Here is a 144,179-nt window from a genome sequence, read left to right as displayed (position 1 = left end):
TCAACCCTTTAATTTTTAACATATTTATGTATGATAGATAAATCTTAGATAGTATTCTTTTTGAATTTTTATGAAGCTTGAAATGATAAGCTAACATTTTGTTGTTAGTCCAAAAATAACCAGAAAATTTTATATTAGAAGGATGGAAACTGATATAAAAGTAAATGATTTTTAAATAGAAAATGCCTAAATATAGTATATAAAAGATTTGTCTAGAAAACAAATTCATGTGGATAAGATCTGGTATAGTAGAGGTTGAGGGGGGAGGGCAAACATTTGTAGTATTTTGTTGTTGTTGTTTGTGTGTTTCACTCATGTCTGACTCTTTGAGACCCCATTTGGGATTTTCTTGGTAAAGATGATAGAGTGGTTTGCCATTTTTGTCTCCAGCTGATTTTATAAATAAGGAAATTGAGGAAAACAGGATTTAGTGATTTGCCTAGTGACACACATCTAGTAAGTGTCCTGGCCCAGTTTTTAACTCAGCATGATAGGTTTTGCAGACTCTGGGCCCTGCACTTTATGCTACCACTGGTAGTAGTAGTTAGTGGCCGTCAAGTTCAACATGAGCAAAACATTTGACCTATCAATCAATAAAGTTCTTATAAGCCGTGATTAAAATAAGAAAAGAAGACAGCTGCAAATAACAAGGATGGTAACATTTCAATCTACTCTGTCCTTATCAAGCAATGGGTCAAATTCAGTTCTGGCTACTGTATTTTAGAAAAGATATAAATAATATAATTTAGATCAGATTCAGAATATGGCAACAAAGATGGAAGGAGGACTGGTTTGGGATGTTTAGCTTGGAAATAAGAAAAGTTAATAGGGATATTAATTCTCTCTTCATGTATTTATCTGAAGAACAGTAAAGGAAAATAAAGTTTAGGCTTATTCCATTTATCTCCTGAGAACAGATATAGGGGAAAATTGTGGGAACTGATGAGAAACAGTTTGATGTTTATTTACATTATTTGATATAAGTAAAACTTCTTAATGATTAGAGTTGTCAGATAATGAAGGAGCTTTCATGAAAAAGATCCCTCTTCCTTGGAGATAATGGGAAGAAAAATTTGGAGCTGGATGAGATTATGGGATCAAATTTCCCATTTTGCAGATTTAAAAAAAATCAAGGCATAGAATAGTATATTGTCTTGGCAAAGCTCAAACAGATTATAAGCATTTAGGCTAGAATTGGAATGCTAGTCATTTGACTCCAGAGTCAGTGAATGATCTACGGTACTACACTGATGATTTTGGATACCAGATGGATTTGTTAAAAATTGGGGATATTGTAGCAGATATTGTTTGTTAGTATTAAGTAGACAATTGGAACACCTTATGACTGTATGATTTTGTGAATTTGTGGCATGGAAGAAGAGAAAATGCCATTCAGAGAACATCCAGATATAGAGTGACATGAGAGAACTCTAATATATTCCTTTTAATTTTTTACTTTTATTGGTTAAATATTCCCAATTAGATGTAAAATAATTGTAACACTTTGTTTTAAAATTTTATGTTCTGAATTCTCTCTTTTCCCAAACATAACAAAAATATTTACAGCAATTCTTTTTTGTAGAAGCAAAGAATTGAAAATTGAGGAAATACCCATCAAGTGGGAAATGGCTTAACAAGTTTTGGTATATGCTTATGGTGGGATACTATTGTGCTATAATAAATAAGAAATAGGATAATGTCAGAAAAAAAAACTAGAAAGACATGAATTAACACAAAGTGAATTGAGCAGAACCAGGAGAATATTGACACTAGATTACTATAGTCATTTGCTACCATGTATTGTGTACCTAATCTATTCAAACGATCCAACATTCTATCTTTTAGGCAGTACCAGATTATTTGGATGATTACCTTTTTAAATAGAGTTGGAAATCTGGAGCTATTAGGTCATGTTCTTTAATCTTTCCCCCTCCCCCTGCTGATTCCCTTGATATTCTTTACCTTTTGCTTTACCAGAGCATTCTTTGAGATGGCAAACAATTTGAAACTGTAGATCGTGTAAAATCATGTAAAACATATTGACTTAAGACATATCATGAAAGAAAACACAAACAAAAAAATAACATTGCTATAAAGAAAAAAATAAAGTGCTTGCTTCATTCTGAATTCAGAATTCATCAGTTCTCTTTGTGAAGGTAGATAGAATCTTTCATCATAGATCCTTTGGAAATGTCTTGGATCATTGTCTCGATCAGAGTAAGTCTTTTAGAGTTGATTATCCTTAAAAAATTGTTGTTTCTGTATCAATATTCTCCTGGTTCTGCTCAATACACTTTGCATTAATTCATGTCTTCCTAGTTTTTTTTCTGACATTATCCTATTTCTTATTTCTTATAGCACAATAGTATCCCACCACAAGCATATACCAAAATGTTTTAAGCCATTTCCCACTTGATGGGTATTTCTTCAATTTTCAATTCTTTGCCTCCACAAAAAAGAATTGCTATAAATATTTTTTGTAATATATAACTTTAGGATATGAATATAGTAGTGGTATTGCTGTGTCAAGGAGTATCCAGAGTTTAAAATCTTTTTGGATGTGGTTCAGAATTGATACCTTCAATGGTTGAAGAACAACTCCACTAGCAATGAATATGTCTGACTTTTCCCTATGTGCTCCAGCATCTGTCATATTCCTTCAGTGACATGTTAGCCAATCTGATAGGTGTGAGGGACTATCTCAGAGTTGGTTTAATTTGCATCTCTAATCAATAGTTTTTTGGAACATTTTTATGTGATTATTGATAGCTTTAATTGCTCTTTTGAAAATTGCCTCTTCATATCTTTTCAACATTCATATCAGTTGGAATTTTTTTCCTCTACAATTAGCTCAGTTCCAGAGAAACTTGCTACAAATATTTCCTCCATTTTCCTGTTTTCCTTCTAATTTTGTCTGTATTAGTTTATTCATGCAAAAGCTTTTTAATTTCCTATAATAGATATTATCTACTTTGCTTCCTGTAATCCTTTCTATCTCTTATTTGATCATAAACTCTTCTCTTATCTGTCAATATGACGAGGACATTTTTCTATGTTCCCTAATTTATTTATCATGTAACCCTTTATGTTTAAATGATTTATTTGTTTTGACACTATCTTAGTATTATCCCATGCCTAGTTTCTGCTAACCTGCTTTCTAGTTTTCCTAGCAATTTTTGTCACAAAGTGAGTCATTACTCCCAAAAGCTTGGATTTGGGGGTTTATCAAACACTAGGTTACACAGTCATTTACTATCATGTATTGTGTACCTAATCTATTCCAATTCTATCTTTTAGGCAGTATCGGATTGTTTGCTTGATTACCTTTTTTTTAGTAGAGCTTGAAATCTGGAACTATCAGGACATGTTCTTTAATCTTTCCCCCTCCCCCTGCTGATTCCCTGGATATTCTTTACCTTTTGCTCTATCAGATATATTTTCTTACTTTTGTTTAGCTCTAAAAACAATTGTTTGGTAGTTTGATTGGCAAGGACCTGAATTAGTAAATTAATCTAGATAAAATAGATATGTATTTCCATTATATTTGTTCAGCCTACCTGTGAACAATTAAAATTTCTTCAATTATTTAGATTGTTTTTATTTGTGTGGATAGTGTTTTATAATTGTTTTTCTATAATTCCTGGCTTGTCTTTGCATATAGACTACAAATAATTTTATATTGCCTGTAGTTATTTTAAGTGGAATTTCTCTTTCTATCTCTTCCTGCTGGGTTTTATTGATTTAGAATATAGATTTAGATATAGATTTAGAGTATTTAGAAATGCTGATTATTTATGTGGATTTCTTTTATATCCTGCAACTTTGCTGAACTTGTTAATTGTTTCAACTATTTTTTTTCAGTTGATTAGCTAGGGATTTCTAAGTATACTACTGTTATATCATCTGCATAGAATAATAGTTTTGTTTCCTCAAAATATTATACTCAATTTTGATTCAAGATTATACTAGCTCTTTTTCCTTTTGAAATACAATATTCTTAGCTTAGTTGTTCCGCACTACATGGACTGTGGAATAAGAATTCATGAAACTAGGATCTACTTTTACCAAGATATTCATAACAACTCTTTTTGTGGTTGCCAAGAATTGGAAACTGAAAGAATGTCCATCAAATGGGGAATGGCTGAGCAAATTGTGGTTTATGATTTTAATGGAATACTATTATTCCATGATAAAAGATATATTAAGATGATTAAAAACAAAACAAACCTGGGATGAGTAGTATGAAGTGAAACAAAATGAAGTGGGCAGAACCAGGAGAACGTTTTACATAGTAACATCAATGATGTACAATGATCAACTATGAATGTTTTAAATATTATCAGTAATGAAAGGATCCAGGACAAGTCCAAAGGCCACCTGACAAATAAAAGTTAAACACATCCATAGAAAGAAATAAAGTGATCTGAATGCAGATGGAAGCATATCATTCTTCACTTAAATTCCTTCATTAATTTTTTTACACGTGTAAGCAATATGTTAAACATGGAAATATGAATTTTATTGTAATATGTGGGCAAACTATATCATATTACCTGTAGAGTAAGAAGAGGAGGGAAGGAAGGAAAGAATATATATATATATATATATATATATATATATACATATATATGTGTGTGTGTATACATCTATATCACAAAATGTTAGAAAACAATTAATAAAAATTTTATCTATATATAATCTGGGGGAAAAGAGAGATTATGAATTTGATGTTGCCACCTATGCATCCACCCTCAAGATTTGGCTTGAGCTACATGTGATATATTCCACCACCCCTGTGAGACAGACCTTTCATATCAATCTCCTAAAATGTCTTGTATTGAAACATTTTTTCACACAACCTTTTCTTGGTTCTGCCACTCTAAAATTTCACTTGAGGTGTTACTTTTAAATTGTTTGGAGAATTTAGGAGAGATTGACTGAGTGCTCCTCTGTCTACTATCATGGTTCTGACTTTTGTACTCATCTTTTTTGATGAATTTCAACTAGAAATGTCTCTGGGACAAATTATTAGCTTTATGTTAGATATTGTTATTGTTATCATTATTTGTATTGTTATTTCAGAAGCCACAGACACTATATCTTTAAAATATTATTAAATCATTGAGTATAAAATAGGAACTTTTTTGCAAATAGAATTAAGTGAATGAGACTGATGGAATATAATTGAATATTGTAAATGTACAAAACTGGTGAAAAGGGGCCTATATAACTCTGAGACATTTGACTTACTATGATCAAATCTTCTTGGGGTCAAGATGCTTGAGAATTCCACAAAAAATGGTTGCTTTCAACTGTATCATTAAACTAATATAGTCTAAAGAGAGGCAATAAAAACCAATTAATATTTGCATAAATTCTTTTTAGCATACCTTTCTTTGGATCAGAATTACGTTAGAATAATTTTCCAACTGTAATGTAGAAGGGTATATTTTTATTAGATTCTAATGGTTACCTTTACCCTTTGCATCCTGTTTATGATCTTGAATAGGAAACATATGACAGTTATGTCTTTCTGAGAGTAAAGGGGTGTTCTGACAAGTAACCTGCCCTCTATATGACATATTACATTAATTTAGGAAGGAAAAGTCTATAAAACTTCATTTTAGGATCATTGTTATAGAGATAGGAGGACCCTTAGAGATAGATCCAACCTTCTCATTTAATATAGTAAAAAAAAAAACAAAGTTGAACTGATCAGTCACATAGATATTAACCATTAGCAGTGGGATTTAGCCCAGGTCCTCCGATTCTGAAACTAACACTTTTTTCATTACTTTGTACAACTTATTAAGATTCATTTAGAACAACAAGCTCTCTCTGTTTCTGACTGTGCCTACATCTACCACATCATTTGTTGCCCAAATATTTTCTTTTCTTTGAATAACCTTGGACAAGAATGGAGAGAAATTTTAGCCTTAGCATCTTCTGGATACTGAAGATTATAAAATGGGACTATATTATTTGGTTCAAAATATTTTCTACTGTATTTTATTATTTGACTCAAAAGGAATTCCTATAGAAAATAGAAAAATCATCTAACATTTTAACCAAATAATTAAGAATGCTAACAATTTCTTATATTTTATTTTTTTTTACTTTGACAATAGAGTTGCATTTAAATCAGCTGTGAAATAAAATTAGATTGTCACATTTACCAGATCTATTACACTCTTATAACCTCAGAGATTCTTACTCTTTGCTCACAGAGCCATCTTAATAAACTTCACTGATGTGGGCTTGTATGATTTCATTGTGATTATGCAGGCCACATATTTTATTAGGTCTTACTGTTTTTAGAGAAGGGCTGTCTTGTCACTGTAACTGTGAAGGAAGGGAAATAGTATAGTAAGAGCAATGGATTAAATACAGAAGGTTCAGGTTGACCTGTTGCTCGCTTCTTTTGTCACCTTGGAGGAATCAATCTTTCTGTGTCTCTTTTTTCCATCTTTAAAAAGATGGGGTTGAATCTAATGATCTTTAAGGTTATTTATTTCTCTAAATCTGAGAATCCTCTTTTCTTGCTGTAGTCTAGTAGAATTTACTATTTTATTGAATGGGATGAGTCCTATTGACTTTGAAGAGTCAATGTGCCTCCAGAACAGCACATCTTATTGAAGGAAGAAGGAAGAACAGAGTTCAATTTAGAAACTATTGTTTGATACAGAGTTCACTGGATCATAAGATCATACAAATATAGCTATATGGAGTCTCAGAGTATATTCAATACAATCTCTTCCTTTCTAAATATGAAAAAACAAGTGACTGGTTACACAAGATTATGTAAAAGTTTCCTACTTAGAAAATATAGATCTCAAGTCTTCTAACTCCAGGCTTGGTCTTTGCTTTTTAAATTAAATTATACTTTATTTAAATTTAAGCAAAGATCGATCTTCTCCCCTCCCGAGTTCTCTCCCATCATGCCTAAACTCAACAAATGAAAAAAATATGCATAGGCAAGCAAAACAAACTTTCATTGATCATATAAAAAGGTATTCTTTTTTAAAGGATATTCTTAATCTACATTCACCATTCACTATTTCTCAGTGAGGAGATAGGCAACATATTTCATCACAAAGTTTCAGGCATTGTGTTTGGTTATTGCATTGATCAGATTTCCTGATTCTTCTTTTTATAAAAATATATATTTTTGTTTTGGTCAGCCAAGATCCACCTTCTCTCCCCTTCCACTAGGAAAGCAAGGAAAACAAAAAGTATGATATTAATAGTCATCATATATGTCTGTGGGCTTATATATATACAAATATACACATATACACAGAATATATGTGCACATATACCTACTTTTATATATGCACATTGTTTATATTATATGTTACACATATAAAGTATATGCACAAGAATGTGTTTATATGTGTACATGTGTGTAGAGATATGTGCATACACAATAGGGGGAACTGGTAACATGGGATACTGAATCTATCTGGAAAAAATAGCTATAAGCCTCTCCAGGGCAAGCCAGTAGGGTCCCTTCCTTAGCAGACACAACTTGGGAAAATAAGGTTTCCAGTCCTACCCCAAATACCAGAGAACAGTAATCTGTAAGGATGGACCAGTGTGCCCTCTATCCCAGGAATGGAGAAGAACCTTGACACATAGAAAAGGGAAAAAAAAGGGTGGGGGAAAATAACTAGAAAAGTGAGAAATAGGTTTTTAAAAAACTGGATCTTAGAAAGTTACTTGAATGACAGGGAAGAACAAAATAGAAACTCAGAATAAGACAACAATGCTAAAAAGGAAACATCTGAAACATCAAAGGAATGTCTAGAGAGAGTTGATGGCAAACTCAATAGTTGGGAAGAAAAATTCCCAGAAATAATTTTTTTTTGTCTTCAATTTGTTTTCTAAGTCAGGTACATTTTGCTATGAGATGCTTTACTTTTTCTCCTTTTTTTAAAAAAAAGAAAAATGATGCATGTTGAAAGGGATGTGGAAAAGTAAGACATTAATATACTGCTGATGGAGGGTCAAACTGATACAAATAAGGTGATCACACACACACTGAAAAGATTTATATGAAGTGATGGAAAGTGAAGTGAGCAGAACCACTGTACACAATAAGAGCAATAAAGTGTGATGACCAACTGTGAATAATTCAACTGTTATCATCCATGCAAGGATCCAGGACAACTCCAAGGGACTCATGAGGAAAAAGGCTATCCAGAAATAGAAGGCACTGATGAAATCTAAAAGCAGATTGAAGCATACCATATTTTATTTTGTTTCCTCCATGAATTTTACTCTAAATGAATTCTTCCACAAACTGATGAACATCGAAATATGTATTATAATATAAGACATGTACAACCTATTTCATACTACATACCATTATAAGGAAGGAGGAAGAGTGGGAGGAAGGAAGCAAACATGAATCAGAAAATGGCAGAAAGCAATTATTGAAAATTGAACCAACATGTAATCTGGGAAAAAAATAATTTAGAAAAAAGAAAGAAAAAAATGCACCAAATCAAATCCTGATGGGGAAACCCAAAAAACATAAGGAACCTTTTGTCTAGTCTAGTTAGTTACAGGCAAACAGATCTGAATGTTTTTGGACATAAGACAAGGGTTGGATGTGGAGCATACTATGAGCAGAGCACTCCAGTGCCCAGAGAGAAACTAAATACCAGGATAAAAGGAATTCTTACACCCATACACTGGCACCCTCAGACTTATACTAGGGTTCTGAAAGAGAAAGACAGGTACGAGATAGCAGCATTGCCACACACTTCCCAGAGCTAGGTCAAAGATACAGGGTGGAATGAAAAAGGGACCTACACAGGGCAGTGATGTTCCTGGCAAAGGAAACTTTGGAAGGTAGGGAAGGGAGGAAATTCATAAGTAAATAGCAGCAGTAGCAGCTTTCTAGATTACTAATAAGGGCACAATCCAACAGCATTTTACATTTGCTGAAACCCAGGTAAGGAACTTCAGGAACTTCCAGAACTTACCAAGGGGAATCCAGTGGAGGGGGGCTGTAAAGGAGTAAAGTGTGTGTGGGGGGTGGGGAGGCAACCAACTTTGCCCTGAAACAGACCACTTTGGAATACTGAAAGCTTTTTGTCCACAAACTGTTCCTACAATCCCATAATAACACTAACATTCTACATCCACCTTGAAAAAATTTCAAGAGTTTTTTAAACTTTACCAAAGTAACAGGAGTGAAAAATGATAGCCAGCAGGATGCTGTGCTGTACCAGCTTGCTCAGCCAGATGTCCAAGGGATTGTAGAATCATCATGGATGGAAAAGGCAATCCCTTACCTGGAAAGATACTATAGATTACATAGATAAATATTTTATATTGGGGGGAGAGCAACTTTGGAAAACACTTTTTTTTTTTAAAATGTTTTCTGTTTTTTCAGGTAAGTGAGCTGGAGTCAGGAGCCACTGTGGGGTTTTTATTTTATTTTTAATGAAACAACTTAGACCAAGAAGAAAATGAAAAAGTTACCTTTTTCATAGCCATTTTTGTAAGATGATATTTTCAAAGATCAGGGTATTGACAGTTGTCAGAACAGCAGACAGAGAGAGGGCTTATCGACATAGTTCAAACTTGACGTTTGATAAACTGTTTGGCCCAGCTGTAGTAAAAAAGCGTTGTCAGCTGCCATGCATAAAACATAAATAAACTGCTTCTGATGCCACTGTACTGAGTTCTGTCAAGCACAAAGGTGACCAAGTCAATGTGCACATCGGTAGTTTAAGAATCTCTCCCAGGCAGGAGATAACAGGCTGCTGATGAGGGCCAGACAGGTCGCCAACAATATGAACTGACCTTCTCTGTGAAAGGAGGGAAAAAGATATTAAAAAAAAAAACACAGGTTAAACTCTTTTACTCATGTGGAAAATGTAAAGCTTCAAATGAAGTAGTGTGACCCATTAGGAAATGTTGTAAAGAACAGCATAAACTATTCTGTGGAGGGTGGCATCAGCTTACAATGATCCTTGCCTTTAAGAATGAAGGCATGATAGTTTGGTTATATGGAATGTCTGTTGCTAATTATACAATGAAATCAATTTATCAGTAATTTTTGTATAAGTGAGTACTTTAGGTTCAAGAGAGAACATGGTAAAGTAGTCGTCTTGAAGTCAGAAAGACCAAAATTTTAGTTTTGCTTTACACACACACACACACACACACACACACACACACACACACACACAAAGTCACTCATACTCACACACATACATGCTCACACTTAGACTCTAGGCATGCCACTTAACTTTTTAGTGCTCAGGGTTCTGACCTGCCTTTGTTTGGAAATGTTTTCATCCTGGAGTTTGCTGTAACAAAGAAATCACAGGTAGAGTAGTATAATAGTTAAAGGAATTGTAGAGGATGGAAGTGTTATAGGGGATAAGGAAGGGTTTAGGGACCGAGGGAATATGGATGCTGGTGAGTTAAAAGGAGAGAAATATCCCCTACTGAAAGGCTGTCTTTGAAAAATGGGGTTCTCAAGAAATGGGCCAATTATTATAGCCTGAGGGGATGGCTTCTCTATTGATTGATGTTGAAGATACCCCAGAGCAGGTAAGCACGGACCCTCCTGAGCGTCAAGCCTCCCCCAGACCAAGGTTGCCCATCAGGGCTCCTATTGGGACCATCTATGGTTGAATGACTGTGCTCAGGTTCTGTTCCCTCTATGTCCCCCTGAAATGATAGTACCCCTGTTATCTGACTGTGGGTTATTTAATTCAAGATGAATTTATTAACAAGTTTGGATCAGGAAGGTATCAGGGTAGAGGAAAGAGGGGTTCTCTATACTTTGCCATGGATTAGGGTTGAGTCTCTCAGCTTTTGACCTGAGACCAGGTCTGATCAGCTGGTGGAGAGTTTCTTTTATTACTGTCTATACTAATCTATGCTAGTTTTCTTAAGTTCACAGTCTTTAGCAGAAGACAGCAAGAGGAAGAAAAAGGTTCTGACTTTCAGAGCTGGTTGAGCCAGTCTCTTTGGGCTAGTGCCCCTAAAGACAGGCCTTAAGTTCAAACCGCTCCCCTTAAATCCTTTTGTTCAATGACACAATCACAGGAATCCAGGTAGAGAACACAGTTGGGAAAAATCCAGGAATAGAGGATCTTCTATCCAGAGATGGGGAGAGAGCGTTCCTTCCAGTGTGAGGGCCAGGAAAGAGAGTTCACTCCAGAGCCACTGTCACTCTCCCAGTCCCCTCCCTCTACCAATTGTCATCTTTACTCCAACATTCCAACTGCTGTCTGTTCCACCTGCGTGGCAGAAAGGCCCAAAGTTTGATTCAGTTTTCCTTTCCACAATAGTCGCTTTCTTTATCTCTCTCCATATCCCTATTGGTTGGTGTTGGTGCCAATTAAAGTAGTTAAGTAGCATGAGCTTGGGTATGACAACCTTAGAGCCAGGGAAAGAAAAAGTTTAAGCTCTACCCTTAACACACATTGCCCATGAGTAAATTTTTTAATATCCTATATTACAGGCTACAGGTGATTTAGTGATTTGTAGTGTTGGAAAGAATTCATACACTGGGAGTTTTCTATACACATGAAATTGGGGCAGTGATAAGAAAGAGTTAAGGCAAAAAAGCCCTGCAATCAAAAAGATATTGACCTCTTGAAGTTGAAATCTAAATAACAATAATAATGATAATAATAAATGGATATTAATACAATTTTTCCAAAGTGTTTCTTTGGGGCTTCAAACTTAATTATTTCTCTTTTAGCTCAATAACTTAGTGATATAGAATTATTGGTGTCGTTAATATCACCATGATAGACAAAATAAATTCATTAGAAAGATATCTTTATGAGAACATTCAAAAATAAATATAGACACTACAGAAATAGAGGAATAATAAAATGAAGGAAATCAAGAGACACTAATTAGAGGAAATAGCACTTAATAATTGCATAAACTGTGCATAATTCTATGTGTAAATGCTAGCACCAATCACATAAGTATTATTATTTATCTTGTCACAATATTTATTCTGTTGTGACAAGTCACAACATTTTCCTTATTCCTGTAAAGAAACATTGCTATCAGCTTATTCCATTTCAATAAGGTAAATACTAACAGTTTATTCTGCACCATTACAGAAGCCCTGACAGTGGTGCAACTATGGTTTGGTAAACTACCTTTGCTACACATCTATAAAATGATGGCAGCAACTAGTTTCAGAATTGAAAATTAATCTCTGTAATATAAAGGAAAAATGAGGGACTATGGGTCAGGAAACCTACATCTTGGGCCTGGTTCTGCTTTTAACTCAGTGTACCACCTTGTTTTAGTCTGGAGGCACTGAGTCCCTTAGTTTCTTCACTTTGAGATATGAATAAGTGTGACCTGGTGGATTGAGCACTGCATGTGGGGTCAAGAAGCTCTCAGTTCACAATCTTGTCTCAGGCACTATAAAACAGGGATGATAATACCTTTAATTTCTGCCTCATGGAATTGTGGTAAGGCTAAAATACGGTAATGTTTTCAAGCAATTTACTGTTTAAAGTAATATATGAAAATAAGTTATCATAATTACAAAATAAGCAAATTGAACTAAATGAATATTTATAGCCCAGTCTAACTCTATTCTCAATATCTTTCAATTCAGAAAATATTATTAGCACCAGGATACACAAAGTTGGCTAAGTTGATAGAGAACCAGTTCTAAAGACCAGAGAACCTGGGTTCAAATCTTGCCTCAGACACTTCCTAGCCACATTATGCTCGGCAAATCACTTAATTCCTATTTCCTAGCCCTTATGATGCTTCTTCTGCCTTAAAGCCAATATATGATATTGATTCTAAGACAGAAAGTAAGCATTTAAAAATAAAATTTATATGTATATACATATATATTCTTATTACCAGCTAAATACATGGGATACTAATTGGAATAATTGCATATTAGTTCAATTCAATAACATTTATTCTTATAGTTTGGTCTTAAAATGGATGCTAGATTTTATTCATCTTTAAATAAGAATTTATTTTAAGTCTTTTAACATAATCTTGAATTATTACTTTCTTTTCATGTGATTTATTAGTCACATTTTCTAGTATCAATTTTTCCTTGAAACAATGCAAATTATTTTTAATCATAAATTTAAAAAGTATTCAGTATATTCTGTCATAAGTTTAGTTTATTTTTCACTCAGGGATTTTTAATATTAGCAATGACTTAGAATTTTCTTTTTCTGCTTTATCCTTACTAGGTCACTAGAATAAAGTTTGCCTCATATGCAGGATTAAGTAAAATGTGTTTTTTGGGAAAACAATTTATATAGAGTAGAGATCATTTCTCTTTTGAAATTTCAGTCATTTTTACAAATGATCCCAGTGTCTATTTATTGTTTAACTCATTTACGCTATATTTAATTTTTTTCCTTCTGGAATTGATATACTGATTTCATCCGTTTTCCTGTTTTGCTAACGAGCATTTTACAAATATTCAAGTTCTTTTTAAATTCTCATTTAGTTTGTATGTAGTTATGCACAGTAGTCTAGGAGCATTAATGACTTGTTTAGCAAACTTAACTTCATCTTTCTCATTTTTGACATATGTAATTTGGTATTTCTTTATCTTTTATAGAAAATTAGATCTGCTAATTGCTAACTTTATCAGTCTTAAAATAGTTTTGTTTTATTTATTAATCCAACTAGGCATAAATTCTCTAACTTATTGCTCTCATATCTCTGTTCTTATGGAACAATTTGCCTTCTTTGTGATTTCTGCCAATAAATTTATGTATTCATTTTTGAATTTAATTGTATCCCTGAAGTGTTAATTTTCTATTTTTCTTCTTTGTTAATATAAACATTCAGAGATTTGAATTTGCCTTTGAGCACTGCTTTGGCTACAGTCCAGAAATGTTAAGATGTTTTATTTATATTTTCATTATTTAATGCAATCTGCATATTATATTCATGTTGTCATTTAATATAAACTAGTGTTCATATAATTTGTTTATTAATACAGACATTACTCCATTGATGCTTCCCTCCAGTGCCTCATGATAATGAATGTATGACCCTACAGTTTTACATTTTTGGTTAAGTATTTCCCACCAAGCTAGAAATACTTTTTTTTTTTAAATAGCATTACTGATGGGCTTTAAAGTTCTCTGAAAATAACCATCCATAAGTTTAAGAGAATCATCAGTCACTACATTAGTTACAGAATAATTCACTTTTTGGTTTCAGTTACTCTTTTGTGTTGTTACCATTCATTTTTTTATTTTTTATATAGCAAAATATAATACATAATATAATTATATAATGCATATGATTGATAGAAATATGTCATCAATTATAATAAATCTGTTTATCCAAGAGAAAAATAATCACATTAGATATATATTTTAAAAAACACTTTATTAAAGTATTTTTCCATAGTTATATTATTCCTGTACTTTCACTCCTTTCCCCCCTCCCTCATCCCATGGCTAGCAAGCAATTCCACTGGGTTATAGATGCATTATGAGTCAATATCTATTTCCATATTAATCATTTTAATAATCTTTTAAAAACCAAAACCCCACATTCAATACCCATATAAAGAAGTGACAAATCAAATGTTTTCCTTTTGTATTTCTATTCCTACAGTTCTTTCTGTCAATAAGAATAGGATTTTTTTCTCATAAGTCCCTGGGAATTGACCTGGATCATTGCATTGCTATCAGTAGCAAAGTCAATGACATTTGATCATCCCACAATGTTTTAGTCGCTGTGTACAATGTTCTGTTCTCCTGGTTCTGCTCATTTCACTCTGCATCAGTTCGTGGAGGTCTTTCCCACTTGAAATCAAGAAGTTTGTCATTCCTTATAGCACAATAGTATTCCATCACCATCAGATACTACAAGCTGTTCAGTCATTCCCCAATGGTTGGACACTCCCTCATTTTCCAATTTTTTGCCACCACAAAGAGAATGATTGTGAATATTTTTTGTGCCAGTATTTTTCCTTATTATCTCTTTGAGGTACAAACCAAGTAGTTTTATGGCTGGATCAAAGGATATGAATTCTTTTAGAGCTCTTTGGGAATAATTCCAAATTACTTCCATAATGTTTGGATAAATTCACAACTATACCAGCAGTGTATTAGTGTACCAATTTTGCCACATACACTCCAACATTTATTATTTTCCTTACTTTCATATTGGCCAATCTGCTAAGTGTGAGGTGGTACCTCAGAGTTGTTTTGATATCCATTTCTCTAATTAGGAGGGATTTAGAACCCTTTTTTATGTGATTATTGATAGTTTTGATTTCTTCATCTGATAACTGCCTAGTCATATCCTTGGACCATTTGTCAATTGGAGAATTGCTTGATTTCTTGTACATTTGACTTAGTTCCTTAATATTTGGGAAATTAAGCCCTTGTTAGAGAGTTTCATTATAATTTTTTCCAAGTTTGTTGATTTCCTTCTAATTTTACTTGCATTGGTTTTGTTTTTACAAAAGGTTTTTAATTTAATATAATTGAAATAATTTTTAATTTTGTGAGGTTCTCTATCTCTTGCTTGATATGAAAGGTATGCTATTCTATTTTAACCTAGTTTATTTATGATTTCATTCTTTATATTTAGGTCATTTACTGATTTTGAATTTATCTTGGTATAGGGTTTAGGATGTTGATATAAATCTAACTTTCCCATACTGTTTTCCAATTTTCCCAGAAGTTTTTGTCAAATAGTGAGTTCTTATTTCAAAAGCTGGGATCTTTGGGTTTATCAAACACTAGCTTGCTGGGGTAATTTGTCCCTGGTCTAGTCCATTGATCTACCCTTCTGTCTTTTAGCCAGCACCATTTTGTTTTCATGGTACGTAGTAGTACTGTTTAAGATCTGGTACTGCTAGCTGTAAGAGAGACAAAATCCAAAGACTTTTAAAATGGAGAGATTGCAAAGATTCCATCAGCAGAAGGAGGGATGGACTGAGAAGGTTTGGAACCTTAGAAAAGGGAACAACCCAGGAGTCAGTTGGTCTGCTCACTCTTGATTTGAGACTTCCTTAGGAGAGGGTCAATCTCTGACTGGATTCCACTCCAAGAAATCTTTCCTTCCCTGAACTTGATCACAATCCTCCCAAACCAATGAGTGGACAGAGATTTGGAGAGAAAGGGAGTCCACAAGAAGACTTATCACAATTTCTCTTTACCCTGAACTTGGAGACACCTGCTCTGTGGTGCCAAAAGCCAGGGTTCAATACTCTGAACCACTCAGGGGCTCAAGCCACTAAACCTGGGTTGCCTAACTTTGGGGGGAAGAGTTTAGCTAGCTAGGGATCCCTTTTCTCTCTTTCCTCCTGACCCCAATCCACTAGTCATTTAAACCTTATCCTTCATCTCTATTTAGAATAAACTTGTTACCAAACAAACTGACTTCAAGACTCAGTGAAGCGAAGTTATAGCTGAGGGGGAAAGAGAAGTGATCTCTCTTTCCCTAGAATGAGAAACTTGCTATTTAGAAAAAGCCTGGTGGTGGGGAGTGAACAGGCAGGCTTAGTGGGAGGCCATAACTAGAGAAGACTGAAAGGGGAAAGAAAGCACTCACCCTCTTTCTACCTCCCAGCCCTAAACCAACATCAACTCCTCCTCCTTTTGTTCTTGCCTTGAGGGAGGGAAGACTCCATTCTCTCCCTCTCCTCTCTCCCTATGTAAAAAAAAAAAAAAAAACACCCTTTATTACAAGTGGCAGCCAAGAGGTCTGTTACCAGTTGGAGTTCCTTGAGTAGGGCAGCCATCTTGAGAAGGGGCAGTGAGGCAGTTACTACTTAGAATTAGACATTTTGATTTTAAGTAAGGGAAAACAGCAAACAAGAATGGGGATAGTAGAGAAAGGAAAGGAAATGGTTCAGATAATGTTCTGGATAATACTGATGGGGGCTATAATGACATATTGGGGATACTGCTTTATATATACCACACCATAGCAGTCATGATACATGACACTATACGAAGCATTTTCAATATGACTAACTACTGGAACACGATACTGTTAGAATTTTCAACGCTCTGGCAAACTCTCCCTCATGTTTATGTAGCCCTCATTGCTTTTGGATAGGCAGTAAATTACATCAAGTCAAGGGCCAGGATCATAATGCACAAGAAGGCAGTGAACACCTTAGTGCTGGACAACAGATTCGAGGTACTATTGACACAGATCCCTAGACTGACTGAAATATGCCAGGAGTACATGCTAAAAAAGAAAGAAAGTACGGGAAAACCAACAGAAACAGTGGTGGAACCTGAGGGAGGAAACATGGGAATATAACCACAGGATGGAAAAAGGGGGATGGAAGACAAAGGGAGGAATCTAAAAATCTGATGGTGGGATAGTGCAAAGCAGAGGTCAATAATTAAGGTGGAAAAAGAAATGAGAATTAGCATCGCAGACATGAGACATGAAATATTTGATTTACAGCAAGGGAGCATATAAGAATGCAAAAAAAAAAAAACAAAACAAAACCCAAAGAACAAGTCAGAACATACTTAGATAATGTTTTAGCATGTAGACTGGGTCTGGAGATGGCAAAAAGAAGGAGGAATAAGAAATCCTTCAATCAACAACAACATAGCATGACTCCAATAGGAAAAAAAGCAACATTACAATTCTCCAGACCACTCTATCAACGTATCAAGAAAAAGAAATACTGTCACAAGAAAACTGAAAGCTGAAGACACAAACCCCTCCATTAAAATGCCCAAAGAACAAAAAGATACAAAAGGAATTTTACCCACACCATAAGATCGAAACCCCTGAAATATACTATGACAACAGACCTGGAGAAGGCGTTAGCACAAGTCAAAATTTACTCAACAATAACATGCTATCTCTTGAATCAGAATCTGAAACAGAATATAATGGAATGGGTAAAAGGGAACAAAATATGAGCTTGAGAGAGACACAGCCTTTGAGCAGCTCTGACAGACTACAACTCAGCATTCTAAATGCAGACCCTCTCTCTCACCCTCCACTCTAGCATGTCAGTAGTCAGCATGCCACTGTCTAAGGTCCTGAAGTACATTTAGTTCCCATTAACCTGACCACATATGGGAAGAGGAAGGGAAGATTATACTTTAACACAAGGGAATCACAAACATTGACAAAATACACAAACTCACAACACATTATGGGACAAGAAGGAACAAAAGATATTGAGGAAACTGTGCATTTAAACAACATGATAGTAAATTCACAAGATAGGGCAGAAACATGAAAACCTTATATATGGGTAAAAGTGGGAGACCAGAGTTAAAAAGCTCTTATTGATACAGGGGCAATGAGATCTGTATTAAAGTCATTCCCAGGAGATACCACCATAGAGGGAATGGTTTCTGTAGCAGGAGTGACAGGGCAAATAAAACAGGTCTCTGAACTCAAATGTAAGATGGTAAAATTGGGTCCACTATCTATAGACCATACATTCCTTCTAATACCTGAGTGTCCAGACAACCTTTTGGGAAGAGACTTTGTTTGTAAAATTGGGGCAACTTTACATTGTGAACAGTCAGGGAAAATATATCTGTATCTACCAAAACAATCCCTGAAATACTATTCCTTGTTATTACTGATACAATTAAATGAGACAACTGACCAGCAGCATGCAGTAACATCAATCTATGATATCTCTAGCAATATTCCACAGGGCATATGGTATAAACACCAGAATGATGTAGGGATGATTAAATCAGTAACACCTATTAAAATAGAAGTCAAAGACAGCATGCCTTCGAAAGTACCTCAATACAAACTCAGCAAAGAGGCAATCCAAGGCATAACTCCAATAATCAACAGCTTGCAAGACCAGGGCATACCAAGACCTACAGTATCAGAATACAGTAGCCCATTATTAGCCATCAAAAAGAGCAAGAGAAATGCCAATGGTTCAATAAATTGGCAATTCATTCAGGAGCTCAGGGTTATCAATAATTTCATCAAGAAAACACCCTTCTGTCTCTTAGCCAGTACCATTTTGTTTTCATGATACTTAGTACTATTTAAGATCTGGTACTGTTAGCCCCCTATCCTTCAATCTTTTTTAATTCATTCCCTTAATATTCTTGATGTTTTGTTCTTTCAGATGAACTTTGTAATATTTTTTCTAATTCTATAAAAAGTTTTGTGGTAGTTTGATAGGTATGACACTGAATAATTAAATTAATTTAGGTAAGATTATAATTTTTATTATATTAGCTTGTCCTACCCATGAGCAATTAATGCTATTCCAGTTGTTTGGATCTAATTTTATTTGTGTGAAAAGTGTTTTGAATTTGTGATCATATAATTCCTGAGTTGATCTTGGCAGATAGATTCCCAAATATTTTATATTGTTTTGAGTGATTTAAAATGGATTATCTCTTTCTAATTATTGTTGCTGAGTTGGAAATATAGAAATTGATTTGGGTGAACTCATTTTGTATCCTGCAACTTTGCTAAAATTAGTAATTATTTCTGTTAGCTTTTTAGTTGATTTTCTAGGATTTTCTAAGTATACCATATCATTTGCAAAGAGTCATAGTTTAGTTTCCTCATTGCCTACTTTAATCCCTTCAATTTCTTTTTCTCTAATTGCTACCTCTAGCATTTCTAATACAATATTAAATAATAGAGGTGATAATAAGCATTCTTATTTCACTCCTGATCATATTGGGAAGGCTCTAACTTATGCCTATTGCAGATGATATTGGCTCATGATTTTAGATAAATAATGTTTATTATTTTGAGGAAAGGACATTTTTATTCCAATAATTTCTAGTGTTTTTAATAGGAATGGGTGTTATATTTTGTCGAAGGCTTTTTCTGCATCTATTGAGATAATCATGTGATTTCTGTTATTTTCATTATTGCTATTGTCATGATGTGGATGGTTTTCCTAATGTTAAACCAGCCTTGTATTCCTGTTATAAGTCTCATCTGATCATAGTGAATAATCTTTGTGATAGCTTGCTGTAGTCTCTTTGTTAGTATTGTAGTTAAGTTTTTTTGCATCTATTTTAATTAAGGAGATTGGTCTGTAGCTTTCTTTCTCTGTTTTTGGTCTTACTGGCTTGGGAATCAGTACTATATTTGTGTCATAAAAAGAATTTGGTAGATTCCTTCTTTGCTTATTTTGTCAAATAGTTTGTATAGTATTGGGATGAGTTGTTCTTTGAATGTTTGATATATTTCACCTCTGAACCCATCTGATCATGGAGATTTTTTCTTAGGAAGTGCCTTCATGATTTGTTCAGTTTCTCTTACTGAGATGGGATTATTTAAGCATTCTACTTCCTCTTTTGTTAATCTAGGCATTTTATATTTTTTGTAAATATTTTGCAAATAATCTCCCATTCACCTAGATTCTCATATTTGTGGCCATATAATTGGGAAAATTAATTCTTAATACTTGTCTTAATTTCCTCTTCATTATAGGTGAGATCATCCTTTTTCATTTTTGACACTGTTCATTTGATTCTTTTCTTCCTTCTTTATTAGAATTACCAGCACTTTATCTATTTTATTTGTTTTTTCAAAGTATCATCTCTTACTCTTATTTATTAGTTCAATAGTTAGTTTACTTTCAATTTGATTAATTTCTCCCTTAATTTTTAGAATTTCCAATTTACCTATAGTTTTTATCACATTATGATCTGAAAAATTGCATTTATTATTTCTGCTTTTCTTGATTTATTTGTCAATGTTTTATGTCCTAGTACATGCTCAATCTTTGTATATGTACCATGTGCTGCTAAAAAGAACATATATTCCTTTTTATCCCTGTTCCGTTTTCTCCAGATATGTATTAACTAATTTTTCTGCATTTCATTTACTTCCTTTACTTCTTTCTTGTTTATTTTTTGTTTCAATTTATCTAGCTCTGATAGGGGAAGGTTGAGGTCCCCCATTATTATTGTTTTATTATCTATTTTCTCCTTTAGCTCTTTTAATTTCTATTTTAGAAATCTGGATGATATACTATTTGGTGCATAAATGTTGAGAAATGATATAACTGCATTGTTTAGAGTATCTCTTAGCACATGTAATTTCCTTCCTTATCTTTTCAAATCAGATGAATTTTTACTTTAGGTTTGTCTGATATCATGATTGTTACTCTTGTTTTTTTTTTTTAATTTATAGAATGCATAATAAATTCTGCTCCAGCCTTTTACCTTGAAGTTGTGTATATCACCCTTCCTCAAATGTGTTTCTTGTAAACAACATATTTAGTAGGATTCTGTTTTTTAATCCGTTCTGCTATCTGCTTCCGTTTTATCAGTGAGTTCATCCCATTCAGATTCAGAGTTATGATTACGAACTGTGTATTGCCCTCCAACTTATTTTCCCCTATAGATCCTTCTCTATTCCCTTTCACTCTGTTCCTCCTCACTAGAGTTTTGTGTTTATCACACACACTTACCCCTCCCTCCAATTATCTCCCCCTTCCCTTTTCTATCTACCTCTTTGTAGGTTAAGATAGAATTCTATATCCCTATGAGTACATTTGTTTTCCCCTATCTGAGACATTTACTATTAGAGTAAAGTTTAAGCATTGCCCTTCCCTATCCTTATTCTCTCTTCTCTTTAATAATTTTTTACACTGTTTTATGTCATATAATTTACCCCATTTTATCTCTCCCTTCCCTTTTCTCTAAATGCAATCCTCTTTTTAACCCCCTTGATTTTTTCACAGATCATATCATATTCATACCTACCATATCATACATATATATCATTTCATATCATCACATTTACATATACATCATATCATCATAGTCAGCCTACTTCACCACCCTCTTTCTAAGTACATTCCTTCTATTTTCTATACTTCTAAGAGTAATTTTTGAGAATTACATATATCCTCTTTCCACGAGGAAATATAAATATTTTGACCTTAATGAGTTTCTTAAATGTTTTCCTTCTTATTTACCTTTTAAGGCTCCTCTTGGGTCTTGAGTTTGGACTTCATATTTTGTTGTTGTTGTTGTTTAGGTCTGGCTTATTCCTCAGTAATGCATGGAAATCTATCTTATTGAATGTCCATTTTTTTCCCTGACAGAATATAATCAGTTTTGCTGGGTAGGTGACCCTGGGTTATAAACTCAGATCTTTTCCTTCCTGAATATCATATTAAATGACTTATGATCCTTTGATGTAGAAGCTGCTAGGTCCTGTGTGATCCTGATTGTAGATTCCCAGTATGCATTTTCAGTAATTCATGCTACTGCATAAATTTGGAAACAGAGGATTTTTGACAAGTGCAGGTAAAGAGATCGCATATGCCAAAGTAATAATGCAACTTCTTGAGGCTGTACAACTTCCCAAGAAAGTGGCAATAATCCACTGTAGATCACACACAGGGGCTAATGATAGTGTGTCTTTAGGAAACCATAGAGCTGACATTACAGCAAAATTTCGAGCTAGAGAAGGACCTTTTCATGTATTGAATTTCTCAATAGTTGAATAGGACAATCTAATTGATGCCTATAATGAGCAGGAAATTCAATCATGGATAAAGAACTTAGGAGCAAAACAAATAAGAGGAATATGGTTTTCACAACTAGGCAAGCCCATCCTGCCTAAAATTTTATTTTATCATGTGTGCAATGCAATATATGCACAAGGACATTGTGGAACCCAAGCTGTGATCAATTCAGTGAGACAATTTTGGACTGCACCAGTAATATCCTCATATGCCATAAGAATTTGACAAAAATGTAAAATTTGTATGCAGTTCAATCAGGGAGTTAATAAGACCAAAGGCTTAGGAGGTCATCCCTTAACATATACTCCATTTGAATGCATACAGATAGATTTTATCAATATGCCAAAAGACAAAGTGTTTAAGTATTGCCTTGTCTTCATAGATAGACGACTAGATGGCCAGAAATTTTTACTTCCAAAAAGAACATTCAAATTATCAGACCTCCTGGAGACAATGACTCTGAAAGAAGGGATGATATTACAAAAGAAAATAGCAATGACATAATAGAAAAGTCAACCTTAAATCCTTACACAGAAGAATTCCAACCAATAGTAACTGCACAAGAAAAAGCAAACACAAACATTGTTATGCCATCCTTAAGTCTCCATAATAATGCAATTCCCTTGCAAACTGATGATGGATTGCAAGGTGAATGTTTAAAGCAACAAGAAAAGTATGTAGATGAAGAACAAAACTGGGATTTGAACAAAATAGAAATAGAGACACCTATGGTCCAAGTGTGCCAACAAAATGAGAATACAGCACCAAGGGTCATGATAAAAGTGGGTAATGAGATCTACCCAGCTCTTATTGATACAGGAGCAACTAAATCTGTTTTAAAAACATCTCCTGATGACAGCCAAATCACAAGTTACATCCAAGTTAAAGAGCTTGCAAAAGACTTGGGGAATATAGAAATCACCAAACAAGAGTCAATGCAAGACACGAATCACACAGAATCACTATATTCAATAATGTTTGATTCAGAAAATGAAGAAGACCAAGAACCTTATCAAACCTTACAATCAAGATCACTAAGCTTTACAAGAGTAGGGGACAGATGATTTCATTAACAACTCAAATCAAGAACAAACGATCCAGTCAGAAGAGTTAGTTAAGGAAATAAACTTCACAATCTCATTAGAAGAAATGCTGGCAGCATTGGGAGTCAAGAATTACCAAGAACTTTGTGAAAAGTATGAGGAAGTGGATAAAGTGGATAAAGACACTAAATTTGCAGTACAGGAAAATCATATACCTGATCCAAAACCAAAGAAAGAAGAAGCAAATAATGTAATGCTCCTATCACATCTTCCTTTCTCTGATGTAGAACTTCTCACAAATTAGACTATCAATTAACACAATATATACAAGCTTTACAGACAAGAATAGCAGAATTGCATGAAATGGGCTTGATACAACAAACAGTACCCCTGGATTACAATTTGCACAATATCAAACCAGGAGATATGGTATACTTAAAAAAAATTTCAATAGAAAATTGGCTACAGACATAAAATGGACTGGACCACATGAAGTATTGCTTACTACCCCAACAGCTTGCAGGTTGCAGGTTGCAAGTTGCAGGGAAAGACTCATGGTTTCACTGTTCCCATGTGAAACCAGAAAAAGTTCAACATCACTGTAATGGACAAAGAAGATAATTAGACAACAAATAGGGCTGAGAAATGAAAACAAAAACTGATTAACATAAAAAGTACAACACAAAGAAATAATAGTGAAACATAACGTTCGAGACAACTTCCCAGCCCAGAGGAAAAGCATCCCAGAGGAAAAGCATCCCAGAGGAAAAGATTTTAAACCAGCCCTGAGGAAAAGCATCAAGAAAAGATGATAGAGACAAGAAACAAAGAGGAAAAGCTGAAATGGACTGCTAAGACTTTGAACTCTGTAAATTTGTTTATATAAGAAGAGGACAGATCGAAAATGAGACTTGTATGTAAGACTGAGTGTGTGAAATAATAAAACAGAAGTAATTTCACATATTAGGGAAATAGCATGCATCACTACATAACATGGAAGAAAGAAGAGATCTATCAGTCAACATGAGAAGTGGAAATCTGAAGAAACTTGATAAGTATTAATTCAACACAACATTATTAGACACAAAACACAAAATCACAAACTGACATATTGAGAGACCTTGTTTATATAAATAAGTGTCTGAAATTGTATTTATGCAAAATGTAAATATGTATATATTTAGTTCAATTAGGTCTTAGGCAAATAGAAAGATCAATAGATATTTCTATTTGACATCATGATGTGGAAAAATGTGTATTGTTGTGTTATATGTAAATAATTTCTGTAAATAATGTATTAATTTTAGTTAACAAAGAGTAAGTAGTATTAGCACGAAGATTCAAATTTCTTGTCATACTTTTGTTCAACATTTATTGTACTGAATTTATTGTAAAACCCCAAAACTACCCTTGCCCAAACTTTCCTGCTAAGAATACTTAGAGTAGATTTAGTAAATTGGTATCTATCATATAAATAAGTGACCTTGGGAAGGTCACAACAAAAAAAGGGGATGATTGTGGAAAGGAAACAAGACTGATTGTTTGTGGGGGAAGGGGTCTTGTGAATAGCACTTCATTCCTGCCAGGAGTGGCAGTTGGGTCTTGTGACTAGAACTTCCTTCCTCCTTGGAGTAGCAGTTGGGTCTTGTGACTAGTACTTCCTTCTTGCAGGGAGTGGCAGTTGGGTCTTGTGACTAGCACTTCCTTCCGGCCAGTTGGGGTCTTGCTGCCTGATGTTGGAGGATAGAGGAGCTTGTTCAGCCCAGTCTGGTGTGGTGTGCCGCCTCTTCTTGGTTCAACCCGAAGATTCAGGCTCCATTGCTTCTGAAGTTTAGAACTGTACTTGTTTGCTTTCTGTGTACTGCTAAGATTCTGAATTAGACAAAGCGAGGACTGATATACAGTAGACAGGAGTGGGACAAACCCTCCACCAGCCTCTGGGGCCTGGCCTCAAGTCTGAAGCTGAGAAAAAACTCCAATCCCAACTGGTTATTAAACTTTATATTATTTGAATTCACAGATACGTGGACTATATTTTCGGGTCATAGAGGGAGCTGAACTTCAGTTCAGTCATTTCAGGACAAACAGTCCTTATTGAACCCCTGCTGATTCCTCTCAGCAGGGGGCATCTCTCTCCTTTTCCTCAACAAGCGATATTCCCACTCTCCCCTCATCTCCTCCATACCCCATACAAACCTCCCATTATTACCCATTTTTCCAATCCCCCCATTTCCTTTCCCAATAAATATTACAATGCTATTTGAGTGGTTTCTTTCTGACTGTTTGGAGTATTTTTCTTCTTGGCATAGGGGCTCTTGAATTTAGCTATAATATTCCTGGGAGTTGTCATTTTAGGATTGTTTTTTGGAGGTGATCTATTAATTCTTTCAAATTCAATTTTATTTTCTTGTTTGAGTATATCTGGGCAGTTTTTCTTGAACATTTCTTGTATTATGATGTCCAAGATTTTTTTCTTGGACAAGCTTTCAGGTAGTTCAATAATTCTCAAATTTTCTCTCTTGGATCTATTTTCCAGGTTAGTTGTTTCTACAATGAGAAACTTCATGTTTTCCCTCTGTTTTCTTTTAATTCCTTTCATTCTGCTTTATTGTTTCATGATTTCTCATGAAATTATTAGTTTCTAGTTGCTCAATCCTGATTTTCAAGATATGATTTTCCTGAGTCACTTTTTGGTTATCCTGTTTCAATTGGTCCATTTATTCTTGCATCATTTTCATTTCACTTCACCAATTTTCCTCTGCCTCTTAATTGTTTTTGAAGACTTTTTCGAGCTTTTCTCTAAATCCAGATTTTGCTTTTTTACTTCGCATGTGTTTGCTTTGCTTTCACTGTCCCCTTCTGTGTCTATACCTTGTTTTGTCTTTATAAATACTCTTTAGAGTTGGGTGCTTTTTTGATGTTTGCTCCTTTTTCCTATGTTTTTGCAGGTAGGTTCTGTTTTCTGGGAGGTCAGGTTACCCTTTGAAACTTTAGTCCTTCCTTCATGCTGACCTTAGCTTATTTTCTGGGTTTTTGTCAGTTTTAGTTCTTCTAAGATAGTATGATAGCCTGAAGGCTGGGATCTCGGAGGGCCTCCTCCCACTGCTGATTCAATTAACCCTTGAGATTCTGATAGCTTAAAGACTTGACTCAGGCTTGGGTATAAGCTTTTGCTCTCACTATGAACTTGATCATATGAGGGGCTGATCAAAGAGCCTCAGGCTTAGATACAAATTTTTGATCTCACCATGTACTTGATCTAATCATGCCCACAGTTGATTTCCTTGTCCTGGAGCTCCTACCTGAGCACCTGGAAAAAAGATCTGGACAAGGCTTGGGTCTGCCAACTAGCCCTAGCTGGGGTCTATGTTTTCACCCCAGGCTCAGACTGTGACTCCTGGCTTCCTTTGATCTTGCACAGATCGACCCACATTGGCATAGACTAACATACTACCTTGGACTTGGATTCTGGACTTCACCAAAAGTTTGAAAACTCATGGGGTATGGGTTGGGTTGAACCTTTATTTGCCCAGGCAGGTCTCAGAATCTGAATGTTGGCTTGGACTTAGATTCAAAACCTGGGACAGCAGACATTCAGATAAACATCATGGCAGTCTAGACACAAGACTCGTCCCTCATCAGCACCCACCAATATAGACCACCTCAAAAGACCAAAAAAAAAACAAATTCATAAGAATAAAGGTACTCTACAGTAGGACTCAGCATTGAAGGTACATGAGATTTGGGCATTTCCGCACTATAAGGGGGTGAAAAAGCTTCCACCAAAATGCGAGGCGATCTACCCTACCCCACCCCAACTATGGAGACAGAGTCATAGCCAGCACAGGCTAGAATTAATGATTGAGCAAGGGGCACCTCTAGAGTGAATAAGGGGCATCTCTAGGTCCTTGGGAGTTTACTAAGATCACCAAAGAACTGCCCCTGAGAGCAGATACATCTGAAACCCCAGCAGGCTGAAGAGTACAGACCTTGGGAACTCACGGGAAGATAGCACAGAGAAGGGCAGCAAACAGCAGAAGCTGTTGAGATTTGAGAGCTTGCCTCAGGCAAAAGCCTTGCTCCTTAACTCTATACACAGAGAGCCTGCCATCTCACATTCTGATTAAAAAGGGAAGGAAAAACCTCCATAGTGATGGCAAATTATGCTCCAGAGCAACAACCTCCCTCCACCAAAAAAAATTCAAGAAGAGGGGATTCACCCTGGAAAATTTTTATGGAGGAAAAACTCAGGCTACAGAGGAAATAGAGGAAGTAATTCAAATAAACCCCAAATCTTCCAAAAAATGGAAATTGTCTATAAGCTCTTGAAGAATTTAAATTGGAGCTTATCAAAAAGATGGAAGCCTTCTGGCAAGAAAAATGGGAAATAGTTCAAAGAGAAAATAACACTTTAAAGGACAAGAACTCCCAATTGGACAAACAGCTGATAGCCACAAAAAGCAGGATAGACCAAACCTTCAAACTGGATTTCTGGTATTTGTAACACTTCATCAACTGTACAGAGGTTTTCCTGGGTTTTCTCTCTTGCCAAATTTTGGAATGATGACAGTGATAGACTCTGTTAGGAAGATCTCAGCTGAGGTTGAAAGATTGGTTCAAGACACAGCTCAAGCCATCTCTAAAATTACTAAAGCTATCTCTTATCTGCAGGAGGAGATTGACTCCTTAGCAAAAACAGTCTTATAAAATTGACTAGCCCTTGATATGCTCACTGCCATATCTGGAGGTGCTTGTGCATTTATTAATCAGTCTTGTTGTATTTATGTAAATAAGTCTGCAGACCTTGTGACAAATATCTATGCACTTCAGAAACTTTTTAATGACACACAGCCAGTTGCTATCTATAGAGACTCATGTGAATCCTAATGATAGCTGGTGGAACCTCTCATGGCTGTAAGGAATGGGCTTGTTTGCAGTTATCCTTAAATGGGCCCTTATAATTTTGGGGATTTTGTTACTTTTACAATATGTATTAATCGTTGTATTACTGTTTTTAAAAGGTTTTTACCTAGTGAAAACAATTATGTACACTCACACAGTGGATCCTGTCCAAGTTAAGAGTTATATACATTTCATTTTTGAGTGAGCACGATTTGTGTTGTGCCTCTGCTCAGCTAACACATTGTCACATGGAATATAAACTATGAAATTATAATTTTTTCCATTATTTTTTCTCTTTATGTTTGTAATAGGATATTTGATATTTTTTCTTTTTTTCCTAATCTTGGTGATACTTGAAGTACATGAAATTAGTATTAAAAGTGTTTTTATTTTACTTGAAGGATGAAGTTCATAGTATAAGTTTACAGTACCTATTAGCCCTAGTAATATACATACCCCAAAAGGCTTTCAACTATGGAAATCTGCCATTTATTGATAAATGTTATGGGACTTTGTTTAATTATTATGTCTTATTCCAGGAGAAGAGGACAATAGAGCCAATATACAGTGCCAAGTAGCACGAGGTCAAAAAGGACCAAAAATCCAATCCAGGGAGGATTGTTGAACTTCTATGTGTAATGGTAGAAATTTTAGGCTTCTGGGAGAGATTATAATATTGTAATGGTTACAAATGTGGCTACAGGATTTATGTAATATTGAACAATGGCCGCCAAGGAATTTACTTATGAAATTCCTAAAATGAAACACTCAAGTCAGAATGGAGTTTATGGAGGTTTAATCACACTGGGAGTAGGGAAAGGAGAGGGAGAGAAGGAGAGAGGAGAAAAGGGAAAGGGGCTACTCAACCTCTGACCAAGGCAGAGAGAGTTTTAGGCCCAAAGGGCCCAGGTGGAAAGAATCAGTCCTTAACTCATGTGACCGCTCTGAAGGAAAGCTGTCTGCGGGCGTCCTCCCTCTCCAAGCTCCTAACACCAACCCTCGTCTAGCTCTCTCCACAGGAAGTGAGCGAATTCCAGAGGCTGTTCCCTACCTCACTTCCTGTGTCTCACAAATCCAATGGTTGGCTCTAGCTTGGCTTAGGACAGCCCAGGTGGGCAGTTAGTTATTTCTGATTTGTCATTGACTAGCACATGCCCGTGTAGTGTGGATGTGCACAATTTTTGGGTGCTAGACCAAGATGGAGACTTTTAAAATTCACAATCCCCCCTGATGATGATTGGGAGACTAGTCTCCCCAATTGATCACTAAACATAAGCATACTGCACCCCCAAAATTTCTAACTATAAGTGTATACAAAAATTTTTTTTACCCACTAAGAGGAAAATTGTAATAGTTGTAAATATGGGGAAATAGAGGAGACAGAAGGACAGCAAACCAATGTTTTGCTGGGCACATTGACAAAAGCCAATTAGGGGGCAGTCCCCTTTGGCATAAGAGTGTACATTCAAAAATGTTCAATCAACCACACCCCAAGGTTCATTCTGGATCTTCCTGTAGTGAAAAGGTTTAGATATCTTTCTGCAAACAGTTCATTCTCTGCATTCAGTTAGTTAGCAAGCTTCTTCTCTGAAGATTTCTCTCTTGAACAAAATTTAAATCTTGGATTTGATGAAATACAATCCCCCCTGAAGAAAGTGTTGAAAAAACACTGAGTCCAGCTGAGGATTCAAGTTTTAGTTGTGGGGATGTGTGAGTTAATTCAAAAGAAAAACAAAACAATATGAAAATAAAATCAAAATTCAAAATCAAAAGAAGAAAAAGGGAAAAAATTAAGGGAAAAATATAAACCCTTTATATATGCATATTTATATTAAAGAAGAATTCAAAATAAGTATCAAAATTTAAAAAAAAATCTATGTATACAAAATTTAAGAAAGCAAGAATAAAAAAAATTTTTTTTTCATTTTTTTACAGGCCCCTGTATTAGGGTCCAGTTAAGTAATTTCTAATCCCACAAGTCTGTAGGACAGAATGCAGTATATTTTACTTCCCCATTTGCAGCCAAGGCTACAAGAAATTGCCATACTATAGGAGAGAAAAAAAGAGGACCAGATTTTTATTTTATATCTAGGGAAGTGTTATTCCCTCGTCTGATTTTACTTTCATTCTCAGGGATGGATGGAGCCAGGATGGTAGCCAACCTTAGGTACTTGTCTGTAGGTATTTTCACGAAGAGTGTGGATACAGGGAAGGCCTACATCTTAACGTCTGTCAAGTGTCGCAACCCCGAGTCTCACACTAGGTTCAAGTCCTTAGTATTGGCTTAGAAATGCATTAATCCTACCTGGATTGGTCTTTTGATTTTTAGACCTGTGAGCTCTTTTGGCATTATCCAGGTTATCTCTGTGCTCCTTTTTTGATCTCATTCCTAGAATCAGACACAAACATTAATCATAGTCCCACAACAATTATCAATAAATGGCAGGTCCCCATAGTCTAAAGCTGTTTGGGTGCATATTAATAATAACAGCAAGTATATATATTTAAACTAATATTGTAGAATAAAATTAATATTGATCATATGTACCTTAAGTACATAGAAATGAGAAAAAGGGAAAAAATAAAATAATGTAAAAAAATAATAATAAAATAAGGAAAAGAGAAAAAAAAGAAAAAAGGAAAAAATTAAATTTAGGAATTCAATGTGTCAAAAGCAGAATAAAACAGTTCCACTTGTCAATGGGTAGTTATCTCCAATGCATGTATAGGATACAGTCAATCAGTCTCAACAGAAGATGCTCTCTTTACATGAGAACAGTGAATCCAAGAGTCCTTTTCTCCAACCTTTATAGATGTTGGAGTAGTTAACAATATTTGGAATGGTCCTTCCCAGGAAGGTTCAGTTGCTCCAATACGCTTGAAATTCTTAATATACATGTTGTCTCCTAGGTTCAGGTCGTGAAGTGAAAAGTCTAGTGGTCCAGCTTGTACTGCAGCTCCGGATTCATTTAGCTCACGCAGTTTGTGCTGTAATTCCTGTATATAGGAAGCAATAGTAATATCTCCCCTTAATAGCGATGTATAAGCCGGGGAGAAAGGCTTAGCCTGTATAGGTGGATGTCCAAAAAGCATCTCAAATGGTGAAATATGTAAGTCTCCTCTAGGCCTGCTTCTAAGATAAAATAGGGCCAGAGGGAGAATTTCAGGCCATTTTAAATGGGTCTCAGTGCATAATTTTCCAATCATAGTTTTAAGTTCTTTATTCATCCTCTCCACTTGGCCTGAGCTCTGGGGGTGATATGGAACATGGAATTTTGGAGTTATCCCCAAGCAAGAATATATTTGATTTAAGACAGAATCGGTAAAATGACTCCCTCTATCGGAGTCAATACGTGCTGGTAGGCCAAAACGAGGAATAATTTCTTTTAAAAGTATCTTTGCAACAAAATCTGCTGTGGCTCGGGTCGTAGGAAATGCTTCTGGCCATCTGGTTAGTTGGTCTACTATGACCAAACAAAATTTATATTGTCCAGCCTTTGGCATTGTTATAAAATCTATCTGCAGGTGCTCAAAAGGTGTGTAAGCCAGAGGACGTCCACCAAAGGCTTTGCCATGAAAGGCATGTTGGTTATATGCCTGGCAGGTAGGGCAGGATGAACATACTTTAGAGGCTACAGTAGTTATACCAGGGGCTATCCATACTCTCTTGACAGAGTCCACGATGCCCTGGGTACCAAAGTGGCCATTATTATGAATAGATTGGCAAATTTGGTTATAGAAACTTCTAGGGAGCAGGGGTTTTCCTTCAGATGACACCCATACTCCATTAATTTGTTTTGCTTTAAATTTTTGTTTCCATTTTTCCACTTCCTTTTCATTATAGGAGAGTGATAAATTTAAATTATCAGTGGTTGTTAATGTTAAAATTAATCCAGGTCCTTCTATGGCTGCTAGTTTTGCAGCGGCATCTGCTCGGTCATTTCCTCTAGAGACAGGGTCAGAGCCACCTGTATGGGCAGAGCAATGAACTACAGCTAGGGCTTTAGGCAGTTTGAGAGCAGAAAGAACTTCATTAATAATTTCTGCATTAGCTATGGATTTTCCAGCTGAGGTTAAAAATCCTCTTTGGAGCCATAGCATCCCGACTGAGTGACAAATGCCGAAAGCATATCTAGAATCCGTATAAATTGTTGCCTTTTTATCCTTGGCAATTATACAAGCGTGTTTTAGAGCTATGAGTTCTGCTCCTTGAGCACTAATGTTAGAAGGTAGTGAAGCTGACCATTCAGTGGCAAATTCTGAGACTACGGCAGCTCCAGTGTAACGTATGCCATCCCTCATAAAAGAGGAACCATCGGTAAATAAAATCAGATCTGCATTGTCTAAGGGAGTGTCCAAGAGATTATCTCGAGGCTTTTCTGCCATGGACACTAATGTTTCACAGTTATGTAATGGTTCTCCTGAAGTGGGTAAATCTGGAAGCAAGGTGGAAGGGTTAAGAGTTGAACAGCGTTTCAAGGTAATATTTTCACTATTTAATAAGGTTATTTCATACCTTGTAATTCTCTGATTTGAGAATGCCTGTGTTCTATGTTTTACCAATAATGCTTCAATCTCATGTGGGCACATTATTGTTAATGGACATCCCAATACTAAATCAACGGTTTTTGTTACTAGTAAGGCTGTAGCAGCTACTCCTCTAAGGCATGGTGGTGCTCCTGCTGCTACTGGGTCTAGTTGGGCAGAATAATAAGCAATTGGGCGCTGAGAAGGTCCCAAAGTCTGAGTTAACACACCAGAGGCTAGTCCTCTTCGCTCATGCACATATAAAGTAAATGGCTTGTTGTAATTTGGGATGCCCAGAGCAGGGGCAGATAAGATAGCCTTTTTTAGCTCTGATGGAACTGACATGTGTTCAGGCTCTAATTTGAGGGGTTCAGGGATTACATCCCTTGTTAGTGCTATAAGAGGTTTAGTAATTTCCCCATAGCAAGGAATCCATTGTCTGCAAAACCCTGTTGCTCCCAGAATTGCTCTTAACTGTTTTTTAGTAGTAGGAGCACTCAATTTTTGAATATTCTCAATTCGCTTGGGAGAAATAGAGCGGGCACCAGCTGTCAGAATGAACCCCAAATATTCTACTTTGGGGAGACACCACTGAACTTTGTCCTTCGAGATCTTATGACCTCTTTTGTGCAATTCCAAAAGAAGGTGTTTGCTATCTTCTTGACATGTTTTTGCATCTGTTGAAGCCAAGAGTAGATCATCTACATATTTGATTAATTTGCTATTTTTAAATGTTATATTGTCTGTGTCTTGGCTCAAAATTTGCTCAAATAAGCTCGGACTTTCGACATAACCCTGTGGCAGCCGACACCAGGTATATTGTGAGCCCTTCCAGGTGAAAGCAAAAATATGCCTGGAGTTTTCATGTGTTGGTATGGAAAAGAAAGCTGAACACAAGTCTACTACTGTAAAGTATGTAGCTGTGCTAGGAATAAATGAAATAATAGTATGTATGTTAGAAACTATGGAGTGTCTCTTTATAACGTGATTATTCACTGCCCTTAGATCCTGTACGAATCTATAGATGTGCTTGCCATCGGGCCCTTTTTTTGGTTTTTTAATTGGCAGGATGGGCGTGTTGTATTCAGATTTGCAAGGGATTATTATTCCCTGTTCTATTAATGAGTTAATAACTGGTGTAATACCCTCAATTGCCTCCTTTGAGAGGGGATACTGAGGGATAGAAGGAGGTGGGCTAGATTTAGTTTTTATCTGCACAGGAACAGCAGATTTAAGTAAGCCTACATCAGAAGAAGATGTGGCCCAAAGAGACTCCGGTATATCTTTAGGTATTTCAAAAATGGAAGGCTCTTTTGCCTCCTGGTTTTCCGAGAGAAGTACAGGGAGTAATTTTAAAGATTCCTCTGGTACTTCTAATGATAATGAGCCATCTGGGGAGCAGGTTATTGTGGCTCTGAGTTTGCATAGAAGGTCCCTCCCCAGCAAATTTAAAGGGGAGTCAGGCATCAAAAGGAAGGAGTGTTGTACCTCTAGGGGTCCTACAGACACCATTCTAGGAGGAAGTCTTTTAACTCTTTGGGTTATTCCTGATACTCCCATTACATTCTCTGAGCCAATAGAATAACATTGTAAATCAGGTGTTCTCTTTAATACAGACCAGGAAGCTCCGGTGTCTAATAGACAATCATAATAGGTGTTACCCACCTTTAAGGTAACATGGGGTTCATTAGTATGGGGAGGGCAGTGGATAGGGACAACGGGTAGTAGGACATCAGGGTCCAGGAAATCAAAGGTTGTATCCTCTGATTCCTGTGCCCCAGCCCCCCCGGACACCATCATTGTGTTTGGGATATTCCTTGGGCACCCCCCTGAAGGGCACCTCTCTGAGGGTCATTAGTACCTCGAGTAATTTTTGGACGAGCACCATTTCTCATATATTGTTGAGTATTATCATTAAAATTTTCTTCAATTTGAGCATTGTCATTAATTTCCCAATTCCTATTTCTATAATTCTGGTTTCTAAAGTTCTTATTTCTATATTCATTATAGTTATTATTTCTAAAGCTATTATTAAACTGTGTATTCCTTCCAATCATCTTAAGAAAGGTTCTACATTCCATCATTTTGTGGCCCTTCTTCTCACAGAAGTGGCAAGTAATGGATTGATAATTGGATTTCTGGAGAGGGGCAATTGTCGTTGGTTCATTATCATGCCCACTTTCTAATTTAGTTATCCTATCTATTAAATATCTCATTTTTTTCTTCATTTCCTCCATGTCATCATTATTTTCTTTCTCCTTTTCTTCGTTTCCCTTTAAAACATATATAGCTGTTTTTCGCAATTCTTCAAGGTCCATATCTGACCATCTTGGGCATTGTGTTTTAAAATAATTTTTAATTGCTTTGCAAGAATTGTTTACAAAGATTCTCCTAACTTGTCTTAAACTACTCTCTTTAGTTAAGTCCCAATCTAAGTATCTGTCCCCAAACTCGATAATTCTGTCCATAAATCTGGAGGGTGTTTCTTCGTCCTTTTGCTTAATTTTTTCCAGTTCCATCCACTTATCTGTACTGTCTGCACATTCCTTCATGTCTGTGAGGATGGCCTCTCTACAACGGTATAGTTGTAGATAATCATCAGGATTGTTATAGTCCCATTCGGGATCCTGAGCTGGCCAATGTGCTGCATTACGCCCCCGGGTTTTGTTGACATGAGCAATTATTTTATTTTTTTCACGTTCACTTAAAAAAGCCTGTAGTAAGCTCTCAACGTCCTTGTAAGACGGATTATACTGAAAAAGTATGTCTCCCATCTTTTTTGTTACTAGAAAAGGATCTTGTTCATATGTGGGGATATTTCGTGTAAATTCATTTATTTCTTGGGGAGTAAACGGTGTCCTATGTCTTAAAGTTACCACATCACCATTCCGTCCTATTTCAGGTACTTCTCTTAGAGGAAACAGGCCTCTAGTTGAATTTTGCACCTGTGGGTCAGTTTGACAAGGACAGGTTTTTCTAGGGGGACAAGATCTCCCTTGCATTGGAATTTGGTTTTCTGTAGAAGGAACATGAGAAGCTGGGATTGCAGGGGAAGGGTTTTGGGGATTAAATTCAGACAAGATTTGCACTACACGAGAGAAGCAGTCTGTTAACTGGGCTATAGGGAAGGTGTTTTCCATCTCTATTTCAGGGAAGGAAATTTCCTCATTCAAAGGTTCAGAAACAGGTCTGTTTCTGGTAGAGTGGTTGTTTGCCAATTGATCCTGTAAGAGGCTTTTTAGATCTTCTAATTGGGCTTGCATTTTATCCTCAATTTTTCTTATTTTTTCATCTCTAAATATAGTATTGAGGATTACAAAAATGACAGTACCTATTAATATAAAAATTTGGAGGTATCCTTCATTCCTCAATGCCCCTACTTCTTCAGCTGCCGTATAATTGTCAAAGAATGTAGTACTCATTTTTATATGTATATTTTGTAATTTCACAAAGCACGTGGGGAGCAGGGCAAAGCAACAAACTTTCCACAGTTTTTTTTTTTTTTTTTTACAGTAGGTGGCTCCCTAGTCTACAACCCTATACAGGTTAAGGGCCTATTGTGTTGTAAATTCTCCTTATCAAGCTTCTGGGAGGGGTTACAAAAGCCCTCCTGCAGGAAGGTAGAAGCTATGAAAGGGCTGATTAGGAGTGAATAGACCGTAAACAAAAGGGTAGAGCTAAATCTCCTTCTTTTACAAAATGTGTAGGTGGGTCCCAGCAATCTTCTTTAGCCCTCAGGCTAAAACCGCTAGGACCATGTGCTATCTTCCTTGAGCAAAACCCACTTAAATTTTTAAGACTAGAAAGGCCAGAAAACAGAAAAAAATGGGTTTTAAGTTAGCTCCCTAGCTGTATTCAGCTGTTTTCAGCGGGCTAGGAGCTCCTAAGAGCTCCTTCTCCTGAGGTTCCTCGTTGCTAATCAGTTGATTAGGTAAGCCTGGCCTGCCTCTCAATCTACTGAGCCACCTCCTTAAAGTAAAAGGAGACGGAAATGAGAGACAAAGAGGAGAAGGAAAAAAAAAATCCTGTTGACCCCAATTTAACTTAAGGGGTAAAGGGAAAAGAGAAAAGGTGTTTTATACTCACCTGTTCTGGCAGCTGTGTCTTTAAGCCAAGGTATTTGGTAAAAGGACTGACAGAGTGAGTAATAAGTGGGGTGAAAGGGCAAGAAAATTCAGGAAATTTATTGAGGTTCTAGAAACCTTCCAAGCACTAAGGCAGGGCCAGGAGTCAGAGGGGGTAGCCGGGGTGGGACTTTTCCCAGGTGATTAGTAAGGAGATCAGAAGACTGATATAGTTCTTTTTTTCTCCTAGTGGCTCGCCAACTGTAATGGTAGAAATTTTAGGCTTCTGGGAGAGATTATAATATTGTAATGGTTACAAATGTGGCTACAGGATTTATGTAATATTGAACAATGGCCGCCAAGGAATTTACTTATGAAATTCCTAAAATGAAACACTCAAGTCAGAATGGAGTTTATGGAGGTTTAATCACACTGGGAGTAGGGAAAGGAGAGGGAGAGAAGGAGAGAGGAGAAAAGGGAAAGGGGCTACTCAACCTCTGACCAAGGCAGAGAGAGTTTTAGGCCCAAAGGGCCCAGGTGGAAAGAATCAGTCCTTAACTCACGTGACCGCTCTGAAGGAAAGCTGTCTGCGGGCGTCCTCCCTCTCCAAGCTCCTAACACCAACCCTCGTCTAGCTCTCTCCACAGGAAGTGAGCGAATTCCAGAGGCTGTTCCCTACCTCACTTCCTGTGTCTCACAAATCCAATGGTTGGCTCTAGCTTGGCTTAGGACAGCCCAGGTGGGCAGTTAGTTATTTCTGATTTGTCATTGACTAGCACATGCCCGTGTAGTGTGGATGTGCACAATTTTTGGGTGCTAGACCAAGATGGAGACTTTTAAAATTCACATATGCCAATACAAAAGGACTTGAACCTAGTGTATGAATCGAGGTTGTGACACTTGACATATGTTAAGACACAGGGCTTCCTTGAACCATATTTTGAGTCAAGTGTCTCAGGTTGGCTATCATCCTGGCTCCCCTTATCTCTGACAGTGAAGGTACAATCAGACCAGGGAATGAATTTTCCCATTTACTGCTGAAAATTAGTCCTTTCTCTCTTATAGTTTGGGAATTTTCTGTAGTCCTGGTTGCAAATGGGTAAAGTGCTATATTGCTGCTATTGTCCTACAGGCTTATGGGACATAAGTCACTTTAATTGGTCCTTGCTGTGATTAAGGAAAATGTTACAGGTTATTTTGATTTTTTTACTCAGGCTTTTATACACATAAGATTTTTATTTTATTTTTTATCATTTCTATATTTCTTATTTTTACACAGAATTTTATTTTGGAATTTTTTAGTGGTTTGTTTTAGTTTTGTTTTTCTTTTGACAACTGTTTTATATATCTCTTAACTCAGTCATGTATCCCAGTGTGATTCTGGTGTTGATCAACACCCTCCTCAGGGGGGATTGTGTAATTATCTTAAAATGCAAGATTTAAAATTTTTTGGAGAAATTTCAGGAATAGAAACTTGCCAACACCCAAAATCAAGAAAGTGGATCCTTTTGGAGAAGGTGCTGTAAAGATGCCTGGAGAAGCTACACATTACATCAAAAGATCCAGAATGAACTTTGGGATATAATGAACTGAATTGAAGGGGTTGAACATACTTTATTCTGAATGTAAACTCTTCTGCCAAAGGGGAATGCCCCCAGTTGGCATTTTATCAATGCATCTGTCAATCAGTTTTTGTATTTTTCTCCCATCTCTAACTATTGTAACTCCCTCTTAGAAAAAAATGCAATATTGTATGTACTTTTAGCTAGAAGGTATTTAGAGTTATAAGATAGTTATATTTAAATGATTCATTGGGAAGACAGGTCTCCCAAAAGATCACAGGGGTATTGTGTAAAGGAAGCTCATCCCCTCCCCCTCCTCAGTAACTTTACCAGTCTATCAAACATTTTTGACATACCACAGTTGCACCAGGGATGCATCGTTGTACGTTCTGTATGTCAATAAAAGTTAAGGTTTGAGGCAGAATTGGGGGAGACCTATGAGAAGACCAAGGAGAGGACCATGAGGAGAAGAGACAGAGCAGGCAGGTGATGGGGAATGAGGTAGAGACTCACAAGCAAGGCCCCACATGGTCAGGTTACTTAGAAATGATTGTCTATCCTTCCTAATAAAATTCACATATATATTAAATATATATATATATATGTAGAAAGAAATATTATTATTTTTAATTATTATACAGTGGAACCAGTATTCGGGGGAAAATTTATATCCTTGAGTTCATATATTAAGAAATTATCGAGGGCAGAGTTCGATGAATTGGGAATACAAATCCAAAAACTTGAAAGTGAACAAATGAAAAATCCCCAGAAGAAAACCAAATTAGAGATCCTAAAATTAAGTGAGAAATTAATAAAATTGAAAGTGAAAGAACTAGTGAACTAATAAATAAGACTAGGCTCTGGTATTTGAAAAAAACAAACAAAATAGACAAAGTACTGGTCAATCTAATTAAAAAAAGGAAAGAAGAAAACCAAATTAACAGTATCATAGATGAAAAGGGAGACCTCACTTCCAAATGAAGAGGAAATTAAAGCAATCATTAAAAAGTATTTTCCCCAATTATATGTCAACAAATATGCCAATCTAAGCAGTATGGATACATATTTACAAAAATATAAATTGCCTAGATTAAGAGAAGAAGAAATAGAAATCTTAAATAAACCCATATCAGAAAAAGAAATTGAATGAGCCATCAAAGTACACCCTAACAAAATATCCCCACGGCTTGATGGATTCACAAGAGAATTCTATCAAACATTCAAAGAACAGCTAATTTCAATTATATACAAAATATTTGACATAATAAGCAAAGAGGGAGTTCTACCAATTCCTTTTATAACACAAATATGGTACTGATTCCAAAGCCAGGCAGGTCAAAAATGGAGAAAGAAAATTATAGACCAATCTCCTTAATAAATATAGATGCAAAAATCTTAAATAGTATACTAGCAAAAAGGCTCCAGCAAGTCATCATTAGGGTTATTCACTATGATCTGGTGGGATTTATACCAGGAATACAAGGATGATTCAATATTAGGAAAACCATGCACATAATTGACCATATCAATAAGCAAACCAACAAAAATCACAGGATTATCTCAAAAGATGCATAAAAAGCCTTTGACAAAATACAACACTAGAAAGTGTAGGAATAGAAGGGTCTTTCCTAAAAATAATGAACAGTATTTATCTATAACCATCTGCCAACATCATCTGCAATGGGGATAAACTAGATGCATTCACAATAAGATCAGGAGTGAAGCAAGGATGCCTATTATCATCACTATTATTTAACATTATACAAGAAACACTAGCAGTAGCAATTAGAGTAGAAAAAGAAATTGAAGGTATTAAAATGGGCATTGAAGAGACCAAGCTATCACTCTTTGCATATAATATGATGATCGATTTAAAGAATCCTATAGAATCAATTAAAAAGCTATTGGAAATAATAAACAACTTTAGCAAAGTTGCAGGATACAAAATAAACCCACATAAGTCATCAGCCTTTCTATATATTTCCAACACAGCTCAGCAGCAAGAAGTAGAAAGAGAAATCCCATTCAAAATCAGCTTAGACAAAATAAAATATCTAGGAATCTATCTCCCTAGACAAATACAGGAACTATATGAACACAGCTATGAAATACTTTACACACAATTAAAACTAGATCTAAAATTTGTAAAAATATAATCTGCTCATGGGTAGGACAAGCTAACATAATAAAAATGACCATCCTATCAAAATTTATTTACTTATTTACTGCTATACCCATCAAATTACCTAAAAATTTTATTATGGAATTAGAAAATAGCATAACAAAGTTCATTTGGAAGAACAAAAGATCAAGAATATCCGGGGAAATAATGAAAAAAAATACAAAGGAAGGTGGTCTTTCAATAACAGATCTCAAACTATACAATAAAGCAGGAGTCATCAAAATAATATGGTACTGGCTAAGAGACAGAAAGGAGGATAAGTGGAATAGACTAGGGTTAAGTGACCTCAGCAAGACAGTCTATGATAAGCCCAAAGACCTGTGCTTTGGGGACAAAAATCCACTGTTTGATAAAATCTGCTGTGAAAATTGGGAGACAGTGTGGGAGAGGTTAGGTTTGGATCAATACCTCAGACCCTACACTAAGATAAATTCAGAATGGGTGAATGACTTAAAAATAAAGAAGGAAACTATGAATAAATTATGTGAACACAGAATAGTATACATGTCAGACCTTTGGGAAAGGAAAGATTTTAAAACCAAGCAAGACTTAGAACGTAGATAAGACAAAATATAAATAAATAATTTTGATTATATCAAATTAAAAAGTTTTTGTACAAACAAAACCAATGTAACCTAAATTAGAAGGAAAGTAACAAATTGGGAAACAATCTTCATAACAAAAACCTCTGACAAAGGTCTAATTACTCAAATTTACTAAGAGCTAAATCAATTGTACAAAAAATCAAGCCATTCTCCAATTGATAAATGGGCAAGGGATATGACTAGACAATTTTCAGTTAAAGAAATCAAAACCATTAATAAGCACATGAAAAAGTGTTCTAAATCTCTTATAATTAGAGAGATGCAAATCAAAACAACTCTGAAGTATCACCTCACACCTAGCAGATTGGCTAACATGACAGCAAAGGAAAGTAATGAATGCTGGAGGGGATGCGGCAAAGTAGGGACACTAATTCACTGCTGGTGGGGTTGTGAACTGATCAACCATTCTGGAGGGCAGTTTGGAACTATGCCCAAAGGGCAATAAAAGACTGCCTGCCCTATGATCCAGCTATAGCACTGCTGGGCTTGTACCCCAAAGAGATAATAAGGAAAAAGACTAGTACAAGAATATTCATAGCTGCACTTTTTGTGGTGGCCAAAAATTGGAAAATGAGGGGATGCCCTTCAATTGGGGAATGGCTGAACAAATTGTGGTATATGTTGGTGATGGAATACTATTGTGCTAAAAGGAATAATAAAGTGGAGGAATTCCATGGAGACTGGAACAACCTCCAGGAAGTGATGCAGAGTGAAAGGAGCAGAACCAGAAGAACATTGTACACAGAGACTGATACACTGTGGTACAATTGAATATAATGGACTTTTCCATTACTGGCAATGCAGTGATCCTGAACAACTCAGAGGGATCTATGAGAAAGAACACTATCCACATTCAGAGGAAAAACTGTGGGTGTAGAAATACAGAAGAAAAACAACTGTTTGATTACATGGGTTGAGGGGTATATGATTGGGGATATAGACACTAAAAGATAATCCTAGTGCAAACATCAACAGCATGGAAATAGGTTGTGATCAAAGACACATGTAATACTCAGTGGAATTGTACCTCGGCAATGGGAAGAGTGGGGGTAGGGGAGGGAGGAATAGAATATGATTTTTGTAACCAAGGAATAATGTTTGAAATTGATCAAATAAAAGAAAAAAAATAAAGCTGTGACAGCAGATGTGGGGTGGGGCATGTGCCTTTCTTTTGACTTGATCTTCACTCCTTGCTATAGTCTTACTGACTGTGTTCCCCTCCCACCTCAGTGCCCTAGATTTTCTCTGCCTACCTCTTATGTCTTTCTTTTCTTGAAAGTTGTTTCTATCTCTTTGTTGGTTCTTTCATTCCTCTATTCATTTTGTGGGTATGGTTTTTTTTTAACTATTGATTGGAGGAGATTCTTCTGGTGACCTTGTGTTTCTCTGTAATAATCTGCTGTCTTGGCTCCACCTTGGAAAAGAAGTACATTAGCTATGTTTAAAATGTATATCACATTCATTTTTTTTTAACCATTCTTCCCACCACTTGATCATCTCCAAGAAAGCAGGCAATATGATATAGATCAGAAATGGACAACCTTTAAGAGATATACTTCCAGGGCCCACCCCAACCCCAAACCCACAGACCATGTGCTGTGCCATCCCCCCCCCCAAGACCACATTCTGTCCTTTTCCCCCCACCTAGTGCCTGACTCACTCTGTTCACCCCCCCCTTACTCCATCCAATGGAGGGAGGAAGCATTCCCATTGTACTGCTGTGCAGTTGGGCTGGTGATTTAGTCAAGCTTGGGGAGAAGGAGAGCCAAGGGGTGTACTCACTTTGCTCGGCTCCCCTGTAATTATGTAAGCTATGATCCCCTCAAACTTAGCTCCTCTCCAAAGTGGAAATTGAGGGGATCTTGAAAATTTGAAAGTACATTGCTTTTAGCCAGTATTCAAGGATTCAGAAGCTATTTCAAATGCAAAGCTTTTTTGAGAGAGAAAGAGAGAAAGAAAAAGCCATAAAAAAGAGAAAAAAGCCCCAATTTACAGGAAAAACTCTTATATATAGGAAAATATAATCCTTAGGTTAAATGACATCATACTGACACATTTACCTCATCATACTTATTCTAGCCTTCCTGAAGCTGGTATCCTCCAAATTAACCTTTTTATCAAATATTCAATGGTTGAAATAAGGTTTTAATCTGTGTGTAGGGATGATTGAGAGATTGCTACCTCTATCAAGCTACTATAGTATTTTCCAGAACTTCTAGCCCACCAGGCCTCTAGGGCCAGCACCCCTTTGAATGCTAATTGAACAGGCTGAGTTAGTAAGAGATGAAGTCATTAATAATGCAAATTAAAGAATCCCTAGGGCAGCTTGTGAAAGAAACTGGCTAAAGGGGAAGAACAGGGAAGAGGCTATTATACTAGACTGGGGTTTATAAAACTTATTTCTAAATCATTAGACTATAGTTCTTAATACTTTTAAAATACAAACTCAAAAGATACATACCCAATCCCAAAAATACTTTGTATAGTAAAGACACTGGTTGCTTCTGTTTCTGTCTTACTCAGGCCAAAGGTAATTAAGAGGCCATTGTATTCTGAATGGGGTGGGACAATCTTGTCTTGCAAGTGTAATGGAGAAGTTTTGTATGTGGTAAAAGAAATAGGATCTAGGATCTAACTCCTTCTGGGGAGAGAGGATAGGGAGCAGCCCAACTGCTCCTTCATAAGGATTTCTGTTAAGGAATTTGGGGAATTCTGTGCTGCAGGAATAGGCTCACTGGTTCTTTGAAGCACTGGGTCCTTGGCACACATGCCCACAGAGAGGTCTATGTGCCCCATCTCTGACACACAGGCCATAGGTTTGCCATCATGGATATTGATCATATATATTTTAATGTAATACATATTTTCCTGTTTATCATGAAGTAAAAAAAAAACAATACTTACACAAGAGAAAATTCATGGAGGAACTAAAATGTAGAATGGCATGTTTCAATCTGCATTGGACTCCATCTATTCTGACTGTAAAGATAATTTTAGGGTTGTGACTTAAAATCTAGAGTTAATTGGTTGCTGGAGAAAAATCTCAAATAATATACCAAAGTCACTCTGGAAATTTATGGTAATTTAATTAATATAGAGGGAAGGAATTTAAGGAGGAGGGAAGATAATACAGGATTTCTCCTGCTTGGTCTGTGACAGGGAGAGTTTAAAATCCCCATCTCTAAGTCTCTGAAGATGATTAGAGGCTTTTAAGAGGATAAAATTGGAAAGTAAAGGAGGAAAACTCAACCAGAAACTCACCACTGAACTGGACAACAGCTTGTAGCCACACTAAGATGCCAAAAGGCCCAGCACACTGCTATAGGACAACTCTCTGCCACAAAAGGTATCAGAGAGAGGAAATGAGCCTATATATAGACCTTTCACTCTTGTCTCCTCCTCTAAATGCCCATTCTTTTTAGTTCTCATCTTCTTTGATTAGATTATATCTTTAGAGTTACTTAACACTTCTTTGTTAAGTTCACCTTTTGTGAGTTACTTAACCTTTATGTGATTAATTTAATCTTTATAGTTACTTAACATCTTTTTGTATTAAGATACTTAAAATAGACTTAACTTAAAGTTCTAGCTTCACTATAAGGTAAGAGTTAAGTACCTTCATTTTTCAATCAGCAGATTACAACTTTATCTTCCCCTAAAATATGGTCTGAGTAGGGTGGAGTAATTTAGAATTCCCAAGACATTCCTGATTTTGTTAAACTAAGTATCTTCATGGTTACAATCAGGAAATAGCTAAATTCAATCTTCACATTTCTATGAGTGTGTATAGCCATTTCATCATTAGTATCTTCTGGTTGTCTTGGTTCCTTTACTTGTTAAATTGTTAAGTCATTCACTGTTGGTTATCATATTATTATTGTTGTTGTGTACAATGTTCTGCTTCTTTTCAGTTCTCTTTGCATCACTTCATATAAATCTTTGTAGGGGTTTTTTGGGACCATCCTTTTGTCATTTCTTATGGCTGTCTCATTCAAATATACCACTTGTTCAGCCATTCCTTAACTGATATGTCACCTTAATTTCCAATTCTTTGCCATCACAAAAAGAGATGCTATAAATATTTTAGAACATATACTTCCCTTACCTCTTTCCTTAATTGCCTTAGGAAATAAACCTAGTAGTGATATCATTATGTCAAAAGGTATGTAGTTTTATAACTCTTTAAATATAATTCTAGATTGCTTTCCAAAATGGTTAGATCATTTCACAGTTCCATCAAAAATGTACTAGTGTGCCTATTTTTCCATGTCCCCTCCAACAATTGTCATTTTGGCCTTTGATCATTTTAGCCAATATGATAGTTGTGAGATATCTCAGAGTTTTGATTTGCATTTTTCTAATGAATGATTTGGAACAATTTTTCATATAAATAAATATGGTTTTTATTTCTTCATCCAAAAAACTGTCTGTTCATATCTTTTGATCATTCATCAATTGGAAAATGGTTCATATTTTTATATATTTGACACCATTGTCTCTGTCTATAGGAGAAATGTTTTGCCACCTTATTGCTTTCCTTCTAAACTTGGTGATATCAATTTTATTTGTATAAATATTTTCATTTTAATGTATGAAAAGTAACCATTTTACATTTTATGTTGCTGGTTAGCTCATATTTATTCATAAATTCTTCTATCCATGAACCTGCGAGGTACTATTTTCTCTATTATTCTAGATTATTTACAATAGTTCCCTTTATAACTAGATCATGTATCCATTTTGTTATATATATATATACATATATATATACATATTGATCTATATATAGTTTCTATCAAACTGCTTTCTAATTCCCCCCAAAGGTCAAATAGGAAATCCTTATTTCAAAAACTTGGAATTTTAGCTTTGTTGAACATACAATTACTATAATCTTTTACAACTATTTTTTGTATGTCTATTCTGTTCCACTGATCTACTTTTCTATTTCTTAGCCACTAACAGTTGATAATTACTGCTTAATAACATAGTTTGAAATTTGGTATAGCTAGACCCCCTTCATTAACATTTTTTTCATTATTTCCTTTTGTTTTTCCAAGTGAATGTTCTTATTATGATTTTATCTACATCAATTGTTTTTGGTAATTTAATTGGGATGGCATTGGAGAAGTCCATTGATTTAGCTATGAAGTTCATGCCCTAACAAACCACAAGCACTGCTTCCTCCCTTTTCCCCTCCCCCACAGGCAGTGCTAGGCAAATTGAAAGGCTATGATTGATTTCTGAGATGTGAGAAGGATAGATGAGAGGTGGAGAAAATTGAATATAAGAGGAAGCCTGAGAGAGATTTGGGTCTGTATTCTAACTTTTCATTCTTAGTGGACTCTTGGTGGCCCTTAGCCTCTGGAATGTGAGCTCTGATGGGATTCCTGGTGGTCCTGGACTTTGCCCTGAAGGCTATCTGTGGTTTTCAGCATCTTTTGGCTCTTTAGATTTTGGCTTCCATATATGAACTTTGGATTTGGGTGAAGATTTGGTTTCCTACATTGGAGACTCGGGCTGAAGGGGGATACTTACTCTAGTGAGACTCTTTGAGTCCTTGGAGTGAGAGACTGTCCTTTGCAGCTCAGCCTCTTTGGTGTCAGTTTTTGGTTGTTGGAACACCTGACTGGAAACACTCACATGGACTGGTGAGATTTGGATTTACATTCCCAGACTGGGGGCACTAGGATTAGAACTTTGGGTATTTTTAGCTAAGCAATATTTTCTACCTCCTTCCTATATTTCCCATTTTAATATCTCTACCTATAGCCTACTGACTCATAGTTTAACTCTAATTTTTAGAAATGGTGACCACAGAAACTTTTTTAACTCATAAATTTGGTCAAACCATTTTTAATACTTAAATCATTTTAAATATATTGCCTCTTCTCACCCATGAACAATTTCTTCTTCAATTATTTTCTTCTAATTACTGCTTTTACTATATCCTATACATTTTGGAATATTGTCTCATTATTATAATTTTTTAACAAAATTATTTATTGTTTCAATAACATTTTGACCCTGTCTTTAAGATTAAAGTATTGTCTCCTTTTTTTTAAAGTTTGTGATTAAATGGTTCCTTAATAAATAGAGTTTTTATTGTAATATGAGCTGAACAGGATATATTTAACATTTTGGCTTTTCTGCATTTCATTTTTCTGCATTAATTGTAAAATGTGTGTCTTAATATATGGTCAGTATTTTACATAAGTAACATGTGCTTCTGAGAAAAAATTCTTTGTATCCCCATAAAATTCTAAATAGATGACTATAATATTTAGCTTTTGTAAGGTTTTATTTATCTCCTTAATTTCTTTTTAATTTATTTTTTGGTTAGATTTATTCATTTCTAAGAAGGGAAGGATTAAATCCCCTACTATTTTTGTTATTGATTTCCTCCTTAATTCCTTTAGGCTTTCCTTTTAAAATTTTGATGCTGTAACATTTAGTACATATATGTTTATTATTGATAATGCTTCATTACCCATGATATTTTAAAAAATGTGATCATGTCTCCATTTATTGTTTAATTAGATCTATTTCAACTTTAAACTTGTTTGAGACCATTATTGTTACTCCTGCTTTTATTTTATCAGCTAAAGCATCATATATTCTACTCTATCCCTCTACTTTTCCTCTATTTGTGTCTCTCATTTTTAAATGTTTTCCTTTGAAATAACATAATGTTGGGTTTTAGTTTTTAATCCATTCTGCTATCAATTTCCATTTTATGAGTGAAAGTATCCCATTCATTTTCAAATTTATAATTATTAGTTATTTATTACCTCTATTCTATTTTTCAATATTTTCCCCTTCTTTATCTCTCTTTTTATCTTGTTCGTCCTCAGAAATCTAGTTTTCCATACTAACCACAACTTCCCTCATCCCCACCCCTTTTCAGTCCCACATTTATTTTCTTCCTCTCTTCCCCTTCCCCTTCTAGTTGTTAATCTATTTACCATACTGAGTCCTTCCCTTATCCTGCTCTTGCCCACATACTTAATATAAAATAAAATCTATATCTCCTTCTCTTGTTTTATCCCCTGGGCTTCTTCCCCGCCCCCTTAATCTATATACCCTTCTAAGAGTACCTGTTATTAATGTCTTTTTTTTTGCCAATTTTTTTGAAAATTTCATTTAGTTAGATGAGTTAGAATATTTTTCCATTGTTACAAGACTTGTGTTCTTTCCCTCCCCTTACCACACCCCATCCTGTATCTGACACACAATTCCACTGGATTTAAAATCTGTCATTGATTAAGACCTATTTCCATGTTTTTAATATTTGCATTAGGGAGATCTTTTAGAGTTTTTTAGAGTATCTCCAGTCATATCCCCATTGACCCATGTGATCAAGCAGTTGTCTTTCTTCTGTGTTTCTTTTCCACAGTTCTTCCTCTGGATATACATAGTGTTCTTTCTCTTAAGTCCCTCTGAATTGTTTTGGATCATTGCATTACTACTAGTAGAGAAGTACCTTATGTTTGATTTTACCACAGTGTCTGTGTACATTTTTCTCTTGGTTCTGTTCCTTTCTCTCTGCATTAATTTCTGGAAGTCATTCCAGTTCACATGGAATTCCTCCAGTTTATTATTGCTTTCAGCACAATAGTATTCCATTACCATCATATACATAAATTTGTTCAGCCATTCTCAATCAGAGGGAATCCCCTCCTTTTCCAATTTTTTGCCACCACAAACAGTGCATCTATGAATATTCTTGTACAAGTCTTTTTTTTTTCTTATTATCTCTTTGGGGTCCAAAGCACAGCAATGCTATGGCTGGATCAAAGGGTAGACAGTCTTTTAGTGCCCTTTGGGCAAAATTCCAAATTGTCTTCCAGAATGTTTGGATCAATTCACAACTCCACCAGCAAAGCATTAATGTCCCAATTTTGCCATATCCACACCAACATTTATTACTTTACTTTGCTGTCATGTTAGCCAATCACATAGGTGTGATGTGGTACCTCAAAGTTGTTTTGATTTGCATTTCTCTGATTATAAGAGATTTTGAACACTTTTTCATATGCTTATTGATAGTTTTGAGAACTTTATCTAAAAATTGCCTATCACTCTTTGCAGATGATATGATGTCTACTTAAAGTATCTAGTAAAAAGTAAAGTACCTAGAGAATCAACTAAAAAGCTAGTGGAAATAATTAATAACTTTAGCAAAGTTGCAGGATACAAAATAAACACATGTAAATCATCAGCATTTCTATATATTTCCCACTCATCACAGTAGCAAATTTTAGAAAGAGAAATTCTCTTTAAAATCACCATAGAAAATAAAATACTTAGGAATTTATCTGCCAAGACAGACACAGGAACTATATGAACACAACTACAAAACACTCTCCACACAATTCAAATTCTATCTAAATAATTGGAAAAACACTAATTGCTCATGGATAGGACAAGCTAACATAATAAAAAAATGACAATCATACCCAAACTAATTTACGTATTTAGTGCCATACCCATCAAACTACCAAAAAAAGTTTGTTTTTTTTAATGCATTAGAAAAAAACAATAATAAAATTTATTTGGAAGAACAAAAGATTAAGAATGTCAAGGGAAATAATGAAAAAATGTGAAGGAAGGTGGCCTAGCAGTACCAGATCCTAAACTATACTATGAAGCAGTACTCATCAAAACAATATGGTACTGGCTAAGAGACAGAAGGGAGGACCAGTGGAATAGACTTGGGGTCTCAGCAAGGCAATCTATGATAAACCCCAAATCCCAGCTTTTGGAAAAAAATATACTATTTGACAAAAACTGCTGGGAAAATTGAAAAACAATACAGGAGAGATTAGTTTTAGATCAACATCTCACACCCTACCCCAAGATAAACTCAGAATGGGTGAATGACTTGAACATAAAGAAGGAAACTATAAGTAAATTAGGTGAACATAGAATAGTCTACCTGTCAGATGTTTAGGAAAGGAAATATTTTAAGACCAAGCAAGAATTAGAAAAAAATGACAAAATGCAAAATAAATAATTTTGAATACATTTGATTATATTAAATTATTTTTTTTTACAAACAAAACCAATGCAATTAACATTAGAAGGGAAGCAACAAATTTGGAAACAATCTTTACAACAAAAACCTCTGACAAAGGTCTAATCACCCAAATTCATAAGGAACTAAATCAACTGTACAAAAAATCAAGTCATTCCCCAACTGATTAATGGCCATGGGACATGAATACCTGTTTTAATCTTTATCCCTTACTTTCTTATCTATTTATAAATTAATAAAAGACTTAGCCTTCTATTTGTATGTATTATTCTCTCTTTTACCCAGATCAGAGGAGAATAAGTTACTAGCATTAGTGTTCCTTGATTCCCCTTCCCTTAATTCTAATTTTTCTTTCATACACTCCTCTTTTATATGAGATGATTATTCAAATTCATCCCTCTTTTAAAATTTTTTTTAAATTTTATTTTTAACCCATTCTTTAATATCCAATTCAACTCCAAAGCTTCCTTCTATACATGGTCCTTCAAACCACTTGATTAATGATACCATTCTTAACATTTAAACATAATTTTCCCATATGAGAAATACACATTTTCACCTTATTTAGTCCTTTAAAATTGGTCTATCATATTATCTTATATTTCTTCTCATTCTTGAATAACAAAATTTCCATTCAGTAATAGCCTTTTTTAATGTCTATTTCTTTTTTGTATAAAGATAATCAGTTTTGTTGGGTAGGTTACACTTGATTGTAAACTCAGCTTGGAGGATGGTTCTTAATAATGTAAATATGACAAAATTCATTATATATTTTAGATATGAGAACTTGACCAAAGAGATCATGACAAGTTTTCCCCCATTTTCTTCTTTCCTTCTAATCTTGACATTTGTTTTGTTTGTACAAAACTTTTTTTCAATTTAATATGTTCAAAATTATCCATTTTACTTCTCACAATGCTCTCCATCTCTTATTTATTCATAAATTCCTCTCTTAATGAAAAATCTGATAGGTAATATATTTCATGGTTTTTTTTTCTAATTTGTTTCGTGATACCTCCTTTTATGTCTAGATCATGTATCCATTTTGAGCTTATTTTGCTGAACCATGTAAAATATTGACCTATACCTCGTTTCTGCCAAATTATTTTCTACTTGTCCCAGAAATTTTTACCAAATGATGATTTCTAATCCTAATAGTTCGGATCTATTTTTTTTTTGTCAAATACAAGGTTGCTATAATCTTTTACTAAGTTGTATGTCTGTTCTGTTGCAGTGATCTTTCTATTTTTTTATAATTACTTCTTTATGAAAGAGTTTAAAAGTTGATACTGATGTGGTTTTAATTTTACTGTTTCTCAGAACTCCTTATCTCAAACAATCCACTTGCCTGGGTCTCTCTACTAGTTATTACAGGGATTACAAGAGAGCAGGAATTGGAATTTCAAACTGAACATCCCATAGACATCTAAAACTCAACATGATTAAAACTGAATTCAGTATATTTCCCCCAAATCTTCCCCTTTCCCAAATGTTCCTATTTCTCTTAAAACCACTACCATCTTTTCAGTATCTCAAGTTTGTAATATTAGCATCATACATTTACAATGTCTCTTCCATCCAACTTCTATCCACTCACCAAACTACCACTTCAATTCCTGTCCCAATTATATTAATTAACTGTATTATTCTAACAACCCCTCCTCAATTGATCTCATTCTCTTATATAAATGTTATATATATGTATATATATAGAATAAATTAAATGCACACACATACTATGCAATGTATATGTATATATACACCCGTTTTCTACTCCATTAGAATGTAAGTTCATTTTGTGTAGGAATTGTTTAATTCTTTGTACTCGTATCCCATCAGCTAGTCCAGTACCTGCCACACAATAGGCTTTTAATAAATGCATTCTGATTAATTATATTAAAAGAATAGTTAGATTTCCTGCTCCTTTTATAATCATTCATAGTACAGAATAATCTCATTAACTTTGAATTAGTGTTTTTAAATAATGTATTTTTCTCTATTAATATACAAACAATTTTAACATTCATTTTTATAACCTTTAAATCAAAATCCCCTTACTTCCTTTCAGCTTCTTAAGAAGGCAACTACTTTGAAATAGATTATACATGTGCATTCATGCAAATCTATATTTCCATATAAGCCATGTTACAAAAGAGAATACATATTTTTAAAAAGCCAAGAAAAAGAAAGTTATAAAAATGTTTGCTTCAATAATGCATTCAGACTCCATCAATTCTATCTAAGTAATTTTCAATTGATTGTAGTACAATATTTCTATTCTCCGTGTACATTGATCTCCTGGGTCTGCGTAGTTTATTTTGTCTCAGTTCATATAAGTATTCTGAGGTTTTTCTGAAACTATCTTTCTAGTCATTTCCTATAGCACAATAGAATTCCAACACAATCACATACTACTACTCATTTAGCTGTTTCCTATTTGATGGGCACCCCCTCAATTTCCAATTTTTTGCTGCCATAAAAAGAAATTCTATACATATTTTGGAACTTTTTCTTTTTTTTTTTGTTGATCTCTCTCAAATACAGATGTAAGGAGTATTGATGTGTCAAATGGGATTCATAGTTTTAGAGCATAGTTCCAAAATTTTCTCCAAAATGGTTGGATCATTTCACAACTGTACCAAGAGAGCATTAGTATCCCAATTTTGACATATCTTTTCCAACATTTGATATTTTCCTTTTCTGTCATATTAACTAATTGGGTAGATATGAGGTGGTACCTCAGATTTGTTTTGTTTGGATATTTCTAGTAAATAGAAATTAGAGTATAATTACATAGCTTTGATTTCTTCTTCTGAAAACTGACTTTTGATATCCTTTTACCTTTAATCAATTGGGGAATGAATTTTATTCATATAAATTTGACTGAATTATCTATATATTTTAGAAATGAAGCCTTTATAAACAGTTTCCTACTTTATTTTCTAATCTTGGCTGCATTGGTTTTGTTTTGTTTTCCTTGAGCTTAGTCATCTTTATATTAATCCTAGTTACTTCTGTCAGTCACTTAAATTATGATTCAAGGTGTAAAGATTAAAATTTAGGGGAGACTGAGGCATCTGAGGCAGGTAGAAATTAGTTTCTCTCTGCAAGGAGTATTATATTTTTTTAGAGGTTTATTGAAGATTAAGGATTAAAGAAAATACAGGATAAGAAACACTTGTCCAGGCCATAGAATGGCCTAGACACAACCTCACCTACATTATGAAAAAAGCCACATCTGCCCCAAATGGAAGTCCAGGACCCAAGAGAGACCTCTCAAAAGCCTTTGAATCAGCTTAAATAATTTTCGATCTCGGCCCAGGTGAGATTACAAGGCATTTTGGGGAAGTGGAGCAAAGGCTTGTGGGGATTGTAGTCCTGTATTCGAGTCTATTTTTTACAAAGGATTACAAAGCACTGCATAGCATAATCTCCTCCAATTCTAAAAATATTCCTGAAAAACCGTCAGTACATGAATTGCCTATTAGCAGAGGCTTTTAGGAAGGAGATTCATAATAGCTCTTAAAAGAGAATTTCTATGACACGCATAATACTATAACATATATTACTACTTTTGTCTGGAAAACTATTGAATGAGAACATAAAAGTAACAAAACACTGAACAAAATAAGCAGTTCTGAGCAGACATGCTAATTGCAAGTGGTGTAAAGAAAAGCAAATGGTCATTGCCCTTAAAGAGTTCATATTCTGATGGAGAAGCTCAGGTAAAGAACTATTTCCTTATGAAGTATACACAGAGGGAAGGAAAGGAAGCAGTTAGACTTCAGCATATGGCAAAAAATAAAAAAAAGGAAGCAGCAGAGAGTGCAAACTACCAAAATATGATTAAATAACCCAATAAGTAGCACAGTGTATCTGCCTTGATGAAGTTGCTGCTGTTTAGTCTTTTCAATCACGTCTGACTCTTTCTGATTCCAGTTGTGGTTTTCCTGGTAAAAATTTTAGTTTGCCATTTCCTTCTCAAATTTATTTTAGACATAAGGAAACTGAGGCAAACAGTAAGTAACTTGTCCGGGGTTACATATCTAGTATGTCTCCGATGATGGATTTGAACTCAGGTAGTCCTGACTCTACACCCAGAGTGTATCTACTGTGGCACCTCGTTGCCCCTTGAACATAATATGTACTTAATGTTTGTCAAAAGAAAGATTCAGGAGTTTGGAACAGGGAAAATCAATGAGGAATTGATTGATCGACAAAAGTTTTTTTGAAAGAAGTAGAACTAAATAATTTAAGTATAGATAAGATGTGAACAGGTAGAAGAGGGGAAGGGAATTCCAGGGAGTAGACAAACAAGAGTTCAGAGGAAGGAATGAAAATGGAATGTCTGAAAATGGTAAAAAGATTGGCCTGAATGGATTTTGTAGTGCGTGTTGAAGCATAGCTGGAAAGAAGTCAGTGAAGGAAGTCTGAGTAAAGTTGTTCCAGGCTTTGATGTCACTGTGAGTTTGTACTTTTATAGTTAAGGAGAGCTTTCAAAAATTTTTGAATAGGGAAGAACCATGATGAAAACCAATGGTCCATGGAAGGAAGAAATATCTCAATATTGATATTTAGTTCTTTACAGCAATTTAAAGGGTACGGATTTCCATCTTATTTACAATATGGTATGATCTGTAGCATGTATATTAAAATTAACCACCACCTGATGCATTTTCCTATGGCAATAGTAAAATTAAGAGAAAGAAAAAAGCAGAGAGGAGGAAGAGAAAAAAATCAGCAAAAGTGATCAATATATTGAAAATGTTTTTAAATGCATGAAATGGGGGCAACCATATGGCTTCATGGAGAGAGAACTAGAGTGGGATATTGGAGGTTCTAAGTTCAGATATGGCCCCAGATACTTTCTAACTGTGTGACACTGAATAAATAACTTAATCCCAATTTCCTCACTCTTACCACTCTTTTGCCCATGAACCAATAATGAACATTGATTTCAAATCAAAAGGTAAGGGTTTTAAAAAAATTAAATTAAAAAAATACATGTAGTGTTTCATTCCTATAGACTTCCGAGGTCTGCAAAGGAATAGAAAGGAATGTCTAAGTGTCTAAATTCTTTTTGGGCTCACATTTGCTTTTTCCAGTTATTGAGAGCTTTCTTTATTTTTGTGAACAATGTTGTTAAATATTGTTTTTCCTTGACAGGTAGACTCCCATGTCTTTTTTAATAACTGCAGTTATTTTATTTTTTTTTCTCTTTTTAATTTTTTTCAATTCACCACCACCAACCAACAAAATTTAAATAAATGCATGAAAATTGTTTGTAAAACCACAAACACTACATTATTTAAAATGTTTTATATGTGTTCTAATATAAACATTTTTTGCATTTCCTCCTAAAGCATTTTCCTTTGATCAATGTTTGTATTTTCATTGTTTTTGTACTGATTTCTTTTATTCAAAGAGATTCTATTTTCCCAATTACATGCAATAACAATTTTCAGCATACTTTCCCAAAATTATAAGATCCAAATTTTCTCCCTCTCTTCCTTCCCTCCCTACTCTCATGGATGGTAAGCAAAATAAACAGGGTTATACATATATTATTATGCAAAACATACTTCCATATTGGTCATTGTTGTAAGAGAACATCATATAAAATGAAAACCACAAAAAAAAAACCCAAAAAATAAACTGATGCAAAAGGTAGTATATTTTTATCTGCATCTGACGCCAACAGTTCTTTCTCTGGGAGTAGATAGCATTTATGATGAGTCCTTTAGAATTGTCTTGGATCATTGTACTGCTCAGACTAAGTCTTTCACAGTTGATCATTATAAATTATTGCTGTTAATTATGTACAATGTTCTCCCAGTTTTCCTTATTTTGCTCTGCATCAATTTATGTAAAGCTTCTCAGATTTTTTTAAATCATCCTGCTCATCATTTCTTACAGCATAATAGTATTCCATCACAATCTTCTAACACAATTTGTTCAGCTATTCCCCAGTGTTCAAATTTTTACCACCACAAAAAGAGCTGCTATAAATAGTTTTGTACAAGTAGGTTCTTTCCCTTTTTTTGTTATCTTTTGTATACAGACCCAGTAATGGTATTATGGGATCAAAGGGTATGCACAGTTTTATATCCCTCTGGGAATAGTTCCAAATTGCCCTCCAGAATGATTAGATCAGTTCACAACCTACCAGTAGGGCATTAATGTCCCAATTTTGCCACATCGCCATCAACATTTGCCACTTTCCTTTATTGTCATATTGGCCAATCCTATAGTTAGGTCAGAACATCATTGTTTTAATTTGCATTTCATTACTCAAGACTGATTTAGAGCATTTTTATATGATTATTGAAGGTGTATAATTGAAAATCTGTTATCCTAAAAAAACTCTACATTTTCTGGGAGCCCATTGACTTCCTGTCATTACTTACTGTAGACAGGGGATAAATTCAGTGGACGCTCCTGCTCTGTTGTCTTTGGCTTCCTGTCCCAAGCATGGTGGTGGCAAGTACAGAGGTTTTAACAAACTGATTAGTCATGGGCATGTGGTTTTATTTTTATCTCTTTTATTCCTTTATTTCTAATGATCACTAATAAATCACTCAAATTATAATATCTTAATTATTGAATATTAAATATAATTTTTGCAATGATAGAGACCAAAAGTAGGAATTCTCAGTCTCCTTAAGATAGCCTGGATAAATTTTTTAAGCCACATTTCTCCTGCCACAGCTTTTTGACCCCACCTCACCCCTACCCCGCCCCCCCCCCCCCCCCCAAACACACATACCTCTTTGGAGCTGCTGCTCCTGCTCCTGCTGGGGACTTTTGGCAGAGAAGAGATAAGCCAAAAATTTAAGGCTTCAAATGTAGTCTTTAATTGGGGATTTAAAAACAACTATATATATATATATATATATATATATATATATATATATATATATATATATATAACGAATTATATGTACTAAGAAATTTCCCTATAAATTTTCTGAAGTTATATAATTCAATTGTCTTCCTCCCTTCTTCCCTCCCCCCTCTGGGAACTGGCATACAATTCGATTTGGGTTATATAGGGATTATCACACAAAACATTTCCATATAATTCATTTTTATAAGTTAATAATCTTATAAAACCAAAACCCCCAAACATATATCCAAATAAACAAATGAAAAATATATGCTTTCATCAACATTCCTATTGCAACAATTCTTTCTATGGACTTTTTCAAAAGTCCTCAGAATTATTCTGGATCACTGTATTGCTGTTAGTAGCAGTTTATCACATTTGATCATTCCACAATATTGCATTGACCATGTATTATTATCTCCTCTTTCTGCTTATTCCACTCCACATCATTTCATGGAGGTCTTTCCAGATCTTATAGAAATCCATCAATTCATCATTCCTTTTAACACAATAGTATTCCATCACCAGCATATAATACAATTTATTTACCCATTTCTCAATTGAGGGACACCCCTTTAGTTTCCAATTCTTTGCCACCACAAAAGGGGCAGTTATAAATATTTTTGGACAAGCAGGTCTTTTCCCATTTTTTAAGTATCTTTGGCACGCAGTCCTAGTAGTGGTATTATTATATTTAAGGATATGCATTGTTTTATAGTCCATTAGACATAATTCCAATTTGTACTCCAGATTGCTTAGATCAGGTCACAATATCACCAGCAATACATTAGTGTCCCAATTTTGCCACATCCCCTCCAACATTTATAATTTTCTTTTATTGTCATATTGGCCAATTTGATAGATGTGAGGTGGTACCTGCATTTCTCAAATTGAGAGTGATTTAGAATGCTTTATTCATATGAGGTTTGATAGCTTTGATTTTTCTGAAAATTACCTATTCATATCCTTTGACCTAATTGAAGATTTTTAATTTGTTCTTTTTTTTAGATGTTTTTAGTTGAATGTCCAGTTCATAGGTATGCTTTTTCTCTATTTTATTGATCTAAGTTTTTAGAGACCTACATTTTCCCTAAATTGAGCTTTGACTGTATCCCATAAATTTTGATGTGTTGCCTCTTTATTGTCATTCTCTTTAAAGAATTTTTTGTTCCTCATTTTGTTCTTTGACACTCTTTTTTTAGCATTAGTTTATTTCATTTCCAACTAATTTATCATTTGTTTTATCCATGAATCTTTTTGATTATAAATCTTATTGATCTGAAAAAAATGTTTTCTTTTGTCTTTTTTTTTTTTGCATTTGATGGTGAAGTTTTTGTGCCTTAATACAAGGTCAATTTTTGTGCAGGTTTCATGTAATGCTGAGAAGAAGATATATTCCTATCTATTCTCATCCAATTTTCTCCAGAGATTTTTTTAGTTTTCACTTTTTTTTAATTTAGTTCATTTCCTTTACATCTTGTTTATTTTTTGGTTAGATTTATATAGGTCTGAAAAGGGGAAAGGTGGGGTCCCCCATTATTATAGTATATATCAAAATATGTCTATTTTTTCCCTAAAGCTCATTTACTTTATCCTTAAAAATGTGTAGACTATACCATTTGGTGCATATATGTTTAGTTATTATATTATTTCGTTATCTGTGATAACTTTTAGCAAGATATAATTTCCTTATCTCTTTTAATTAGATCTATTTTTTTCTTTAGCTTTGTCTGAGGTCATAATTGCTACTTTTTTTTTACTTCAGATGATGCACAATAAATTCTGCATCAGCTCCTTACCTTTACTCTGTGTGTGTCTCCTTGTCTCAAACGTATTTCAAACAACATATCATAAGGTTCTGTTTTTTAATCCATACCATTATTCATTTCTGTTTTATTGGTAAGATCATTCCATTTACATTCACAGTTATTATTACTAACTGGGCAAGTCACATAACCCCCATTTCCTTGCCCTTACCACTCTTCTACCAATACACAGTATTAATTCTAAGAGAGAAGGTAAGGGTTTAACTTTTTAAAAATATGGAACTTTATCTTATAAAGGTAGTAGGATAAAGGGTGTTCTTTTTCAATTGTTGAGGCAAATTTGTATAGTTTTGATACTAATTGTTCTTTAAAATTTAACAGATTTCTTGGTGAATCTACAAAGACTATAAAGATTTTCATTTGGTAGTTACTTTATAGGTAGTTCTATATCTTTTATTTTCAAGATTTCATTATTTATGTTCTCTATTTGATCTGATAGATTGAGTATTTTGTATTTTTCAAGATTTCATCTCTTTTTTTGTTCTCTATTTTGTTAGTATGGAACTGCATAGCAGGGTCAAATAATTCTTATTTTTCTTCTATTTTTGTTGTGATTTCATTCTATTCATTCACTGTTTTTGTTTATAATTGATTTTCTGCCTTCTTTTTAAGAAGTTTGGCTAAAGACTTTTAAAAGATTGTTAGACAAAAAAAAACTTTTGTTTTTTTATACTTTCTATAGTCTTTTTTGGTTTCTCATTTTTCAGTGCCTATTTTTCAATTTCTATATTTTCAATTTTTAATTTTTCAAATTCTTTTTTTCCAAAGTTTTTTTAAATAGTTATTTTAGATTTCTTTGTTGCTTTCTTTTTATTTTTTACCTGCATATTCAATTTTAATCTACTTTTCTAATGTATGGTTTTTAAGTATATAAAGTTTTCCTAATTTGTTCAGCTACGTAGAACAATGGATAGAGAACTCAACCTGGAGTCAGGAAAACCTGAGTTCATATACAGCCTTAGACATTTACTAGCCATGTAACCCTAGCCACTTTACTTAATCCTGTTTGCTTCCATTTCTTCATCTGTAAGATAAGATGGAAAAGGAAATGTCAAATCACTATAGTATTTTTGCCAAGAAGACCACTAATTGGATCTTGAAGAATCAGATAGGACTGAAATGACTGAATAACAATGACTTTTTCCCCAATAAAGGCTTATTTATCTGTATTTCTAAAAAGCTGGCATGTTGTTTCAACATTATAATTATTCATTATTTCCATAATTTGTTCTTTGGTCTATTCATTATTTAGAATTTATTTTTTTTCAGCATAAAGTTTGTTCTAACTTCTGTTGCTGATTTCTGAATTGATTGCAGATTTTATTATTGCTAACTTTGGTTCATATATTTTTCCCTTTCCGTCTTTTTACATTTCTTTTCATTATTTCTATTCTTTAGTATGTGATCAATTTTTGTAGAAGTTCCATTTCCTGAAAAATACATATATTAACTAGGAGACATTTTAAAAGACAGTATGTCTTTAACTTTATTTTATCCAGAAATTTGTTAAATTCCATATTTATCTTTTGTTTATCTTACTGTTAAATTTACTCAAAACTGAGAAAGGAACCAAAATCTCATGATATTTATGTATTATTATCTTTGTTTTCTTTTTATTTGGCAAATGCTTTCTTTATGAACTTTGGTGCTCATATTTATACTATATAAGTTTAATATTGATATAGTTTTGGTATATGGTTCTCTTCAGAATAACATGTTTTTTTCTCTGTGTTGTGAATTTTTGTTTTTGCTTTACAATAGCATTATTGCAAATTCTATTGTTTGGATTCACATGATGCATGGTAAAATTTGTTCTCATCTCTCATTTTTATACTTTGAATAGCTTTGCTTTTTATCTTAGATGCCATATTAGAATCTCTGACTCTTAATCTTGTCATTTCTCACGTATACCAGAGTGTACCCTTTTCTTATTCACTTTGAAAAAATATTCATACTGTATATATGTGTTTCTGCACATATAACATGCATGTGTATATGATGTGTATAGATGTACATGCATTAATAATTAATAACACTTAAAAAGCTATAGAATTATACTTGTTATATAGATAAATACATATATACATATAAATACACAAGTGAATAATATATATGCCTTATACATACGTCAATAAACATTTATTAAGAATTTACTATGTATAGTGTGCTAAGCTCTGGGAATGAAAAGAAAGGCCAAAATATAGTCCTTGCTCTGCAGAAGGTCACATTCTAATGGTAGAGAAGACTCACAAACTTCTGTGTACAAGGAAGTTGTAGACAGGATAAATTGGAAATAATCAACAGATAGAATGTATTAGACTTGAAGGTGATAAGGAAAAACTTCTTGTGGAAAATAGAATTTTTGCTTGAATTTGAAGGATAAGGAAATCAAAAAGTAGAGATGAAGAAGCATTTTTAGCATATAGGGCTACCAGTAAAAATGTAAAAATATTTGGAGTTGGGAAGTAAACTGTTTCTTCAAAGTACAGAAGGAATTTAGTGTTAGTGGATTGCATATTACATAGAAGAATATAGGGCACATATATACATATATGCATCTATGTGTATAAATGTATTTTCATACATAACATTAGTGTATGATTACAATTAAAGTATGACTGATGTTTGACAGAATAGGGAAAGGATATAGAAAGAGCTAAATTAACTTTTCCAAATGCATGCCTGATTGAAGGACAGAGTGAAAAGTTAATACCATACCCTCCTATTCATGGTCTCTTTAATGAATCCTCTTTTGCTTCCCATTTTTGCTTTTGTCTGACCTATTGGGGGATCTGTGAAGATGTGGACTATTCTCATTTAAAGGACTTCACTTTTTTAGGTCTCAGGAATCTATTATGTCAAAGTGAGGATATGAGGCAATGAAGTGCATTAAAAACTTCCTTCTTCATCATCCTGTTTTTGGAAGAATACTAATATAAGAAACAGATGATATAAGTTCAAGCCCCAACTTCCACTGGATACCTAAACATATTTATTTAATGCATGTGAATGTCAGTTCTCTTATTTACAAAATGGGGGAAATTGGTCATTTTACCTTATAAAGTCTTTGTAAAGATAATACTTGAGCATTTAAGCAGGGTGAAATAACTTACACTTTTAAAGAGCTTAAAGTTTTGCAAGAACTAAATATTTGAACTAGTAATAGTTGCAACAGCAGGATTAGAAAAGTGATTAGAGCTTGGTCAGACAGGGAAGATGCCACAGTCATCCATTGTAACCTGAACCATCGCCAGTCATCTTGATGGTTGTGTTGCCACTGTTCAATTATTCTGGAAGATAGAGTGAATCTAAAGACTTTGTAAAATTCTGTCTCATTTAAATCCAATTCACAGGCAAGTTAAGACATCACTCTGGGATGTCAGTAGTCCTTAGAAAAAGGAAGGATGAACAGCAGCAGCAGCAGCAGCAGCAGCAGTAGTAGTAGTAGTAGTAGTAGTAGTAGTAGTAGTAGTAGTAGTAGTAGTAGTAGTAGAAGCAGTAACTTTAGTAGTAATAGTACTTTTAGTAGTGATAATAACAGTAATAGCAGTAGCAACAGAAGTAGTAGTGTTTATTATAGAAGGAACAGCAATAGTAGTAGTAGCAAAACTTAAAACTTCAAAAATATGGACTATTATTGTTACTACTATGAGATTTAAAATGGTTGAGGTCTTAAACTGTAGTGATAAAAATAGTGGAAGATATAAATTGTGATAGATATAAGAGAGGGTGAGTAAATTTGACCGCAGAAATATGTTTCACTACAGTGTCTTGGGTTTAAAATCAAATATATGGTGGTCGCCAGGGAAATATTCCCAATTATTCAAATACCCAAGTCAATTGGATTTTATAGAGATTTTAATTAACAATGCAATGAGTAATCAAAGAAAGAGAGAGAGAGTAAGAAAGGAATAAGTATGAAGGGCCTCAAGCCAATATGGCCTAGACCTGAGCCTTAAGAGAGAAATCAGTCAGTTTTTTATAACTCACCATAAGATCTGTCTAAGTAAGGAATTCTAATGACACCAGGCCAGCAGCATCTCAGCTGCTTTCACCAGCTCCCTCCTCCATCTGAATGTTTCAGCATCAGTCTCCTCAGAATGAGTCTCTCCAATCTGAATGTTTCAGAATGACTTCCCAGCTGTTTCCTGAGCTCTTATTTTTAAGGGCAAAATCTCCTCTGTCACCTCCCCTAAGTCCTTACATCTACCAATCACTGTAGATGTTTTTAAAGGACCGCCCATTCTTAGTCCACACCTAAGAAGGTGTGGATTTTTGAGTAATTCACACCAGGAAAGCTCTGAGTAAGTTTTCCAGTTCTTTGTTCCTTGTAAATTCACAAGTTGCTTGACCTTTATAGGTACTTAGCTTAAGAAAAGTATGGGTTTAAGTACTTTTCATTGTTCAGAAAAGAGTTTACAACTTTATCTTCCCCTAGGGCAGACCCAAGTAGGTAAAGTAGAATTCTCACATTCCTGCTTTAAGTAGAGTTCACTGCCCAAATGGGGAATGGTCTTAATCCAATCTTATAAAGTAGGGTCTGGGAAATTTTAAGGTTTATACTACTACAATTTAGGAAAGTTATTCAACATAAAGAAAGACTAATTAGAAGCATTCCAGAAGAGAATCCAGGTGTATCAGAGCTTGAAAGGAAATAAAAAGAGCAGAATGATACTTCTGCTAAAACTACCACATAGTAATGAAATATATTTATATGGTAACTCTTCATTGATTTTCACATTCTGCATATTAGTGAGACCCTTTGTCCAGCTGTGGACTCCATATTTCAAGAGGGAAGGATACTTGGACAATAGTCAGAAGGGATAAATTTAAAATGATTAATGATCGAGGAGCCAGAAAACAGGAATTGTGCAGATATTATGAAAGATGTTTTAGTAGAGGGAGAAGGTGGGAAGGTGAGAGGGATTTACTAGGAAATCTCTTATAAATAGCCATAAAGTAGATAAAGAGTTATGGTGACCAGTTTTTCTCCATCTTCATTGAATATATTGCAAGAGGAAATGGGATTATATTTATGTGATATATGTAAGATGTCAAGAAAACAGAAGAGGTTATTGAGAATGATTACAAAATTTTCATTGCTAGAGATCATAGGATTGATAACTCTCCTGTTTTTATGTTTTTTTTTTCAGTGAGAGTGGATAGGATATATGGCATTTGAAGTACCTTTTTATCCTGTGATATAGTTTTACATTAACTAGTTTCATATTAAAGTTTTATGATGTGTTGTGTCATGTTGGGAAATTTTCCTTTATATTCTAGAGTTTTATAAATGAGGGGAAATCATGATATGACCATAAACCATATCTATCTATACATAGTTATAACAATCTCCCTAGATATCTGTCATAGTATTGAGGAACCTCTAAGTAATGACTTGGAATGCTCTTGGTTTAATTCATCTTTGTTGGTAATACCATAACAGTTTCCAATTTTGTTCTTATTATTCCCAACCAGAATTTCCCTTCCTGGTCAGTTCTAGTTATTGGAAAGCTCAATTTGGACCATTTATATATTGAAGGTTATTTCATCAATTTCAGCCCCCAAAAGAAGCAGAGACAATTTCTGCTGAAATTAAATGGAACATTCAGGTTCAACAGAGTATGACACTTTTAAATTTATATATGTTTCCATATAATTCAATTTTGTAATTGAATAAACTTATAAAAACAAAACTCCAAAATATGTACCTAAACAACTGATAAATCATATGCTTTCATCTGCATTTCTACTCCCACAGTTCTTTCTCTGGAAGTGGATAGCATTCTTTTCATAAGTCCCTTAGAATAGTTCTGGATCGTTGAATTGCTGATAGTAGTTAAGTCTATCACATTTCATTATTCCACAATATTGCTATCACTGTGTACAATGTTTTCCTGGTTCTGTTTATTTCATTCTGCATCAGTTTATGTAGGTCTTTTCAGCTCTTTCTGAAATCATCCTGTTCTTAATTCCTCATAGCAAAATAGTATTCCATCATCATTGTTACCACAATTTGTTCAACCATTTCCCCAAATGAGAGATATCCCTTTAGTTTCAAATTCTTTGCCACCACCAAAAGAGTAGCTATAAATATTTTTGTACAAGCGGGTCCTTTCCCATTAAAAAAAAGATCTTTTGGGGATATAGTTCCAGTAGTGGTATTACTAGATCAAAAGTTATGTATTCTTTTATAGCCTTTTGGGCATGATTCCAAATTGACCTCCAGAATGTTTGAAGCAGTTCACAATGCATTAGTGCCTCTATTTTGTCACATTCTCTCCAATATTTATCATCTTCCTTTACTATAATATTGACCAATCTGATAGGTGTGAGGTGATACCTCAGAGATATTTTAATTTACATTTCTCTAATCAAGAGTGATTTAAAACATTTTTTCATATAATTATTGATAGCTTTTATTTCTTTATAAGAAAGCTTCATATTCATATTCTTTGACCATTTATCAATTGGGGAAAAATTTGGATTATTATAGAGTTGACTTATATCTTTATGTATTTGAGAAATGAGAGAAATCTGTTTAAAAATTTTCCCAATTTGTTTTTCTAATATTGTTTGCATTGGTTCTGTTTGTACAAAAACTCTTTAATTTAATATAATAAAAATATTAATTTTTCATGCATTAATGTTTTATATCTTGTTTGGCTATAAATTCTTTCCTTCTTCACACATATGACAGGTAAACTATTCTTTGTTCCCTTCATTTACTTATAATGTCACTATTTATATTTAAATCATATATGATTTTGACCTTATCTTGCTATAGGGTGCAAGATATTGATCTAAATCTATTTGCCCTATAATGTTTTTCAATTTTCCCAATTTTTGTCAAATAGTGAGTTTTTATCCCCAAATCTGGGATCTATGGATTTATCAAACACAAGATTGCTGAGGTCACTTACCCCTAGTTTTTTCCATTGATCCACCCTTCTATTTATTAGTACCAGATTATTTTCATGATAATTGCTTGATAATACAGTTTAAGATCTGGTACTGCTAAGTCACCATCCTTCATATTTTTTTATCAGTTCCCTTTTGTAAGGATTAAATAAGAAATTTTGACAAAATAAGAGAGCAACTTTTAATAATTTAACAGTCTAGTTTAATTAAAATATATAGTAAAAGAATATAGTAAAGGAGAAAAATATAGGAAAGAGGTAGAGAAAGAAAATTTCCTAATGTCTACACTAGTTATCCTATAACTATCTATAATTATTACCCCAAACTGCCTATATCTACCTGTAACTGTTTATAACTACTGCTAATAACAACCACCCCCACAAAGTCCCAATCCAATCCAGCCCAATCAAAACAAACCCAATCAGTAATCCAATCCCAATTAGGTCTATCACAAAGACCAGCCACCTTGCAAAAAGTTGAAGAAAAAAAAAAACTCTAACAACCCAAACCAAAAGTCAAAAACCTAAAAGTCAAAAAGTCCTCTAAAGGCTAAAGCCAAAAAGCCCTCTTAGTAAGCACAAGCCTACCTTTATATTCCAGCCACTAAAAGCCAACCACCAATTCAACAAACTTCCAAGAGTCAACTTGCCCATAACTGCCAGTCCTAATTGTCAGCAACTGACTGGACCCAACAACTGAGGCTACTCTCCTTTTTTGTACCCTTCTTCTACTTTACTTCCTATCTCTATGGTTTCTCCTTCCTGTCTCTATGGTTTCTACTTCCTGTCACTGTGGGCTAGTTAATCCCAACAAATCTCTATGGTAAGAGGACCTCCAGAATAAAGAATTCCTTTTTTACATGTTCATACTCTTGATCTTTTGTTCAGGATGAATTTTGTTATTTTTTTCTAATTCTTTAAAATAGGTTTTTTTTTGTAATTTGATTGCTATGGTGCTGAATAAGTACATTAATTTAGGTAGGATTGTCATTTTTATTATATTAGCTTGTCCCACCCATGAGCAATTAATATTTTTCCAATTGTTTAGATTTAATTTTATTAGTGCGAAAAACGCTTTGTAGTTGTGTTCATATAATTCTTGTGTTTGTGTTAGCAAATATAATTCCAAGAATTTTATATTGTTTAGAGTGATGATTTAATGGAGTTTCTCTTTTAAATTTTTGCTTTTCTGCTTTGTTGGAACTATGTAGAAATTCTGATGATTTGTGTGCTTTATTTGTAGTGTGAAATTTTGCTAAAGTTATTATTTTAACTAGTTTTAGTTGATTTTCTAGGATTCTCTAAGTATAGCATCATATCATTCACAAAGAGTGATAGTTTAGTTTCCTCATTGCCTACTTTAATTCCTTCAATTTATTTTTCTTCTTTTATTTCTAAAGCTAGTATTTCTAGTAAATAGTAAATTGTAGTGGTGATAAAGTACATCTTTGATTTATCCCTAATGTTGTTGAAATGGCTTCTAATTTATCCCCATTGTAGATGATTCTTGCTGAGAGTTTTAAATAAATACCACTTATTTAAATAAATAAATAATACTTATTTTAAGGAAAGACACTTTTATTTCTATGCTTTTTAGTGGTTTTTAATAAACCTGGGTGCTGTATTTTGTCAAAAGCTTCTTTTGAATCTATTGAGTGTAATGTAAGAAAGAGAGATGGGGGGGGGGGTTTCAATGAGAAGCCAAACTGAATGAGAGATCAGCTGAATAGCAACAGAGGAGGGACAGAGAGAGAGGGAAGCTCCAACTGTCAATAGGCTTCTAGCCTGGGAGGTGGAGGAGCAAAGAAGGTTTTCCTGGAAGCTGAGAAAGAGCCCATAAGTTTGGGACCTGTTATTCCTTCTGGGACCCAAAAATACCTCCACTAGGACTCTTCAAGAACAACTACTTGAATTCTAAAGGGGGTTTTAGATTTGGACTCAGGCTGGTCAGAGCCATCCAGATCTTTCCCTGAGATTTTTCTCTCTGAGATTTCTCTCTCTCCCTGACCTGTTACTAGGCTCCTGAATTAAAAATTAGTTAGCTGAGGAATAGGGAGCAACCAGCAGCTGGCTGGAAGGTGCAAGACACTCAACCTTGAACCCTGAGAACTTGGGGTGGGGCAACCTGCCAGAGGGTCAGTGTAAGGATTTCCTACTCCCCACTTTCCTTGCCTTACTCCCCTACCTCTCCTTTCCTGTGTGAACCCAAATAAATTGTTTACTACTTTGGAATTAGGTCTGTTTGGTTTCTGACACTAGGAAAGGGGACAGAAGATTTGGGGAGAATCACACCTCTCCCCAAAAGGGGAAGGTTAGCTCCAGATCCCAGGGATCCAAACTGCCTAACCCTTAGGAACAACATCTCTCCTTAATAGTGGGTTGACCCCAAGTTTCTGAAGGGAAGTGACTGTGGGTGTACTACATCTCCCAGAACTATTCTCTGAGGAGACATATTCCTTCTGTCAGGGGGACAAGACTTGTCTCCTAGAAAAAGAGAGGGGAAAAAGAATTTTCCCTTTCCCTCTCTCCCCATTTCCCTCTCTCCTCCTATTCTCCCTGTTCCCCCTCTCCCCTTTATCTATTAAATGAGAAAATAATGTTTGATTATTGATATAGTCAATTAAGTTGATAGTTTTCCTAACATTAAACCAGCCTTTGATTCCTTGTGTAAATCTCACCTATTCATAATGAATATTCCTTGTGATATATTACTGTAATATTTTTGCTAGTATTATTATTTAAGAGTTTTTATTAATGTACATTGAGGAGATTGGTCTGTAATTTTTTTCTTTGTTTTTGGTCTTCTGGGCTTAGGTATCAGCACCATATCTGTGTCAAAAATAATTTGGTAGGACTCTTTCATTGCTTATTTGGCCAAATAGTTTGTGTGGTATTGGGATTATTTTTCTTTAAATGATTGATAGATTTCATTTGTGAATCCATCTGGCCCTGAAGATTTTTTTCTTAGGGAGTTCATTGATGGTTATTCAATTTCTTTTTCTGAGATGGGATTATATAAATATTTTATTACTTTTTTGTTAATCTAGGCAAATTTTTGTTTTTGTAAATATTCACCATGTCATGTAGATTATCATATTTATTTACTATACTATGTTTATTGAGAATGTTTCTAAGGTTTTCCCATTACAAATAGTGATAGCTTTTGATTTAAATATATCATTTTTATCAGATTAAAAAGAGTGCTAGGGGTAGGATAAGCTAATATAACAAAAATTAGAATCCTACCCAGATTTAGTGTCATACCTATCAAATTACCAAGAAAATTCTTTTACTGAGTTAGAAAAAAATATATATAACAAAGTTCACTTGGAAGAACAAAAGATCAAGAATATCAAGGGAACTAATGAAAAAAATTGTGAAGGAATGGGGGTCTAGAAAGTACCAGATCATAAACTGTACTATTAAGTAACGGTTATCAAAACAATATGGTACTGGCTTAAAGACAGAAGGGACGAACAATGGAATCGACTTGGTATAAATTACCGAGAAAGATAGTGTATGATAACCCAAAGATCCCAGCTTTTGGGACCAAAATCCACTATTTGACAAAAACTGCTAGGAAAATTAGAAAACAGTATGGGAGAGATCAAGTTTTGATCAACATCTCACACCCTATACCAAGATAAATTCAGAATGGATAAATGACTTAAATATAAAGAAGGAAACTATAAGTAAATTAGGTGAACATAGAAGACCTGTCAGAACTATGGGGAAGGAAAGAATATAAGACTAAGCAAGAGTTAGACAATATCACAATATGTGAAGTAAATAATTTTGATTGCATTAAATTATAAAAGTTCTATACAAACAAAACCAATGCAACCAAAATTAGAAGAGAAGGAGCAAATTGGTAAAAAAAATTCTTTTTAACAAGAACTTCTGACAAAGGTCTAATTACTCAAATTTATAATGAGCTAAATCAATTGTAAAAAAAGGCAAGTCATTCCCTAATTGATAAACGGGCAAGGGACATGAATAGGCAATTTTCAGATAAAGAAATCAAAACTATCAATAAGTAAGTGAAAAAAGTGTTGTAAATCTCTGATAATTAGAGAAATACAAATCAAAACAACTCTGAGGTACTACCTCACATCTAGAATACTGGCCAATATGGCAGCAAAAGAAAGTGGTAAATGTTGGAGGGGATATGGCAAAATTAGGACACTAATACACTGCTTGTGGAGTTCTGAATTGATCCAAATATTCTGTAAGGCAGTTTGAAATTATGCCCAAAGGGCTTTAAAATACTGCTTGCCCTTTGATCCAGTCATACCACTGCTGGATTTGTACCTCATAGAGATCATAAGGAAAAAGACTTGTACTAAAATATTTATAGTCGATGCTCTTTGTGGTGGCAAAAAAATTGGAAAATGAGGGGATGCCCTTCAATTGGGAAATGGTTGAACAAATTGTGGTATATGTTGGTGATGGAATACTATTGTGCTCAAAGGAATAATAAACTGGAGGAATTCCATGTGACCTGGAATGACCTCTAGGAATTAATGTATAGTGAAAGGAGCAGAACCAGGACAACATTATACACAGAAACTGATACACTATGGTACAATTGAATGTAATGGACTTCTCTTCTAGAAGCAATGCAATTAGCCAGGACAATCCTGAGGGACTTATAAGAAAGAACACAATCCATATCCAGAGAAAGAACTGTGAGAGCATAAACAGAAGAAAAAACAACTGCTTGATCATATAGTTTGATGGGGATATGGTTGGGGATGTAGACTTTAAATGATCACTCTTATTGCAAATATTAATTATATGGAAACAGGTCTTCATCAATGATACATATATAACCCAGTGGAATTGCTCAATGGCTATCAGAGTGAAGAGGTAGTAGGGGAGAGAAAGAACATGAATCATGTAACCATGGAAAAATATTCTAAATTAATTGATTAAATAAATAAAAATTTTAAAAAAGAGTTCGAACCCACTGCTTTGCTGGGATTTTTTTTTGCACCTCTATTTTTAATGTAATTAAAAATATCCATTCTTTTCTAACTGTTGAATCTCTTTTGCATTCCTCCTATAACCCAATTTGATCCTAGTGAATTTTTGTTGATACATTACTTTCTAATTTTCTTAGGAATTCATTTGCTGTTTTTGAATTTATGTTCATTAGTTATGTATATTTATGTTCACTTTTATTTGATTTATCCTTCCCTTTTTATGATTTAGGACTATATTTGTCTTTAAAATGAGTTTTAAAAGTGATTCCTTTCTTGATTTCGAAAATGATTTGTTTGAATAGGTATTTTTTAGCTTTTTAAGTTTGTTAATGCTTGCTGATAAATCCATCTGTACTAGATAAACCTTCAGAAATTCTTTTAAATCTAGTAAAATTCCTTTTTCTTAAATAACATTTTTTAAATTCTGTGTTTCATGGTCTCTTATATTAGAGATGACAGCTATTTAGTAAACTGTCAAGTAATTTTTTACTAGTGGATTATGTTATTATTAATAATAATGACATGCTTAAATAGCATCCTTTTAAGATCCTTTCCACACAAAACCTTGTAGGGCACATATTGTTGTATTAGCCCCAATTTTCAGATGAGGAAATTGAAGTCAGAGAGGTTTTCTGCCTTTCCTGCATTTACAGGGCTACTAAGATCTAGATACATGTTTGCATCATTTAAGTCTACTGTTATTTCTATTACTACATCCCACTTTCTCTGAAGAATATTTCTGATAATGATATCAAATCAATAAATAATGTAACAAAATATGTAAAAGCATTGATCAAAGGAATTGTTTCTTTAATGCTCTCTCAGTAGGAATTTGGGTCAAAGAAATAAAAAAGATCTATTATATTAAGACAAACATTAACAGTCACAGTAGTTTACACATCTATAGCCTATTCAGAGACTTTCTTATTTGCCATGTCTAAAGTACTCTCAAACTTTCAAAGGCAGCCTTTTTATTACTATGAGGCAACAGAAAAAGAAGATGCATGCCTCTTTACTCTTTTTAACTCTCTTTTAATAGCCAAGGATAGGAATTAATCTTCTCTTTATTTATGGTCTCTAAGAACAATTTAAAGATAAAAACCAAGTTAGCATGAAGCAACTCATTGTCAAGGGCTGTGAAAGAAGACGCTTGGAGACAGTGGGGAAAAAGACAAAGGTTTTTAGCAGCTGTCCAATAGCATAGTGCCTATTTTCATATATGAAAGGATAGGACAATGACATGAATGGGACAGCTGAGATGTGATAGAAAATCATCCGCGCTGAACACTCTTATTCAAAGCCTGCTTCACTGTAGAAAGAGGGTTGTAGAATTAGGAGTGTGGTGCTTACTAGGCCCTTTTTGTTCATCAAAAAAATTGTACAAAAACATTTCACATGCTTTTACTCCTCACTCTTTATGATTCTGGCTAGACGGAAAATAACGAAATCTAAAAATCCTGCCAAATTAGTGCAAAAATGTTTTTATCAGTATATGTTTAGGGGGAGGGATGAGAAGTAAACTCTTTCATTTAAGTCCCATACTGATACAGTAGTGAGAAAACAAGAATTCTAGTCAATCTTCTTGAAAGGAATGCTATTAATTTCTTTACTATCTGCATTTTCAGTCAATATTGTAGAGGGTAAAAGAGGGACAAAAATAAAATTCACTGGAAGAAAGGGGAAAAAAGGGGGATTATACTCAACCAGCTTGAGTAAGTTTTTCATAAAACTAGATGTAATACCTTCAGGAGAAATATAAAGGGGAAAAAAGAATCAATTCTAAAAGTCCAAAGCTGATATTAAGGATAATTGGGATATGAAATCTTCGCTAACCTCTGACCATTGCCTCTTGACTTGAAAGAGGATTATGTCAAACATCTCTGTATGTGTAACACACACCCTTTTAAATATCAAGTCTCTGTTGTGTAAAACAAATAATTGAGCTTGGACTCAGGAACACTTAGTGAATTTCCTGTCACTATCATATATTCCCAGACTGACAATGACCAAGTCACTTACTTTCTCAATGACCCAGACAGTACTCTAAAAATTCAAATTAGAGTTGCCAATCTGAATCAATGCAGCAGGTTTCACTACTGGGAGCAAGTAAATCTCCAGAGAAAGAAAGGAAGGAAGGAAGAAAGGGAGTGAGGGAGGGAAGGAGGAAGGAAGGAACTAAAGAGAAATAAAGAATTCCATCTCTATCAATGATAATTTTACCGTAGATTCTAACTGGTGAACTTTTCACCACATCTTGCATATGTACCCCACATTCCAAATTTTGCATGCATGCATTGCCCAATGTAGGGACAAGGAGGATAAAAGGTGTGGAGCACAGCTCTCTCTCTGTCTTTCTCTGTCTCTGTCTCTGTCTCTGTCTCTGTCTCTGTCTCTGTCTCTGTCTCTGCCTTTGTCTCTGTCTCTGTCTCTCTATCTCTCTGTCGCTTTCTCTCTGTCTCTCTCTCTTTGTCTGCCTGTCTGCTTGTCTGTCTGTCTGTCTGTCTGTCTGTCTGTCTGTCTGTCTGTCTCTCTCTCTCTCTCTCTCTCTCTCTCTCTCTCTCTCTCTCTCTCTCTCTCTCTCTTTCTCTTTCCCCTCTCCCTCTTTCTCTCTCTGGATGTTGGTGCTGGAGGACTTTTTCAGGCTAAGCAGCTTAGTGGGCTTGGGATTTTGGCTTAGGTATTTTTCTAGATATGTGAGATTTTCTGTCCTCTTCCTTTATTTCCCTTTTTCATTGTTATGGGTAATATTGATCTTATTTGGTGTTTAGATATTGATAGCTGATTTTCATTGATGAGGTGGTAGATATAGGTTAAAGCTGTTAGGTTAACTTAGTTGAAGGCAGTGGATGAACTAGCTAGACACAGCTTAATCCGACCCTTATTTATTTATAACTATGAGGAGAGGCAGGGACAGGATAAAAGAGGTAGGAATAAAGCAGGAAATATTTTACTCTAATACTAATATTCCTAACTAAAACCCAGAACCCAAACTGCCCCTCACAGGACATCTTCTTTGTCTACCAGGTAGATAGTACACTTCATACACTGTCTGACTATAGATTAAATCTCTTATTAGCCTATTTTAAAACTATGAACTTCAATTTATATTAACGCCTTAAAATATCTATGGAAATCTACAAGCTGCCTCAGCTAACTGTCAGATGTGACACTGATGCTGTTCCAGTGAGAGGAAACAGAGCCCCCTCCTGGCAGCTTTTCTCTCTCTGGGAGAAAACTCAATCCCAAACAACTTTCTGCAGCTTCACAGTTGTTTAACCAACTTTTCAAAGTTAACTCTCCCAGAAATCACTCACAGATAGTTTCAGAGAAAATTCTCCAGCAACCTGCTCAAAAGAGGGAGTTCAAGAGACAGATCAAGAGTTTTGTAACTCCCAACCATGGTGGTTTCCTCCCTGGCCTTGCCTTAAAGGGGACTTTAAATCCTTTCTCTGGTATTGGCCAAAAATCCTTTCTCTGATGTCTGCTTCTTAATTAGCTAGAGAGCTAATTAATAACTAATTAAATTCAACATATATCTCCATTTTCATTAAAATTACATTGTTAAGAACTACTAACAGACTTCTGATTTGAGATTAATTATAAAGGCCACTATAATATTTTATTAATATTAAATTTAATAATTTTACTTTTCATTTATAACACATGGTCTTGGGCCACTACCTTCCTACCCTACCATTTCCACACATTTCTGCATTAAACATCAGTCTCTACCTCCACCAGAAACAAACAAAGGTCCTTGCCTTCTGATTCTGGGATCTTTTTTACTTTTTTCAGCCCAGTCCCAGGCTACCTCCACCCATCTCAGACATCTTCATACCATAAATTTCTCCTGCCTTAAATTTAAGGTCTGAAAAGAATAATCTAAATAATACAATTCAATCAATAAATAAACATTTACTAAGAAGCTATTATGTATCTGGCACTGTACTAAGTTGTAACTTTCCACCCCTGACAAAACATTCAAATAAAGTACCTTAATTCTAATACAATTATTTCTTAAAGAATCTGTTCAATTTGAACAAAACACCAATCCCTGGCCATTATCCTCTTAAGGTAGTGAGAAGATACAGTGGTTAGAGCATTGGTCCTAGAATGAGGAAAAAGTGAGTTCAAATCCTGCCTCAGAAAATTCTTGACTATGTAATTCTATGAAATTCAATTAGCTTGTTTGCCTCAGTTTCCTCATCTTTAATATGGGAATAATAATAGCCATGTACCTCTCAGAGTTTATGAGGATCAAATGAGATAATAATTGTAAAGTGGTTAGCAAAATGCTAAGCACAGTGCACACTACATAAATATTAGTTTTTTAATGAATATGATTATTATCATTGTCAGTTATCAGTGTCATATGTTTAGAATGTCAATTCCTTTATGAAAAACCCTGCTTTTCTTTATAGCACTTAGTACAGTGTTTAATACATTTTAATGTGTAAATGTTTTTTCATTTGTTCATTTGAAGAAATCTAGATGCCCAAATATATTTTCTTATTTGCAAAACTAGAGGGTTAGAGTAAATGATTTCGAAAGTCTCTTTCAGTTCTAAATTTATGAGAGTTATATGCATATTTGTTTATGTATAAACTTTATAATTATGTAACAGATGCATGTGTGTTTGCATATAATGTCTGATATATTCATACATACTACATGTGCATATATTCATGTATGTGTGTATTTAAAAATCAGAGACACAAGAAAAATATGGCCATTTTAATATCAGACCTAAGTATTTTGAGGTCCCGACTACTAGGATGTTTTCATATTAGGAACAGCAATGCACTGTAGGAAATAACTAAAATGTTTTCATTTATCTAGTGCCCCATTTGGGGTACACTTTTTGATTATACATTTCTTCATTTCTTTCATTTCATGTTCCTTGTCATGTATAATTGAGCAATGATAGATTACATTTGACATTTTGGTTCAACACAACCATGTTTTACAGCTTTGAAGAAAAAAAATAGAAGTAGCCACTAGTCTTTTCTTATATAAGGATCTGTAAAATACCCTTCTGATGACAAGCTCATTAGTCTTTGTATGAAGGAAGAACTGTATTTCCATATTTGACATGTTGAAGTAAATCTGCACTTCTCTAAATGCCATGTATGATCCAGTTAAAGAAAATGAGGTATTGAAATTCATTTGAGCATCATTCAGAAATTTACATTAAAATATTTCCTATGCTAGAAAGAAAAGAGTGGGTAAAACAGTTCAATTTTTTTTGTTATGAATATAGAAATAATGTATACTTTGAAGACAAAAAAAGGCTTTTTATTTTCTGTTCATTATTTTAATGACATTCCAAGGAATTTAAAGAAAACACATTATCTTCTGGGAGAATATACAGTATTGTTAAATCATGTACAGACAACGCATGCACAAATACATATATATGCTCTCTAGACATCAGCATTTCACAATATCAGTGATTGCATTGGTATTCATGCTCCTTCCAAATGTGAAAGTCACCATCCTTTCACACCAAAAAACCTTATAGAGAAGGAGGGGTGTGTAGGATGCTTTATAACCCTAAAAGCAAAGAAGCTATTAGCAATGTGAATAGACACTAGCAAATGAAGTGGTTAAGATAATAACTGCCAAATTTACAAATTTGACATACATGACAAATCTATGAGGTACACCATACCAGTATTGTTGCTCATATTTTACAGAAAGAAAATTGAGGCCCAAGGAGGTCAAAAGATTTGCCAAAGGACATACAACTAGCAAAAGAAGGAGGCACAATTTGAATCCCGGTCATTTGAATTTATGTTCAGAGCCAATTGATTAAGTTATTTTATCTATCTTTTCTTTTGAGAGGACTCCTTCCATTTCCAGTAAACAGTCAACCAAAAAGACTTTTTTAAAATATTAAAATACAACATATTTGGCACCGTTATGTGACCCAGTGAATTGAGGTGTAAAGATAGGAGGTCCTAAGTTCAAATCTAGCCTCAGACATGACCTAGCTTTGTGACCCTAGGCTAGTCTCTTCACCCCCATTGCCAGCCCTTACCACTCTTTTGCTCTGGAACCGATACACAGTATTGAGTCTAAGTCATCAGGTAAAGATTTTTTTTAAAGCATAAAATAAACTTGGAAAAAATATGTTACATAGGCATAGCTTACTTAATATCACAATGGCAAAATAGTATCCTGTGCTTTCATTGTATAATAGTAACTTTCCAGGAGAAATTACTTTTATTTAAAGGTTATTCATGATTAAACTAGCTGTGTGGCTTTGGGTAAATCAAGTTCTTTTCTTGCCTCTGCTAAACTGCAGAGGGGGCTCAAGGGGGAAGTGAGGTGTAGACTAAGTGATTTCTGAGCTCCCCTCCAGCATTTATAATCAATAAATCTATTTAATGGTGACAAGGAATTCAGAAATGCTTCTTTGGTTGATAGTTCACAAGGGGCTTTAAAGAGTATTTGCTTTAACAGCTTCTTGGAAAAAAATACCTCAAGAATGTCCGCTTGGCTTGCTTGTTTTGTTCCTACTAATTTCTTTCAGGTATGCTATTCTCACGACTTGTAATGGGGTACAGGTAATCCAGGGTATCAAAGACCTATTCCATGAAGTCAAAAACTTCAGATTTATGTCTTCAATTGTCCATGGTAATTATGACCTTAATGTAATATGTATTCCCTTCCTAAATATTACAATAGAAATGATTTCAATTAGTTAATGTTTATTAAGTATATTAATGATAGAATATTAACACATTAATTATTCACCATTCTTTTGTCATTGAAACAAAAATGTGTATTTTCTTGAAATATCTTATTGATACTGTAGGGTACACCTTATGTCCTATTGTTGAACAACACATTTAGATTTTCAGAATGCACAGAACAATACTCTTTTGCATTGGTTTCCATTCCTTGATTCCTTATCATAAATAATATTTCACATGATAAAAATGAATCAAACTTTGGTTTCAATGATAACCAAAATCAAAGGCACAAAATAATGAGTTTTATACTGAATGCCCAACAACATGTGTTTCCATCTCAGTTGCAATTTCTCCATGTTACTTTATAATAGCTATTTCAAGCAATTAAAAGAAGGCAGATTTGTAGTTTTATCAGCTAATCTCCGGAGATTTTTACATAATTTATTTTAGATACACTTAAAACATCCTTAAGACATACTGATGATATTGTTTCAAATAAGTACACTAGAATTTCTTTAAAGATATGTTGTCTTTCAATGTGCTTGTTAAATGCATGTATTATAGTGTCACTTGGATTATTCTAAACATTTGGAAATTCTTTTTCAGTGGCATTAACGGCAAGTTTGTGAGCCAAACAAGAAATTAAGTCTTGTAATTTTATAGTCATAGAGCACAGTTCCTTGTCCTAGTACATTTCCTTACCTCTTTCTTTTTGGTTTTTAAATGAATTTTCATTGCTATTTTTGTTTTTTATTCCCTAAATTTTCCTATCCATTCTTTCTTGTCTCAATTTACATGGAGCCATCCTACATAACAAATAATTTTTAAAAGAAAATGAGATGAGAGGGAAAAACTGTAAAACAAATAAACATGTTGAAGAAATCTGAAAACATTCAGTGTTTCACAGTGCTGGAATTTTACCTTTTACAGAGAAATGTGGAGAAGATGCTTTCATCTACTTCTATTTTGGGGAAGATATGTCCTTTTTAATTTTTCAACAATGAATTTTATTATTTTATTATTCTTATTTCCATTTACATTATTGCTTTTATTATTTTTCCTTCTCCCTTGCCTTTACTTACTTTACTTTGCATCAGTTCCTGTAAATCTTTTTGGATTTCTCTGTATTCATGATGTTTACCATTTCTTGCAGAAAGGTGATATTAATATATCACAATCTGTTCAGCCACATCTCAGTGGACATTTATTTTATTGTTAATTCATTGCTACAACAACATATGTGGCTATAAATATTTGGTATATTTAAGAAGGTTCATAAAATATGTTTTCAATCTGTGACCTTTTTGCTACATGTAATTGGTAGAAGGTTTGGGTTAAAGTGTATGAATGTTTTAATTAATTGATTTTCATGACTGCAAGTTGTCTTCTAAAATAGCTATACTAAACAATAGTTCTGCCAATAGTGCATTATTTGCAAATCTTTCCACAATCTCTCCAAATTTGACTATTTTTCCCCATATTTTTGTTTACATTAGCTTGCCATTGTTAGCCTATCCATGTTTATATAAATTTTAAGGAATGAAAAACAAAAGATAGCAATGAAAATTCATTTAAAAACCAAAAACTAAAGTAAATAATGTACCCTTTTACTTAACTGTCACTGAAATAGTAACCACCATGAATGGGAACTAAGAGTCCCAAATTGTAGAATTAAGTTCATTGCCAGGAATATAAGAAAGTCCAAGTCAGAAATCTAAAGCTTAGAGAAAAACTGAAAGTATGGAATTGATCTTGCAAAGATATCTCTCGGAAGGTATTTTAGTACCTATTATGTGGCATGCACTATGGTAGGTTCAAGTAATACAAAGATAAAGAATAAAGCAATGGAGATGGGACACAGGATACTAAAATTAGATGGACAGAGGAAGAAAATAATATATAGGTAAGAGAATGAGTTCATACCAGGTTAACTTTGTGATTTTATGGAGAAAACAAACTTGAGGTGCGATAGTCAAGAAAAATAAAGGTCAACAGTGTACTTCAAGGAGCTCATGCAATTTTCTGCACGGGGTTTCTTGAGTGTATATTCTTATTCACAGTTCTACCATTCTCCTAACCTCTAGTAGCAAATATAAAATCCTCTGTTTGGCTTTTAAAGTCCTTCAAAATCTGACCACCTACTACCTTTCTAGTCTTCTTATACCTTCCTCCCTTCTACACATTCTTTGAAATTGACTTTTTTTTCTGTTTCTTGCTCAAGATTTTCCATCTTCAGACTTCCACTATTTTCACTATCTGTCCTCAGTATGTCAGATTCTCTCTCTCCTCATTTTCTTCTTATGGCTTTCTTAAAATTTCAAGTATAATCTGACCTTCTATAAGAAGTCTTTCCTCATCTCTCTTACTGTTAATGCTTTTCCTCTATGATAGTATCTGCTTTATCTTATCTACATCTCATTTATATATAATTGTCTGCATATCGACTCCCTCAATTATTTCAAATTTGAAATATCAGAAGCAAAATTCATAAAAATCAAGGAATGGCTATATAATGAAAATGTTATACAGAAAACTTATTGATTTGGTATTTCTAGATATTTTGATATCCAAATTAGATTGACTTCATAGTTGATCTGATGATCTATACAGACCTAATTTCTTACCATGTCTAAGGCTACGTGACTAAAAAGAGCTACTTATACATCCATATAAACTCTTAATTCAATTAAAAAATTGAATTATCTATTTCTAAGAAAGCTTTGTCCTGTAATATGGAACCACATCCATTTACTATGTGCAAATAATTATACAAGAATCATAATCAATTTATTGATTCACTCAAAAATGATTTATTAAGTACTTATTTTGTGCAGTGTACTGATCTAGATCTAGGTTAGGCATAAGTCCTACCTTCAATCTAGTTAGAAGGTTAAGAAAAGTAAAAAACAAACAAAAAATAACAAGGACTAAATTAAGGCAGATTATTTTATTCCAGAATCATGGAGCTTTAGATATGGAAGAAAAGTTTAGGGAAATTATTTAATCCAATCCTATAATTTGTTAAATATTTACTTAGTAGCAGAACTAAATTAGAACCCAGGTCCTTGAGTCCCAATCACTTAATTTTTCCATACTTCCTCTAATGTGTTTGCATGTATGTGTGTGTATACTCTCACTTCCTAAAATGTATCACCTTTAATTATCTTAATACCATATTTTTAAAAGTCTATGATTTCAGTGGAGGAGATACTTTATTTACTGATAATCACCACTCCTTAAGATCTAAATAAACACTACTCTTGTACCTTTATTTTAATGACTTCACTTTACTGACTGTCTCCAATTTATGCTGTATAGTTTGTCCATAATGTTTTAAATGTTGTCTTTCTTATTAAAATATGAGATCCGTGAAGAGCAAGGACTGTATTTAGCATTTCTTTGTATCTGCAAAAGTTGGCATCATACCTGCTATAAAGTAGATGTTAATAAGTCTTCATATCTGACTTCCTGAAAAAAACCCAACAATCATCACTTAGTAGAAAATCTTTAGTGGTATGGAATTTTCCAAATTGTCCTTGAATATTTTTTTTATATTTTGTCAGGTTCACTCTCAAGAGCTTGTTGGAATCTAACAGGTTCTGAAATCTGCTGCTGGAAATTTCTGTGATAACTTAGAATTATTGCCTTTATGTTAAAATTTAGTAAATGGAGTAGGAATTTAGTAAAGTTTAGCTCATTCACCTTCTGTATCCAATTAAAGAATTGTTTATTAAGTATTCAAATGTGAAAAGCACTGTGTTATGTGCTAAGGATCCGAAGACAAAATGAAAATGCCTGTCCTCAAATACTTTATTAAAGGGATACAATATTTACACAAGCAAAATTGGATGCTCTGGAATTCCTTTTAGAACTCTATTTTTGGTATCTCTCTTTTCCAGATTTAGTGTGGTTGTATTGAATAATTAGTTATGCTGATCTTAACTTGAATCCCCAAACCAGTGGATTTAACAGAATATTCTCTTCTCATATGGCTTGTAAATCAAAAATTTTGCAGCAAAGCATTTAAATAAGACATAAATAACATAGAAATAAAAAGGTAGAAATAGACAGTTGAATGATCCTCAAGGATTTCTACTTCTTCCCATATACATATGGGTGCTATCTCCTGAACCTTTGGAAGAAATAGAACACCTCTGAATAGAGACTGTAGTGTTAGAGAAGAGGATGGTTAGAATGTAGAGAAATATTCAATTTTTGTTGAATGGAATGTATTTTATCAATAAATTAGGAATCATGTGAGAGGAGAGGGGGTGATAGGATAAAATGAGATGAAGAGATAAATTTTCAGTAGTCAGAGTGATAAGAAAGACATTCAGTCAGGAAATAATAAAAGGATTATGTGTAACATTAAGAATCTACTTGAGATTAAATAATAAAAATTAAAATTGAACTCACATGGAATAATTTTCTTCAGTAGGTAGCATCTAGAATGAATAAGAATGAAGAAGGTAGATGTTAAGATGTTAAGGATAAATGCATAGTTATGGTTTCATAAATTATGAGAATCAAAAAGATGAGAAGAAAAGGATTTCAAGGTTGGGGATTGTGTCCTTTTCAGAATGGCCAACTGTGGGATTGAGATTAAAGAGAAAAATGTGGAACCATACAAGAAGTATTAATAGAATAAGATAGACTGGCTACACTAGAGATCAGTGTGAGAATTAAGAAAAGTTTTAGGCTGAGTAAAATAGATGACAGTGCAGGAGTTTATGATAAGAATAATTTTTAAAACTTCAATAATTAAGGCCCATTACAAAATCTCATTGTGATGGGTTGATAATCCTGAATTCCTGAAGGTAAAATATAGAGAGTACAATCTCTGGAAAGGATCATTGATCTGGAAAGGATTCCAGTAATGGATCATCAGCTAAGGACAAGTTTTAGTTAAATTAAAAAAGGTTAATATCTAGAAGATTGGTCACCAGATTTTTTTTTGGTTATAGATGCTCCTGAAACTATTTATTAAGGCATGAGAGAATTAAAAATTGAGAATTACTATTTTTACCAAACATTTAAGATCATCTAATTAAAACAGTAAATAAATTAACCATAGATAGAATAAAATGCCTGAGTATACTTCTAAAACCAATCTAGAAACTATATGAATATAATTATTAAATACTTTTCATATAAATAAAATCAGATTTAAATAATTGGAGAAATATTAATTGTTTATGAGTGGTGAGAGTCAATATAATTAAATGACAATTCTATTTAAACTAGTCTACTTATTTAATGTCATTTCAATTAAATTACTAAAAATAATTTTTTGAACTAGAAAAAAATAAAATTCATTTATAAAAACAAAAGGTCAGTATCAAGGGAAATAATGAAAAAAATTTTAAGGAAGTAAATCTAGCAGCACAAGACAGGTTGTGAGGGGAGGTAGAAAAGGATGAGACATAGATTTCTCGTTAAAGCTAATGTAAAATTCTTTCTCTTAGATAAGCATATTTATTATAATTTATCATATATAATAGATATATCATTATGTTACTTGGTAACTCAAAAAATTACAGGAGTTGCACATAAATAAAAGTTATTCATATACTCCTAACTATGGCTCTAATAACAGAGTTCCTCAGCATGTCCTTTGTATTTATCCCTTACCCCCTCTTCCCTTTAGCACTTTCCAGCTTCCTTTGATATGTTGTTTTCCCCCCATTAGAATATAAGTTCCTTGAGTTCAGAAACTGTATTTCTTATTCCTTATCTCTGTTATTTTCATTCCCTAAAACAGTGTCTGTTACATGGAATTGCTTAGCGAATTCTTGTTTTTACTTTTAAAAATTTTATTATAATTTAATTTTACATGCACAAATTTATTTGTGTGGGTATCCCCCTATCTCATCAAAGTAAATCATATTCTTCTTTATTATTCTTCATCCTGTGCAAACCCTAAGTAGGTGAGACAACTTGGAAATTTTTTTGTTCTTTTAGTTTCCTGAAGATACCAATATACTTCTCAGATATGTTGTTTTCATTCTTGTTACTTTCATTATTGATAAAATCAGTTATATTTATAGTTTTCTTAATATTGTACCATCTCTACATCCCTGGTATAAATTCCACCTGGTGACAGTTAATGATTTTTGTAATATATTGCTGTAGCCTCCTTACTCACATTTTATTTAAGAGTCTGCATCTCTATTCATTAAGGAAATTGGCCTATAATTTTTTATTTGTTTTTCTTCCTGGCCTAGGTATCAGTAACATATTTCTGTCATAAAAGAAATTTGGTAGGACTGTTTCTTTGATAATTCTGCCAAATAACTTTTAAAGTATTGAAATTAATGGCTCTTTAAGTGTTTGGTAGAATTCACTTGTGAATATGTCTGGGTATGGGGATTTTTTTCTTTGGGACTCCATTAATGAATTGTTCAATTTCTTTTTTCCTTAAATGGGATTATTTAAATATTCTATTTCCTCTTTTGTTAATCTGGGAAATTTATACTTTTGTAAATATTGATCCATTTCACTTAGATTGCCAGATATATTGTCATGTATTTTGGCCAAAGTAGCTCCTAATGATTGCTTTGATTTCCTCTTCATTAATGGTGAATTCACTTTCTTTATTTTTTATACTGGTAATTTGATTTTCTTCTTTCCTTTTATAATCAAATTAAATAATGCTGTCTTTTATACTTTTTTTCCTTAGAAACTCTTATTTAATTAACAGTCCAATGGTTCTCTTATTTTTATTAATTTCTCCTTTGGTTTTAGTATTTGCAATTTGGTCTTTAACTGGGGATTTTAATTTTTTCTAGTTTTTGTTATTATTGTTCTGTGTTCAATTCATTTACCTGCCTTTTTTTATTTATTCATGTGAACATTTAGAAATATATATTTTCTCCTAAGTAATTATTTGACTGTGTCCCATAAAAATTTATATATTGTGTCCTAATTGTCATTATCTTTAATGAAGTTGCTGATTGTGCCTATAATTTTCCCTTGACCTACCCATTTTTTAGAATTAGAATAGTTTCCAATTAATTATTAATTGGATCCTTATTGATTATAATTGTTTTTGCATTATGATTTGAGAGGATGCATTTTTATTTCTGCTGTTCTGATTTTGGTTGTGAAGTTTTCATGCCTTAATACTTGGTCAATGTTTTTGTCTATCTGCCATATACTGCTGCTAAGAAGACATATTCCTTGCTATTCCCTTTCAATTTTTTTTCCTGATATCTATTAAAGTTAACTTTTCTAAAATTCCATTCATCTCTTTAACTTCTTTCTTGTTTTTTTTTTTTGTTTATATTTATCTAGTTCTGAGAGGGGAAAGTTAAGGGCCCCCCTTTGGCAATACTTTCATTCTTAATGAATTGCCATTTGACTTCCTTTTCAGGTTCTATTCATACATCAACATCTCAATAGCATTCCTTGAATGGAAATTGTCCCTGTCAAATTCTCACAATTTTTAAGATTTTTCAAGGATTCTAAAGTTCTTTACATACTGACTCAGTCCTCATAGCAATACTGTGGGGTAAGGATGATCATTATTCCTTTTTTACAGAGTAGGCAATTGAGGCTTACAGAGGTTAGTAAATGTCTGTGATGGAAGATGAAGTCATGTTGCTTCAAGTCTAGCAGGGCAGCTACTAAATACCCTTCTCTTAATATCCTACAACTTGCTTTTTCTTACCACAAGCCTATCTCTGATTTAGGAGGTTATTTAGAATTTTACAGCTGAGCCCATGGTGTTCTGTGGAACACTTTATAGCATCATCAGAAGAATATTTGAGGAAATGTGTTGAAATTTACATTTGTGAGATGCTAGAGACTTTAGAAAGCATGACAGTTTTCCAAGTGCAATTCAGTTCCAACCTCTTCATCCTATTCAGTTTCAGGCCAAGTTTATTATTCTAGTTTAGTGTTTATCTAAAATATATGCATTGATGCTCTGATTCCTCATTTATGGTCCATATGCATTTTTATCTAGATTATTTCAAATAATGTTAAGAATACTCTTTTTCATGTAACTATGAATTTTGCTGAGAAGCTTTGTAGAGATACAAATATTATCTTATGGGAATCAGAATATTTGGAGAAATCCATCATAATTAGGAAGTCCTTTATTTCTGTTTCATTGTTATACAAGATATCATCCATGGTAAAGGATGAATTACTTAACACATATACCTCTCTATTTAACTCCATATTTATTGCAAATTTTAGTGGACTATTAAAAATTATCACTATGACATGGCAATCATATCTGTCATTGTAATGTGATGAGTAAATAGTGGAACTGATCAACTGTTAGCTAGGAAAGTTAAAGAGGGAGATCAGAGCAGAGGTAGTATATTAGTAGACTAGAGAGAGAAAAAGAAGGATGTAGAGAATGCTGGGACTCTGTAGTAAGGGCACCTGGATTCAAATACAATGCTTAATACTAATAGTGTGACTTTAGACAAAACAATAAACATCTCTGGGCTTCATCTATAAAATATGATTTTGCATTAGTATAACAAAAAGTTTGAGCCAGAGAGAGAATATGTGGCTTCTTCCAGCTTTAAAACTAACACCCCATAGAGTAGAATATGAATGAGACAAATATAAATGAGATTCACTCTGTATGAAGAAAGACTTCAAAGGTATATTTTATGCTACTAAATTTAAAAAAGTTCTTAAAATCAATAAACAATATGTATGCTGTTATGTACGTTATACTTCTTATTCAGTTGTATCACTGTAAATTTCTGGTTAACTATAGAAAGTTCATTATCATACTCTGTTCCTCTCTTGTGTTTCCTTTAAATATGTTCTTGATGTGTTCTGATAACAACTGTTTATATTAAGCTTCTTATCTCAGAAGAAGTTAAGAGGACATGCAACAAAAGCACTTGTGATGGCAGATGATGAATCCTTCAGAGCAGTATTTGAAAGCTGAAGGAATTATATCAGTTCTTTTGTTTATTCTCATTTAGCCATCTCATAACTGATTTGTTCCTAAATTGTCAGGACTTGATTATCTTGAATTGTAAAAGGTTCCAGTTTCCTTTATCCTTTTGACTTTCAATGTTTTTCCTGAGAAACCTAGCCATTTAGTCATCCTTTCTGAGCAAGACTGGTTTCCTAATTGCAAATAGATTAATTTCTTAATACCAGAACATGAATGGAACCAAGAAGATTCATAATAAAATAAAACTGTGTCTCTTTGCATGTTTTATGTATACTAGTAGATGTTGTACACTCAATAAAGCCCAAGGAAAGAGTAAAATAGAATCTACTCATGATTCTATTCCTTGGGATCTTAAACTGAACATTGTCATTATGATCCTAGTCATTGTCATAGGTTTATTGAGAAGAAGCAGCAGGGGTCATGGTGTTATTGGCCAAAGCCCTTTTCGTGTGTTTTAAATTTAATTTTCAGACAAATAACCATTTATCATATTTTCCAGACTTTTTGGAATCTCCTCTGAAATATCTTGAGGACTGTTCCCTAAATGCTTTTAAAATGGCATTGTCTCCAACATATTTGCTTTATCTATAGAAACTGTTAGATGAAACTACTCTTTCTGACTTCAGAAATTCTATCACTTTATCACTTAGTGCATTGGATGCAGAGGTGATCTTTTCCAAACAAGGTGTTTTCATTATTTTTGCCAAGGAGAATAGACTTCTCAAGTCATTGAATTGATTCCATTTTGTTTCCATTGCCCTTGTTTCATCTATATAAATACTTCTAGAACAATAATTTTTTAGCTAAATTATACTGGTGAGTCAAAACAGTAATGAAGCCACACTGAGTTCCAGTGCTTTGCTTTCCTTCTCTGTCTACTACAACACTCAATTTTAACACAGTTCATTCTAAGTACAATAAACTTTTTAAAAATATAACATTGATCTATTCTAGATTTCAAATCATTTTCATAGAGGTGGAGCCTGAGTGATGAACTTGGATGTACTACTAAGCCTTAGCTTTTAATATTTTATGAAGGATTTTTTAATCCATCATATTGAATGTAGCAAGAATATTTTAGAAGGAATTGTTTTGCCATACATTTTTTTTGTGGTAAAAATAATTTTTATTCTTAATATTGCTTAACTTAGAGTTTCATATGACCCCCGACTCTCATCTTTGTTCATTTCTTCTTGTCATGACATTTCTATTTTATTTCCTTGTACTCTTCCCTGCCCTGTCAACTGCTTAGCCTGTTTATTGTGTGAAGCTTATCTATTCCCCTTTGCTTCTTCTTTATTCTTTCCAATTCCCATCTTAGCCACCCCTAGACCCCTGTCTGTTGTTTTGCTCCCCTTTCTATCCAAAGCCCTCTCACTGTCAGTTCACATCTCTACCTTGCCCCATCCCCACTGTTGCTCATATCCAATTCACTGTGTCCCACCCACTTTTTGCTCCCTCTTGTAATAAATTTTTGTCCCATTCCTGTTATTTCCTACTTATTTTAATTTATTTTTTTTTACTTTTAGCTCCTCTCCTGTTCTATTATAATTTGCTATTGATCTCCATATTTCATATCTTATTTCCTCCATTGTCCTTATGTCATCATTTCCCAATTGTTTCTGCCACTGGTCTAGTGCATTGCTGTGACTAAGTCCATCTGATTCCACTCTCTGTGCTCAGTACCACATAGGGTTCACTTTTTCATTTTCTGTACAGGCAAAATTAAGCTTTAATGTTGGAATACTTAAAGGACCAAAATTTTTAATAGTGAGGCCTACTTCCTCCATACATGCAGATTATAATTCTTCAATGCTTTCATAAACAGCCTAATGACTTGCTATGGCTTCCTTCAAATCTCAGTTGAGTCCAATCTTATACTTGAAGTCTTTCTCAATATCTTTAAATTCTAGTACCTGGTAACAAGTAGACAGGAAAGACAGCAGAGACAGACAGACAGACAAACAGATAGAGATAGATAGAGAGATAGATAGATAGATAGATAGATAGATAGATAGATAGATAGATAGATAAATGGATGAATGGATGGATAGAAAGGTAGATGATAAATAATATGGTAGATAATCCTTTGATGATGTTTATTTTATTATCTTATTATTTTTATTATACATAACAAAATATTTTCTCAGTATCATATAATGCAAATGTGACAAGTATGGCTATTTTCTCCATCTGGAAATTTTTGTTCTCATCTATGAACATCCAATTTTTTTCTGCTTCCTGTAATTCATGTGACATTTACCTCCAGTAGACTTAGCACCCTGCCTCTTGATTGTTATTATTTTAAATAGCATCACATTTTTCTAATCTTATATAGCCCCGGGGAAAGACAGGTCTGTTGTCTGAGAACCAGCTTATTTAAATTAAGATATGATCATCAGCCACCTGGGCAGAGGGGATGATTACTTTGGCCACAGCTCCACTTAAAGACCATCTACCAAGTCACAGACATATTGCAAACTGTCAGTGAAAGGATTATTCACAGTTCCTTGAAGTGTTTCACTATTCTAATGTAAGAGAGAAATTCATTTCACTTATATGTTATATTAAGTGAACTAACAAGCAGGAAAATGTTAATGGATAGCATCTGATAAGGGTGTATCTTCATACACAAAATTTCCTTTTCTATGATTTGATTTGTTTCAAATAAAATCATTAACCAGCCAATTCAGTAAAAATGTTCAGTTGTTTATATGGTAGGAGACAGCATCAGTTCCATGTACCACCTAAGAGCTCTAATGGATGTCAGAAAAATTGATTAGGAAAAATCAGATTATGTGATTTTTTTTCTAAATGTAGCTTGTCCTTATTTTCTCTCTGCCAAGGACATGTACTCTTGAAGAGAATGGAATTCCTCAGCTTCCTATGACCCTACTCTGTCCTCAGCTCCACTTTCTAGCATCCCTGGCTTCCTTCAACTCTCAGTTAAATCCAATCATAACAGAAGTTTTTTAAATCTTTTAAATTCTGGTGCATTAATTATGTTGATTATTCCCTATTTATTTTGTATAACTTGTTTGAACATGGATATTTGCATGTTCTCTTTACCACTGGATTATGCCAGTTAGCTAGGCATTCGATAGAGCAGAGACAGTTTTTTTTAAATTTTCTTTGCATCTCCAGCACTTAGCTCAGTGCCTGACAGAGTATTCACTTAATAAATGTTTATGTACCAAATCTCAATGTTTCTCTTCTTCTGGAGAAGCTATTGTGAGAAGCTGTGAGAAGTGAGCAAACACATGGTATTTGGACAAGAGTAGAGCACAACGGAAGAGACAAAGATCATTCTGGCCATGACTCATGAAATCACAGGAGTCTGGTGGTAAGACAGTGAGGGGAGGAAGACTGAGTGGTTTGAAAAGTATGAGTAGCAGAGGAAATAGATGTCAGTGATGCAGAGTAAAGGGGGTGCAGCTGGCCACAGTTGGTGTTAGGCATAACTAGGTTCAGCTGTGGCCATTGCTTTCGTAGACTGAAACCAGATGGGCTATGTGGGGCCACAATGAGAGGCCTGTCAATCATTTATGATTTTCATTCTCAGTGAGAATTCCTGCAAATAATGAAGTGTTTCTCTCCCCGTCTGACTTCTATCTGAAAGGAAAAATATCTCATCTAAAGTTTTGTTGTATTTTTAATGTTAAAGTTATTAGTAATTTCTGATTATTCTATTATATTAGCTTAAGTTTATATGAAAACATGATCATAACTTCTCTTGAAACATTTGCATGTTTCAGTATTTATGAGTAGAGATTAAGTGACTTGCCCAGGGTCACATAGCTAATAAGTGCCTTTGGCCAGATGTGAACTCATTAAGATGAGTCTTCCTGACTTTAGACCAAGCACTCTATTTGTTAGCCACATGGCCACCCAGAGAAGCAACAACTATTTGAGGAAACTTGATGAAGTGGGGTCAGAATGGGAAAGAGGTATTATAAACTCAATACTATTTCTATAGAATCCTGATATTAAAATTACATCAAATATGCTGATCATGACCACATTTCCTTTTAAAGACTTATTATTTATTGCATGTATGTATGTACATATGCATGTGTGTATTATATATATACAGATATTTAACATGATATCCCAATATACCATTTCCATACTGAGCCCTTCCTTATAAAAATAAAAGCAGAAATAAACCTAAATAAGAATGGATCTCTATGTAGTAGCACATGCAATATTTTAGCCCTGCATTCCTCAAGTTCTTTCCTGGACAAAAGAAAATGTGCTTCATTTTATGTTCATTAGGAACAAGATGGATTATTTGCTTTAATGCAGTTGGACTTCTTTGCATTGCTGTTTATCTTTGACTTCTTATAGCCATTGTGCATATTTTCTTCTGATGTTTCTGCTCTCTTTGTTCTCAATCAATTCATAGAAGACTTTTCAAGTTTCAGTGGATTCTTCATATTTGTTTTTATAATGTGATATTATATTATAAAAGGGACATAATTTATTCAAATACTTCATCTATGGATAACTACTTTGCTACTAAAGTTCATTTTGAAAAACATATGCTATTATATTATATGTGAATCTTTCTATGTTTTATTTCTTTGGAGAATATGCCTAGTAATGGTATCACTGTCTTTAGTGACCTTTTCATCTTGTCAACTTGATGGATATCAAGTAAAACAGTTTTTTTTTCCTTCCTTCCTTCCTTCCTTCCTTCCTTCCTTCCTTCCTTCCTTCCTTCCTTCCTTCCTTCCTTCCTTCCTTCCTTCCATCCATCTCATTATTATTTCTCTAGTTCTTATTCTTTATTTCTATTATTATTAATTATTTGTAGCATTACTTCACGTGATCATTGATTTTTTCTGTTTTTCTTTTAAAATGATTTGACCATATTTTTGACCACTTACTGAATGAGAAATGGCTCTTATTTTTTTATATTTAGTTTAGTTCCATATTTATCAGGAATATTATCTTTAAATCAGAATTACTTGATACAAAGCCTGATACACCCTCTTCAAAGAAAATAAAATGGTAGCTTTTCTCTTCATTCTAGGTTCATTGATTTTGTTCATGCAAAAGCTTCCCTTTATCCCTTACAATCTCCTCTACAAATTTGACAAGTCAAATCTGAAAGATGCTTCTCATTATATTTTAAAACATTATGCCTTTTAATATTATATTACATACAACTTAAATCTAGACTGGGAATTCAATGTAAGGTAATTTTCATAGCCCCCCTTTTTTTTAAAACCAAACTGCTTTTTTATTTTACTTGGAGATATTGGAAAAATAAATTCCTAATGGACAATTAGGTGGATCAGAGGATAGCAAGCCAGCTGTAAAAATGGGAGGTCCTGTGTTGAAATTTGGCCCAGACACTTCCTAGCTGTGTAACCCTGGACAAGTTACTTAAACCCAATTGCTTATCCTTCACTTATTATTTTTTCCAAGATGGAATATAAGGATTTAAAAGAAAAAATGAATTTCTTAATCTTATACTTCATACTTTGCGCTTTATATAAATCTGAACAAATATGTTCACTTACTTCTGGGTTTTCCTTAAACTACTCTTTTCTGTTCATCTGCTTTTCTATTTTTCAATCAAAATAGAGTTTTGATGTGGTCAGAACTTTCTGTTTGAGATCAATACTTCTAGGCTTCATCCTTACACAGTCAAGATCTTAACTGATATAAGATTAAACCTATAAATTTACTGAGGTGGCCATAGTTTTCATACCTGATGACAAATTTTGGGCTCTTCACATTAAAACAACTTGTTCTTACTTAGAAATACTTTAAAGTTTAAGTAGGTATTGATAAAAGACAATGGATAATTTTCAATAATCTCTTGAAAAATAACATCCAGTTTTGTCATCAGACTGAACCTTGCTTGCTGGCTACTTGCATTAATAATTCAAAACCCTTAGGACTCCAATTCTATCATCTCTTATTTTCCGTGATTCTTAATCTCCAAAATGATTTCTTTTATCATACAGACTTTGACTGGATATGAAAAAATCATTTTATTGTTGTTTGCCCTATTCGATGTTTCATTGGCTTATGGTAGATATGAGATCAAAGAACTTGGATGAGGTTCCCAATTTTACCATTGATAAATCCACAGCTAAATATTTTCTACTATTTCAAGTGCTTCCTGACACCTTTCATTCTCATCTTACAAAACATATCTAGTAACAAAAATCAGACAAGCAGGAGAGAGGGCTTTTATTATTGCAGTGTTCTAATAATTTTCCATTTTGGATGTTTAACTACAATTGGTATCAAAGGCATTGACTTTTCAACGGGTACTTTTTTTTTTTCCTGACAGAAGGATGTCTACAGATATCCCTTTTCTGGGCACAGTCACAACTTTGTTTTTGGTCTCACAAAGGCCTTCTTTGTTGTGAATGGATGCCTTTTGGAATAAGTTCAGGTCTGAGTTGCTTTCAGAAAATTACTGCCATTTTGGCTGCCATCCCATGGGTATTGGCATAGTCTAATGATAATGTTGTTGTACATGGGCAATTCATATTTTCCATGACCAAGGAGTCTGTAATCTAATGAAATGTTTTCAAAAACATACTCTTATTCTCATCTTTTGGAACTAAAATTTGGGATCCTGCAAAATACATTTTCCCTTATTTTTCTTCTGCAGTTTTATACTTTTATAAAAACTATTTATTGATTAAATACTCAATAATTTGTAGATTTATTTTCCCTGTTTGTTTTCTTTAAATCATTGTTCCTTCCATTTAAATTGCACATATGTTGTATTTTCAGAGGCAAATACACACAATATGCAACTAAATAAATGCATTTACGAATATAGTCTCTTCCACCCTTATGTCAAAAATCTTTATTGCCTCTAGAATAAAATTCAAACTTTTCAGCCTATTCTTCAATGTTATTTACAATTTAATTTCTGTTTGCAATGCTAGATGTTTATATTAATATAGACTTTCCAAAATCTAGATTTTAGTCTATTTTGGGCACCTATCCTTTCACTAAATTCAACATGCCATCTCCTGCCTTCATGAATTTTTACATACTGTTCCTAATTTCTGGAATGTAATCCCTTCTTATCTCTATCTGTTTAAGGATTTCTTTTTCTTCATGGTTCAGCTAAGGTGATACCTCTTTATTTTAGATGTCATTATTCTCCCCTACTTTCACATTAACTCATTCTTAATTGTAAACTCCTTGAGGCTTTGCATATCCAGGACCTAACACAATACTTTCTCAATAGTAAGTGCTTTAAATATATTTGCTGTATCTAATTGAATTGAACCAGTAGTTATGTTGGTATAAACACTTACTCCTCTAGTATGAGTCAAAACTTCTCTAGGCTTAGTATTCTGAGCCAGTTGCTAAGTAAGTCGAAGACCAATGTTTGTATTAAGAAAAGAACAAAGTATTTACTGAAACTCCAGTTGTTAACTAAGTTCTGAACTGTCTGTGACACTATATTTCTAAAGTAAAAAACGTGGGAAGCAGGACAAGGCCAAAAAAGTTTTCCCAGGTTTTTCTAGTCTTAATTTAGGCAATTGCTAGCCAGGACCTTAGGGCCCTGTTGCTAAGATCTAAAACAGCTTAATTTAAGGAGAAAAAAAGGTGTTTTACTCACCCATTCTTGCAGCTGTAAATTTGAAGTCAAGTTAAAAAAAGAAAACAAAACTGACTGATATGCAAGTAATAAAGCAAAAAAAAAATAAAGGAAATAGATTTCACAGAAATATTTTGAGGGTTTTCTCACCAAATTCGTGGTCGCCATAAACTGTTAAATTTAAAATAGTTTTGAGCGTTAAATAGTTGTAGATAAGAGAGTGGGAGCCATAAACTGTGATAATTAAAATGTTTGGGAGCAAGGGAAATATACAACAATTATGACTGCTAAAATATGTTTTCTACTGTGTCTTGGTTTTATATAAATATAAGATGGTCGCCAGGGAATATAGTCCCAATTTATGAATATGCCTAAGCCAACTGGGTTTTATAGAGAAATTTAATTTATAATACACTGATTAATCAATAGAAAAAGAGAGAAAGCAAGAAAGGAATAAGAATGAAGGATCTCAAGCCAGTAAGGGCTAGACCTCAGTCCTAAGAGATAAATCAGTCAGTTTTATCACTCACCCAAGATCTCTCTAGGTAAGTCTTCTCATGCCAACCTCAGGCTTCACCTTCAAGAGAGCCTCCTTTCAATAACTGTTCCAGAGAATCCTCCTCCTGATTCCTCCTGGGTTCTCCTTCCACATCCTCCTTCAAGACCTCTCCAGGAGCTCTCCCTCCAGGACCTCTCTCCTCTCCGACCTCCTTCAGAGCATGAACCTCCTCAGAGCATCAACTCCTCCCAGTCCTCAGACCCCGCTATCTTTAAGCCAACAATCTAAGTTCCCTCCCCTCAGTCCTCACATCTACCAATCACTGTCGATGTCTCCCCTGTGCCAATGGTGGCTCTAGCTTAACCCGGCACCACCCAGAGGTCTGCCCCCTTTGCACATGTCTGTTGAAGGTCATATTCTCAAATAATTAAATCTTGATCTTTGCTGCAACCCTTCCTAAATCCTGTTACTCTGAGTAGGGTAGAGATTGTAGTTTGCAAGACCTGGTTCTGTCATTCCAAGTATCTCTATTGTATCAATTCTAAAATAAATCATGACTCAAAGAACTTCCTGTTCTATGCTTAAGAATAGGTCAAAGCCCTTTCCATTGTTTAGCAAAAGGTTTCTGTGCTAAAGTAGTCTTAAGTAGGGAGGAGAAGGATCCTCCCATGCCAAGGAGTTTCATATTCCAATAGAGTTCTTACTATCAGTAGGAGATTTTTTTAAGTATGAAATTTCCCAACGGGGAAATTTCCAACATTCATAAGTCTAAGAAATTTTAAGGTTTACAGTTTGACCAGAAAACTCGCCATACTAAAGCTCAACAAATGATGAGTCTCTGAAATTAGCTCTCATTCTGCAGAGAAAAGAAATATGTATGTATATATATATGTGTATATATATATATGTGTATATATCAGATTACTACATTTATAGCTTTTCAGGAATTTGTACATTACTGACATAGCCATGAAAAACCTAAAGTTATCCCCATGCTTAAAGGAGGCATTGTAGGACTTTAAAAGAAGATACATGAACATCTTGAATCTATATATTCACACAGGGCACTTACATACATGTGAACAATTTTATATCACTGAAATCTTTAATAAATTTACTGATTCCCTCCCAGGATTATCCAGCTTCCTTCTTTTCTTACTCTTACAGAACCAGCAATACCAAATCCATGAATGCCAATCTCCCTCTCTAAGCTCTGTTACTTGTTCCCTTACTCTCATCAACTTGAACCCTTCCTAGCAATGTCTCTCTCTACATTTGCCCATCCATTCTGCTTTGTTCTTTGAAACTCTCTCTTTATAATTAAGTCTCCCATTCTTTCTGGACTCCTTTATCTCATGTTCCTTCCACATTTGAGCTTTCATTGAATAACTGGCTTCTTATGACTCTGAATCCCTAGACTTTTCCCAATAATTATCACTGTTTTTAAAAATGATCTAATCCATTGATGTTGGAAGTATATTCAGAAAACTATTTATTTTCCATTGCTAGTTTCAAAGTTTTCCTCTGTCATTTTCATTTAGTTACCTCATCTCTGAGGTTCACTCTAAATTTATTACCTGAAGTAGATATGTTTGTAATCTCCTGAAATATAAAATATATTCCATCCTTTCTAAGTGAGCTTAATATATTTTATAATTTCCATCTCCACTGGAATGCCTTCTATCATAGTATTTTAGGACTTCAGTATAATGTTGATGTTTCTTCAAATATCTTCTCAGTTTATTAATATACCAAGTCTTGATTTTCATTCCACCTCAGCTAAATATAGATTTAGGAATATACTTGATCTTGCTATTATCTCCAATGTTTCCAGTTCTATGTTCAAGAACCCTTAAATTCCTTAAACTAGTGAGAATCTCTTATAATTCTATCCACCTTTAAGCTTTCTTCTTTTTCCTCCTTTAAAAAATATTTTAACAGTGGGAAGCTGGGTAGCTCAGTGGATTGAGAACTAGGCTTATAGACAGGAGGTCCTAGGTTCAAATATGTCCTCAAACACATTGCAGGTATTTGACTCTTGGGGAGTCACTTAACCCCCACTGCCTTGCCCTTACCACTCTTAGAACCAATACATAGTATTAATTCAAAAGTGGAAGGTAAGGATCATTAAAAATATATATTTTAGCATCATTTTTAAAAAGTTGAGATCCACATTCTCTTATGCCCTTCTATTCCCTATGCCACCCACTAAAAAGGCTTGCAATATATCAGTTATACATATGAAATCATGAAAAACATTACTTTATTAGCCATTTCCAAAAAAACCAAAAAGGATAAAGTTAGAAAATTATATTTTAATTTGTACACACAGTTCAACAATTCTCTCTCTTGAGATAAAAAGCATTTTTTTTTACATTTCCCATATCTTATCTCCCCCTTTCCTTCTTCTCTCAGTTCATTCTTCTTTTTCACCCTTTACTTTTTTTGGATTAATCCAACATAATTAACTTATACCCATACCCTCTATCTATGTAAGCTCCGTTTAATTTCACTAATAATGATAGATTTATTAGGTGTGTGACAAAGGCTAGCATATAAGAAAAGTGTTAGGATGAAGAGTATGTGGAACAGATCACCATGAAGGGGGAGGGGCCCAAGGAGATTGGAATCTTGAGGAGGAGAAGATTCTGGCTAGTAGAGGAGTTGATCTCTCAGTCAGGAGAAATTGAAGAGAGAAGGTAGAAAAAGACTTTCTCCTGATGGTTACTCACTTTTTCCTGTCTGTGACTGGAAATATTACCCCCCCCCCCAACATTTCCCAATTGAAAAGACTATTGAAGAGGAAATTTGAGAAAGACATGTTTTAATTTTAAATTTAATTTAATTTGAATCAATTTATTTAGTCAATTTGAACATTATTCCTTGGATACAAGAATCATATTATTTCCCTCCCTCCCCACCCCCATCCTTTCCCATAGCTGATGCACAATTTCACTGGGTATTATATGTGTCTGTGATCAAAACCTATTTCCATGTTGTTGTTGTTGGCAGGGGGTGTTCATTTAGAGTCTGTATCCCCAACCATATCCCCTCAACTCATGTATTCAAGCAGTTGTTTTACTAAGATGTTTCTAATCTCACAGTTTTTCCTCTGAATGTGGATAGTGTTTTTTTCTCACAGATCAATATAAGTTGTTCAGGATCACTGAATTGCCACTAATGGAGAAGTCCATTACTTTGGACTTTGGAGTCCATTACTAATGGAGAAGACCATTCAATTCTACCACAGTGTATCAGTATCTATGTACAATGTTCTCCTGGTTCTGCTCCTTTCACTCTGCATCAATTCCTGGAGTTCATTCTAGTTCACATGGAATCCCTCCAGTTTATTATTCGTTTGAGCACAATAGTATTACATCTCCAACAGATAACACAATTTGTTCAGCCATTCCCCAATTAAAGGGTATCCCCTCATTTTCCTTTTATTTTTTTTTGCCACCACAAAGAGCACAACTATGAATATTCTTGTATCAGTTTTTTTTTCCTTATTATCTCTTTGGGATACAAATCCAGCAGTGCTATTGCTGGATCAAAGGGCATTAGCGCCCTTTGGGAATAGTTCCAAATTATCCTCCAGAATGGTTGGATCAATTCACAATTCCACCAGCAATGCATTAATGTCCCAACTTTACCACATCTGCTACAGCATTCATTACTTTCCATTGCTGTCATGTTAACCAATTTGCTGGGTGTGAGATGATAGCTCAGAGTTGCTTTGATTTGCATCTCTGATGATAAGAGATTTAGAACAGTTTTTCATGTGCTTATTAATATTTTTTATTTCTTTAACTGAAAATTGTCTATTCATATCTCTTGCCCATTTATCAATTGGAGAATTGCTTGACTTTTTGTATAATTGGTTTAGCTCTTTTTAAATTTGAGTAATTAGACTTTTGTCAGAGGTTTTTGTTATGAAGATTGTTTCTCAATTTGTTGCTTCCCTTCTAATTTTGGTTGCATTGGTTTTGTTTGTACAAAAATGTTTTAATTTGACATAATCAAAATTATTTACTTTATGTTTTGTGATTTGTTTCTAGCTCTTTCTTGGTTTTAAAGTCTTTTCTTTCCAAAGATCTGACATGTATACTATTCTGTGTTCAGCTAATTTGCTTATAGTTTCCTTCTTTATATTCAAGTCATTCACCCATTCTGAGTTTATCTTGGCATAGGGTGTGAGATGTTGATCCAAACCGAATCTCTCCCATACTGTCTTCCAATTTTCCCAGCAGTTTTTTTCAAATAGTGGATTTTGGTCCCCAAAACTGGGATCTTTGGGCTAATCATAGACTGTCTTGCTGCGGTCATTTACTCCAAGTCTATTCCACTGATCCTCCTTTATGTCTCTTCGCCAGTACCAAATTGTTTTGATAACCACTGCTTTATAGTATAGTTTGAGATTTTGTACTTCAAGGCTACCTTCCTTTGCATTTTTTTCATGATTTCCCTGGATATCTTTGATCTTTTGTTCTTCCAAATGAACATAGTGTTGTTTTTTTTTTCTAATCCAGTTAGAAAGGTTTTTGGCAATTCAATGGGTATAACACTAAATAAATAAATTAATTTGTATAGCATGGTCATTTTTATTATGTTAGCTCATCCTACCCATAAGCAATCAATGCTTTTCCAATTGTTTGGATCTAGTTTTAATCGTGTGGAAAGTATTTGGTAGTTGTGTTTATAGAGTTCCTCTATTTGTCTTGGCAGATAGATTCCTAAGTATTTTATATTGTCTAGGGTGATTTTAAATGGAATTTCTCTTTCTAATTTTTGCTGCTGAGATGTTTAAGAGATATATAGAAATGCTGATGACTTATGTGGGTTTATTTTGTATCCTGCGACTTTGCTAAAGTTGTTGATTATTTCCACTAGCTTTTTGATTGATTCTCTAGGATTCTTTAAGTAGATCATCATATCATCTGCAAAGAGTGATAACTTGGTCTCCTCATTGTCAAATTCAAAATCTTCAATTTGTTTTCCTTCTCTAATTGCTACTACTAGTGTTTCTAGTACCATATTAAATAATAGAGGTGATAATGGGCATTCTTGATTCACTCTTGATCTTATTGGGAAGGGTTCTAGTTTATCCCCATTGCAGATGATGTTTGCTGATGGTTTTAGATATATACCGTTCATTATTTTTAGGAAAGGCCCTTCTATTCCTATGCTTTCTAGTGTTTTCAATAGGAATGAGTGTTGCATTTTGTCAAAGGCTTTTCTGTATCTATTCAGATAATCATGTGATTTTTCTCAGTTTACTTGTAAATGTGGTCAATTATGTGGATGGTTTTCCTAATATTGAACCATCCTTGAATTCCTGGTATGAATTCTACCTGGTCATAATGGATAACCCTCCTTATCACTTGCTTGAGTCTTTTTGCTGGTATCCGATTTAAGATTTTTGTATCTATATTAATTAAGGAGTTTGGTCTATAATTTTCTTCCACTGTTTTTGACCTGCCTGGCTTTAGAGTCAGATATTTATATTATAAAATGAAATTGGTAGAACTACTTCTTGCCTTATTCTGTCAAATAGTTCGTATAATATTGGGATTAGTTATTCTATGAATGTTTGATAGAATTTATTTGTGAATCCATCTTGACCTGGGGATTTTTTCTTAGGGAGCTCTTTGATGGCTTGTTTGATTTCTTTTTCTGATATGGGGTTATTTAGGTAATCTATTTCATTTCTCTTAGTCTAGGCAATTCATATTTTTGTAAGTATCCATCCATATCATCTAGATTGCCATATTTGTTACCATATAATTGGGTACAATAGTTTTTAATGATTGCCTCAATTTCCTCGTCATTAGAGGTGAGGTCACCCTTTTCATCTTGGATACTGTCAATTTGGTTTTCTTCTTTCCTTTTTTTAATTAGACTGACCAATACTTTGTCTATTTTATTTGTTTTTTCAAAGTACTAGCTTCTAGTCTTATTTATTAAATCAATAGTTCTTTGATTTTCAATTTTATTAAATTTTCCTTTTATTTTTAGGATCTCTCATTTAGTCTTCATCTGAGGATTTTTAATTTGTTCACTTTCTAGTTTTTTAATTTGCATGACCAATTCATTGACCTCTTCCCTCTCTAATTTGTTAATATATGAACTCAAGGATATAAATTTGCCCCTGAGTACTGCTTTGGCTGCATCCCGTAGGTTTTGAAAGGATGTCTCATCATTGTCATCTTCTTCAATGAAATTATTAATTGTTTCTATAATTTGTTCTTTGACTAACTGGTTTTGGAGAATCACATTGTTCAATTTCCAATTAATTTTTGATTTAACTCTCCATATTCCCTTACTAATTATTATTTTCATCGCATTGTCATCTATGAAGGTTGTATTTATTATTTCTGCTCTTTTGAGCTTGTTTGCAATTTTTTTGTGCCCTAATACATGGTCAATTTTTGTGAATGTACTATGTGCTGCTGAAAAGAAGGTATATTCTTTTTTGTCCCTATTCATTTTTCTCCACATAAATACTAACTCTAATTTTTCTAAGATTTCATTCACTTCTCTTACCTCTTTCTTATGTATTTTTTTTTGGTTTGATTTATCCTGTTCAGATAGAGGAATGTTCAGGTCTCCCACTAATATATTTTTTATCTATTTCTTTCTTGAGTTCTACTAGTTTCTCCTTTAGAAATTTGGATGCTAAGCCACTTGGTGCATTCATGTTGATTATTGATATTTCCTCATTGTCTATACTTTCTTTTATCAGGATGTAAGTACCTTCCCTATCTCTATTAAGTAGATTTCTTTTGACTTTGGCTTTGTCAGATATCATGATTGTGACTACTGCCTTCTTTTTATCAGTTGATACCCAAGATATTTGGTTCCCTCCTCTTACTTTTGCCCTATGTGTATCTAACTTCCTCATGTGTGTTTCTTGTAGACAGCATATGGTAGGGTTTTGGATTCTAATCCACTCTGATATTCACTTGAATTTTATGGGTTTTTATTCCATTCACATTCAGAGTTATGTTTACCAGCTGTGTATTTCCCAGAATTTTGATTTCTAATCCTAGTCCTGCCTTTTCTTCTTTCACTATTTTATTCTACACCAGTGTTTGTTTTTAATCAGTTCCCCTAGTTCCCACTCTCCAATTTTCCCAGCAGTTTTTATCGAATACTGGATTTTTGTACCAAAAGCTAGGATCTTTGCGTTTGTCATAGACTGTCTTGTTGAGGTCACTTTCCCCCAGTCTAGTCCACTGATCTTCCTTTCTGTTTCTTAGCCAGTACCAAATTGTTTTGATGACTGCTGCTTTGTAATATAGTTTAAGGTCAGGGACTACAAGGCCCCCATCATATGTGTTTTTTTTTTTTCATTATTTCCCTGGATATCCTTGATCTTTTGTTGTTCCAATTGAATTTTGTTATGTTTTTTTCTAAATCAGTGAAGAAGAATTTTGGTAGTTCAATGGGTATGGCACTAAATAGATAAATAAGTTTGGGTAGGATGGTCATTTTTATTATATTGGCTTGTCCTATCCATGAGCAGTTAATGTTTTTCCAATTTCTTAAGTCTAGTTTTAGTTCTGTGGAGAGTGTTTTGTAGTTGTGTTCATATAGTTCCTGTGTTTGTCTCGGGAGGTAGATTCCTAGGTATTTTATTTTGTCTAAGGTGATTTTGAATGGGATTTCTCTTTCTAGTTTTTTCTGCTGAGCTGTGTTGGAGATATATAGAAAAACTGATGATTTATGTGAGTTTATTTTGTATCCTGCAACTTTGCTAAAGTTGTTGATTCTTTAAGTAGACCATCATGTCATCTGCAAAGAGCGATAATTTGGTCTCCTCCTTGCCTATTTTGATGCCTTCTATTTCTTTTTCTTCTCTAATTGCTACTGCTAGTGTTTCTAGTACAATGTCAAATAGTAGAGGTGATAATGGGCATCCTTGTTTCACTCCTGATCTTATTGGGAATGCGTCTAGTTTATCCCCATTGCAGATGATATTAGCTGATGGTTTTAGATATATACTGTTTATTATTTTTAGGAACGACCCTTCTATTCCTATGCTTTCTAGTGTTTTTAATAGGAATGGGTGTTGTATTTTATCAAAGGCTTTTTCTGCGTCTATTGAGATAATCATGTGGTTCTTGTTGCTTTGCTTGTTGATGTGGTCAATTATGTGGATGGTTTTCCTAATATTGAACCAGCCCTGCATCCCTGGTATAAATCCTACTTGATCATGGTGGATGATCCTTCTGATCACTTGCTGGAGTCTTTTTGCTAGTATCCTATTTAAGATTTTTGCATCTATATTCATCAGGGAGATTGGTCTATAGTTTTCTTTCTCTGTTTTTGATCTGCCTGGTTTTGGAACCAGTACCATGTTTGTGTTGTAAAAGGAGTTTGGTAGAACTCCCTCTTTGCTTATTATGTCAAATTGTTTGTATTGTATTGGGATTAACTGTTCTCTGAATGTTTGATAGAATTCACAGGTGAATCCATCAGGCCCTGAGGATTTTTTCTTAGGAAGTTCTTTGATGGCTTGTTGGATTTCATTTTCTGATATGGGATTATTTAAGAATTCTATTTCTTCTTCTGTTAGTCTAGGCAGTTTGTATTTTTGTATATATTCATCCATATCACCTAAGTTGGTGTATTTATTGCCATATAATTGGGCAAAGTAATTTTTAATGATTGCCTTAATTTCCTCTTCATCGGAGGTGCTGTCCCCCTTTTCATCTTTAATGCTGTGAATTTGCTTTTCTTCCTTCCTTTTTTTAATTAGATTGACCAGTACTTTGTCTATTTTGTTTGTTTTTTCAAAGTACCAGCTTCTTGTCTTATTTATTAAATAAATAGTTCTATCACTTTCAATTTTATTAATATCTCCCTTAATTTTTAGGATTTCTAGTTTGGTTTTCTGCTGGGGGGTTTTAATTTGATCGCTTTTGAGTTTTTTCATTTGCATTTCCAATTGATTGATCTCCGCTCTCCCTAGTTTGTTAATATAAGCATTCAGGGATATGAATTTACCTCTGATTACCACTTTGGCTGCATCCCAAAAGGTTTGAAAGGATGTCTCGCCATTGTTATTTTCCTCGATGAAATTATTAATTGTTTCTATGATTTCTTCTCTAACTAAATGATTTTGGAGTATCATATTGTTTAATTTCCAATTAGTTTTTGACTTGGTTTTCCATGTACCATTACTAATCATTATTTTTATTGCCTTGTGATCTGAGAAGGTTGCATTCATTATTTCTGCTTTTCTGCATTTGTGTGCTATGTTTCTGTGACCTAATTTATGGTCAATTTTTGTGAATGTGCCATGTGGTACTGAGAAGAAGGTATATTCCTTTTTATCCCTATTTATTTTTCTCCATATGTCTATTAATTCTAATTTTTCTAAGATTTCATTCACTTCTTTTATCTCTTTCTTATTTATTTTTTGCTTTGATTTATCTAAATTTGATAATGGTTGGTTTAAGTCTCCCACTAATATGGTTTTACTGTCTATTTCTTCCTTCAATTCTCCTAGTTTCTCCATTAGAAATTTCGGTGGTATATTATTTGGTTCATACTTGTTGATTAATGATATTTCCTCATTGTCTAATGTCCCTTTTAACAAAATATAATTACCTTCCCTATCCCTTTTGATCAGGTGTATTTTTGCTTTGGCTTTATCAGATATCATGATTACCACTCCTGCCTTATTTCTGTCAGTTGAGGCCCAGAAGGTCTTACTCCATCCTTTATTTCTGACCTTGTGGGTGTCTACCCGCCTCATGTGTGTTTCTTGGAGACAACATATGGTAGGGTTTTGGATTCTAATCCGTTCTGCTATTCATCTACGTTTTATGGGTGAGTTCATCCCATTCACATTCAAAGTTATGATGGTCACTTGTGGACTCCCTCGCATTTTAATATCATTCCCTAATTATAACCTTTCTTCTTCAGCTCCACCTTTTATTCCAGTGATTTACTTTAAATCAGTACCCCTTGTCCCCTCCCTTGATATGTTTCCCTTTCTAGCCCCTCCCTTTTTCTTCTCTCCCCCTACCCACTCTTCTTCCCTCCCTTTTTTGTGTTCCCTCCCCCTCCCCCTTGGTTTTCCCTTCTCCCTACCCTTGTTGGGAAAGATAGAATTCAAGATCCCACTGGATCTGGATGTTTTTCCCTCTCAGAGTTGATTTCCCTGAGATTAAGGTTTAAGTAAAAAACCCTCTCTTCCTCTCCTTCTTATAGGAGTTTTCTTCCCCTCCCCTTCCCTTGTGAATCTTTGTGTGAGAAAGATTATTCTATTTGGTCTTTCTTTACCCCCTATTTACACATTATATTTCCCCCACATGTTAGTATACATAGATTGATATAAATGTAGTCCTTATAGAAGAGAGTTTGAATAAAAGAAGAAGATAACATTTTTCTCCTTCCCCTTTCCTTAATATTTACCTTTCCAGGTATTCCTTGCTCTTTGTTTTTCGGTATCAAACTTTCCACAGAGCTCTGGTCTTTTCTTTGCAAAAAGTTGGAAATATTCTATTTTGTTGAATGCCCATACTTTCCCTTGGAAGTATATAGACAGTTTTGCTGGGTAGCTGATTCTTGGTTGAAGACCCAGCTCTCTTGCCTTTCTGAAGATCATGTTCCATGCCTTACGATCATTCAGAGTAGAACTTGCAAGGTCTTGTATGACCCTGATTGGCATTCCTTTATATCTAAATTGTCTTTTTTCTGGCTTCCTGTAGGATTTTTTCTTTTGTTTGAGAGCTTTGGAATTTGGCAATTACATTCCTGGGAGTTGTCTTTTGGGGGTTTAATGTAGAAGGTGTTCTGTGAGCTCTGTCAGTGGCTGTATTACCCCCTTGTTCTAGAATCTCTGGGCAATCTTTGATTATATCTTGTATCACGATGTCGAGTTTGGTGTTTATTTCTGGCTTTTCTGGAAGTCCAATTATTCTTAAATTCTCTCTTCTCCCTCTATTTTCCAGATCTGTCACCTTGTTGGTGAGATATTTTATGTTCTCTTCTAATTTCTTGGTGTTTTGGCTTTGCTTTATTAATTCTTGCTCTTTTACATGATCGATGTCTTCCAGTTGCCTGATTCTGACCTTTGAAGCCTGGTTTTCCTTTTCAGTTTTGTCACACCGGTTTTGTAGATGCGTGAATTTCTTTTGCATTCTTTCCCACTTTTCCTCCCAGAAGGCTTCCATCTTTTTGGTCATTTCTGATTCTAATTCTTCATGCGTTTGTGGAGAGTTTCCATTTCCTTTGGAAGGTTTTGGGGGATTTTCTTGTGTATCGTCTTCTATCTCCTCTGTATTTTGTATTTTTCCTCCATTGAATGTGTCTAAAATCACCCCTTTCTTATTTTTCTTGGGATTTTGGGGCTTCTGTGCTTCTGTGGAGTTTGCCATCTGTGAATGTGGAGGATTAGCTTTTCTTATATCTGTCTGGTGTTCAGAGGTTTTAATCCTGGGCAGATTGTCCGTTCGTTCTATGAGCTTTACCTGGATTAAACTGAGTATGCCTTAAGGCAGTGACTTTCACTGGAACTGGAATGAAAGGATCCAGCCAGGGGTTTATACTCTCCCCCAGCTCTCTCTGTTTCTCTGCTGTTTGGGTGCCCCCTCGACTGGGTCGGGTTGCTTTCCGGAAGTTGCCTTCAGAATAGCTGGCCATGAGGCTGTCTTGCCAGCCCTGAGGGTTACTGTTGTTTCAGACGACCGTGCTCTCTGAGGGGGGAGGGGCCACGGCTTCCCAGAGCTCCGAGGACAGTGACTTTCACTGGAACTCGGATGGAAGGATCCGGCCAGGGGGTTACAATCTCGGGTCTAAGTTTCCCTCTGTAGCCTTGGACTCTGTGCTCCTACACCTTAGGTCCAAGTAATCTCGGGTTCTGGCTTTTGAGGGGGGCCTTACCTTTTGATCCAGGTCGAGGTCCAGGAGGAGGATTCCCAGGGTCTATGCTGTTGATCATTTTGAATTTCGGCACCCTAGGAGCATATAGTTTGAGATCGGTAGGGAAGGGTTTCCAGAGATCTGAACTTTAGCTTTCTCTAAGCAGCCATCTTGACTGGAAGTCCAATAATGACAGTTTTTAAGAGTACCAATGACCTCTTTTCTTATAGGGATACATATCATTTTAACTCATTGAGTCTTTAAAAAAAGGGTTTTTTTTGTTTCTTTGTTTTGTTTTGTTTTTCTTTTTCCCTCTTTTTTTATTACCTTTTGATTATTTTCTTGAGTTCTGTGCTTGGGAATCAAATTTTCTGTTCAGGTCTGGTCTTTACAAATTCTTAGAATTCTTCTATTTTGTTGAATGACCATACTGTCCCTTGTAAGAATATAATCAGTTTTGCTGCGTAGTTGATTCTTGGTTGTAGATCTAGTTCCCTTGCTTTCTGGAATATCATATTCCATGCCTTTCGGTCCTTCAGTGTAGATGCAACCAGATCCTGTGTTATCCTCACTGTGGTGCCATTGTATCTGAATGACTTATTCTTGGACGATTGTAATATTTTTTCTTTTGTCTGATAGTTCTTTAATTTGGCTATAACATTCCTGCTTGTTGTCAGTTAGAGATTAAGTACAGGAGGTAATCTGTGGATTCTTTCAATCTCCACTTTTCCCTCTTTTTCTAGATTCTCTGGGCAGTTTTCTTGAATAATTTCCTGTAGTATGATGTGCAGCCTTTTTCTTTTGTCATGGTGTAATGGTAGACCAATGATTCTTAAATTGTTTCACCTCAAAATTTTTTTCTAAATCTTCTTTTTTTTGAATGAGATGCCTCATATTTTTCTCAATTTTTTCATTCTTTTGATTTTGTTTTATAGTGTCCTGCTGCCTTGTGAGGTCACTTAATTCTTGTTGTTGTATTCTGGTTCTTAAAGCCCGGATTTCATCCCTGGCTTTTTGGTCATACCTGTACTTCTGGTCTGATTTTCTTTGGAGGTCATCTTTCATCCTCTTTACTTCATCTCTCATCTCCTTTTCCTCATCTTTCATCTCCTTTGCCTCATTTTGAAGCTGGTGGAATTTGACTTTCAAGACACTATTTTCTGTGTCCAGATGACTTATCTTAGTTTTTAAGTTCTTTTCCCAATTGTCTTCAGCCTCTCTTAATTTTGTTCTGAATTGCATTTTGAGTTCTTCCAATGCCTGTATCCTATTCGCTGGGATTGCTGATTATTGTTTGATGATCCCTCCTCTTCTATTCCTTTTGCTCTTTGTTAGTTTCCTGTATAGAAGTTGTCTATTGTAATTTCTTTCTTCTTTTTTTCTGTTGTTTTCTCATATTTACCCCTTCTTTATTCCCTGTATTTGGCTGTGCTCTTGCTCCTCTCATTTTTTGTTTTTGGGGTTTTCTGTCAGTCTCCCCTCTTGGAGCTTTTACAGAAGATCTCTCTGTGTGATGGGCTGTTGGAGTTTGAACTTCCCTGTCCTCTGGAGGCTTTTAATTGGATTAAAGTCCAGCAGTCTGTTGGGGAGGGGTGTTGGAGCTTGGGATTCCCTGACTTCTGAAGGCTTTTGATAGCATTAAGTTCACCTGGGTTGGTCTGGATGTGACCTGAGCCCAAAACCTCCTGGAAGGCCAGAGCAATATGGAGAGTCTCAGTCTCTGTGACCAGGCTGCCTGCTCTTCACTCCCTCTCCAGCTCCTTCCCCCCAACTGTGCTTGATGTTCTGGGCCTGGTACAGCCCTGCCCATAAGGTATACCCTCCAGACAAGTGCCTTTAGTAACCCAGAGATTCCCACTGCCTCTGGAGGCTTAGTGCTCTGGGTGGGGGAGGGAGGGGTCCTGGGACCTTCATTTTGCCTTCCCCTTAAACCTGAGTGTTCTTGAATTCTAGCTTTTGTGGGGTGTACCTTTTGGATTGAGTCCAGCAGGAGGGTTCCTTGGCTCTTTCTTGTTGTTAGGTTTGATTTTCAGTCCCCTTGGAGCATTCAGTTTGTGATCGATATGGAAGGTTTTTCAGAGGTCTGAACTTTTGCTGCTTCTACGCTTCCATCTTGACTCCACCTATCCTGTTTTATACACTTTAAAAGAAGCAAATCTGTTGCTAAAAAAGACAAGAAAGTACTCTAATAAAAATATGACTTACTTGTCAAATAGAAAGGGTTAGTGCTCAAAAGCAATGCTTAGAATGTTTTTGTGAAATGTTACAAAGAAAGATTGTGCATAATAATAAGTAATATTGTCTCAACAAACCAAGATAAACAATGGAAATCAAAATCAGCTCAATTAAATCTTACCAAAAGATTCAACTTTTAAAAATAGTAATACCAAGGATTTTTGAGAACCAAAATGGAAAGTGAATGGAAAATAGTAAAAATGGACATGTTATAATATTTCTAAATGTCATCATACAAGTTATTTTTGATGATCACACTTTGAATCCTAATACCATGGTCCTGTATATGCTCACATAGGAGAAAGAAATCACACAAAAGAGAATAAAATGGGAAAAGTAACAATTCTATGGAATACATAAATAAAGAGGTAATATGATTATCAGGATGTTTGGAAGCTCATATTCGAAGTTTCTGAAAGAGTGAAAGATTCTGAAAATCTGGGGAAAAAATCTCAGAACTAATGAAAAAATAAGATGACAGCGAAGAAAACATTAACCACTAGCAACCTATATGGTTCCTCTCACTTATATGAAAACTTCATGAGAGACTCCTATTCAAAAACTTAGTAAATCCTCAATCAATTGACAAGCAATAAGAAAGGTTTTGTTAGCAATATTCAACAATTTAACACATCATTACCATCTCACAATTGACTCAAAGATGTAAAAATATATGTTCTCATTCTGTTAAACATTTTTTGAATATGAAAAAAATTATTCAGCAATATGAAATAGCATTTTAAAGTTCATTTCCATCAAGGTGGTTCCTATCCATATGTCAAGCATTTAAGAATACTTAAAAGAGTAATATAAATAATTCTATTCTGTGATGTTATAATTATATAGATGTGGAGTGCAATAAAACTGGGAGATGTGTGCTAATCAAAACTGATCACTCTTTTGACAGAGATAATACAGCATGGTGTTTGAGGTGAAGAAGAATTCTCTGAATGATGATGATGTTCTCCAGATGCTTCTGTGTGGAGGGCTTTAGGATGATTGCATCAAATCCAGGGATAATATAGAGTTCCTTGGAAGAGACTGGTAACTCCTCAAAAGAATTTGATTTGAAAATGTGCATATCAAGGAATGAATGTTTGAATAATACCCATTATCCCACAATAAAACATGTACACTGACACACAGATGTTGTCCAACAGTTTTTATATCTTGGATAATGATTATGTATGGACTTAGTGTTGTTCTTTGAATTGACTAGGAAGAAGAGTTTGGGTTGATTTACCTTTAGGACATTGCAAAGCTCCTTTCATGACATCAGACATCCCATGGAAACAAAGGTCCATCTTTTTAACACAAATATTCAATAGTATTGCTATAAATGAGATGCAGGCTATAACAGCCTATATAGAATTAAAGTGAAGATAACAAAGAGGAGAATAGTGAGGCACATGGTAGGTCTTCTACCATATGAAAAATAGGAAAATTTCAAAGGAAAAGAGGAATAGAACATGTAATAAAAGAATTATGTTTTAGCAAGGATTGAGATTACAGTGTGATGGGCAGATGGGTAGAGTATTCCATTTGTCTTCTTGTAATGGTAGGAGACATCAATAGCCTCCAGAGGGCTAGATGATGCCCTGTGGTGAAATTAAGGTTGTACCTAAGCAACAGTTACACAGGAAGGGCAGGCATAGAAGGATTATATTCTACATCCTTTGGAGAGAATATCTACATTGATGAAACTAAAAAATCCATTAGACTCGATGGGCATCCCAAGTGAGTAGCACAGTACCAGATACATAGCTGAATACACTCATTGACCAATAGAAAGAACAGTAAGCTCTGTCATTGTTCTTTCTGCTAAGAGTCCAGACCCTACACTTCACCTTTTCTTAGAAAGAGGTAGTCATTAGACTAGAAAATAGATCTTCAGTTTCTTTCTATCCACAAGGAGAGAAATCTGTAAGTTCTCAGATTTTAGCCTCTATGGGATAAGCTCTTTTGGAATATAGCACTGGCAGCTAACTAAATGTAGTCTATATATATCCTATCTTTGAACACACTTCTCTGCCTCTTATACGTATCTTCATCCCTAGCATTTATCTAAACTTAATTTTAAAATTTCCTCTTATGCCCCACTAGTTCCTGAGTTTTTATATATAAACTTCTCAATTTCAGGGACTGACTTCTAACTGTAAGTTCTACATGGGTGTGAGTATAACATGGGTTGTACTCAGCCTCTTTCCTCTCTAATGAATCTTATTAAAGATTCTTATCAAACAAATAAATCAATGAAGGCACAAATGGTCGGCTAAGAAGTCCGAGTCATTTCCACAAACCCCATGTAATTCCACATATACTCTGTGTGCATATGTTTGTGTTAGTATATTCATTCATTTATATATACATACACACACTTGCCACTTACTATGAACAAGCTTACATACAGATACTGCATATTATGGAATACAAATGTGAAATAAATCACAATTTCTGCCCTCAGGGAACTTGCAATCTAAATGAAAGGGATAGGACTTGCACACAAATAACTCTGACATAAGGCAACCTGTAATAATTGAAAAGGACAGGTCCACAGAGAAAGCATTATGAGAAACTGGGAAGTTGATTGAAATTCTATTAAATTCAACCACAGTGCCTTAAGGTGTTTGGCATTTTAAGGTATTGTCTTTGTCTCCTAGTTAATCACTTATATATTCAATTTATAAATAATTTGTTTCTTATGGTGACTTCAACTTCATCAAATTTGTTGTCTTCATACTCTACCGGGTTTTGTTCTTGAACTTCTTGGTCTGTTGCTTTTAAATCTGTATATACTCACCCATGTCATTTGATTTATATTACATTCGTATGCCAATGTCATGCAGTCATTTCAAAATTAGCACTAAACATTTCTTCTGCCACTTTTCTGCTGTCTGCTTGACTAACTGATGTCAAAGTTTGTGAAGTCAGAATTTTCATATAATTCTAATATAAGAAAAACATAGCTATAATTTGTAAGATTCAGAATGCTCTCAGAACACTACATTTATGTCACTCTTTCTTAGGCTACCTTTCCCCCCATAGTTCCAAGTTTTTAAATCCTATAGCTTACTGCATTGGTTTATAATTGTTACTTTCTGTTTAAAATCTGTTATAATTGTGTTCAGTTATTAACTATATGTGGTTATAAACTTTGGGCAGCTTTTCCATCCCACCAACAAATTCCACCTGCCTTTTCATGATTGAACCAAAAGAGAGGTGGAGAATATCATAATTTCAGGTCTTAGTTCCATTTGCCCTGACTAGGTGGGGAAAAAGTCCTCATCAAGATTATTTTGTTTGGTTTTGAACCAAGTTAGAAAATCCCTGGAGAAATTAGTTAAGGGATGGAGAACAGAGATACGATGATAGTAGGGCCCCTGAGGGAGAATTTGGGAATTATAGCGCATATGTTAAGGATGGACACACACCTGGGTAGGGATATATCCTGTGGCACTAATTTCTAGGTGTCAGGATATTTTGTAACAGATTCTATAGAGAGGCAAGGAAAGAATGGACAACCAAGTTTAGCTAAAAAAAAAAAAGGAATCATGCCTGGGAGAGTGGAAAAGTTTAAGACGAGTAGATATGTAAAAAATGTATGAGAGAAATTAGCTCAAATAAAGGAGAGGCAATTTTGAAGCATGGAACAAGGATTGCTTTTTTCCATCTATTGACTATGCCTCAGTTAGTGACAAGTCAATAGGACACATCTTTGCATCACTGACTTTCAACTTACTCCATATGCTTATTGCCTCTGAAAGCAGGTGTGATAATCTCCAGACAATGCTGTTCACCAAATACACAATATAAAGAAAAGAAGAGGAGTAGATAGATGGCTCAGTGTATAAAGTGCTTTGCCTGTAGTGGTAAAATATAAGTTCAAATCTGCTCCTAGACATGGACTGAAAGATACAGCATCTCTTTATCCACTGGAGAAGGAAATGGCAAACCACTCTAGTATCTTTGCCAAGAAAACCCCATGAACTGTATCCTCCATGGGGTCGCATAGAGTCAGACATCACTGAATGCTGAACAACAATAGGAAGGAAAAGAGAAGATCTCTAACCATGATCCTGTAGAATACGAACATGAATTTCTTCACTACATTACTCTTTACCTGGAAGACCACAGAGATCCAAGCTGTGAAAGTATGGAAAAAATAGGTAAATTTTAAAACAATGAATCTTGAATCTTGACAGTGATAGGTTTAGTATTTTATGACTTAGTGTTGAGTACAGAGGTGGGTAATTCACTCCTCACTAACTTTCACCCTTGAGTGCGAGGCACAACTCTTTATCATTCCCATTCTCAGGAATATTTTAGTCTATAATTAACCCATTTGGGGCCATCATGAGTGACTTGGTTTTCCTTTCAAGTAGGAAATGAATAAGCTTGCACTAACTTTTTCCTATCCAAAAGTGCTTACTTATTTCCTAGGATTAATCCAGGTCCACATTTTGTTCTTGCTCTGGGAAGTTATAAATGAATAAATAATTCTCTTTTGTTCAGCTCAAGCCCCCAGTCAGGATTTTTTTTTTCTGTTGAATTTTATATCACAGCTGTGAAATCCCTTCTCTTTTTTTTTCTCAGACTTTATTTGAGTAATGAAACACATAAGTCAGCAATGCACCACTTAAATACACTTACCTGAGGAAATACACAAAAAGGAAACAGAAAGCAAATTCATTCTTAAAAAATGAAAGTTGGGGAATAGATATGCAAGATCTATCAAGGAGGAGAAGCAGTAGGAAGAAGGGCCATAACATCTTCCCAATTCAGATACCTTCAACAAACACAGACTGTCCTCTCTTTCCCTGGTTCCTGGTCTTCCCTTTCTCCTGGCTCAGTTTCCAAATGCCCCTCTTGCTACAATATTTTTCTCCTTCCTGTCTCTGAAATTCACTTACTTGCTCTAGGGCTCCTTCCTCAGAGTACTTCTGTGATCTCCTTCTGCCCTATATCCATATCCTGTGTCCCTTGTACTCTCCCCGTTTAATATTGAGGAGGCAGTAAGGTATTGTGGATAGAACTGAACTTGGAGTCAGGAAAACTTGGACTCAAACTCCATCTCAGAAACTTATTATTCATGTGACTATGATAACTCCTGTGGTACTCTGTGCCCACATCTATAAAATGAAGATGTTGGACTCAATTGCCTCTAAGATCGCTTCTAGCTCTGAATTTATGATTCTATGATTGGAAGGTTGGTTTGTGAATAAAGATTAAGTTAGTTCAGGGACAGGAGATGGAGGGAAATGATGTGTGATTTTTATGTTGACCAACAGGCATATATCTTCAAAGTTTATGTCTCCTTGGCAACCTTAATAAGTATTTTGCAGAAAATAAACATAGATCAATAATTTAGAGAAAGTAATCCTATGTGTGATCTACATTGGAAAGTCCTGGGTATTGGACAGTCAAATGATACCATGATGGGTCATAGATGGCTTAATTAAAGTTGAACATGAAATCTAGTAATTGGATAGAATATAGCTAGACCAAGAGGAATGTTGCAATTTCTTAATCGCCTAGAGGCAATGCAAGGCCTTTCTCTCCATTCCTACCCATATTTCTAAACGCACTTTTCTCTATTTCACATCTCCTCTCCTCTGCCTTGACTAATAATCACATTACTGTCATTGCTGGATTTTAAAAATAAATAAAACATATATTCCCTTCAAAATATTCTTTGAAATAGTTAAGTGCTTAAAGGAGAAAAATCCTATAATAGGAACATCTAACCACCTTGGATTTCAAAAAGTGAATTAAAAATGTTAATTGTAAAACAAAAGTAAATGGGCATTGAAATTCAATGGTTGTGTGGACTAAGAATAAAAAAGAGCAGTGCCTTACATACCCCAACAAAAAACCTATAATCTCTCTTTCACATCCTCTCTATATCTCAGCCAAGAGAGAGGTAAAAGGGGGAGAGGGCAAAGGAGATGGGGACAGAAGGCAAAACTAAAGAAGGATGGGGAAAAATGAAAGTGAAAAAATTATAAAAGATGTCATCATATAAGGTTATTATACAAACTCTAGGGTAGAGTTTTTTCTGTAACTCAGTCTAGTTAGGGTATGGATAGCTTGGGTAATATATAGGTGCCCTTGAGGGGTCTTTGGTGTATGTCCATCTTGCCTAAAATGAAGATTTCTTCATCTCTTACTACGTGGATGAGGGTAATCTCCTTTGATTGAATGCCTGCTTCTTTAATACTGTCTGAACTGTGTGCTCTGTTTCATCTACATTCTTTTCCACTATCTGAATTTGCTACATCCCCAATGAAGAAACCAATGAAAGGAGAAGGATTTGCCTGTCCTTGCTCCTTCTTTTTCACCAGGGCTCTGGTGAATGAGCCTGAGTGTTAGTTTCTGTTCTGTATCCCTTGTCCACCTCAGTTTCAGGGGACCCAGGGAATTCCTATGGACTTGGGAGTTTCTTTCAGCCATGGAAAACCTTGAGTCCAGGAATATAGGTGAAGTGGTACAGTCAGCTAGCCCTGCATAGAAGCCTTGAGAAGCCAGGGTCCCTGGGGGGAGTTTGGAAGTTAGAACTAAGGCTATGCTTTCTGGAGACTGACATGGTACAGGTGGCAAGAGGATTAAATGGTCCGTGTGCTGGAGGATAAGTTAGTATATTTGTGATGGTGCATTTTGAAGTCAGCATTTCTGTGTAAAAGCTAATCCAGCTATTATTACCTAAATGGACTTGAGATGCAAGGGACTACCCATAAATTGTGGGAACATGGGGTGTGTGTGTGGCTAGAGACAGTGACAGAGTCAGATTCTCAGATCCCCTAAAGGGTATCAGAGAGCCCTGGATGTCAAGAGAAACTGAGCATACTTCCTCTTTCAGTCAGTGAAGGAGAGAGTAGCCTGTGTTTATACATCCATGGAAGAGAAATAGGGTCTCTGGGAGCCAAGAAATCACAAACCAAAGGCCAGGTCAGGTGGTGATTAGTACTTCTTCTCAGACCTGAAAAATAAGGAGCTGAAATTAGTGGGAAAATGAGATATAATGATGATGAATCAGGCTCCAAGTTCAGCATGCTGTCAGGAGCCAAGAAAGCAGTAATTTCTGAAGAGGGGAGCGTTTATTTGATTCATCCTAGGTCCTTACACTCAAGCATATGAAATTACTGCAAATGGGGCTACTGACTAGGAGTATTAAATAGTCAAATTCTTCGCCATTATTTCATGAGATTCTTACCTTTCTATGATATTCTTATGTTGTTTCTTGTATTCATTCGATAGTTTATATATAATTACCTTTTTTCTGAAGTTTTTTGGGGTTCCAAAAATCAACCACTCCACCATCTTGCTTGTTACATGGCCTTTCTTTCTCCTGATTACTTCTGAAGGTCATGGCTGTTGGCAGGGCCTTAGCTGATATGTTCAGTCATTGGAAGTTTGTACTCAGCCCAAAGTTCTAGTGCAGTGACTACCAAGCTTGCTGAAAGCCTTGCTAATCTTCTTCCTCCATTCCTGAGTAGTGATAACATTAAAGTTTGTTGTGGACTTGTCTGCACTACCAGGCTTACCTTTGGAATTAGACTAACATGACTTACCTTCTTTCTTGTGTTAAGACCTTCACAGTAGATGAAGTCACCTACCAATTCCTGAGGGAAATTTTCTGTTTCTACAGCTATTCCTTAATTGATGAGGACACAGAAATCACCCCTGAAGCATTTCTGCCTTTGGGCAGAGCTGGGTTGATGAATCAAAAGGAATATATAGTCTGTGCTATATGTTAGAATAGTAATGCTTCTGCTGGTATTCATTTTAACTGGTTTGTTTAAATACTTTAGAAAGTAATGTTTTAAGAGAGATCTATTCTCTCTGATTTAACAGAGATAACATATTCTAAAGGGTACTTGGTATTCTAATTGCTAGAAGGAAAATTATCTAAACATAAAAAACAACTACCCAAACAATTTGATTAGAAGAAATTAAAATCCTCAATCCTAAATTGAGCTAGGTGGCATAGGGTACAGAGCATTGGGTCTGGAGTTCAAATTCAGTTTCAGATGATAGATGTGTGACCATAGGCACATCACTTAAGCTTCATTGCCTCAGTTTCCTCATTTATAAAATGAACTGGAGAAGGAAATGGCAAACCACTGCAGTATCTTTGCCAAAAAAAACCTCACACAATGTCAAAAAGAGTCAGATAGGACTGACTAATTGATTAAAAAATAACACTATCCAGCTGAGGAAAGACATTAGATCACTGGTAACACTGATGTGACAGTGAAGCAAAATGGTTAAATAGCATCTGCTGCCTGGAGATTCAAAGAGAAAGAGACAGGCAGGTTGACAAGTGACAACTCCCTGAAATGTGGAATGATCCTTACTTTCCCCATCTTGAGTAAGGATAAACTTGGCTGGTTACATGTCTCCAATGCTTTATCTTTTCTTCCTAGCCTCCTAATTCTACTTTTTTTTTTACCCATAAGTCTGTCTCTCATCCTTTATAATTCCCATATTCATCAGATAAGTAGAAGAGGTCTGCTTCATAAGAACAGCTATTTTTCTTAAAATAGTATTTTTATGCCTAGGTTAATATAGAAGTAGGCCTAATGTTAATTATGGGAAAATGGACTTAAGAGCCATAGAAACTTGAATAAGTATTTCTAATCATGTTTTCAATTTTATGCTTCTATTGCATTTTAAATTTGTAATATACAAGTACCAGAATTAAAATGTTATTTTTTGCAACTTCATAATCTATTTCTTCATCTTAGTTTTAATCAAAAGAAACTCTCCAAATTCCCCAGTGTACTAAGGTAACAAGATTGAGTCTTGGTTTAGAAACTTGTGCTCTATGATATAAAAAAAATCAAACTTCCCTTTAAATCAAATCTAAACATTGGGTTTTTCTTATAATTGAGTGATCGCCTTGAAAGAGAAAAGTTTACTGTATAATTATGGTATGCATTGATAAAATGCCTCAATGGTTTGATGTTAGAACATAAAATATACATACCATATTGTTCCAGAAATGATTTCAGATGCTCTCCTCGATGATCAGAAAGATAGCTTTAATTTATCATGTCTGTAGACAGGAACAGTATTCATTAGTCATAGACAGGGTACCAATAACACATTTGATAGGTTCTCTGAGTGGAGTGATAATAAAGCTGCTCTTTTTTATACATACACCCCCATGATCAAATATCTCTAGCTTATCAGCAGAAATACAATCAGTATAAAAAGAAAGAATGGTAATGACAAGAAAAGTTGGGAATTTTCAAAAAAGCAAATTAATCTAGGAGTATAATAGTTTAGTTCCCCATAGCCCCAAGAAGAGGCAAAATGAGCTGGTCATGTATAAATGGGAAGGGATTTTGCCTGTTAAGATCCAGGAAACAAGTAGTTAAAGTCTGAAGGTCAATTTTTTTAAAAGGTTGGCTCCAATAGTAGTCTTAAGTCAATGGTCAGAGTTGCAATTCTCTAGCAGGTGAGATAGCTGAGATTGTCTGAGCAGTCATGCCTATCTTTTGATTTTGTGTCTCATTAAATCTTGAAGTAGGTCAGCCTTTGTTTAAGATTTGTAAAACATTTGAGTAAGGGAATATTTTATCTTTAACTTTAAAAATTATATGAGTAAAGAATCTTTGTTTTCCTGAAATGTGTTGAAAGTTTATATGACTGATGTATTTCCCCATCCCATTTTTACATTTCCTGTACTCTCACCTTTGTCTCTCTCTCTCTCTCTCTCTGATTGTCTTTCTTAAGCTGTGTGTCTGTCTCATGTCCCCCTCACTTTCCTTCCTTCCTCCTTCCTTCCTTCCTTCTTCCTTCCTTCCTTCTTTTCTCCCTTGCTTCCTTCTTTCCTTCCTTCCCTCCTTTATTCTCTCCTTCCTTCCCTCCATTCCTTCATTCTTCCTCTGCCCAGTCTCTCTGATTCTATCTCTTCCCCTGAACCCAGCTTTCTTTCCTCCTTCACTAATATAAAGAACACTGGACTTAGAATCAGAAAACCTGGATTTCCTGTTTCAAGCCTTTCTCTCTCCAATTTCCATTTTGCCTATTCTCAGGAAAAAAGGTAAATAACAATATTTTGGTTTCAGGAAACTATGTCAGTACAGTATAATCTCTGGCAAATGCTTGGTACCTTTGTTGCTCTTTAAAAAATTCTTCAGTAATAATGGCAGAATAGTGGCAAAAAGTGAATGACATAAAGAATAATATGATTTTTAGAAAATCTAAATTTATTAATATAGCTCTACCTACTACTATTATGTACTTCTTCACTATCCAACTGTCATCCTACTGGCAGTAGTAAATTACACCCATATGAATAGTATTGCCATCAACAAAAAAGAGAAGGCATGAACAAGATGCAGTGAAATGAAGGGCACCTCATGCATTCTTTTTTGAGGAAACATAAAGTAACTAATGCTTTCACTGTACACAAAGACAATGAGAAGCATTCTTTTACAGGACACTCGTTCGTCTTACATTGTAATACTTATGAGATCACAAGGACTTAAACAGCTCGCCAAGGAGATAATTGGGACTTATTGAACCAATACTGATAAAATAAACAAAAAAGAATATATGTTGTATTGATCCTTTCTAAATCACAGAAAATAGTAGTTGAGGGGAGAGAGAGAGAAAGAGAGACAGAGACAGAGAGACAGAGAGAGGTAGAAGACAGATAACTGGTGACTTTAAAGAGAAGATGGACAGGAATATACACAAAAAATTTTTGGAAAATATGGCTCAGAATTTAGACATGAAAAGAAAAGGCATGTATACAATTAAGTTAGTTCATATCTGTATACAAATAATTCTTTCTCTAAGGAGAGTTAAAAAAAAAACTTTGCATGTAGTAAGTAATGAACAACTATATACATGCAGAATGAAATTAATTTTTCTTAATATAAAATGATGAAATAGGAAATCAGAAAATATTTTTTCAAGTTAGATCATGGTGTGATTATTTATAAATCGAGAAACTGAGAGAAAGGATAAAAATAAAAGAAATGTTGTGTTCAACATACCTCAAAACCAATTATTTTTAAAAAACTGATCCTGAAAAGGAGAAATGAAGAGAAGTACAAAGAGTGATTTGATTACCATTTTGGTAAGAATTTAATCAATATGAAAAATCTTATAATAAAATTTTTCCATTACTAAACACACCAGGTTAAGAGTATAAAATAATTTGCAAAATATTACAAAGATGATAGATATTAAGACAGGTACATATTTAGGTAGGTCAGATATTTATATAGATAGATACAGGAAAGAGAGAAAGACAATTTTTTTTCAGTACTTATGTTCTAATAAAAACTGAAGGTACAGATAGAGGCAAGCAATATTGTCCTTGCTCTGGATGAATCTACATTCTAATGAGCGAAGATAATAGATAAAGGGGAGCTAAAAAAACAGGAGGTTGTAGGGAAGGAAACTGGGTTCAAGTCAGTTGAAAAGAAAGAGAAGGAAAAAATGTGGAAAAAAATTAGAAAGACAAGTTATGAATGAAGGAAGGCATAGCTTTCTCCTATCTTGAAATAGCTGTCGAATTTTGGAAAGTGGACATTTCATAAAATAGCAAACAGTATCACATGACTAGTAAGTGTCTAAGGTTGGATATGAAGTTATGAAGGTGAGTCTCTTTGACTTCAGGCCCAGCACGCTATCCATTTTGCCGCCAAGATGCACTGATATCTTGGGACCTAAATGGAAAATGAACTGGCCTCAGATCAAAGATGAGTGTAGGCTAAATCACAACTGAGCCATTGTATAGTACTTTCATCAATCCTTACCTGCTCTTTACCACAAGAGAACTTCTTGTCAACATCATTATTGTCTTAGAAATGCCACATCACCTAGAATCATGGAATTCTCCCTGGTAAAAATAAGCCAAATCTCAGGTCAGTCACAATGTATTCCAAGACAGGTGACGGGTGAAAGTAGACTACAGGATATTTCCTATGAGAAGTCATTTGAAATACTTTGGTGTTTAAAGTCCTGCCCAATCAAGTCCCTTCTTATCTTGCCAATATTTTTACATTGTCTCCCAGCCAGGGATGCTATGATTCAGCCCTGATGGCGTGCTCACTCTTCGGACATAGTATTCCATCATTCCATCTCCTGACAATGGAATCCCACTGGCCATCTCCTATAGCTGGGATGCTTTCTTCACTTCTAACTTCTAGCCAACATGACCTTCTTTCTTTTCTTTTTCTCTTCTTTTCTTTTCTTTTCTTTTCTTTTCTTTTCTTTTCTTTTCTTTTCTTTTCTTTTCTTTTCTCTTCTCTTCTTTTCTTTTCTTTTCTTTTCTCTTCTCTTCTTTTCTTTTCTTTTCTTTTCTCTTCTTTTCTTTTCTTTTCTCTTCTTTTCTTTTCTTTTTACTTTTCTCTCTTTTTTTGTTTTGTTTCATCAATATACTTTTTAAAGATTTTTTTTTCTGACATTTTGTGATCCATGTCATCTTCCTCCCTCCTACTCCTCCACCTTCCCTGAGATAGCAGGTAATAAGATACAGATTGTACTTGTGTTATCACACAAAGTATATTTCCATATTTGTCATAGTGTGAAAGGATCACACATATCCCTTACACTAGAGAAAAAAAATCATGGAGGAAATAAGTTGGAAAATCGTATGCCTCCATCTTCATTTAGACTCAGTCAGTTCCTTTTTTGGCAGTGAATAGCCTTTTAGTGATGAGTCCCTTGGATTTGGCCTGGATCCTGGCATTCCTGAAAACATTTAAATCATTCATAGTTGATCATCCTACTTTTGTAGCATTCATAGTTGATCATCATACTTTTTATTGCTGTTATTATGTACACAAACCTTCTGGTTCTGCTCAATTTGTTTTGCATCACAGACTATAAATCCACAGGTTCTGTGTGTGTGTGTGAGAGAGAGAGAGAGAGAGAGAGAGATCATCTTGTTTGTCTTTTCTTGTGACACAATAGTATTCCAATACAATCATATACCACAACTTGTTCAGCCATTCCCCAGTGGATGGGAATCCCTTCACTTTCCAGTTCTTTGCCACCAAAAAAGAGCTGCTATAAATACTTTTGTACAAGTAGATATTTTCCTCTATCTTTGATGTCTTTGGCATAAAGGCTCAGGAGTGGTATTATTGGGTCAAAGGGTATCTTTACATTTTGATGGCCCTTTTGACATGGTTGCAGATTGCTCTCCTGAACGGTTGGAGCAGTTCACACTGTTAATGTGAACTAACTACTAATTCCACAAATAGTATATGTATCCCAATTTTTCCACATCTCCAACATTTATCATTTTCTCTTTTTGTCAGATTACCACCCTGATTTTCTTCAAAATTCAGATCAATTTCCACCTTCAAAAGGAGGTCTTCCTTGCTACTTATCATAGTGCTGGTCCCTTCCTTGAAAAATAATTTTTATTTAGACTGAATATATAAATTTATATCTATGATTTATACTATATACCTAAATACCTTGTCAGCATGCCATTGTTGGTATATTATCTCACCCATTATAATGTGAGTTCATGAGATCTGGATTCTGGTTTTACCTCTCTTTGCATCCTCAGAGCTTTACAAAATCCTTGGCATGTAGCAAGATCTTAAATGTTTGTTGACTCAATTATGGACAACTTTAACTTGAAAGTGAGTATGATATACTTTGGAGTCCAAGGGCATGAATTTGAATTCACCATCTGTTGTCAGTATGATTCTAGGCTAGTCAGTTCACATCTCTGAGTTTCAATTCCTTTATTTGGAAAATGGAGGAGGGCAGGAGGGTTGGATTGGTAAAGGGGTCTCTGAAGTCCCTCCTAAATCTGTGATCTGAAGTTAATATTAAAGTTGTCCATTTCTCCTGAGTTTTGCTGCCATTTAGAGTTTTCTTTATTTTTATAGTTAAAATTATTGTGGGTTTTTTGGTTTGGTTTGTTTGTGCTGGGGAAGGGATATTCATAGACTTTACACATAGGGGCACAATGTTTTATTTTTTGGCACCCTCCATTTTGATTAAATTGCTTTTTAAATAAACTCTTACTTTCTGGTTTAGTATGAATTCTAAGAAAGAACAGCAAATGTTCGGCAGTCAGGCTTAAGTGATTTGCCCAGGATCACTCAGCTAGAAATTTTCTAAGGCCAGATTTGAACCTAGGCCCTCCCTCTTCTATGCCTGGCACTGTATTCATTGTGGTATTTAGCTTCCCCTTAAATTTCTTCTTGAGATTATTTACAAGGATAGTACAAATGTTAACTCTGAAAAAAAAAAAAAGCTTTGATACATGGAATGCATTATCAATCCAGAGTAAGTATGGCCTTTAATAAAAATTGATATTGTAACAGATTTAAATTAAAAATAACTCCCCTCATTAGATACTGTTCTTATATAATAATCCACCAACATTCTTTTCCACATTAGTTAGTGTTTAGACTAAAGTCCTCATTTTACAAAATAAATTCATTCAGGTGATAATTTTTTGGCAGACATGGCAACATTTCAATTCTTCATTATTTCTTACAAAACTAAGAAAAATGAATGAATGTTCTCTTAAATCTTTTTGTTCAATCTCAATTTTAAAATCTATTTCCCTGGAAATACAATGTTATAAATTACTTTACTCGAGTGATATCTCATCAGTCACTGTTTTTTTTCCTTTTTTCTTTCTTTCTTTTTTTTTTACTAGCAGTTAGGCACCCTTTGATCTCCAAGTCTGCTATTGTATTATTGATCAAAGGTTTTGAACTTTAAGGTAGAGCATAGCACAGCAGATTGACTTCTGAAGTGTTTGACTATCCAATGTAACTCTCACCAAAGAAGTTTCTGGTCAGTTTATTAAATTTCTTAAACTTTGACTCAATCAAATATAATTTGAACACTTTAAAAAAACATTTTAATTGCCCATTACTACTGGCAGTGGGGGCATGTATGCTCAGAGTTCTTCACGATGTATTATTTATTAGCTGCAGGTAATTGTGTGTTTTATTATTAAAATTAATAACAATGCTATAATGTCTTACTAATTTTAAGCTACCTATCTGAAATTAAATTACACATCTTGAATCCCAAGTAGTTGGGATACCATGAATAATGGATCATCTTCTGTGTTAAAGTGGCTTTTGGCAAAGGGTATGCTTAGAACCACTAGGATATAATGTTAGCTTTTATCTGTGTAAGTAATAAACCACAATGAGAAAAAAGTGAAGACATTTTGCATTGAGACATCTCTAAATTTACATATTCTCTGATTAGTAGCCCCAAACAAGAAACTGGACAACTCCACTACCACCAACCAATTTGGTTAACTTGATTGCAACAACCAAATTATGGTAGGTAATCATTAGAGATTTAAAAGAATGAATGCCATAGATGGTGTTTCTCCTCATAGGACTGTTGGTGAAGGAAGAGCAAGAGAAACTTGAAAAGAAAATTGTTTTCAGTAATTCAAAAGAGGATCCTTTACTTTTTACACAGTTTCTCATTCATGAAATGTAATTATGGTCTCAAGTGAATAAAACAGAAGCACCAAACTTCATCACTAATTTCTACAAGTAGACATCCAAGAGAAGATTTCAAAATATTTTTATCTGTTTGCAGAATTAGCCATGAAACACAGGAAAATGAAATGCCAGGACCCTTCAGATAATATGCTGTGATAGAAAACACAAAAAATTTAGTTCTAAAGCAAGATTGAGTTTTCCTATTTCCTGAATGTTTCTGGTGATTCATCTCAAGGTATTTATTTTGTGCATGTTAGAATAAATCATTTCAATTCAGTTTTGTTTTATTTTTGGTAGTGTTGGTTTTTTGAAAGGCAGAGATATACAGAAGAGACTACAAAGAAAGTGGATTATTGCCAAAATATAAAAATGGGAAAACTTAGCTCTAGTCCACAGAGGCTTTTAAAATATAAATAAATAATAAAGTATAAGTTAGGGAGAGGTTTGATTCAATTTACTGGTAATCATTTTGTGTACACATTGCTGAAGCACTATTCTCTCTCTCTCTCTCTCTCTCTCTCTCTCTCTCTCTTTCTCTCTCTCTCTCTCTCTCTCCCTCCCTTCCTCTCTCTCTCCTTCTCTTTTCCCTTTCTCTCTTTTTCATTGCTTATTGTTGCCTTTTAAGATATTTTAATAATCCCCTTTTCCTCCTTAATGTGAACTCACTTTTTAAAGCCTTTTTAGCAGTCCATTCTATGTACTTGGCCTTTATGGGATATTCTTGTTTTCCCATGTCAGTTGATTTGTATTAATTTCTTGTGGCATAGTTAGTGCCATAAAGAATTTCCAAAAGGTTGGAACTATAGCGATATCCTTAATACAGGAACAAGTTATTACTTTTGAATACCATTTCATCCATTTTCAGGCATTCAAAACACTCTAGACTTCATCATTCATTTTATCTCCTCATGCAGCACTGACACCATGTTATTATCTAACGTAGAGATCTTTTACAAATCTAAAAATAAGTCCTGACTCTGTGAATAACTGACTCCCACCATGTATTTTCAAAAACTGAACTGTTGCTTTCACATGCTTGAGACATGCCACATAGCAGCATTCTTAAATGAACACTAGCTTAATGGATTTTTTTGGAGGGGGTCAGGGTATGTTGTTAACTGTTTTCTTATCATGGTGCAAGGTACTTACATGTCTCCAGTGTCCAGATGTGAATTTATTTACCTTTATTTCTGCCTTGTGGCTAGGATCTAAGTGCATCTTTCTGGAACCATTTAATATTTCCTCTGAGTCACAGTGATGAAGATTTTTTTGTATATGTTCCTAGAAATAGATGTTATTCTCTGTATTTCTTCCCCTAAACCAATTATTTCTCCTGTGTACCATAATTCTGTTAAGAGAACTATTTACCTGAAAGTTTCCCAGGTTTACCACCTTGGGATCATCCTCTTGTCTTCATTCTCCTCACATCTGGGCACCCTCACCAATCAGTGGCCTCGTCTCTGTTGACTTTCTAGACTCTGTTTGCTTGTCTACACTCACAGAGACATACTAACTCAGCTCTAATCTGCTCTTGCCTAGACTATCTTGGCTTCCAACTAGCCTCACCACTTTCCAGTCTCTCTTCGTTTCAAACCATCTTCCACATAACAGCCAAAGTAAATGCAGTTTTGACTGTATCTCTCCTTGGTTAGGAAAGCTCCAATGATTCCAAATACTTCTAGATTAGAGACTCCTTAATTTGTTACTTCACAATCTGTCTCCATTTGTATTTTCCTGAATGATTTTAGATTAATCCTCTTCATGGACTCTGCATTGCAATCAAATTGGATATTGCTATTCCTGCATATAACATTTCATTCCCTGTCTCTGTGACTTAGCAAAAGTGGAATCCTGTGTCTGGAATGCTCTCATTCAGAGATACATCTTGGAATTTCTCATTCCCTTTAAAACCTAATAGAGGGTTCATGTGGACCATGAGTGCTTTTCTAATTCTCCTTCCTCACCCTACACTGTTTTCTGATCTGACTCCCCTCCAAAAAATTACTTTCTATTAACTTAATTAAATATACCTTATGTCCATCTAGTATAAGGAAAGCTCCCTGAGGGCAAGGGCAAGGATGTTTTGGTTTTATCTTTGTATCCTCAGCACTTAGCAAATGACTCACACATACTAAGTACTTAATAACTGATTACTAAATTATCTTGTACATAATTATTTATAGCTAGAAGCGATCAAGTGTCATGTTTGGATGCTAATATACAATAGATACCTATCGCCAAACTCTTTGGTCTGTTTTTTTTTTTCTTCTTTAAATTGCAACCTAAGACAGATAAACAAGCTTGTAGAGTTTTTGCTCTGGTTAGAAACTCCATGGGAAGGTGAACCCTTTGATTTTAAAGATGGTGTTTAACAACAGTTCTGCTCTCTAAGGAGGAAGAAACTCTGTCACTGACTAAAGATACCATATCATTCCTGGAATAGGTTATGGTTCAGTCTCATGAAATAAGTTATATTTAATCTAATGTGGTTCAGGTTATTTTCCTGCTGAGAAAGAAGTCAGGAGAATATAAAGTACCTTGGAGAAATATTTGGATTGTATTGTGTAACAGAAGTTTTGCAATGGAAGGAACTCTTCTATAATTCTCTTATTCTAGATGAGCATGTTTGGGATGGATCTTGATCAAAATTTCAACTAATCATCATTTAAAATTTCCTCTGTGCCACAATGATTTGAACTTGGGACTGTGGGTCAGGTATCAAAGGAAGAGGGCTACATTAGGAATGAGGGCAATTAGTTGGAAAACCTGTCCCTTTTACTTGATTCTCTGTGTGAACCACTTTCTATTTCAATGGGGCCATTGAGCTAGATTTCTTTAAGGATCCTTTCCAGTTCTAATCCTATCAATCATGAATAAATTTATATAAAGTATTGATTATTTGCCAAATAATGTATATGAAGTACTGATTATTTGCCAAATATTGCATTATACACAGGTGAAAAGATAGTCGTGAAACACTCCCCACACTAAAGGAGAGAACATATATGTGTGTGTGTGTGTGTATATATATATATATATGTATATATATATATATATATAATATCTATCTATCTCTATCTCTCTCTATCTATCTATCTCTATTTCTCTCTATCTCTATCTATCCATCTCTCTCTCTATCTATATATCTATCTCTCTCTATCTATCCATCTCTATCTCTCTCTATCTCTATCTATCTATTTATCCATCTCTATCTCTCTATATATATCTATTTCTATCTATCTATCTATCTATCTATCTATCTATCTATCTATCTATCCATCTCTATCTCTCTCTCTATCTATCTATCTATCTATCTATCTATCTATCCATCTCTATCTCTCTCTATCTATATATCTCTCTCTATCTATCCATCCCTATCTCTATCTATCTATCTATCTATCCATCCATCTCTCTTTATCTATATCTATATCTATCTATCTATCTATCTACCTATCTATATCTATCTATCTATCTATCTATCTATCTATCTATCTATCCATCCATTCATCTCTCTATCTATCCATCTACCTATCTCTATCTATCTATCTGTATATATATATATATATATATGTAAAGAGAGAGAGAGTGAGAGAGAGAGAGAGAGATAGCTCAAATGAGCTAGTTTTGGGGAAGATCAGGAAGAATCATGTACAAGGTGGCATTTGAACTGGGTAGGGATTCTAATATACAAAGATTGACATCACAGGCAGAGGAGACAGAGTGCAAAGATAAGGAAATAAGCAACAAGGGCTACATGTCTAATAAATATTAAGAAGGTCCATTTGACTGGACTTTATTATGTGTGAAGGGAAGCAATGTGTAATAAGTACATAAAGACAAATTGAAGTCAGTCTATGAAGTACTTTAAAGGCTTCAAAGAGTTCATATTTGATGTTTGATGTAACGGGAGTCACTGAAGATTAATGAGTAAGGGCAGGACATGGTCAGTTTTCTGCTTAAAAAATTCTTAAGATTTAGATAAAATGGATTGGAATAATAAGAGACAGGACGAAATTAAACACCACTTAAATAGTCACAGTGCCTTCCACAGCCACTTTCATGTCCTTTGGAACAAAAGGTTCTCATCCCCCTATGCCACTGGGGGGAGTCTTCACATGCTTAGATAGGGTAGACATTACCCTATATTAGTAGGTTCTAGGGGAAAGATCATGGAGATTTCAAAGGAAGGATAAGGGGAAAAGCCAAGAACCAAGGGGGAGATAATTTTGGGTCTGCCTAAACCATATTTTCTCAATGGGTCGAGAATACAAAGTTCTTGCTTTTTTATCAATGTTCCAACCACATATTGAGGACTAGAGTAAGAAATTGTAGTGGGACAGGACTAGAAACAAGGGAATATAAATGCCAGCATTCTGTAAACATTGACCTAGAGATGGAAGGTCCTAGGTTCAAATGTGGCCTCAGACACTATCTAGCTGTGTGTCCTTGGGCAAGTCACTTAACCCCCATTACCCAGACCTTACCACTCTTCTGCCTTGGAACCAATACACAGTATTGATTCTAAGGCAGAAGGTAAGGGTTTAAAAAAATAAATTAAATAAATAAATAAAAATAGGCCATTTATTCCAGCCCCCTCCTTTTACAGATGTGAGAACTAGGGACTTGGGTAGCTAAGTGATTTCTCCAGGTCAAATAAGTATGAATATACAAATGCAAAGTGAATTTGATGACCTTTAATCAAGATCTCAGATATGGTCCTGATTTTTTTTTTAATTCTAACACTAAAAATGCATTTCTTTGAGAGAAGACATATAGGCTCTTTAGGAGTCCTCCTATGAAATCTAAATCCTTGTTGGAGAGGAAACAGGAAAGGCCATTATCATCAAATTAATGATAATAATCATCAATTGATATTAAAAATTATTATTATAGCTAACATTTTAACAAGACTCTTAAGGTTTGCAAAGTATTATATATATATATATATTTTTTTCTAATTTGGTCAAAACAATAACCCTGATAGAAAGGTATTTTACTACTGCCATTTTATAGATAAAGAAATTGAGGCTCAGAGAGATTAAGCCACATGCTAGGATCCCACAACACAATAGAATCTGAGTCAGGATTCAAACCTTCAGATCTTCCTGTCACCAAATCCAGTGCTGTAAACCTAAATGATCTCTTGCATATGTTAATAATTGCTTGGGACTCAAAATATATTTTGACATCAGAAAGAATAAAGATGAGAAGAAGAACAATAGAAAGAAGCTCTTACTATGCACCAGGCACTGTGCTAAGACTTTATTATCTCATTTGATTCTCACAACCACATTGCAAGATAAGTATTATTAGTAACAGTGAAGAAATTACTACTTAATTAATATTAAGAAATAATTAAGAATTATTAAAGCTGAAGAACCTGAGGGAAATAGAAAATGCTCTGAAGAGGATAGACCTTATTTAGAGTACTCAAGAGTGATGGATAATTCGGCAGTCACATCAAGAAATACATGGGGCTGTCTGGACGATAACAATCTAGCTTCCCATTTTGCATTGGACTGACTCAATCAACCAACTTTCATAAAAGGATTCCCTAGGATGAATATTTTTAATTTTTTCAGATTATACGTGGATGTACTTTTTAATAATCATTTTCTGAAATTTTGCAATCCACGTTCTCTCCCTCTCTTCCATCTCTCTCCCCTCCTCAGGAAGATGGGTACTATGGCATAGGTTGTACATATGTTATTGTATAATACATATTTCCATGTTGTATAACAAGACACATATTGCTTACACTAGAGAAAAATTCATAAAAGAAATAAAGGGAATATTTTGATCTTTATTTAGATTCCAACAGTTTCTTCTGTGGTGGTGGAGAGTCTTTATTTTGTCATGAACCCCTTGGATTCTTGCCTTGTTCATAATAGTTAAGTCATTCACAAGTGATCATTGTACACTGTTGTTACTGTGTACAACATTCTCCTGGTTCTGCTCACTCCAGGAAAACTGTTGATCTTTCTCTTGCTTTGGCATGCAAAGTATCTTGACCTTTTCTGTCAGCTCTATTAGGATGTTTATTACCTGGCTTACATTCAAAGGCTCTCCAGTAAGCATTCATCTGGGGAGGTCAAATGGGAGAATAAAGAAAATGCCTTAGCATTTGCAACCTGAAGTGAAGTATTTCAACCATCTAACTTCAAAGATATCATGATTGTAAAAAATATTTCTAACAGCTCCAAGAATGTGAAACTAAGGGGTTGCCCAACAATGAGGAAAAAGGCTAAACAAATTATGGTATATAAATACTATTTAGTCATAAAAATGATAAAAGATAATTTCAGAGAGACCTAGAAAGATCTATGTGATCCAACACAGAATGAAGGGATAAGAACATGGAAACTATTTATGCAATAACAAAAATATTGTAAAAACAGAAACTTGGAAAGATCTGAAATTTCTAATCAATGTAATGTGATGTAATGGTGAGCCAAGAGTCAAAAAGACCAATAATGAAACATGGTGCTCCCTAAAAGGGAGATGATGGGATAAGATGAAGAATGGGACATAAATTTGTAAACAAGAAAATGTGGTAACTTCTTTTATTTGACAAATTGTATTTGATTATTTTTTAAAGATGGGAAGGAGGAGGCACATTCTAATTAATTTTAAAAGTATTTTCATAAGAATAACATCCTAATCAAATTGCATGGAATGGAAATGTGACTTTATTTTTTAAAGTGCAGCAACTACCTCAAAAATATGTTTGTGTTTCCTGTACTAATCTTTAGATCCATAAATCAGCAACTATGCCTTTTCTAAACATATCATCATACCCTGTTTTCATTTTGGTATTCTATACATAGGAGGCACTTTTCAAATGACTGTTGAATTGAGTTCAAGATTCCAGAAGAAAACATGTGTAACTTTATCTTAAGACACTAGTAATAAGAGTTGGAATCGGGAATATGTTATTATAGAATACTGCCAAAGGAACAATCAAGTACCTCATTAAATAAATGAAATTTCAAACAGCCCCAGGAGGCTTCTGAAAATGAAGTTTTATGAATTGACTTGAATAGTAAGAAGAAAATTATCCCCTGAAAAGTATTAAGATAAACTTTGGCAAATCTTCAAAAGGGAGCTGATTCTGTAGGTAAGAAGCCTTAGAAAAGAAAACTCTAGGAATTCATTGAAAGGATATCCAATTGTAATTTCTTTAGTCTGCAGATTATCAGGACAATGACATCCTTCAGACAATTAGGTCTCACACCATATTCAGTTTTAAAGATCATTATCAATACTTTGAAATGAAAGTAAAAATGAACTGGAAGCCTGGACAGAACAGGAATCTGTGTGCAGCCCCTGCCACAAAATGCCTTATCTATAGAATAAGCAGCTTCTTTCACTATCACTGAAGACTCTCAGGTGCTTTCCAAGCTTAACTTATTCTCTAAAAGAAAACAATCTAGTTTTAAGTGGGGACTCTGATACATTCCTACAGATACCTTAATTACTAAATGCTTTAAAAATATTATGGCTATCTGGCATCTACCAGACTATTTGATTAATCTATTAGAGAAATGTATTGTTCATGAATTGGAGTTTGGGAACAAATGAAGGGAAGCTCTTACATTTAAGATAAAAGAATCAAAAAGGGTTATAGAATTCAGAGCTTAAAGATGCCACAGAGTTCATATATTTCAATAGTTTTCAAAAGGTAGGTCAAAGCCCACTAGTGTGACCTTTGAATTTTACTAGGTGTATACTGCAGATATAAAAAGTATAGGGATATTTGTTTACAATAAATGTTACTTTCTTGGCATATGCTATATTGTTAAATATAGAATTCACAGAATAAATACACCTCTCACACAGATGAACTAAACTTAGAATACTTCAGAATGTGAACTTGAAAAAGTTCAAGAAAAACCATAGAAATAGTTTTATTTACTAAGATGATCAGGGAAAAAGGAAAAGGAATGATATGTTCTATAATATTTGTAGCAGCTTTTTTGTGGTGGTATAGAATTAGAAATTGAAGAAATGTCCATCAACTAGATAGACAAGTTGTGGCATATGATTGTGATAGAATACTACTAAGCTACAAGAAATGAACAGATTAACTTTGGAGAAAAACATGGAAAGAGTTGCATGAAATTATAAAGGGTGAAGAGAAGAGAACCAAGAGAACATTGATATATATCAACAAAAAGAATGTTTTAAGAATGACTTCTATATGTCCACTTCCAGAGAATGAATTGATAAATAGAAATAAGTAAGACATAGTTTTATATATATGCATGCATCTTTTTGTCAAGTGATGCCTTCTCTAATGGGGGGAGGACTTAACTGGGTATTTTAATGTAACTAATTAATTAATCTTAAAAAGGATTCTAAATGTGGCACTTCCACTGTACTGATAACTGAAATTTCTAGTGGACTATTATTCCTTAATGCAAAAATAAAATTGTATCATAAGCACAAGAGTATCAGAATCATTGAACAAATGAAATTCTTTCACCTTAAAGATGAGGAAATTAACATCTGCCATGTGATGTGGCTTGCTCAAGGTCACAAAAATGCAAAAGAAACAGGGGAAGGATGCAAAGTCAGTTTTTCCAACCTGAAATTTAATGTTGTTTCCACCACACCAAGTTTCCTCCATGCTCAGTGTCCTTATCTTCTTTGTTCTTCATAGGTAATGGAATGAAGAGAGGAAGAAACAAAGGAAACAAGAAAAGAAAGGAAGAGATGAAGAAGGAGGAAATGATAAAGGGAGAAGGGTGGAAAGAAAGGAGGAAGGATGCAACAAATTTGAAAGATTTGAGATCTCTAGTCCATGTAAAAATTCTAAGACCAGCTAAAATTTCAAAGAACCAGTAATGAAATATAATACCTCCTGGTAGACACTGTATAGATATCAATTTATTGAGTGCCTCTATCTCTTGAAGGCTCCATTGAATTATTTTTCTCAAAATGATTCTGTGGGCTCATATGTTAACCACATTGTACAATAGAAGAAACTGAGGCTGAGAGAGATTAAGTAACTTGGCCATGGACACAACTATGATGTGTTTTGATTTTATTCCAGGACTCTTAATTCCAAACCCAATTCCACTTCACTGAACAACACAATCATTTCTTCAGGTGCTGTGAAAGTGGGGACAGAAGGGAATGGAAAGGGGAATTGCTGAATGCCTAATTGCTTGTGAGTAGCTTCATCTTTTGACCCAAGAAATTGGGCAGTCCTGAGAATTTTGAATTGTGAGGGATCTTGTACTTCAAATCATTCAAGCTAGTCCAGAAAACAGCTGCAAGAGGGAGTGTGGGGAGTAGAGGATAGTCCATAAGAGAGGAAAACAATTGTTAGTCATAGCTATGTTTACCTTGCAATTAATGGTCAACCACACAGAAGGGACCAATGAACTCTAACTCATTCACAATTAAAATTTTATTATAAATAAAGTCAAGAAAAGAATTGATTCCTTCTGTCAGATGCTGAGCTAGAATAGGAGTCATTAAGAACAATGGAAAATTTATTCTAAATTTCCTGATCACGAAACTCAATCGGCAAAGGTTCCAAATAAATGGACTATTTCAAAAGAGTATAACCTTAAAAGGCGAATATGGAAATATACATAATGATGAATTTTAAAAAGGCTTCAATAAAGTAGGTCATTCCATATTTAGAGTGAACATTTGACCTGAATCAATTGAGTTAAAGGGTTAGGGTTGGCCCTAGGCAAAATTGGAAAACTAGGCAAGTTTCTCTGACTTTTTCCTCCCTTTCAAATAAAGTATTCCCTCCCTGCCTCCATTTTTCCACCTCCTTCAGACTCTTGTTGACCTAATATTCTCTCTCCTTTGTCTGCCCATCCAAAGTCTCTTTTGGAGGAAAGGATCTGTTGATAGATTTTATCTGCAAATGTGAGCTTGAGTTAATATAAAACCTCTCACAGGAGTATTTACATATCAGCATTGTCTTTAATTGTGGATAGAAAGGAAACTGGGACAATGATAATGGGAATTAGCTGATGAGTTTCTTAGTTTCCTTGACATTCTGGTTCCTAGGAAAACCTCTCATGGGTGAAAACTAAGGATCCTTTGAAATGGAGAAAAAGAATGGATTATAGAGATATAGAAGGCAATAAAGGAGTAGAGCTAGTGATATAAACAAGGTATTATGGATAGATCATTCCACCATAACATTTATAAGAAATAAGGAAAGATAGAAAACATATAGAGGCAGTATTACATCATTTAAAATCAACTTGGTTTGGAATCAGAAGGTCTCGTAATTCAATCATTCCTTTAACATTTACAAGCTTTGTGACTAAGGGAAGACACTCAAAATCTCTGGACCTTAGTTTCCTTATCTATACAACTGGGATAAGAATAGTTCTAGAAGAAACCTCAAAATATTACTATGAAGCTCAAGTTGGATTAAATAAACCTAAGGATTTATGACAATTCCATTTTTTGGAAAGAAAAAATAAAGCTTAGAAGACTGTATATGATTTTCCATAGTGACTGGAATAAAAAGGGAAGTTGAGAAGAGTGTTTCAAAACAGTCTTATGGTGGGCAAGGCATGAGCAATGAGATATGAGAAGGTGGAGAGAGAAGAAGAGAAAGAGCTGCTGGGATCTGCTTAAATAGCAGAAGAGGCAGGGGGAAAAAAAGAAACAACTCTTCAAATTATTCTCTAGTTGATTTTCCAAGAAACCAAGAAAGGTTTATCTGGGTTCCATTTATAATAAAGTATTCTCATGTTGCATCTAGTGCTCTACCTGGTTTCAACACTGTCAAAAAAGATAGCCCTCCCAGGATAAGGTCATTGCTTCTAATCTCACCACCATGCTGCTAACTCAAGCCTGTGTTGATCCTGCCTCCCCTAGGTTCCTCTCCCTTCTCATTGGAGAGCTAGAGAGTGGAGTACAAAACTCTCCTCAAAACCTTCCTTTATGGAGGGCAGAAACTGGATGCTTAGCTCCTCCATTTTGCTTTGCCTGCTATTAACTCTGTTGAACAAGACACTGCCATGATGGATAACTCCAGTATTGTTCCTACCTCATTTCGTGCCTCATTTTGTGTATCTGCCCACATTAAAGAGGAAACTTCTTGAGGAGGGGGACTTTCTTTTTATTAATAGTATTCCCAAGGAGGCAGCTAGGTGGTTTAGTGGGTTGAGTACCAGACTTACATGGAAGCTGCTTGGTTCAAATCTGGCCTCAGACACCTCCCAGTTGTGTGACCTGGACAAGTCACTTGACCCCCATTGCCTAGCCCTTACCACTCTTCTGCTTTGGAACCAATACACAGTATTGATTCTAAGATGGAAGATGAAGGCTTAAAAAAGTATCCCCCATTTAGTACAGTGCCCGACACATAATAGGCACTTAATGGATATTGGAATGGAGTGGATTAGAGTAGATCATTTTATCTAGAGTCACTCTACAGAGCTAGTGCTCCCAGGATTTCCTCCTATGGAAATATAGTCTAGGATGTGGATCCACAGAGATGTTGCCACTAAGGATAATCTCTATCATTATTGCTATCATTTAATAATTGTTTTGTCCTTTTCCTGTTAGATGAAAGCCCATAGGAGCTAACTAGGGAGTGGGTTATTGATACTCAGGACATCTGAGGAGACATCCATGCAGCATAAATGCCAAGAATGAGGCTAATTAATACAGCGTCCTTCACTTGCCTTGCTATGCCATCTTCAATAAATTCCTTTCACCTAGGTTTTCATGAATCGTATCTGGTTTCACTTGTAAAAATATATGAAATGGGGTCTTGAGTCAGGCTTTAGATGGAGCCATCATAAATCTGGGAAGGAGCAAGGCAACTCGGAGTCATGCGGGGTGCAGGGAGGTACAGTAGGTCTTGCTGCCTATATAAAATGCTTTAAAAGCCTTAAGTGCTATGCAAATGCCGGCTATCCCTAATTAGACACATGAAGGCATTGCATTTTAGTTCTTTCAGAAACTCCTTAAAACTTAAACAATGGAAAAGAGTCTAAACTGACCTTCCCCCCAAATAGTAAAAACAGATCCAAACTACAACCAAACATCTTGTTTGCAATATTATCATGCTTCTATATTCAAGACCTGAACACTTCTTAAAAGAACTTTAAAAAAAGGAATGTAAGCTTAGGGGGTTTTGTTTGTTTGTTTTCTTACTTTGATGTGTTGTCTGAGTCCTATGTACTTAGAGATAACATTTATATACATTGGATTGCACCCTTGGTTTTACTTTGGACTTATAAATTATTCACTAAAAATTCTTTTGCCAGGTTGGTCTTTGAAGGTGGTGTACTGTGAATAAGTAAGTTGAAATTTCATGGTAGAAGGAATGATTTTCTTTTTCATGCATTCAATATAGAAAACTTTAAAGGTGTGGTTTTATCTTTCAGAAAGTTCCTTGACCTCCTGATTTTAGAGGTAGAATTATGGAAGACACAGAGGTTATACTGATTTCTTTACAACACTTTATTGTAGATAGACACATTCTCTCTTTCATCTACCTATCTCGATCTATGTACCACTGAATAGATGGAATATGTACATGTATTATATATGGCATATATAATATAGTATATTTGTATTGCATATTTTATAGGCCAAAATGTCAGATTTGCGCTCTCTTATATAAAGAAAAGGAGATATAGTCCCTAAGTATTCTAGCCTAATGGCCCTATTGGGTACCTTCATTTTTGGGGTATCAACAGGAAGTAATCTATTGCTGCAAGTTTGCATGTGTGAACTCCACTGAGATGAAAAATTAGAACAGTTATCACCGAACATTTCAAGTGGATTCTTTTAAAAATCCTGACCTGCACCTGGGATTGCTTCTGAACCCTTTCAAAGGTTTTCTTTTTTTTTTTTAACCAGGCATCTGCAACAGTACTTGACTTAAAGTCCTATTACTACTATTGCTCCAGGCATTCCAGATAGAATATGCATTATCTGGGCCCCAACATTTGCAATGTTTCTCTTTTACATTTACTTTAAAGAGAAAAAAAAAAACCTCTCTTCAACTTTTAACACGTTCTAATTTGTTACCAAAATTATTTTCTGCACTGGCTGTATCTTACTAGATAAATTTTGAGAAAGAGGAAAATAAAAAAGAGGAAGTCATGCAGTGAGAAAACTTCTGAATTTGGAGGCAGAGCCCCTCTGTTCAAATCTCTGTTGTGCTGCTTGTCATCTAACTATGGAGTTTTGGGTAAGTCACTTATCCTTCCTGGTTCTCAGTTTCTTTAAGTAAAGTGAAGAGGTGGGACTAGATGACCCCTGAGGTGCCTTCCAGCTCTTATTCCATTGTCTATGTTCTTATTATCCTGTCTATGTGATGGGATATTTACTTATTTAGTCATTCATTCATGAATAAATCATTCATTTCTCTCCAAACCTCAGTTTCCTAATCTCTAAAATGAGGGGTTTCTGTTAAATGTCCTATAATTGCCTTTTCACCAGAAATCCTGGGATTCTGGGTCTTATTCATCTTTATTTCTCTACCAACCAAATATTTAGCAAGTAGTTTAGCATAAAACAGACTGCTTAATGTTGTTTAATTGATTAAATATAGACAGAATTGCTAATAGCCTTAATAGAATGAAGACAAAACCTGAAAATGATTTTCATATCATTCTTTTGAGTTTTCTCTCTTAAATAAATAGTTCCATATCCTTCCCTATCTTGCAAAATATACATAACATTATGCTAAGCAGCTTATGGACAAAGTTTTGCAAATACACAATTCATGCCTTAGTCCTGGGCAAACAGACACAGGAAGAAGTGAATTAATGAAATGTTTTAGAATATTGCTGTCAAATATGTGTGTCATTACAGTAACACTAACAAGCTGTGTGATCATAGGGAAATCACTTAATCTCTGAGCCTCAACTGTAAAATTGAAAGTATGAACTAGAGAATAGGGGAAACAAAGGGATGGGGCATTTAAAAAGTTAAGGCAGAAGAGGGAGAGCTGGGGAGAAAGTCAGGAAGATATCTTCCTAAATCCAAATCTGACCTTGGACACTATCTAGCTGTGTGACCCTGGACAAGTCACTTCACCCTGTTTGCCTCAGTTTCCTCATTGGTAAAAAATGAGTTGGAGAATGAAATGGCAAAGCAGTCCAATATCTTTGCCAAGAAAACCCCAAATGGTGTCATGAAGATTCAGATATTGCTGAAAAATGACTGAAAAATAGCAACAAGTTCCTTTGGTGATCTAGATACTCTGCTAAGCACTTTACAAGCATGATCTCATTTGATCCTCATAATAACTCTCTGAGGTTGGTACTGTTATTTTCCCCACTTTTTCAGTTGTGGAGATTTAGGCAGACAGAAGTTGTCACTCGCACGCACAGTCACAAGAGGCTGGATATGGATTCATCCTCCTGACTCTGGGTCTAATTCTATCCACTCTACTAAGTAGCCGCTGAATTAAATGAGTAATATGTGAATTAAACTAAATATAATTCTATACTAAACATATAGGACATAAGCCAAACTAAATGAAACTATATAAATATAGAAACTAAACTAAATATAACTATAAACTAAGTTCTAGAATTCTAAACAACTGGAAGGGAAGTCAGTTTTTGATAACTGTGTCATGCAAATTGTGCTAATTAGTAAAACCTATAATCTTAGGAGAAAAAAATAGCATCCAGGGAGAAGGTAACAGCCAATCAGGTTGAGTGAGTGCATTCCCAGGAGAATGTCCGTGAGCAGAGGACACCAATGAGCAGGTTCAATAAACAAGGAGCTGGCTTCATCTATTTATTACAACAGCTAGAAATACCTGTAGTTAAACTTGTGACCCAGGCGGTAGGGATGTTAAAAAGGCCTCTTTGCCTTGTCCAAAGGAAATGAATATTTCATGGCTAAAGAGAGTTTAGTGGAGAGGTGACGGGTCAGATCTCTAAAAGGCTGAGAGGTGTAAGGATGCTGCTGGGATAAGAAGCTGAGCGGGTGCCAGATATGCTAGACGAAACCAGGGTTCCAAACATTAATTTTAGATGGTAGGTTAGAGACCAAAAGGGTCCTGCAGCTTTTTGTTAATCCATGTAGTGGATTCACAAAATATTACTTCCACAAAGGACCTTAGTAATAACAATTTTTTTTCAGTGTTGAAAAATTCCATTTTCTTTTTTTTCTTCACTTTAAACAGTAATAACAATTTTAAAGATAAATATTTTCATTTTTAAATATAAATAATTTAATGCTTAATATTTTATAGTCAGCTTTCAAAAGGGGGAAAATATACCCATTATATTCTTTTAAGTTTAACCTAGGCTATTAACAGTTGCTCCATTGCTTTCTTAGCTCTAGATAATAAAATTAAAAAACAACAACAAATCAAATTCTAATTTGTAATATTTGAAGATTTCAGAGGTATCAATGTTCCCATTGAAAATGTAATCAGCTCTTGAGAGCAGGCTGGAGCTGCCTCCAGAACACTCCTGGATTTAGATCATGTCTAGTGCTCACCTCAGAGATTAGATGTGATATAGATCAGCATTGGGAATTCCAGAGTGAAACTGGGTATCGAAATAGCAGCCAGGCTTACTTACACATGCTGCAGAGAAATGGATAAAAATAGATGTGTAAATTGTAAACAGAGCTCTGTTGCAAAATGTGGTAGGTTCTGCTCTCATTGACTTCTTCCCTGTCTAAATTAGAAAGTAAGGTTTGATTTCTCCTTGAGGTGTTTGTCTGCTCAAAGAGAGTATGGGCTCTATTGACTCTCTAGGTGATAAGGAGTAGTAGGCAAGTAGAAGAAGTATATGCCTGAGGAAGTCTAATACCATGCTGGCTAGGTGTCATGTTTGTCTTCCAGCCAGAGGAAGTCACTAATCATATTATCTATAAAGGAGAAATAGTCTATGGAATGGAAGCGACAGTGAAATGCTGAGCATCTTTCTTGGCTTTACTTGATTAGATGATGTTGATGATATCAGTCCTGCAGAGAACAATGCAAATGATCACAGAATCACTGAATTTAAGATTTAGATTTAAGAGACCTCATATGCAATATAATTTAATAAATACCCAAACAAATAACACCTTCTACAACATATACAAGCAAGCATCTAGCTTTTGTTGGGAGAATTTTAGAAAGAAGACTTCTCAAAGCAGCTCATTCCATTTATGGATAACTAATTTTTAAAAAATATTTTAATTGTGACATTTTAAAATAGATTTTATTCTCCGGGACAAGGATTGCATATTCGCTTGTTTAGAGTACTGATAAAAGTGCAATATTGTTCACTTCTCCCTCCACACACATTCAATTATTCAGAATACCCAGATTACCATAATAGTTTAAGTGGTACTTTTTAAACTGCTACTGCCTTGGCTACAAATTTGAATCCTTCAATTTTTTTAAACCCTTACCTTCCCTCTTGGAGTCAATACTGTGTATTGGCTCCAAGGCAGAAGAGTGGTGGTAAGGATTAGGCAATGGGGCCAAGTGACTTGCCCAGGGTCAAACAACTGGGAAGTGTCTGAGGCCAGATTTGAACCTAGAAACTCCCATCTCTAAGCCTAGCTCTCAATCCACTGAGCCACCCAGCTGCCCCCTTCTTCAATTTTTGTAAAGCTATGTGGAATGCTTTTTCTTCTGGTACATTTATTCAACATTTTCAGTGGTAGGTCCAGAAGAAGCACCCCCAGATAGGGCTGCTCCACCTAATGAGTACCCACCAGGCTTGCCCCCTAACAATTAATTTTCCTTACATCAAGCCTGAATTTACATCTTTGCACCTTCCAACTGTTGCTAGTTCTTCTGCCCTCTGGAACAAAACACAAAAAAATAGTCTTTTTCTCCAGTGTCCTTCTATATTGTCCTTCAAATGCCTAAAAATAATAAAAATAACAGCAAGCATGTGTATTTCAATTTATTCATTGTTCAATTTCAATTGTTCATTGTTCAATATTCAATATTCAATTGAATATCCAAAAATATTCAATACTCTAAATGAATTATTTCATTCTATCTTGACAACAGTTTTCCCTTATGAAGTCTAAATTTACCTCTGCAGCTTCTACTCATCATTCATAGTTCTACTTCCTGGGGCCAAGCACTACAAGTGTATGTATTCCTTATTCCACAATGGCAGCATTTCAAGGAACTGGAGGTAGCTAAAATCAGTGTCTAAAGGATGGGAGTGGATGAGGAAGGCACCAAGAGACAAAGAAGACAAAGCATTGCAGCACCATAAGGTTTAAAACTGGTACATGTGTCAGAGAGAGGGACAGATAAGAGATAATAGATTGCAGATTGAGATAAATAGCTGGTAGAATATTGATTGATTGATTGATTGATTGATGATTGATAGGAAGGGGGAAGAGAGAGAGATTTAGCATTTTCTATTATCAGGCACTATGCTAAGCAATGGGAATACAAACACAAGTGAAAAAGACAGGTTCCCATGGAGCTTAGTGGGGAAAGATAACATAAAAAGTAGCTGAAAAGGGATGGAATAGATAACCCATGTTAGAGTAAGATCAAAGAATAGTTCTGAGTAATAAGCTGAAATAGGTTTTGAAGCGAGCCTGGCTGACATGGGTATTTTCTCAAATGCAGGTTCAGGTCTGAGCTCACCAATCAGAGAAGATTATAGAGATGACGTCATTGACATCATGAGAAGATTACAGAGTTAAAGTCAAGAAATAGTCTGGGAAAGTCAGAGAGGATAAATGATATCTGTTAGAGGAAGGAATAGGATTCCATATCCAATCAAATGAAAAAAAAAAGTTTCCAAGGAGTAAAGAATCCTGATTCCTATTTTAAATTGAGGCAAAAATGATCAGAAAATTGAGTTGAAGGCTTAGTGGCCATACATGTGATGGTAGATCCCAGCACTGAGGAAGAAATTTGAATGGCGGCACTTTATATGAAAAAGGGATTTACTACAACAATTTACATTTAGACATTAAATTGATTTATTTGCTTCAATATTTAAATCTGGATTCTTTCCAATATGAGTATTCCCTGCAATAGTGTAGATTAAAACTTGCCCAGGCATACACATCCTGTATTATTCTTAACCATGTTCCCCTGTGCATTTTTGTCAGGGGACATGGAAGGAGACTATCCAGGGTACTGAGCTTTTTTCCTTCTTTCATTGCACAGAATACTTAATGTTGCACTGACACAAATGGAACAGGTGTACTGTCCATAAGTATTGGTTCTAAGGCAGAAAAATGGTGAGGGCTAGGAAACTGGGATTCATTGACTTGCTCAGAGTCACATAGCTAGGAATTGTCTGAGGCCAGATTTAAACACAGGATCTCTCATCTCCAAACCCAGCTCTTTCTCCTCCTAGCCACCTAGCAGCCCCTTTATCCATCACTTGAAACATGATTGCCTCACTTCTTATTCCAGTACTTCTTGTGACATCTTCTTTTCCCTCTCTTGTACAATTCTCCATTTTTAATAGATTTCATCCATCTCTTAGCCATCATATACCATTCTGTTTATTATGTTTGGATGACACATATAAAATTCTTCAGAGAATGTTAGTACATGACTTAAACATTAATGGAAGATTGTATTCTTATATCATGTCTATTCTCATGTCAAGTCAACAAACATTTATTAAGGATCTAGCTTGTTAAAGACATCATACTAAGTACTGTGGAAACCTAGAGTCATGACAAGAGCTTTGAAACATTAAAAAGGCATTCAAGATCTATTCCTCCTTACGATCTATCATTGGCCCAGCTCATTACTTACCTATAGCATCAGCCCAAGATAAATGTATTAATTGGCTTGGTTGATATTAATTCAGATGCATGACATAGTCTAAACAATAGGCATTCTTCATTTACTAGTTTCTTTTTTCCTTTGTGGATAGCTGGACATGTTTAAGTGATTATATAATTCATGTAATGGCTTAGTTATGAGTACATGGTGATATTTACAAAATATCTTCCAGCAGGAGCACCCAACAAGCCTCATGAGTTTACAGAGAATGCCTATCTATTGGATCTCTGAGGTAGACATCTGCCATGATAATGGCAAAGTCCTTTGACGAGCACAGGTCCTTGCTTTTCTCATTGCTTTGTTGGGTATATGTTTGGTTTGTTTGAGAAAACAAGAGGAGACACTTAAACCCTGATTTCATATCACTTAGTCTACTTCCAAAGGTTGTCTTTTTACACAAATTTTAGCAATGAATGCATCATAGCATCTCATTCTATTTTTTTTTTCTGGAAAAGACTGTGAGAAAGGGGTCTGATGAAAATACACAGACAAATCCCAAGCTGGTTGAATAATGTTAAGATTAATGGTTTGAGTTAAACACTGAAGGAGAAATCTTGTGAATTCACCAAAGATCTACAATGGTTCTGTATTGTTTAGCCTTTTTTCATCAACAACATATAAAATATATAGATGGAATGGTCATCAAATTTATCCATGACACAAAGTTGGAAGGGATAATGAATGCAATCAATAAAAACTGAAATTTGTATAACACTTTAAAGTTGAGAAAGAATTCTATGTGCTTTTAGCCTGATTTTAAAGATGGGGAAACTGACACTGAGAGAAATCAAATGACTTGCCCATACTCTCATAAAAAGTGTCAGAGGTAGAATTTGAAACCAATTCTTCTTGAATCCAAGTCCAGCACCAAAACTCTAACTTCATGTTGCTTCTCCAGATATAACAAAAAATATTCAAAAGAACTTTGAAAGGTTTGATCACTGGACAAAATTTAATAAAATGAAATTAATAAGACTAAATATCAACCATTAAATCAGTCAAGGTACATTTTAATTGTTTACTTTCTGGCAGGCACTGTGCTAAATACTTAGAAATATAAAATCTTACATTTGGATCAAAATGAACATTAATTTCATTGTATACATTGTGAAAAAATAAACTTAATTTCAATAGCTA

This window comes from Monodelphis domestica, chromosome 6 (genome assembly GCF_027887165.1).
Source record: "Monodelphis domestica isolate mMonDom1 chromosome 6, mMonDom1.pri, whole genome shotgun sequence".
Lineage (NCBI taxonomy): Eukaryota > Metazoa > Chordata > Mammalia > Didelphimorphia > Didelphidae > Monodelphis > Monodelphis domestica.
Note: the sequence above shows the minus strand (reverse complement) of the source record.